At 41.8% G+C, this 129154-nt stretch overlaps 2 protein-coding genes across 6 annotated transcripts; one reads left to right on the top strand and one right to left on the bottom strand.

The window, feature by feature from the left end:
- The first annotated feature begins 25098 nt into the window (after positions 1-25098).
- apbb1ip (amyloid beta (A4) precursor protein-binding, family B, member 1 interacting protein) lies at positions 25099-58246 on the top strand. 2 transcript variants are annotated; one of them, XM_061713636.1, is made up of 14 exons: positions 25101-25337; positions 33010-33069; positions 34027-34114; positions 35249-35517; positions 37722-37799; positions 39285-39444; positions 48213-48334; positions 49968-50042; positions 50125-50268; positions 50646-50753; positions 54490-54588; positions 54686-54812; positions 54932-54993; positions 57132-58245. In XM_061713636.1, exons 2-14 carry the CDS (start codon positions 33010-33012, stop codon positions 57750-57752), a joined length of 2013 nt encoding a protein of 670 aa, XP_061569620.1. In that variant the 5' UTR covers positions 25101-25337; the 3' UTR covers positions 57753-58245. The 2 variants fall into 2 exon arrangements, with proteins under 2 accessions (XP_061569621.1, XP_061569620.1); XM_061713637.1 differs by lacking the exon at positions 54490-54588 and having other exon boundaries at positions 25099-25337; positions 57132-58246.
- A 4486-nt stretch (positions 58247-62732) lies between these two features.
- Positions 62733-85870, bottom strand: LOC133422952 (protein NLRC3-like). Of its 4 annotated transcripts, none has more exons than XM_061713017.1 (11): positions 85779-85870; positions 80449-80520; positions 80164-80350; positions 79132-79251; positions 78095-78214; positions 72431-72666; positions 70548-72336; positions 69353-69529; positions 68131-68304; positions 65347-65520; positions 62733-63827 (listed from the first exon to the last, which is right to left on the bottom strand). In XM_061713017.1, the coding sequence occupies exons 3-11, from the start codon at positions 80292-80294 to the stop codon at positions 63818-63820; spliced, it is 2931 nt and encodes a 976-aa protein (XP_061569001.1). In that variant the 5' UTR covers positions 80295-80350; positions 80449-80520; positions 85779-85870; the 3' UTR covers positions 62733-63817. The 4 variants fall into 4 exon arrangements, with proteins under 4 accessions (XP_061569001.1, XP_061568999.1, XP_061568998.1 ...); XM_061713015.1 differs by having other exon boundaries at positions 70548-72339; positions 80437-80520; positions 85779-85869; XM_061713014.1 differs by having other exon boundaries at positions 70548-72339; positions 85779-85869.
- Between the last annotated feature and the right edge of the window lie 43284 nt (positions 85871-129154).

The raw sequence follows: 129154 nt of genomic DNA, 5'->3' as shown, positions 1-129154 counted from the left end.
GCGTCATTTTGAGACTCCTAGACTTTTAAGGCCACCAACAGGACCGGCCCAAGCCTCCATGGGGCCCTAAGCAAAATTAGATTTTGGGGCTCTCTATTACTCCCAATAATACTCATTATTGATCATTCACACACCCACTATAAACGGATTTCATGTTCTTCCCTGTCATTACAAATACACTTGCAAAACTAGATGTACACTTAATATTTAAAGTGTCAATATGCCATAATATTGTTTATGTAATCATATTAATTATTATTCTTTTGTACAATAACACACCTTTGATAATGTATGAATCTTCACTCACACATAAAAAAAAAATTTATTTTTTATTTTAACTCTTGGGGGCCCCCTAGTGGTCACGGGGCCGTAAGCAGCCGCTTAGTTTGCTTATGCCTTGGGCCGGCTCTGGCCACCAATAACTATTTTTCTGACTCAGTGTGGTTACATGCACATCTAAATCAAGCTATTGGCAACAATCTAGCTAAGGATTAAACTGGAGGTTCAGAGCAATCCAAGTTTACATGCGCAAGAATACAATCGAATTATTGAGTGAGGTGTGTTTGACTCCACAACTTCAAGGTGATGCCAAATGCGCTTTCGCGTTGGCGTTCTTTCAACTCTGTAAATGTTGTACTGTACATACTGATTATTTGCAGGTAGGATGCACGTAAATTCTCCCTCTTCTTCCTCTGTTACCGTTTTGTTGTGCTGCCGTGACTGCTATTATTCCCGCTCCCGCGGCCGGCTAGTCACTTCCTGAAGGGGAGGTCAGTAGCCCGACTAAGCGTGCCGAAATAACTCGAATTAAGACTGCATTATCTGGCACTAAAAGCTCGATCTCAAGAGCTTCAGTTCTGCCCGGCTAAGGTGTATACATGGCTTTTACGCCAGAACGCTGCCGCCAGAGTCCTTACAAACACCAGGAAACTGGACCATATTACACCGGTCATGAAATCGCTACACTGGCTTCCAGTGAGTCAAAGGATAGAGTTTAAATCTTCCTGCTGGTCTACAAAGACCTGAATGGTTTTGGACCAAAATACATGGTTGATCTGTTAGTTCCCTATGAAGCTCCCAGACCCCTGAGGTTCATCTGGATCTGGTTTGTTGTGGTTCCCAAGAACCAGAACCAAGCAAGGTGAGGCAGCGTTCAGTTATTCTGCTCCTCACCGGTGGAACAAACTTCCTGTAGACCTGAGGTCTGCTCCAACTGTAGATCCTTTAAATCAGGCCTAAAAACATTACTGTTTACTCAAGCGTACTCTTAAATTAAATACTTACCTACTGTACTCTACTGCCCTTATTTTTAACAACTTGTGCTTTTTATTATTTTACCTCTTTTCTTATCATTTTATTTCATTCTATTTGTTATTTACTGTTTAATTGTGTCTTGCCGCTTTTAATGTTGATGTAAACCACTTTGAATTACCTTGTGTTGAATTATGCTATACAAATAAACTTGCCTTGCCTTTAAAAATTCGAAATTGGTCGGATTAAGGAAACAATTCGACTTTCTGTTAGTGCATGTAAATGTATGACGTTGGAAACAGTGCACAGTGTTTGTCCAGTTCTTCTTTCACAGTCTGTGATGAGAATGTACATTGATGAAATAAACGGGAAATATGGAAGTTTCTGAAAAAGGTGACTGGTGCAAATGTAACTGGTTCTCTTAACGTTCCTTCCCTTTGTTAAACAGGAGATTTCATCTGCAGACCTCTTCCTTTGGCAAAAGGTGATTTTAGCCATTCCAGCGCTGTCCAGCTCTTAAACTTTTAGATGGCTGGTATGCAGAAGATTCCCTTGCTTTTGAAATTCACGTTATTGTTCAGAATTATCCTCATTTTTTTGGCTGTGTTTTCATTTGACTAATTTGTAATGAGTTGTGTATTTTTGTCAGACAGAGTTGCAAGTAAATCATCCATGATTATCTCGTAGTATGAGGTCAGCTTTTGTTGATAGGTTTTTAAAGTATCCATAAGTCCCAGGCCAAATATTCTAAACCCTGGTCCAAACATGTCTTATGTTTTTAAATCTAAAAAAAAAAAAAAAATACATAAAAAATAACAGCAAAAAACTCCATCGAAGATGTTCCTCAGGCCACCACGTGGTGGCGGTAGAGTGCTGGTGTGATATTCCCTAAAACGGAGAACAAGAGCAAGCAGGTGGTTTTTGATGTTGCTTTCAGTTCCCAGTTGAACACAACAACACGTGTGTTTTGATATGAAATGGGACATTTTATTTCAACTTTAACCACGGGTAGGTGTAAGGCAGCGGGTGTGCCGTCTATCTGGCTGATACACTGCTCACGGTGAATATTTAACGTCCTGCTTTCATCTTCAACTCCTTTTGGTTCACACGAGTGGACAAAGTGCTGCAGCAGCGGTGGTTGTGCGCATGCGTGAACCGCTGGAGCTGCAGTTGTATCAGTACTTACTTACATTAATTGTGGATTCATGCAGAGGTGTCAAAAGTATTCATTACTCAGATAGAAGTATAGATACTAGAGTTTAAAAATACTCCTGTAGAAGTTGAAGTATCAACTCAAGTTTTTTATTCAAGTAAAAGTATAAAAGTACTGGTTTCAAAACTAATTAAAGTATAAAAGTAAAAGTAATGTAAGGGGGAAAAAAACCATTAAGGACAAAAGCCATTGAAAATGTACGGAAGAGTATTAGGACCACTTAAAAAAAATAAAAAGAATTCTGAGAAAAAAGTCAGAATTCTGACTTTAATCTCAGAATTCTGAGAAAAAAGTCAGAATTCTAGGCCTCTAAAAAAATAAATAATAATAATTCTGAGAAAAAAGTCAGAATTCTGACTTTAATCTCAGAATTCTGAGAAAAAAGTCAGAATTTGGGCCACTTAAAAAAAATAAAAAGAATTCTGAGAAAAAAGTCAGAATTCTGACTTTAATCTCAGAATTCTGAGAAAAAAGTCATAATTCTGACTTTAATCTCAGGCCACGTTTACACGTAGCCGGGTATTTACAAAAACAGATATTTTCCCCTCTCCGTTTTCAAAAATATCCTCGTTTACACGGACTCGCATGAAAACGCTGGTAACGTCATGCCAGCCAATCAGAATCCTGGAAAAAACATCAACAAATGACACGTGTAACTTCCAGTTAAGGCTGATTTATGGTTCCGCCTTGTCCACACTGCATGCGAGCGAGCGTCAGCGTCAAAAACAGTTCCATTGCTTTATTTTTTATTTGCACTGTCTACACTGGTTGCGAGCGACGCAGCGTCGTTTTGAGCTGGACTTTTGTCGCACGCCCTGCTTCTATTTTCTTCCTGTCGCTCGGTTGAAAGCCGGTTGAAAGTTGGAAAAAAAGTGTAAAGCGCTGTAGGAAACAGTCATTTCCATACAAGAACCTCAATAAAGTGGCAGCTGCTGGAGGGAGATCGCCAGGGAGCTGGAAGGTTCTGATAAAATAATAAGATATAATAAGAATTATCATCTTATCATCTTATCTTAATCTTATTAGGGCTTAATTTGTGCCGGATCCAACAAGATCTGGTACCTATTGGATCATTTCTCGTGTCCTCTGCTTTTCCCCACATCCCAGTAATGATCTGACATGTTTGCTGCATTTAACACCACGAACACGCCGCTCACTCCACGCTGTTCGCTGTTTCATTGCGTCACCACACGCCGTTATTTTGTTCGTTTTTTCCCCACTTTGGTCGGACGTTAGACCTGCTTCTATTTTCTTCCCTCCGCCTTGTCTAGGAGTTATTTTAGGAGTTTATTTCAGGAGCGCCCGGCGGTTGGTGGAGCGAATAAAAGGCGAGTCTCGGGCGGGTGAATAAAGCCTACGGCGTAGGGTACGCGGCGACGCGCTCCGTTCGGGGAGTGCGCCGCGTACCCTACGCCGTAAGCTCTGCGTCGATTTAACGCGGGACCATAATTCAGGCTTTACTTCCAAGACAGAGAGTCTGAGAGAATTTAAAAACAGGTAAAATAAAAGAAAATATTGACGGTGGCCAAACAAATTGTAAACACAGGTCGCACTCATAACGCTACTGGTGACGTTTCTGTCGCATAATGTGACGTAAATCTCCGTTTTCCTCCGTTTTATCTGTTTAGACGCAAACGTGAAGACTGAGTTTTTGAAAATCTCCACTTTGGCCGGAGTTTTCAGAAATGATGGTTTTTGGGGGCTTTGACCTAAACGAACGGCCAAAACGCATGAAAACGCCTCCGTTTTTGCCCCGTGTAAACGAAACGTCAGAATTCTGAGAAAAAAGTCCGAATTCTGACTTTAATCTCAGAATTCTGCGAAAAAAGTCAGAATTCTGACTTTAATCTCAGAATTCTGAGAAAAAAGTCAGAATTCTGACTTTAATCTCAGAATTCTGAGAAAAAAGTCAGAATTCTGAGAAAAAAGTCAGAATTCTGACTTTAATCTCAGAATTCAGACTTTAATCTCAGAATTCTGACTTTTTTTTTTTTTTGGGGCAGTACACATATATGCTTCTTTAATATATTTGCATTATACTAAGATGCATTCATTTTTACGGAAGAGTATTAGGGCCACTTAAAAAAAATAAAAAGAATTCTGAGAAAAAAGTCAGAATTCTGACTTTAATCTCAGAATTCTGAGAAAAAAGTCAGAATTCTGACTTTAAACTCAGAATTCTGAGAAAAAAGTCAGAATTCTGAGAAAAAACTCAGAATTCTGACTTTAATCTCAGAATTCTGCGAAAAAAGTCAGAATTCTGAGAAAAAAGTCAGCAGTGGCTCGACTCCGAGCTCCTCCCGGGTGACCGAACTCCTCACCATATCTCTAAGGGAGCGTCCAGCCACCCTGCGGAGGAAACTCATCTCGGCCGCTTGTATCCACGATCTTGTCCTTTCGGTCACTACCCAAAGTTCATGACCATAGGTGAGGGTAGGTGCGTAGATTGACCGGTAAATCGAGAGCTTCGCCTTTCGACTCAGCTCCCTCTTCACCACGACGGTCCAGTACATCGACCGCATTACTGCGGACGCTGCACCGATCCGTCTGTCAATCTCACGCTCCATTGTTCTGAAGCTTCGATTTCCTACAATAAAAGAGTCAAAGTGTCCAGGTTTCCTAAAATACTTGAACTCACCACGAAGTTGGTTAAAACGCATTCATTTTGAATGTTAGAGGGATATCTGGTGGCATAAAAAACATATTAAACTGCAGCTGCTATTCCAGGTTTCACAAAAAGACATACTACATTTGAAATATATATAAATCACCACACATGAATCCAGAGGTGTCAAGTAACGAAGTACAAATACTTCGTTACCTTACTTAAGTAGAAATTTAGGTTATCTATACTTCAATGGAGTCATTATTTTTCAGACTTTCTGACTTTTTTCTCAGAATTCTGAGAAAAAAGTCAGAATTCTGACTTTTTTCTCAGAATTCTGAGATAAACTGGGATTTAATCCCAGTTAATCTCAGATTTAATCTGACTTTAATCTCAGAATTCTGAGAAAAAAGTCAGAATTCTGAGAAAAAAGTCAGAATTCTGACTTTTTTCTCAGAATTCTGAGATTAAAGTCAGAATTCTGACTTTTTTCTCTGAATTCTGACTTTAATCTCAGAATTCTGAGAAAAAAGTCAGAATCCATCCATTATCTATACCCGCTTTATCCCTTGCGGGGTCACGGGGGTCTGCTGGAGCCTATCCCAGCTCATTTCAGGTGAGAGGCAGCGGTTACATCCTGGACAGGTCACCAGTCCATCACAGGGCCACATATAAACACACAAACCATGCTCACAACCACACTCACGCTCACACCTACGGGCAATTTAGAATCACCAATTAACCTAGCGTGCATGTTTTTGGACTGTGGGAGGAAGCCGGAGTACCCGGAGAAAACCCACGCAAGCACGGGGAGAACATGCAAACTCCACACAGAAAGGCCCCTGCCGGGCCTGGGAGTCGAACCGGGGACCTTCTTGCTGTGAGGCAACAGTGCTAACCACTAAGCCACCGTGCTGCCCCAAAAAAAAAAAAAAAAAAATCAGAATTCTGAGATTAAAGTCAGAATTCTGACTTTTTTCTCAGAATTCTGAGATTAAAGTCAGAATTCTGACTTTTTTCTCAGAATTCTTTTTATTTTTTTTAAGTGGCCCTAATACTCTTCCGTAAAAATGAATGCATCTTAGTATAATGCAAATATATTAAAGAACCATATATGTGTACTATTGAGCATTAACATGTGTTTCAGAGAGCAGGAGATATGATGACTAGTTGCCTATAAGTATTGTAATGGTGCAAAAAGTCAAACTTCAGAGGCATGTTATCATTTATCCTAACCTTTATTGGAATGTACATCCAAGTTTAGTTGCAGGAATCTGAGGGAACGGATGTAAGAACAAAACTGGACAAGAACATCTGAAACAACCACAACCAAATTCACTCTATCCGGATGGAGCAATTTAACTGGATAGTTTTTTTTTAAAGGCCGAAATGAAATAGAGTAACGAGGCTGTTTTTAAAATGTAAGGAGTAAAAAGTACAGATAATTGAGTGAAAATGTAAGGAGTAAAAGTAAAAAGTCGTCTGAAAAATAATTACTCCATTGAAGTATAGATAACCTAAATTTCTACTTAAGTAAGGTAACAAAGTATTTGTACTTCGTTACTTGACACCTCTGGATTCATGTGTGGTGATTTATATATATTTCAAATGTAGTATGTTACCATGTCTTTTTGTGAAACCTGGAATAGCAGCTGCAGTTTAATATGTTTTTTATGCCACCAGATATCCCTCTAACATTCAAAATGAATGCGTTTAACCAACTTCGTGGTGAGTTCAAGTGTTTTAGGAAACCTGGACACTTTGACTCTTTTATTGTAGGAAATCGAAGCTTTTCACGCAGTCGATTGTAGGGACAGCTTTGTTTATGATGTGCTATGTGGTGTTGAATAATACTTGTAACAGTATGAGGCACAAGTTTGATCCCCTCCTCTAAAATGAAATCCTAATGCTGTAACAATGCACCTTTCAATAACCATGTCTACCTCATACTGCTGCACCTTTCACTTAAAAAAAAAAAAATGTATAAATGTTAATAAGAGCTGTCATTTGTCTATTTACTGTACAGTGGGCGAGAATAACCGGAGTTAAATTCCCTGTCTTGTTTGACCTGACTTGGCCAATAAACCTGATTCTGATTCTAATACCCAGCTATAAAGCTTAGACAAAGTTTATCACCTGATCAAGCAGCGAAGACCCTCCCATTGGAAAAAGGGTTGCATCCATTAATACTTATCAGCAGGAAACATGTGATTTAACCCGAATTGATGCTGTGAGCAGCTTCTCATTCAACCCTGTAATCATGGAAAATGTCTAACTCGTGTTTCTGGAGGCTCAATGATTGGTCTGTGTCAAACTAAATATGAAAGGAGGAACCTGCTAAAGTTGAGTTAAAGAATTTTCAATATCCATATTGAAAAGTCCTGCAGAAAAATGTTGAGTTACTGTGATTAGAAATCATAAAAACATTTGAAATCGAAACAGAACAATTGTTTAATAGTTAAAGTGAGATCATTTTCACGTGCACAGTCCAAAGGTTTGGGGACTGAGCAACTACAGACCCTTAAAAAAACACTTATCAGTGGGAATAGTTTAGTAGGATGGTATAAAAGGCTTTAATTTGATACGTAGTGTAAATATTGGAGTACGTTTTGACGCTTTTGCAAAGCATGTGATCAGAAAACCAGATTTACTTTGTTTCCGTAGTGATGCGTGTATCGGGATTAGGCCGGCTGCACACTAGACGATATTCAGGTCTTAACTGTTTTGAGACCACACATGTGAGAACTCGGTCTGGCAACTGATTATTTTCTTTGTTTTTAATACTCTAATCCTCAGAACGCACACACCAGATTGTGGCGTTTGGCATGACATGTTATAAAGGCATTAGGGTCTGGGGTTGCCTCAGTTTGACAAGTTCAACAATTTTGATTTATTTTGATTTATTTATTTATTTTTTAAACTTATTTATTTATTGATTATTTATTTATTTCTTCCCCCATTCCTTTAAAGGTGACCTATTATGGCATTTAATGTATATTTTAAACAGGCCTTGAATGTCTTAAAAACAATCTAAAGCTTGTTTTTTCTACATAAATCATAAATCCAGCCTGTGGGCCCTGTCACTAGTTTTACCGCTTCTAACCTCTTTTTCTGCGCCTCATTTTTAGGGAAGGGGGGGGTATGATAATGAGGCTCTGCGCTGATTGGCTCCCTGAATGACGTGTAGCAGGGGAGGAGAATAAACCTGCTCCGCCAGAGCAGCCCGAGCCTGTAAATTATCACAACACTGAATTTTCACAAATGGAAACTTTATTGTTAAAAAAATAAAATATGAGTTGTATATAAATAACATTTATGCACTATTTAAGCCGGATCTACCCGGCGGATGCTGAACGCTGCCCCGGAGCCACGCCGGGCGCCCGGGAGCAGCGCGCATCACCGCGGCTTTAACGGGGGAATCTGACCGGTTCCGACCGGCCGGGACCGCAGGAACCGGCCTGGACTGGTAGCAGGGACTCCCGGGGACCGACTAGCGGAATTTCAGCCGGATCTGCCCGGCGGATTCTGCGCGACGGGCGCCGCAACCCCACGGCCGGCGCACAGATCGGCTCCGGAGCGCATCCGCGGCGCATCGCCCGTTATCGGTGATCAAACCTACAGATTTGCCTGAAAATCTCGGAGGGTGAAGCTGGTCCGACCTGGGACAGATCCCCGAGGACCCAGCTCCCAAACCACCCGGGAACCTGGATGATTTAACCCGGATCCGCTCCGCCGCGGCGCAGCGTCCGACTGGCTGAAGGAAGGACCGCTCCAGCTCCGTAGAGAGCTGGTTGTGGGCGTGGTTTCAGCAGCGGAGGCTGAACCTATGGAAATCTGCTCCTGTCGTTACGTAACGACGGGAGCAGATTCTAATCGGCTCAAAAAAAACCACGTGACACTGGGGGACTCTGGCCGGCGGGGGTCAGAGAGCTTGCAGAAATTCATGATATTTTGTCCCCCCTGTGCTGGCAGGGTGAGGGGAGACCACGTTATATATGTTAAAACAAGAAAAAACGTGTTTTCATAATAGGTCCCCTTTAAGGTACCGTTTTATGGTACGTGCATATTCACAGATAAAATTTCCATTTAGAATCTTTGGGACGTGTTGGAAGACTAAACTGTGGTTGGCCTCTCCCATTATTAGTACAAGATCTTAACAAAAATTAATGCATGAAGAGATTCCAGAGTGAACTGGTGCTGTGATCAAAGCTAAACGTGGTCAAAGAAAACATTTGAATGGGGATTCTTCTGTTTTTGGCCTAAAAGTATGTATTGAAAACAACATTGCTACTTCATGATGAGCTCCAAGCAACATTAGATTAACATTTAGGTTGTACAGTACCTAAACAAATTTTACATCTGATAACATCTGATTACTGAACATTTCTGGAGAAACTTGGGGATGGAACAAAGGGAGCCTTTTATTCTGTTTGCACCTCTGGCGTTCAGGGAGAGGACCGCTCTTCTGACACCTCAGTTTGTTGCCTCGACCTGTTTATGTTGTCGTCTCTGTAAGACACCAACTAGAACGGTATCGGCTACAAGTACATAGAACTATTAGTTCTCCAGCTGACGGATAATTAATACTAATATATCTTGTCTTTTCAGAATCAGAAAGAAGTTTATTGCCAAGTAGTTTAACACACACAAGGAAATGTGTTGTGGCGATTGGTGCAATACAAAAGAGCAAATAATATTAAAGGAAAAAATGTACAACAAGCTGGTTCTAAAGTGCCGGAGTAATGAGTCTGTAGGAAAAAAAAATGTACATGAGGTGACCTGGGATGTGCGTTAATGTGACGCATACGGTCAGGTTTTGTACCGTTTGACAATATATCTGTGCCTCTCCTCTGTCTTTCCTTCCTCCCTTTTCCTGTTTTACCCTGCTGGATTAGATGGTGTTGCGATGGCTTCCAGTGCAACTGTGAGAAATCTTGGTGTTATTTTCGATCAGGATTTGTCGTTTAAACCATATGTCAATCAGGTTTGTAAAATAGCCTTTTTCCATCTCCGTAATATTGCAAAGATTAGGAAAATCCTCTCACAGAGTGATGCAGAAAAACTAGTTCATGCGTTTGTATCTTCTAGACTAGATTACTGTAATGTGTTGTTAGCAGGATGTCCAAGTAATTTGCTGAATAGGCTCCAGCTGATCCAAAATGCAGCAGCACGAGTACTGACAGGAATTAGCAGGAGAGACCACGTCTCTCCAGTGTTAGCGTCGCTCCATTGGTTACCCGTAAAATTCAGAATCCAATTTAAAATTGTATTACTTGCGTATAAAGCCCAAAACGGCTTAGCTCCGCATTATTTGCAAGACCTGATAGTGCCTTATGTTCCTGTCAGAGCTCTCCGTTCTCAGAGTGCAGGTTTACTTGTAGTTCCTAGAGTATCTAAATGTAGATTTGGAGGGCGGGCGTTCTGCTATCAGGCGCCACTACTATGGAACCAACTTCCAATCTGGGTTAAGGGGGCTGACACCACCTCCACCTTTAAAACTAAACTTAAAACATTTCTGTTTAGTAAAGCCTATAGTTAGTGTTTAGTAAACCTCTAGCTGGTGTTGGTAAATCTCTAGGTAGTGTAAACTTTAGTGTGTCAGAGTCGCTCCTGTGGTTTCTTGTGCTGGCCCCCCCTTCTCCTCCCTTTTCTCTCTTTTGTCCATGTTGCAGCATCCTTTGCCGGACACCGGAACCTGCAGGTGGTCGTGGGTGGCTTGTAGCTTGCATTACGGAGCACAAGTCTTTCCCCGACCCTGCACCCCAACCTGGGACTTGCTGATTGGGCCGGAGCTTCGGGAGCTGCGTGCTGGCCTGCGGTCCCCACCCCTGGTCATCCCGTTGCTGGCCCCCCCTTCTCCTCCCTTTTCTCTCTTTTGTCCTGCAGGTGGCCGTGGGTGGCTTGTAGCTTGCATTACGGAGCACAAGTCTTTTCCTGACCCTGCACCCCAACCTGGGACTTGCTGATTGGGCCGGAGCTTCGGGAGCTGTGTGCTGGCCTGTGGTCCCCACCCCCGGTCATCCCGTTGCTGCTTCCACCTGCCTGCTGTGCTGTTGCCGTCCCTGACCCACCAGTCTGGCCCTCGGCAGGAGGGTCCCCCCTGATGAGCCTGGTCCTGCTCAAGGTTTCTTCCCTCCTAAAGGGGAGTTTTTCCTTGCCACTGTTTGGCTTAAGGTTTTTCTCCCACTAGGGGAGTTTTTACCTGCCATTGTTTATGTAATAACTGCTCGGGGGTCATGTTCTGGGTATGGGTCTCTGTAAAGCGTCTAGAGACAACTCTGTTGTATTAGACGCTATATAAATAAAATTGAATTGAATTGAATTGGTCTTTTGCAGGAGTCCCTCCTTATGATCCAGGTCTGCTCAAGGTTTCAAGAGTTTTCTTGCTACTGTTTGGCTTAAGGTTTTTCTCCCATAAGGGGAGTTTTTACCTGTTATTGTTTATGTAATAATTGCTCAAGGGTCGTGTTCTGGGTCTCTTGAAACTGCCTGTAGACAACTTGTATTTTGATAGATGCTTTATACAAGGACTGTTGCAGAAAATTAGAAGATTGTGATAAAGTTCTTTATTTTTTGTAATGCAATTAAAAAAACAGAAATGTCATACATTCTGGATTCATTACAAATCAACTGAAATATTTCAAGCCTTTTATTATTTTAATTTAAGAAAATCTTAAGGAACTAGTATGAACACAACTGTTCTCAACTTTCCTGGTTCAACTACAGAGAGACTAATCCATATTTTGGTGGGGCTCGAATAACCTGGCTTAACAACCAGCGTGGTCTGGGTCTGGATCTGATACGTGGCTACGCCTTCAGTTACAAAACAATTATTAGACTAAAACATTGAAATGTGTCAATTCTGATATGTTTATATTGTCAGAACAGACGGGGTAAGTTGGCTTACTGTTTTCAGGTGATGCATCATGTTCGATGTGGAGCTGGGATGTATCCAAACTGTTGCAAAGTTTGCTTTCAACTTTTTTTCTCTCTATTGTCTATTTTTATGAAATTCTGCCACACTGCAGACGTCTCTGACATGATAGAGGTCGACAAATCACCGGACCCTGCTGTTCTACTTTACAATCTATCCGTCTCTAGTCAGTGGGTTAGGCTAATCCAAAATAGCAAAAACCTGGGGGGGTCCAAAGATAGATAGTGTGCTCTGGAAACACCCCCTTCAGAACTTTCATCCTGATGAAATGAAATCAGCTCAGATAAGTTCATACTTGATATTAGTTGCACCTGGCTGTTGCAAACCCTCTGAAATCCTGTGTAAGCAATAACGGGGAAATTAGGATTGGGGAGGTTGCAGGGTCCAGGCCAGGATGCAGAGCTGTAGTTTAACAGGGCTGGAGGCGAGGCTTAGTCAGTTAGAGGTCCGGTTTGGCCAACTAGACCATAGTCCGATAGAATCCTCTGCGGACCGGCCCGTAGCAGCTGAGCGTAACCGCTCCCCTGCAGCTCCCCGGCAGCCGGCCAGGCAGGGCAGCTGGGTGACGGTTCGGAGGAAGGGTAGTCTTAAAGGGCTCACAGAACACCACCACCCGCTTCATGTGTCTAACCGTTTTTCCCCACTCAGCGACACATCTGTTGCTTCTCAAGGACCAACGCCTGCCAACAAAACTGTAGGATTGCATTATGTAATTAGCGACTCTAAAACTGTAGGATTACATGATATTGGCGACTCTGGCCAGGTGCCTAGCAAAATAGAAGTGGTTGCAGTTCCCCGCCCTCCAAAAGTTCACCAGGTGCAGCGTTATAGAGGCGTTAACCAAGATAACCTTGTAAAAATTAAAACCAATGTACATTTGGTACCAATTACAGACCGAAAAATTAGATGCGGACTACTAAATATACGATCATTAAGCTCTAAGTCTCTGTTAGTAAATGATATAATTACAGAGAGCAAGAGTGATATTTTCTGCTTAACAGAAACATGGTTACAGGAGGAAGAGTATGTTAGTTTGAATGAATCAACTCCGCCCGGCTACTTTAATCATCACATTCCTAGAAGCACGGGCCGAGGCGGAGGAGTCGCAGCAATTTATAACTCCGGTCTCCAAACAAAAATTGAACCTAAGTGCAACTATAATACATTTGAAAGCCTCATGCTTGGTCTGAAATTTCCGAGCCGGAAATCAGAGAAGCCAGTTGTGTTAGTGGTAGTGTACCGGCCCCCTGCTGGTGCGTATCTGGAGTTTTTGTCTGAATTTTCAGATTTCCTTTCTGGATTATTGATCAGCACAGATAAATTCATCATAGTGGGTGATTTTAACATTCATATGGATGTTGAAAGCGATAATCTTAAATTAGCCTTCGATTCTCTTCTAGAATCAATGGGTATCTCACAAAAAGTGGATAAACCGACGCACTGTTTTAATCATACTCTCGATCTCGTTCTCACCTACGGTGTTGAAACTGATGGTCTGTTGGTGTCACCTGTAAACTCCCTTTTATCCGACCATTACTTAATAACGTTTGAATTTAATTTTGTTGATGTTGAAGTGCAAAATAGGAGGTATTACTTTAGCAGATGTTTGTCTGATGAAGTTATTGTTAAATTTAGGGAGGCCATTGCTTATCTTACGACAGTGCGAAATAGTGATGTAGTCGAGGCCAGCGACCTGGGTTCTACCTCTGCAGATGTTGATTTCCTTGCTAGTAACACTGCTGATTTGTTGCATTCAGCTTTAGATGAAGTTGCTCCTTTGAAAAGGAGGGTTTCTAGCCACAGGAGCTTAACTCCCTGGTATAATTCAGATATCCGCATGTTGAAACAAAACGTGCGTAAAATGGAAAGGAAGTGGTACTCTTGTAGGTCTGTAGACTCTCATCGTGAATGGAAAGATATTCTAATAGTATATAAAAAAGCCATTCGCAAAGCCAGAACAGCTTATTATTCAACGTTGATAGAGGATAACAAAAGTAACCCACGTTTTCTGTTCAGCACTGTAGCCAGGCTGACAAAGAGTCACAACTCTGTTGAGCCGTGCATTCCTGCAGCTCTCAGTAGTGAGGACTTTATGGGCTTCTTCAACAGTAAAATCGCGAGAATTAGAGAAGAAATCAACCAGCCGGTTGTAGGTGTTTCTTCAGCTTTAGCGACTTCCCTAGGCTCTGACTTGTCTCTAGACTGTTTTGATCCTATAGACCTCCCTGAGCTGACTTCACTCGTTAATAGAGCTAAGTCAACCACATGTATGTTAGACCCCATCCCGACTCGACTATTCAAACATATTTTTTCTCTTATTGGTACGACAATACTGGACCAAATTAACTTATCCCTAAGTTTAGGATATGTACCACAGGTTTTCAAAGTCGCAGTAATTAAACCTTTACTTAAAAAACCTTCTCTTGACCCAGACACCTTAGCTAATTATAGACCAATTTCCAACCTTCCATTTGTGTCTAAAATTCTGGAAAAGGCAGTTTCAAGCCAGTTATGTGACTATTTGTATAGAAATGATCTGTTTGAAGTCTTTCAGTCAGGGTTCAGAATGCATCATAGCACAGAGACAGCACTTGTTCGAGTCACGAATGACCTCCTTATGGCCTCAGATAAGGGATTAGTGTCCATACTGGTTCTACTGGACCTCAGTGCTGCTTTTGACACTATAGATCATGGCATTTTACTGCACAGGTTAGAGCATGTTGTTGGGATTAAAGGGACAGCTCTATGTTGGTTTAAATCATACCTATCTGACAGGTTCCAGTTTGTTCATGTACATGAGGTTTCTTCAGAACAGTCAAGGGTCTGTTATGGTGTTCCGCAGGGTTCAGTGCTAGGGCCAATCTTGTTCAGTTTATACATGCAGCCGTTGGGAAGTATAATCCAGAATCACGGCATACACTTTCATTGTTATGATGATGATACGCAGCTCTATTTGTCTATGAAGCCGGATGAAACAGAACCGTTAGTTAAACTTCAGGCATGTCTTAGGGACATCAAGGACTGGATGTCCAGAAATTTCCTGCTTCTAAATTCAGATAAAACAGAGGTTATCATTCTTGGTCCAGAGCATCTTAGGAAGGGATTAGATGGTGTTGCGATGGCTTCCAGTGCAACTGTGAGAAATCTTGGTGTTATTTTCGATCAGGATTTGTCGTTTAAACCATATGTCAATCAGGTTTGTAAAATAGCCTTTTTCCATCTCCGTAATATTGCAAAGATTAGGAAAATCCTCTCACAGAGTGATGCAGAAAAACTAGTTCATGCGTTTGTATCTTCTAGACTAGATTACTGTAATGTGTTGTTAGCAGGATGTCCAAGTAATTTGCTGAATAGGCTCCAGCTGATCCAAAATGCAGCAGCACGAGTACTGACAGGAATTAGCAGGAGAGACCACGTCTCTCCAGTGTTAGCGTCGCTCCATTGGTTACCCGTAAAATTCAGAATCCAATTTAAAATTGTATTACTTGCGTATAAAGCCCAAAACGGCTTAGCTCCGCATTATTTGCAAGACCTGATAGTGCCTTATGTTCCTGTCAGAGCTCTCCGTTCTCAGAGTGCAGGTTTACTTGTAGTTCCTAGAGTATCTAAATGTAGATTTGGAGGGCGGGCGTTCTGCTATCAGGCGCCACTACTATGGAACCAACTTCCAATCTGGGTTAAGGGGGCTGACACCACCTCCACCTTTAAAACTAAACTTAAAACATTTCTGTTTAGTAAAGCCTATAGTTAGTGTTTAGTAAACCTCTAGCTGGTGTTGGTAAATCTCTAGGTAGTGTAAACTTTAGTGTGTCAGAGTCGCTCCTGTGGTTTCTTGTGCTGGCCCCCCCTTCTCCTCCCTTTTCTCTCTTTTGTCCATGTTGCAGCATCCTTTGCCGGACACCGGAACCTGCAGGTGGTCGTGGGTGGCTTGTAGCTTGCATTACGGAGCACAAGTCTTTCCCCGACCCTGCACCCCAACCTGGGACTTGCTGATTGGGCCGGAGCTTCGGGAGCTGCGTGCTGGCCTGCGGTCCCCACCCCTGGTCATCCCGTTGCTGGCCCCCCCTTCTCCTCCCTTTTCTCTCTTTTGTCCTGCAGGTGGCCGTGGGTGGCTTGTAGCTTGCATTACGGAGCACAAGTCTTTTCCTGACCCTGCACCCCAACCTGGGACTTGCTGATTGGGCCGGAGCTTCGGGAGCTGTGTGCTGGCCTGCGGTCCCCACCCCCGGTCATCCCGTTGCTGCTTCCACCTGCCTGCTGTGCTGTTGCCGTCCCTGACCCACCAGTCTGGCCCTCGGCAGGAGGGTCCCCCCTGATGAGCCTGGTCCTGCTCAAGGTTTCTTCCCTCCTAAAGGGGAGTTTTTCCTTGCCACTGTTTGGCTTAAGGTTTTTCTCCCACTAGGGGAGTTTTTACCTGCCATCCCTCCTGAAATAAAAACGGTCAAAATCCTCCCCCCTGTAAAACTGCCATCCCCCCTTTCCATCCCTTATGTCATTTCATCAATGAATGTGGTTTTACTGCTATTTCAACATTTAGAGTCATCACCAGAAAAATAACACCAGAAAAATAACTTATGTGACAATTTTCACCTGTTTCAAGTACATTTTCACTTGAAATAAGTAAAATCTGCCAGTGGGACAAGATTTATCTTCTCATTACAAGCAAAGAAATCTTGTTCCACTGGCAGATTTTTCTATTTATTTCAAGTGAAAATCTACTTGAAACAGGTGAAAATTGTTGTTTTTTCCAGTGATGAGTCTTGTATTAAGTGTAATGAGATTTTTTTATATTACTAAAATGAGACATTTTAACTAGAAATAAGACAAATATTCTTGTTAAGATTGTGAGTTTTTGCAGTGATCCATTTTACTTATCCTGTGAAGGACAGAGTCATATTGATAAGTTCAGAAAACAGTTTTTTATTTTTGTGTTTTGATGTATTTGATGTAAGCCCAGTGGATATTTAAAGCTTACAGAAGGCTGTATTTAACTGCTGCTATGTCATTCCTGCAGTATTTCTGCAGGTGTTTTGGTCAGTGCTATTATTTGTAATATATTATATTATTTGTAATCAGCACAAATTATCCGTCCCCATATGATAACATCCACCATCCCCCCTGATTTTCTTTTACAACTCGAGTACTGTGTGTCAGGGTTTGTTTTTGTCCCCTCTGCTTTCAGTGACAGAACAGCTCAGTTATAAGAAGCGCTTTTTCCTCTTCAAGGTAGAGACGCATTTATGTTGTTCCTCATGAGACCTGATTCATGGGAACAACATGTTTAACAACCCGTTTTATGTATGAGAATTTGGACTGGACCATCGCAAAACCCTCACAGGAGATAAGATGCAAACCACAGGGAAAACGAAAAGTGATTTAATGTGGAGAAAGCTTTAAGAAAGATTTAAAGGTGGTTTTATTTACAAAATTTGCAGAGAAACAAATTTCACTACACAAAAATATCCATAAAAATCTTAAAGGAGGCTGCTTTTCTTCCCGAGGATGTCCTCGCGGTTGTGATTCTGTATCGCTCAGTGTCTTTTTTTTGGTGGGTCCTGTGTTTTCAGGTCCCGGGTGTCAACCTGCCCACCAGTCAGCTGGGCTACTTCTTCATGGCTCTGCTGCTCAGTGGAATCACACACGAGCTGGGCCACGCCGTGGCCGCTCTGAGGTAAAACACTCTCCCTCCATCAACACTGTGTGTTACCATGACAACCAGCCGTGAGACCAGCATTCACAGGCCATTTCACTCCACCAGGAAGTTAAAAGGTGTGGGTCTTATTGTGTCCCTCATATGCATGGCTCGTAAACAAATCCAGGTGGTAGGTGGAGGCACGCTGCCGCTGCTGCTGGAGCATCCGTCTATATCAGCTCGTACATGTTGGTTTTTAACTTTATCAAGGAATCTAAGAGAATTCAAGCTAACACTAAGTTGTGATTGACTTCAGACGTCTTTTCTTATCTGTTTTAACTTTAATTCTCATTCTCATATGTGATTTTCATAAGATTTTTGTACTTTGTTGTATCCAACTGGCTGTTTAAGCTTCACCGGTAAGGATGGAGTACAGTGTTTACAGATGGTGCAGATTCAGTCCTTAGTAACATGTTTATAGAAGAGTGAAGCCGTGCTACAAAACTATGGAGGATTTTTTGTGCCAAAATTAAATAAATAAATACATCATTAATTAATTAAAATGGGAATGAAAAATGAAATATATTAATTAATTAAATGTGTAATTAATTAATTAAAATTAGAATGAAATATGTAATTAATTAATTAAAATACAATTCATTTTAAGTAAAAATATATATTTATTATTTCAGCATTTAATTAATTAATGACACATTTAATTAATGATTTCGTGTTGCGTGTGAATCATGAAATGTAAAACTGCATTTAATTAATTAATGACACATTTAATTAATGATTTCGTGTTGCTGAATCATGAAATGTAAATGTAAAACTGTCAGTTTCACTCGTCGTGAAACTGACAGTTTATAACTGACACATTTAATAATTAATTAAATGTGTAATTAATTAATTAAATGCTGAAATAATAAATATATATTTTTACTTAAAATGAATTGTATTTTAATTAATTAATGACATATTTCATTCTAATTTTAATTAATTAATGATATATTTCATTCCCATTTTAATTAATTAATGATGTATTTATTTATTTAATTTTGGCACAAAAAATCCTCCATACAAAACAAGTTGGCAGCCAGTTATTCATTATAAACGCTTGTACCACAGCCACTCTCCACCATTGTTCTTTCTCTTTTCTTTTCAGTTTTGGGCTCTGGGAACAAAAAATCATTGCATAAACAGCTTGAACCGTCTGTTTCCTCCCTCAGATCCCTTTCAGATGTTTTACCTACAGTTATGGCCCCTTTTTTTCCGACCTGTGTTTTGTTTAGAAAAAGTGGTTTTAGAAACCAGTCAGATAACTAAGTTACTGTCAGGTTGTGTGATCAAATCAAATCAAATCAAACTTTATTTATAAAGCACCTTTCATACAAAAAAAATGTAACACAAAGTGCTTTCCATAAAACATAAACATAAAATGTATTAATGCTCCCCCCCCCTCCCCCTCCCCCCTCCCCGCACACACACAGACAGACACACACAGACACATGGTGTAGACATGGCTAGGCACAGAGGATCCAGGTGAGGAAACAGTAACAGGGAGCCGTCCACGCCAGGAGGTCCCATAGCCCGCAGCTACAAGGGGGGGGGGGCCCACAGAGACCATCCCGGCCCGGACGGAAAGAGGAGTCCACACCACAGCGGTGAAGCCGTGGTGCAGAGCTCCACAACCATCCAGGCCAGAACCACCCCCAGGACGACCCCCTGCAGGCCAGAGTCACTCCCAGCATGGAGGCTCCCCATGAGGAAACACTGGAGCTAAAAGCTACAAGAAAGCAGGATAAAATTCACTAAAAGAGTTTTAAAAAGTATAACATAACATAAAATCCTAAAAGTATGTCTAAAAAGCAAGACATTAAAAACTAAAGGAATAAGACAGTAAAATGTATAAAATAGACCATAAATAATGACTAAAATATTTAGATAAAACATTAAGATAAAACAATGAAAATAAAATATGATAAAAAAGGATAAACTAAATATAAAACAGAGCAGTAAGATCCAATAAAAATAAGGGTGAGCATAAGAAATTTAAAATAGTTAAATGAGTCAGTTAAAAGCCTGATTAAAGAGATGGGTCTTGAGCCTCTTTTTAAAAACATCAACAGTCTCTGCGGCCCTGAGGTTCTCCGGGAGGCTGTTCCACAATCGTGTGATGTTTGTGTGTGACTCCAAACTACAAGAGTCGTGATCTGAGCTGACCGATGATCCGCTGACTCAACATTGTGAAGTCTGAAACCAGCTAACGTATCATCACTCTGCAGCAAACATGCACTAGGCTGCCAGTCAAAGAGCAGCAAACAAAGACTTTGGGCTTACTTTAGTTTTTTTGGCATCATAAATTATATTCCTGTCTGAAGTCTCCACTCGATTCATGTAATGGTCTGTGCATCACATCAAACTACTCCCTGTTCTTCTGTTTGAGGTTGAAGCAGGCTTTAGCTTTTTAATCCATATGTGCTCTAGTATGTTGTTGTGTTTTTTTTAATTTATTTACTTATTTATTTATTCCATCTTCCATCTTTATTTACTCTGTCTGGAAATTGGAGCTTCATAAATTGATTGGTGGAGCGGTTGATGCGTGAATATGACTGATGTCTGCCATGGTAGGTGATCAGTCCTGGTCATATGTGAACTCATTTTATACCAGTATAATCCCAGATGTGTAGCCTTATTTTGATACTAAATTGATTCAAATACACTTTGTAATTGCTTATCTTAATCAGATGTCATTTTTGAGAAGTGATCCCAAAACCAGATTCAGTAGGAATGCTTTAAATTGATCCTTAAAGGAGCTTGAGGCAGGATTTATGAAAAAAATGTGTATAAGTTTTAAGTTTTCTAGTAATAATGTCAGATGAAGCGTTCCAAACCAAAAATAATGAGCTCTCTATATCTCTCCGTTGCCTTGAACAGGCTGTGTGCTGCAAAATGTCCTGCAATTCTGGGCCCGAATTTCCAGCGCTTTCCTGCGGATGTGACGTCACATGACGCTGCATGCGCGTTCTCCCCGTTCTCCCGTGCCGGCTTCACTGTTGGCTGCAGTACCCCCAACGGCCGTCGTGGTGAAGGGTGGCGCTAGAGAGTCTCATTTCTTAAAAGGAGCCTCATGCTCATTTAACAAAGAGACATTTGTGTGTTTAGGTCGTCTATCTCACCTCATAGTCCTGAACTTTTTCTTTCTTTGCACAGGGAGCAAGTGAGAGTGAACGGTTTTGGGATGTTTGTGTTGGTGATGTATCCCGGTGCGTTTGTGGACCTCTTCACCACCCACCTCACCCTCATCTCACCTGCTCAGCAGCTCCGCATCTTCTGCGCAGGTAAAACGCTTCATCTTTGGCTGATAATGCAGCAGCCGGATTGGTTGTCAGCTATTGTGATCGCAGCTCTTAATCACAATTATTATAAGTATGTGGTGTTGGCGGCGACGGGCACTCAAAGGGATTTAATCCTCTTCCACGGGCAGCTGGATCACATCACGTCATTTCACTTGCAATTAGGAAAATTGGAGCTTCATAAATTGATTGGTGGAGCGGTTGATGCGTGAATATGACTGATGTCTGCCATGGTAGGTGATCAGACAGTCTTTTCATTGAGAAAACAGTCAAATGGGCAGTTTGAAAAGAAAAAAATGTTTATGCTTAACAAATTCCTGCAGAAATATAATATGAAATAATGAAGAAAAAATAAATTTGGCTCTGTGACAGATTGTTGAAAGAACAAGTGAAACAAACTCTTTTTCCCCCAAAAGGGGGCAACCTAATAAAAGATGTCCAGACCTCTCTCTCCCTGCTCTTCTCCTCTCCTCTGAATCATTTGTTTACTACATCAGTTTCAGTAAAAGTTTTTTTTTTAATTACTTTGCCTATTGTTCTCAAATTATAACTTCCTTTTCCACTTTCACACAAAGTCCTCATCTGTGCTTCTGTGATGCTACATAAAAGATATATTCCCCTTTGCAAGATTTTTTTCAAAATATATTTATATCTCCAGCTTTTAAAGGTTTCCCGCCAGAACGAGGACTAAGAAACTTTTGCTCCTGTGTTTTAAGCAACTGACAGACTCTTCTTTCATAATTAAGATTGTATAGAGAGTATATTTTTAGAGAATGGTGGTTACTGTTTTGCAGCCATATCCTACATCTAAAATACCTGGAGAACATTGGACAGCCTGCTAAAACCTTAAACAGGGAGAGGTTGATGTTTTTAATAGTTTCTGTAGAAGCTAAAATGTGAAATGTTTTCTCTGAAACTGAAAAAGAACTGGTATGTTTTTTCTGTGAAGTCCAGTGAAATTTCTGCCAACCAGTTTCACCACAGGAACTTTACACAGGTACAAGTATCCCTCCATCCATCAGCCAACTATCTTAGAGCATATTGATTAATACATTTAGAGCACAATATAAAATGACCAAAATCTCAAGATGCTACCGGTAACTTCACCCCAGTATAGTACATATCTTACCGTATAATCCGTGAGCCTTATAATGCGGTGCGCCTTAAGGTGCGGAAATACATTATACTGTACTTTATGTAGCTGTGTTGCTGCACTTTTAACCAGTGAGTGTCAAATCTATATCTGACATTATTGATTTCTTGTGAATTTATGTCTATTTTTAGTTTATTAGTTGTGGGCTCTTGAAGATCTGTCATCACACAAACTTTTCTCTGATTGGCTCAACATGTACTTGCTGGGTCTCAGCTTGTAAGAAAAGAGATTTTAGGATTTTCACAAGTCGGTTTCTTTGAAAGTTGTGCATGAAAACGTCTATCTGACGGGCTTTAGTAGCATGAATCTTCTTATATTTACAGGTATAAATCCTAGATATATCCTGAGGAACTGGATGTCAGCGTCTGCTATAAGGAAAGCTGAGAAGAAGGATTTTTCAGAGGTAAAAAAAATTAATTGTATCTGTTTATTTTCCCAACAAACCAGAAGAAGCAGTTTGAGTGGAGCCATCCTGCTGTAATTCGTTTTTCTGTCACTAGGTGGAGCTGCTGCTCCACATCCTGTCTCCTCCCTTTGTTCCACAAGCCACTGCAGAGAAGGTGGGCTTTGCAGCAAGACCCCCACGGTGGGCTTGCAGTTTAAAGGTCAGCTGTTCTTCATGAGTGACAGGAAAAAGTCTGCAAAATGCAGACAAAGAAACACCTCTAGAATATTTGACCATGTTTGATCCGAGGTCCTGGATGTTCTTTTATGTAACATCCCCTGATCAGTGGGGATAGAGTCAGATCCACGTTATATATTGAAATATCCACCGTAGATTAGATTGTCCTTTATTCATCCCTCAGTGGGGAAATTTGCTGAGAGCAGCAGCAGTACACACAACACACACATGCAGCGAAAAAAAAAGGATAAAAAAGTAAAAAATATATAATTAAAATGATTTTGTACTGGATTAAATTCATGAGACTTACTCGTCACTTTTGCAGTTTGCTCCACCAAACCACCAGTTTCACACCTCAATCTTTCAGACACACAAGAAATAGTATATTTTATAACTTTTTTTTAATAACTTGTGAGAAAATTAAATAGGAACACATCTTGATGTTCATTATATAGCCTCTGGTTTCTTAAAAAACATTTTCATGTGCCTTATTTACCGTTAGTTATTGCAAGATGAGCGTTTCAATACGTGTAATGGTTGAACAGTCTGGGCTCAGATATTATGTTCTTAACAGCAAACAGCAGCAAACAGCACAAGTGACGAGAAAGTCTCATGAATTTAATCCAGTACTGCTGCAGCTTTGCTTGATACCGCTAACGCTATCCTCCGTTTTTGTTGGTAGCTAAGTATCTGCGCAGCACTTAGCAACCAAACACTGCTGCATTGCATTGTGGGAAGTTTCTGCTTAGCTAGTGTCCATCAATCCATACTAATAAATTTCTCCGTAATGAGTATGGATAGCGTATACTATTGAGTACGTACTAATGTTTCGGACGCACTAAAAAAATCTCATATACTGTTTTTGCTACTCATTAGGGTGCAAGGATGGAATTTCGGACGCAGCCAAATGAGATTTACCAAGCCTGAAAGTAATTGCGTGGATTGTGATTGCGTCTGTATTTAATACGTTGGAAAGGAAGGTGCTAATCTGCCCAGCATTACGCACCGATGGCTGCTGTTATTGTGGCAAGGAGGCGACATCGCCAAAATCAAAGAAGCAGAGAGAGAGTCTTTATTCTGCTGCATGCTATTTTAAAAATGGTTGCACAAGTTTTATTAAAGGCCACTTTTTCTTTAGTTCTTCGCCTTATATCTTGCCTTCTTTTAACCTCACCTGCCGTTCTTTTTGTCTTACCAACTGCATTTATTCTATCGCGGATTTTCTCCCATATTGCGTTTCTTTTGGTAATGTTTAAATGTCTTTGCTGTAGTTCATGAATGTGTTTATTTGCCTCTTCCACTAATATTTCTAACTCCAACTCGTCAAATTTCATTTTGCGCTTGCGACTATCCTGCTTTCCATCCAGACTCTCCATGGCGCAAACCGTAAGACACGCAACACCTCATTTAAATACTGCGGTTTGCACCTGTTATCAATTGCGCAAGCAATCTTAGTTGATCACCCGCAAAACACACAACAACAGCACGTGCAAACTTTTTCAGTGCACACGCAATTTAGTACTCTTTATTTAGGATCTTAGTAAATCAGACCCAAAGAGTGGACACACCGTCACTGGATGTAAACATGGTTAAACATGCTGCTAACGTTACAAAAAAAAGCCAAGTGAACACTGATATATGTATATGTATGTGTGTATATATATATATATATATATATATATATATATATATATATATATATATATATATATATATATATATATATATATATATATACATATAATACATACATTACCGGTATATATAAAAATATGTGGATTTCATTCAGAACTGGCTTCGTTAATAAAAATATAGATAAGAGTAATAAAAGGATAGACAGACAGACATGTGATACTGTATCACTCTTGTGTTTGTATCATATTTTATGATAGACAGCAGGTCAACAGGGGGAGTACCGGCACTTGTTTCTTTCCACTTGACTTTGACACTAACAGAGGCGTAAATTACCTTTGTACTGATACAACCCTTGTACTTAATGCTGATAACAGTCTGGATGCTCCTCTTCCGGTGCTTTCAAACCTACAGGAGTGTAAAGACTTGTTGTAAATCATTGTAATTGAAGTGAATTATTCACCAAGACTCGCCACATTCCTCTGCCTGATTCAGCTTTGTTTTCCTCGTGAAAGAACCCTTTTAAAAAATTAATCATCTTCTCAATTGACTGTCTGACGCCGTCTCATTTGGAAAGTACGGCAAACTGGTGTTTCCCCCCCAGTGTGTTCGGCTCTGAAAACGTTTGGGTGACAGTTGCAGATAAGGGGCTGTGTTGGAGGGGCCGGTGTTGCCCGTGCAGCAGCGTTGTGAAAGTATCTCTGCAGGAATGCAGTGACAGGTCTAGACCTGAACTTCCGCATTGAGCAGGAAGAAGTCAACTGAACAAGACCCAGATGCAATCTACATTTACACACCCAGATCTGCCTGCATGTTACTGTTACTTCAGTGGTGTCCAGCTTTACGAGGCAATTATAATAATTCGAAGTGGAACTAATGTTGGTGACGCTTTTATCTTGAAACTAACTGGTGAAACGGGGATAAAAAACATTTAAAAAGGTGAGTTACATCTCTGTTCAGTTGGTATTGTACCTTCAGTTAACGATGCGCTGCATTTCTTTGAAGGCAAGGCAACAACATTGTCTTTTTTATCATCTAACTACTGTAAATAATAAGTAAACATTGGTTTATACTTTTTTTTCTAACTCAGCCGTAACAGATTGAGCTTAACTACAAGGATGTTAAAGATATAAACAAAAAAAGAAAATCTTAGACATCCTCTCTGGGTGTCGTAGATTGTCAAATGTTGTCATATTCTCTATTATTTGGACCAAAAGACAAAACGGTCATTGTGTTGGGGGTTTTTGCCCATAAAAGGAGACTCTGCAAGCCATTTAATACTTTTGATATGATTGAAACAAAGTATGAAAGTTCATATGTGTTTTTCCAACTGTGCTGTAATTTCAGACTTGCGTGTTTCGCAATAACCACAAGACACTGAGAGGGTTGGGTTATGTTGAAAATAATAAAAAAAGTAATGGTTCTGTCAGTTTGTTGCAAAAAAAACGAACATTTAAGACTTGGATTGTGAGATTTAATTGTACAAATACTGAAGCTGTAAAAATGATTGGCATCCTCTAGTAAGAAGGAGAAAAACCTTTAGTTATTCTGTTTTTGACTGTTGTCAAGCAACACTTTAGTCATCGAACAGAAGGTCCATGACTCATGAGCAGGAGGGATTTTGTGTCTTAAAAAAAAAATGTAGCTCTGGTGTGTTAACGTTTTCAAACCTGCTTCAGCGATGTGAGATAAGAGTTGTTGGTTACACGTCAGTGCAGATTTTTATGCCCTTCAGCGCTTTGTTTCTCCCTTATTTGCCTTCGGTGCAACAGGGCTTGTCGAGGTCTGTAAACACATCTGCTTAAGCCTCAGATATGTGATCCGAGTGAGAGCAGCAGTTTCTTTAAGTTATTGTAAACGCTTTGGTGAAACAGCTGTTGACTTAGCTGAAGCCTGACTTACAGGTAAACAATTCTTACACATACCTGAGATTTAGTGAGGAACTGTCACATCTAATGACACATCTGTCATACAATTATCGTCTTTGAAGAAACTTGTTTGACTAAAATTAAAAACTGTGTCCAAGAATTTTGATCGGTGGTTAAAGAGAGACGTCAACATCTTGGAAATATGTCCTGATTAGATCAATGATCACTTGTGTGATTAAGGGAGATATTTTGTCACATGCTGTGTCTAGACCAAGCAGAAACCTCTAGAGCTGAAAATGAAGCTACGTGGACGTTCTGAAACATGAAGCTCCTTAAAGGGCCACTTGGAGTTTTCAGTCCCCAATCACTCATTTAAATTACCAGTTTAAAATGTATCCAAGTTAACCACAATCAAGAGTGTGGGGACTCTCCATGGGGGTCTTTGATGCCAAATAAGATCCATCACAACCCTACAAGGGATACTCTAACACAGGGGTCACCAACCCTGGTCCTCGAGGGCCGGTGTCCTGCATGTTTTAGATGTTTCCCTGCTTTAACACACCTGATTCTAATTAATCATCGTCACCAGCTTGTCATCAAAGTCTGGATAGTTCTGTTGATGACACAGTCACTTGTATCATGGTGCAATGAAGCAGGGAAACATCTAAAACCTGCAGGGACACCGGCCCTCGAGGACCAGGGTTGGTGACCCCTGCTCTAACATTTCCATCACTCCCATAGTTAGGTGAAGGCGTATATCATTCTCTTCTTTGTGCATCCCAGAACGAAGCCTAACAAAGCATCTGAAAGCCTAATTTAGCATTCACTGGACATTTGTTGCCACACGTAGCCTAAGTGATGAAATAAACGTCCTAATAATTTCTAAGTGTTCTTATTTACACGTTACATACATAGCAAAATTGCAAAATCTAAAATAAAACACAACAACCTCAGAAACCGATGCATATAGAGAACTATGTTTTTTGCAAGGCTCCAGTACTCGGGTGCAGTGACTCCCTGCAGCATCACTGTTGCTAGGTAACACGTGATCAGAGAGATGGGAGTCAGAGAGTCTGTTAGCTAACAAGTGCATAGCTGAATGTTTTACTGATTCCTTGTTGTGTCAGATTGTTTGGGACCAGTAATCATCATCATCAGATGACTTCGAGCTTATATAATTGGTAATATTAAGCAATTTCGTTAACTGGCTCGTCACCCTGTAACATAAGTTTCCAAAGTGATTCAGGGGTGGCCTTTAAAGTTATTTCAATATAGGGTAAATGTACAACTCACAACATGGAAATGTGTATATTTTGGTTTGTATTGTCACTGCGGCTGAGTGTATGAACCCGCTTCCATCAACTAAGCTAAGTTCATGTAGGTTTTGTCAGACTGGGTTACTGAATGACTCGACGAGAGACTGGTATTCACTCTTTTATCAAACTCTGGTTGACAAGACATAAGTTCAGTCCAAAACTCATATATACCTTTGAAGTTATTTCAGTCAGTCTTAGATTTTTATTCCTCAAATGAAGAGTTGTGATAAAATCTTTCTGATTCCATTCCAGATCCATATCTGCTTTGATATTTCAAGCCAGATATGTTGAGCATTACATCATTTTTGTCGGTGGGTGCACACAGGCTTCATGGAGGGATTTTCCCATCACTATGCTACAGAAGAAATGAGTCAACTTCAAAATGAACACTATTTTTTCAGGTTATTTTCTCACTGGTACATATTACACCTACAAATATTAACGTGTGTTTCTAATTTGCTATCTCATTAATGCCTGGCTGGATTCAGGCTCTTATCTGAAGAGGAAGCTTGTTGAGGATTGGGTCAGTTTTTGCCTCCATCAGCAGATATTTCCAGTCTCTCTTTACTCCCTGTATGAGGTCTAGAAACGGTCTGCTTAATGCGTTTGGCTTCTAAAAGCAGCAGCTCATACTGATCTGATTGACAGACAAAACTCTTCCTTCTGTGACTGTAAAACCTAGAGAAATCTTTATCTTATTTATTTTTAGGATAATTTTAAGATGAAGTTTTTGAGAAGACAACAAACATCTCTATTAGTGTGAGGGTTGCAGAGGAGTTGGGCTGATTCTGGGCATCATAACGCAAATAAAAATGTCATGAGAAGGAGATATTCTTCAATAACTACTTGTGGTTGAGAAAATGAATAGCCTTGTACCCTTTTGTACAATATCACATCGGCCACAAACTCCTCCTTTCCACACTGTAATGAGAATTAAGGAAGCAGTAACAATAAATTTGAAGCTAGCTGCTGACACAATTTCCGATACAACATCAAGACTGCATGAGACAGGAAGTGTACTCCTCACCACTTCCTCCTCGGGGTGCACCATTACACGGTGGTGGGTCCATATGCTCCAACAGTTTGAAAAAGCAACACCTGCACATGCAAAACAAACACTTTAACACTCCAATCAGTTCCACCAGGAGTAAAAATAATCACAATAACCAATCATTTCTATTCAACTATCTGGCAAAATTGAGAAACAGTTCCCTCATAAGCACATCTGTTAGATGTTGAAATCAGATTGATGCTGCATGAACTGCCGCCTGGAAGATGATCAGTCACACACGTCTTCTGCAGAGTGCGACTGAGGGCTTGCACAAGAGTCTTTTGATTACATTTCTACACTTTCCGAAAGAGTATTATCATTATTATTATTATTTCATGTACGGAAAACCATGGCAGCACAGAAAACATGAAGACTACGGAATTAGTCATGCCATCATTTGAGAGGGGAATCACACTGCAGGAGTTAAGCCAATGAGTTTCAGAGCTGCGTGGGGCTAAAAGGAAACTTTCAAGATCGCTGGCTGCAAATTACACAAAAGGGGAGGGGTTTTGAAAACAGCTGTTAGACTGTGAAGCCACTCTGAGGTCTGTTTTTAAAACGAAAACCCAAATATTTCAAAAAGTGATAACCACACCAACACGTAACCTGGCCTCAGTTAGTTCTACTGCAAAACTTCATAATATTTCTTACACTATAAAGTGTGTGTGTGTGTGTGTGTGTGTGTGTGTGTGCGTGTGTGCGTGTGTGTGTGTGTGTGTGTGTGTGTGTGTGTGTGTGTGTGTGTGTGCGTGTGTGCGTGTGTGTGTGCGTGTGTGCGTGTGTGCGTGCGTGCGTGCGTGCGTGCGTGCGCGCGCGTGCGTGTATGTATGTATATATGTATATATATATATATATATATATGGATATATATATATATGTATATATATATATATATGTATATATATGTATATGTATATATATGTATATATATATATATATATATGTATATATATATATATATATGTATATGTATATATATATATATATATATATATATATATATATATTGGCAGTGCAGATGTGTGTTTACAGAAGAGCCACAGATGATAATGTACTAGAGAGAGAACAGTCCAGTGCATCTTGAGATGCCACTTTGTCCCACTAGAGGTGCACGTTATTGATGCATAGAGTAGCATCAGCCATATCAGTCAATTATCAAAGCCAATCTCATGATCATTTTTAAACAGCACAAAAAATTCATTTTCATTTCATTTTATTCTTTATTTCATTCAAAAAATAAAATAATTCTATACAAATACAAATTGAATTGCTAATGAAAAAGGAGCAGAAAGAAGAACAATCTTATCTGATCTGCCCCTTTTTCCAAGAAATAACTTCACAAATAACAAAAATTAAAAATAATAATAATAAAAAAACAACTAAGTGAATAAAAAAACTAAAATAAAATAAAATTCAAATAAAATAAAATTACCGCCCCCTATGGGTATGTCAATCAAACTCAACTAACATATTTCATTATATTTACTTAACATACAGGCTTTAATTGATCTTTTGAATGTAATGTTTGATTTGGATTCTTTGTTTTCTTTATTCAGATTGTTCCATAAACTGATTCCTTTCACAGAAACACAACGTTCAGACTTTTGCAATTCAGACTTTTGCATGGTACCTCGGTACTGTAACTCAAGCTATTGGGATGCTTATAACGTTTATCTAATAAAATTCAAGTTGCTCTAAAACTACTGAACCACCTTATTTTCTTTGCATGACATCACTTCCCAATTTTCACATTTTGATAAGTTCATGTATGAACTGTATGGGATGAGTTCATCATAAAGATGCCTGTAGATGGAAGTGTGTGAGGAGTTTGCTTGCATGACCCACTCATGTTCCAGGGTAAGAAAAGAAAATAGGACCTCTGTTTCGACGGCACATTCTAGACCATCATAACATTTGACTGCAGTGGATCTTCACGAGCTGGTTTCAGGGAAAACTCAGTTACAACAATGGATCCTCAAGCTATTTTCCAACTTTATACATAAATAATTAACCTTGATGATGCAGATATTAAACTTTGTCCATCTATGTCAGGATTAGGCTCCACAAATCTGAAACTTGATCTGCATAGAGTGCAACCTCACTCACCTTACGCTGTAATTTACTTCACTTTCTTTAAAACTAAGTTTTTCTTATCTTTAAACTTCATTATCGTAGATTTTTTTGGTGTGCAGTTTTAGGAATCATCTAGCACAGTCACAGTTTGTGATTTCAACAAAATTACATTCTGTGAAAGCCAGATATCAAGAGGAAATTGAAATTGTGTGTAAAATGTAGGTGTTAGTGTTCTTGTTACCTTTAATCAGGTCAACTCTGACTATTTTTAATCTGACAGAACATGTTGAAGTGAAATAATATTCTCTATGAGCAACAAGACATGACAAGCTCTGACACACTGCTGTGCTGAAGATGTTTTGCGAGTTTACGCCGCCTCGGGGAACACATTCTGCACACATCTCAAAGTGAAGCGGTAGTTTTGCATCTCACCACAAAGAGCTCATATATCTAACATTATTTTTCTCTTCATTCTTCATTCGATTGTTTTATAAGTTATGTAGTCAGTGGTCATCTCCAGGAGTTTTTACTGTCCGGAGGATGTGCTTCACTAATCGTAGATTAAAAATCTGAAACAAAAATAGCTCTGTAGAAAACGCAAATGCTTTTTAATTATTGTGGTGTTTGTCATTTTTATGCAGGTGATATCTGGCCTCACCTTAGCTTCCTCCGTCGTAGTTTAACTCACTTTCATGAGGTCCTGGACATTTTTACTGCAGAGTAAGTGATGCTCCTCAACTCAAGAGATTACGACCAACTAAACCAGAACTAAGGTCTCAGACATCCAGGACTGATCTATGATCCTGTTTACACTTTTAAATTAAAATACATCCTTGGAAACTGATCACAACCAGCCAACAGTAATAAAGATCTGAACACACTCGAGACGGAATTAAACCAGATCACTCAGGACACATTTGTAGAAGATCTGGGACACTTGCGTCCACATTCTGATCGTAACTTGAATGCAAACGTCCTGCAAAAGCGCTGTGGTCTGTTTTTTTCAGTTGTTACTACGACTTCACTTCCCACTGGGAGCTTTTCAGAAGCAGCGTACTTGTGTCGGCTCTTCGGGTGGCTTTTTGCGATTATTTGAAGGTTTCGGGATCATGTGAGAATGACACCGTGATTAACTCAGATAAAGATGTATATCTTGCTAGGTCTTAGTCCTTTCTGGAATTATACATATAAAAGTGAGGGGTGGCGTCAAATAAAATTTGCTTTTTAAATTAAACATTGGGAATGCAGGAGATCTGAGGCCAGAGTATTCAACAACGTCCTTTTAATTTGAACAAAATATGCTACACAAGTGGTCATTTGAAAAAGGGGCACAAACAGAAAACAAAGAGTAATGCAACGACGAGACACAGACACAAATGATCAGGCAGGATTGGGTCAGGGAAGTACATGTCAAAACAAACTAAAGACTAAAGAGTTCAAAATAGAAAAGGAACTAAAGCCAAAACCATGGGTTGAAATCTCTTCTTTAAGCTCCGCCCCCCAGTTTACTCTGCATTTATTTTGTTTGTTTCGTGGTATTTCCGGATATGTTGGGGTGAGATGAGCACTTTTTGAAACATCACCAAATCCGCTGTTAGTAAGGTCAAAGCAGTGCATAGATTCAAATATCTTTCATTCATTGAAACAAAAAGTATCGTTTTGTGCGTTTGCCATCAAAATTGTTGCAAGTCACTATTTTTGGAGCTTCCTCAAAAATGCATCATCTGCCGTCAGCTCTTACAAAATTAGACTCAGACTGCACAGTCTCAAGGTCTGCAGCTGACAGATGCTCCAAACGTGTCCTCTGTAAGGGCTCTGATCTGTGAAAAAACTTCCCGTGAGAGCTTGTCAGATCCCTCAGGAGCTGGTTCAGGCAGGCCTCTTGAGCAGCGTTTTACGCTCAATTTCCCCCCTCAGCTCGGTCCGTTCCAGTTACTCCGTCTCATTTATAGTTCCATGGAAGGATGGAGACAAACTTGTCTCTCACACGCCTTCCACCAAGTTCTCTCTGCTCTCACAATCCAATCCTCTTCCCAGCTTCACCTGCAGCTCCAGCTCTGTGGACCGGGGGTGGAGTTGTGTTAATTCTCCACAATATCTACATTTTCCTAAAAAAAATGGGGATTGTTTAGATCAGAGCATTGATGCCCAGATGTGTTTCATCTTTGAGAACGCATCTGAAGATTTTATTACAAGTTGACTGACTGAACCTCATCACCCTCTACTATTGTTCTTACATGTTACGTTGTTTTCTAAACTTCCTTATTACATGATGTAACGCAGTGTTGTTGTACTTTACACAGATGGACGACATCGACGCCATGTTCAGTGACCTGCTGGGGGAGATGGACCTCCTCACTCAGGTGATTTTAGGCTGTTGCCATGACAACAATAAATCCTAGCAACACATGTATTGCCAAAATTCATTCCTACTGTTTGAAGGGCTTCTTTCTTTCTTTCTTTCTTTCTTTCTTTCTTTCTTTCTTTCTTTCTTTCTTTCTTTCTTTCTTTCTTCGTCCGTCCGTCCGTCCGTCCGTCCGTCCGTCCGTCCGTCCGTCCGTCCGTCCGTCCGTCCGTCCGTCCTTCCTTCCTTCCTTCCTTCCTTCCTTCCTTCCTTCCTTCCTTCCTTCCTTCCTTCCTTCCTTCCTTTCTTTCTTTCTTTCTTTCTTTCTTTCTTTCTTTCTTTCTTTCTTTCTTTCTTTCTTTCTTTCTTTCTTTCTTTCTTTCTTTCTTTCTTTCTTTCTTTCTTTCTTTCTTTCTTTCTTTCTTTCTTTCTTTCATCTTATAATGAAACACACTTTTTTTACTTTGGTTGGCTTATATGGTATCACAAAAATCACCAGGTTGAAGCTAACTTGACTAAAGACAGGCAGATAGAAAGGAAAAGTTGAGTTGTATGTCGTAAACATCCTCTTTCACTTCAGTTGTTCAGAGTAAATTAAGAAAAAAAACCTTTTTTCTTAAAATAAACACACACACACGTAGTGTTTTCCATAATTTGTTTGGTAATTTTATGACCATTGGTGGAGGCTCTGCTGCTAACGTCGTGTTGGCATCAGCAAAATGTCAAAGTGGCCTTGACCTGAGTGACACAAAGGAATGTAACATCTTTTAAAACTCGCTGTCAAGTTTAAAACCGACTGTTATTGTTCAACAAAGCAGAATCAGTTCAGTTTACGGTGTGAATTAGCAAATAAAACACACATTCATGTAGCAAATAATCAGCAACAACTTTGTTTCTTTGATGTTCTTAGTGATAAGTTGTTTCCATACAGAAATTTTAAAATTTCACCCCTCTAATTCATCATTCTTCCTTGCAGAGTCTCGAACAGGAAACAGCGTCCCCTGCACCTCCGCCCATCACCAACCACGAAGTCAACTTCTCCATCGGCTTCACTGATCTCAACGGTGACCTAACATGATTGTTAAACCCTTGTATTTAGAAACAGGACGACAAGCTGCGTGTTGAGCCTTTGCAAAGTCACACTCTGGTGTAACACCCCAGTTGTGCAAGAGCCAGGGCAGAATATCATGTTCAGTCAGTCAGAAAGTTCAGAAATAGAGTGAAGAAGTGAAGTTGCTCTGCCCGGTTCCTGGAACTTTAAGATTAACGTCCAAGTCTCTGTTCCCCCTGCAGTTCATAAAGGAAAAAAAACAAGTTGTTAACACTGTTTTTATCTTTTCCCACATTCCTGTATTGATAGCCTCTCAAATATATTGATCAAGGGACTTTGCAAACACACGCTGTCCTTCACATTACTTAACTATTAATCACACAATAAATTGCCTCATTTTCCAAAGCATAATTCAACATTCAGACTTGTAGCTGCGTCTGTTAGCACGGTTTGCTGATTAGCACTAAACGTGTTGTACGTGTTAATGAGAATAACATTAAGTTTGAAAGTAATGGTCATTAACTTTTAATGAAGTACATAGCGTAAGTGACAAAATAAACCTCCTAATGACTTTAAAATGGTCTCATTTGCGTGTTATGACTTGTATGTTTCCCATATATATATATATATATATATATATATATATATATATATATATATATATATATATATATATATATATATATATATATATATATATATATATGCATCGTGGGGGGCACAGGGACTTTGGGTGGATCTATCATGCTTGCAAAATTTCAAGTGATTCAGCCAAAAATGTTCAAGATAATTAAGCCAGATGTTTTTGTTTCTTAAATTATGTCGAGGGTAGGAATTTGTAAATTGTGAATTATATATTTAAATTGTTTTGTCAATCATTTCATAATGATTTATAATAGAAGAAAAAAATAATGTTTGAGTTGCCAAATTGTGATTAAAAAAAATGTAATGTAATATAAAGAAATCAAGCACGACCAACCTTAAAAAAAGGAAGATAAACATTTTTACTTTGTTTTTGCATTATTTGATAACAATTAGTCTGTGATGCATGGATATCTATTTTGATTGAAGGATAATACTAAATATTTTTAACCACTTAAAAACACTTGGATGAGTATATCTTAACAAAGTGGCCTTTCTTCACCAGAGTCACTAAATGAACTGGAGGACAATGACTTGGATGCGCTCATGGCTGATCTGGTGGCGGATCTCAGTGCCACGGAAGAGAAACTAGCAGCAGAGAGACAAGGACTGAAGGCGCCATCATCAGACCTGCCGCCTCCACCCTTGGGCCTGAGCGTTGAACCGGCATCCTCCAGTTCACCAACAACACCCAGCAGCAGCAGCAACGTCAGCACCCCCTCCTCCTCCGCCACCTCCCCTCTGCCGCCTCCGCAGTCCTCAAAACCCACAATGGTGAGTCCTTTTAGAAAAGAAAGGCAGTGACTTTCTCGGTTCTGAACTACTGTCAACATTTATGAAGTGAGTTTTAATCAACAGAATAGAAGCAAAGAAAACCAGAAACTTTGATCACAAACTTTGGTTTTCTAATTCAGTGCCTCGACTTTATGTAAAGACTTTCTAAACCATACATCACAAAGCTTTTTTACAACAAATCTATCACTTCTTAGCTTCTAAATCAGCAACTCATCTTTGTCTTTCTAAAACTCAAAAGAGTGTCATTTCTTTTCTACACGTTGCACCAGCGAGACCATAGAAAAGCTGTTCCACGATGAAAGCATCTGTTACAGTTACACAAACCTGTGAGGCCGAACTGCCCAGGGTTTGTCTGGAACAGATCAAACGCCATGAGAAAAGTGTAACAGGATCAATGGAGCGAGAGGAGGTGAAACGTGCTGGTTTTGGGAGAGGGTGTCCAGACAGGAGCCTATTGCTTTAGCAGAGCTTCTGACCTCATCGTCTTGAGGTAAAAACACCAGCTGTGCCGAGGCAGAGAATACGTCATTGTTAGATAGACATGCACAAGTTCACTGAAGCTGTGGACAGGACTTTTATATCCCACTGTGTAAGTTTTAAAGAAAATACTGACCCCTTCCAGCTCAGCGGACCGTCCTTGGATATCCCTCCATCAGTGGAGGAAATTAAATGTAAACCAAACATAACACCTCCAGGAAAAAATAAGATGCCCTTCATTCACAGAAATGGACTCACACCAGCTGGATCTGGAGAAAAATGTTGAGAAAAAAGCCAAAATGTGGAGAAAAAAAGTCAAAATGTGGAGAAAAAAAGTTGAAATGTCGAGAAAAAAGTCAAAATGTGGAGAAAAAAAGTCAAAATGTGAAGAAAAAAAGTCAAAATGTGAAGAAAAAAGTCAAAATGTTGAGAAAAAAGTCAAAATGTGGAGAAAAAAGTCAAAATGTGGAGAAAAAAGTTGAAAATATACCAGTAGAAGTAAGGTGCATTTTCTCAAGAGCGACGGAAGGGGAGGGGGCTAGCTTTCTGTTATGTTTCACATATCGTCTAATGTGACATCTAGAAGTCCGCTGTCTTTAATATTAATAAATATTGTTGTAGTATTACATGATACAAAACAAGAAAAGTCATTGTAGCTTCCCTTTATATCCATTTGTGACTGCAGCACGTGCAAAGCTAAGATAACCAGCTATTTGTAGCCTAAAACAAAGCAAAATCCCATGCATATATTATTTCTCTAAGAGTGAAATCAGTCAGGCTTTTATTAGATGGTAAGGAGTATAAACTTTTTTTTCCCCAATTACAGTGGAATATACATTTGCAGCAAAATGGCAATTAATATTAGCATGCAGGCTAACATTCATTGCCATACTGACCTATGCTCGAATACATTGCTATTTTAAAACTCATTCCATGTAATAGAATAGAAGAATAGAATAGAATAAACTTTATTGATCCCCCAGAGGAGAAATTCCCTTGTACAGCAACAAACATACACACGCTCAACGATTTTAACAAAATATACACGAAAATGTATGAAAAGGTAATAATAATAGTAAAATGCTGCAAATGAGGAGAGTTTGCAGCCTCTGCTTCCATAGACCTACTTCAGTACTTAGATATCAATCACAATAAAAGCAAATGCTACAAGCAATAGCTATGAACTATGTTCCTGTTTACAGGAGTTTGACTGATAACAAGGTGACGGTAAACAGAAGGAGACACCTATGCAGAGTCCTTGTTGTACACTTTCTGCACACCTGCAAAGTTAAAATGACCCGTTTGTCTCAGATGACCCTATCCACACTATCACTTAAGTGGAATGACGTCTTTTAGTCTTGTTATAGGTTTAAAATAACAATTTATTCTGACATAGCTCCATTGGTAAACATATATTCCTTTATAACTCAAAACTGCTTTCGGCCCATCATTTTAGTTCATAACAAACATTTACTCCTTCTCTAATAATAGACCTAGGGTTGATTAAACTCTGCGATGTTACTTTAAAAGACTATCAAAGATAATGTGCAGTTCATTAACACTAAAGTCAATATACTGTACTGTTTTGAGCTTGTCCAGCTTTAACAAACTGACATCCGTGCCAAGATTTGAAGAAGTGGCAGACGATGAACATCTGCTGGTTGACTTGTGTCATCATAATATCTACTGCTGTTTGTTCCCTTCAGGAGGAAATCGAGGCACAGATAAAGGCAGAGAAAATCAAGCTTGCACTTGAGAAGCTTAAGGAAGCCAAAGTGAAAAAGGTAAGACAAGCAAACACTGAGATCCGAGTGGGCAGGACTATGTACAAATCCTCACACATTCTCATGCTTGTCAAAGCTCTGGTTACTAAGTAAGCAAGTTTGCACACATTGTTGAGTATTATGTGAGTGTGTGTATGTGTCTGGTTATGAGTGTGGTTGAGGATGAGGATGATTGTTATCTGTGTATTGTATGTGTATGTGTTTGAATGTGTGATGAGAGTGAGAGAGAGTGTATGTGCTGTTGGTCTCTATTGTGCACTTTATGATTTGGCGCTCTTGTTTCCGTGCTTTTATTTATTAGTGCATTCTGTCAAATTTTTAAATATTATGGTTATTATGTCTTATTTCAATTAATTTTAATATTGTATCTGTTTAGCACTTTACCTGCCCAGGGACTACAGGCGGAAATTAGCAATTGTTGCTATAACCTGGCTCAAAGCATCTCTTTTTGTTTTACAAGATTAATGTTTTTTTTGTGCATTGTCCCTGTTTTAAATGAATAAATTCAATCAATCAAACTAAAGATTTCAAGATATAACCTGATAAACATGCTACTGTTAAAGACTCATGTTCAAACATAGCAGGACTCTGTCCTTTCTTTCCTTTAGAAGGGGCCATCAATCACAGTAATGGATGGCTACTCTCATCCAGCCCTTATCCTGCATTGGTTTCTGGCCTTGTTTTCAGTATCAATGAAAAGTAATCAATGAAACCCACATTTTATGGAAGAAAACTGTCCAACAACTGGCAGACTTTATTTCTGGGAAAATCATAAGCATTTCAAAGCTGGATTTGTTTCTGTTTGATAATAACTGTGACTGCACACCAGAGTAAAAGGGAATCACATCCAGCTCTCTGGGTCAGGAGCAAAGAGTCTTCACAGACAGTGGAGAAGAAATTAGTTCAAAACCAGAAGGGAGAGACAGAGGAGCGGTGCTCCAACTCGATTAAAGCTAGCATTAGAAAGCAGAGAGGTTTTTTCAGTGTGCAGAGCCTGATTTTAAACTGGAAAAAGCTGCCTGTGCTTAAAAACTGGATTCCATGTCTAACGCTGGCCATTTGTTGCTTCCACAAGTTCAATTCATCACAGAGAAGGTATCATATCATATTTAGCAATTTTCTTTCTTTAAACATTCTGCTTTTTGTCTGCGGGTTGGATGAGAAAATACTGCTTCCTATGTTGTAACGCTAAGCCAAGGAAGCCTTGCTTAAGGGAAACATCTAACTTCTGTACCAAGATAAAAAGAAAGAAGAACAAATTGCCCACACGGAAGTACACCAGAAACCCTCTTAAGATTTTAGAACTATCAGTTTAGAGTACTTGTTTAAATTCTCAGAAAATTTAATTAAACTTCAGGTTCAGGCTGAAACTGCAGCTTCACATTTTTTTAACTTCACAAACTTTATTTGCTGAAAAAAAATGTTAATTTCTATTTGATTAAGAAGATTAAAAAATGAAATGAAATTGTTGTTTTTTTGTGGCAGTTGGTGGTGAAGTTTCTATTGAACGACGGCAGCTCGAAGACGCTGATGGTGGATGAGAGGCAAACGGTCAGGGACGTCCTGGACAACCTGTTTGAGAAAACTCACTGCGATCGTAACGTGGACTGGATTCTGTGTGAAACCAACCAGGAGCTGCAGCTCGGTGAGCCGCCGCCGATCCTGCAGCTACGCAGGGGTTCCTCCTCATGCACTGATGACAAGACATGGAGAGGTGGAATTAACACAAATAGAATAATAAAAATGGACATGATGGAAAAAAACAAAAATGTAGCAATTATGTAAATTTTAAATAACAATAATAATGCACATATTTATGCCTTAGGTTTTTACCGGCATGGTATCAACCATTAATATGTGTACAGACAAGGTAAAAAAAAACACAACTTTAAAGCTAAATTAACCATAAAAGCTATAAAAAGTGAATGAAAGCAGCATCACCCATCAATGATCTAAGTTGGCTTAAGTTTCTACTGATAAAAGCATTTTATATAAAGGCTGGAATTCATGCTGACATTGAAATGAAATGTCTTTCTGTCTTATATCCTCAAATAATAATATTTATTTGTCGGTATCTCAGAAAATTTTAATATTGTGATAAACTTCTTTATTTTCTGTAATGCAATTAAAAAAAACAAAAATGTCATACATTCTGGATTCATTACAAATCAAGTGAAATATTGCAAGCCTTTTGTTATTTTAATATTGCTGATTATGGCTTTATTATTAGGATTATTAGGATTATTAGGGCAGCACGGTGGCTTAGTGGTTAGCACTGTTGCCTCACAGCAAGAAGGTCCCCGGTTCGACTCCCAGGCCCGGCAGGGGCCTTTCTGTGTGGAGTTTGCATGTTCTCCCCGTGCTTGCGTGGGTTCTCTCCGGGTACTCCGGCTTCCTCCCACAGTCCAAAAACATGCACGCTAGGTTAATTGGTGATTCTAAATTGCCCGTAGGTGTGAGTGTGGTTGTGAGCATGGTTTGTGTGTTTATATGTGGCCCTGTGATGGACTGGTGACCTGTCCAGGGTGTAACCCCTGCCTCTCACCTGAAATGAGCTGGGATAGGCTCCAGCAGACCCCCGTGACCCCGCAAGGGATAAAGCGGGTAAGATAATGGATGGATGGATGATTATGGCTTACAGTTTAAGATTAAGATTCCCAGAATATTCTAATTTTTTGAGATAGGATATTTGAGTTTTCTTAAGCTGTAAACCATGATCAGCAATATTAAAATAATAAAAGGCTTGCAATATTTCAGTTGATTTGTAATGAATCCAGAATGTATGACATTTTTTACAGAAAATAAAGGACTTTATCACAATATTCTAATTTTCTGAGACAGTCCTGTATCTCACAAAACACACTGAAATTAGTCACCGTCAGTAGTTTCACCGGGCTGCCATTTTTCCAGTGTCTGGGGAGCAATCAGGGCAGTTAGCTCCAGTTAGCTCCAGGGCCTAGTGGTTCACCACCGTGGTCAGAAAAAACAAGAGAGGAGACCGCACCCTTTTGCTCCCTAGTGCAGATTTATTTAGCACATCAATACGTGGTAACGTTTCGAGTGCATTTTGCTCTTCTTCAGACCACCGTGGTCAACCTGGGACCTGAATCTGGGTCTTCCAAACCCGAGCCCACCCCCCTAACCACCAGACCACCACAACTTCCCAGATAGTGAGCTGAGCCATTGAACAAGTAGAAGACAATAGAAATTAAGTATAATGAATGAATGAATGAAAATATATTTATTTCGGTCAGGTCATTCTTAATGTAGACACCAACTGAAAGCATTAGTTCACAAAAAAAAAAAAAAAAAGAGAGACCTAACCGAAAAGGAATAGGCTGAAGCTATTGCTTATTTACACCTACCCTTCTCACATGATCAACTTATTCAGATCAAACATACAAAACATAGTACAAAAAATAAATCATATTGTTTACACAATCCCGAACATAATTCCGTAATAGTATCATCTACTGGATCCCTCATATTTTTCAAACACATTAAACTTAAACAAACGTTTGAATGCATGAATCGACTGACACATCTTCAATTTTTCAGCAAGTGCATTCCATATATTTACACCCCTTACAGTAAAACATTGATCTTTAATTTTAGTCCTAGACTTTGGTTTTTCAATCATACGTTTCCTTCGAAGCTCATATCTACTTACTCTTATTTTAAACATGCTTACAATTTTACTAGGTAACAATCTGTTGAACACTTACATTATCAATGCTATTTTGTATTCCACTAAATCCATGAATTTAAATGCCCTTAATTTAATAAATAGTTCATTTGATGGTTCTCTATAATTTGATTTTGTGATAATCCTTACCGCTCTTTTTTGAAGAATAAAGATCGGTTTAGTATGGGTAAAATATGCACTCCCCCATATTTCTAAACACTATGTAATGTAGGGAATAAACATAGTGCAATACAAAATATATAAAGCACGCTGGTTCAACATATCTTTTACCTTGTATAATATGGCTATAATATAATATAATATAATATAATATAATATAAGGTGTGATAACATGGGCTGGAGACCTGAAAAAAACTCTTGTGATGTCATTCTTAACTTTTCTGAATCCCATTCGAAGCTCTCAAGCCTCTAGATTGCTCCACATTAATAGGACACGACTTTCGGAGGTTAAAGTTAGCCTGTCTGAACGGGTCCAGGTCGACCCTGGAGGGTTGTTGCTGTTCCTCCTGACAAAGCTCTGCTGAGCCCATGTAGCATCTTCAGCCGTGGGTGAAAGTTGCCGCTCAGCAGAGCTTCGTCCCTGAACGCTCATGGGTCGGTACAATTAGCAGAACAAAAGTTTAGCAAGCTGGGTGTCGCCTCGTGGGTGCTACGAGACAACAACTGGGTCCACAAACAAGTTAATCAAAAACCAGGTTGAAAGAAAAAGGAACTTAATACTGTGAGATATGAAATTGTACATTTATCGATGTGCACTCATTTCAGTTTCAAGCTATATTTTTCAGATACCTAAAATGATTTTATTACATCCTCCGACAGTGTTTGAGGTCAGAGACACTGAATTTAAATGTACTTACTTCTTAGCTTGTGTCTCTAGTAAACAGATTTCGTGCCATCTTCTCTCTCTGATACCAGTGGCGTCAATTCAGTCAAAGCTAAGGTATGGCAAGATTACGAGTCACAGAACTTAACTAGAGTATCGATCAACACGTCCAGCAAATATTAATCTATGTAGCTTATCTGTGTGGTTAAGAAAATTGGAACTTTTTCAAATGCAGTCTCGCTCGCTGCAAAATCTTACCAGGTATATTTGTCTTATTTCTAGTTAAAATGTCTCATTTTTAGTCAAAAAATCTCAGTACACTTAAAACAAGATTCATCACCAGAAAAATAACTTATTTGACCATTTTCACCTGTTTCAAGTAAATTTTCACTTGAAATAAGTAGAAAAATCTGCCAGTGGAACAAGATTTATCTTCTCATTACAAGCAAAAAAATCTTGTTCCACTGGCAGATTTTTCCACTTATTTTAAGTGAAAATTTACTTGAAACAGGTGAAAATGGATGTTTTTGAGTCTTGTCTTAAATGTACTGAGATTTTTTTTGACTAAAAATTAGACATTTTAACTAGAAATAAGACAAATATTCTTGTTAAGATTTTGAGTTTTTGCAGTGTATAATAACTAGTGAAATCGATCATGTTGTTCTGATTTGCATTTGTAGTTATTCTATATGTAATAGAATAATCAATACAAATGGACACAGAGTAATTCCATGAATGTATTTAAAAAACAAACATTTACATTTTCCCTTGAAGCCAAGGTGTGGCGGCTGCCGTACCTTCATACCCAACTGATACTTAGAAGGTATGACGGGCAGGTATTCTTGAAGATGTTTTATCACAACATAACAGCTGAAGATGTAATATGTCTGGATTACGCACCAAGAAGTGGTTCTGTAACAGCTGACTGGTGAAAAAGGATTGTGTAGGAAAATGTGACCTCTGAATATCCTGATAGTCACAGTAGTTTTTTATGAGTCCTGAGTAAACACACCCCCACAGCGATACGATATGTAGTTACGCTTATTGTCTTAAAGAAAGGATGGATAGAGTGTGTCTCTGCAGGCTTTACTGGCATAAGATACAGAGAAATGAATACTTGTGGTGATGATGCTACACTGACAAGTAAGTCTAAGAAATGCAGTAAAACATGACAGCTACGACTAGACAGAAAATACATCAACAACACACTCTGGCTGAAGATTACTGCTTTGACAACATCAGGAATCACTGCATTTCTATATGAACGGGAAAGTAAATATATACACAAACACTGTGGAGTTCATTATCCTGATCCGGATGATGGACTGTGTTTGTTCTGGCAGCCAGAGAGCAGCGAGCTCAATGAAACTCTGATCTTACTGGCATCCATCTCCCTCCTCCCTGCTCTCCTCTCTGATTCTCTCCCGATCCCTCTCTTGGTTACTCATGCACAAGCAGTGGATACAGATGGCTTTCATTTGCTGGATCGGACACCGTCAGTCATCCTCTCTGTCATGTGGAAATAAAAGCCTTATGATCTCAGTCCTGAGTCTGAGCCGTCTGAGCTATATTTACTTCAGTTGCTGGACTTCGCCATCATCAGATCCTCCCGTTAACATCAGCTTTTTTTTAAGTCATTTTTTTGCCCAACTGGTTTTGCACATTGACTTTGTTTAAAGCATCCTTAAAAGGTTTTAAAACATAGCTGGTAAAGCCAAAGTAAATGTTCCTTTGCTTTTAAATCTTTTAAGAAATGTTAAGTGCACCTATGATATAAAAAATAAATAGCCTAACTTGGAATAATTTATTATTCTTTTTTTTAAATATCAAAGACCCTTTTAGAACCTTTGGCACTTTCTTTGACTTTTATCTATTTATTTATATTCACAATTTACAAATCCCTACCCTCGACATAATTTAAGAAACAAAAACATCTGGCTTAATTATCTTGAACATTTTTGGCTGAATCACTTGAAATTTTGCAAGCATGATAGATCCACCCAAACTCCCTGTGGGCCCACGATGCATATATATATATATATATATATATATATATATATATATATATATATATATATATATATATATATATATATATATATATATATATATATATATATATATATATATATATATATATATATATATATATATATATATATATATATATGCATACATATGGGTGTATATGTATAAAAAGCACTGTGGGAAGCTCTGACAGGAAGGGGTCCTGCAGACCCAAAGCCACAACAGTATCAGAAGTTTCTGAGGCGACAAGACAACAGCTCCAAGCACAACTTAAGAGTTTCAGTTGCAGCGAAGAGTTGCAGGTTTGACAGCTCAAGTTGTAATACAAGTTTCAGTTGCATGAAAGCTTTTGCTAAGACATCTGAATGAAAAAAAAAAAGGAGAGAATCTTGCCTGGGCCATGACCCACCCCCAGTGGATTGTTGTATGCTGAAGCGTAGGGGAAAGGATGGTTCGTCAGTGTGTGACGTCAACTATGTAACATGGGGGAGGAAGCATGATGGTCGGGGGCTGTTTAGCTGGATCAAATTATGAACCAGACTGAAAACCCCATCGAGCCGGATTGGGACGGACCGGACAGAAGATTGAAAGAAAAACACATTTTAAGAGAACTTCTGCAACAGAGCTGGCCGGGAAGAACTTTCTGAAGGACATTTGACTTTAATTTTAAAAAGAATGTCTCAAGTGTGTTGGTTGTTCATATCTGCCAGACGTGGCTACTTTAACAGCTCTGGGTACTGTAATTACATTTTTTTAAAACAGTAGAAAAAGAAATGGCTTCATATAGAAGATGGACGGATGATTATCTGTGGAATAAGTGCAGAAAGAATGATTAAATATTTGTGTGTTCCCCTTTGGCCAACACTTTAACCATATCATCGCCCCCTATTCAAATTAGCACCGTGACTCACAGATTACTATTTCTAGCAGACCATACACACAAAACCTCTCTGCAGACGGTTTGACTCATGACAACGAGGGGAGGATGAGGTCTCATCACATCTTTGACTGACTACACAACACGACCTCATCGAAGTGGAAAATCATTCCAGAAATTACACAACACGACCTCATCGAAGTGGAAAATGTTTCCAGAAATTAATTTTTAGAGTGTGAAAATTCCCCCAGTGTGCGTGTTACATGTGTTCTGACTGGTAACAGCTCAAGTGACCTTTAATCGTTATTAACAAAAGGTTGGGCGAAGTGACGGCCAATAAACACCCACAGAGCTGAACGGCAACACGTGGGATTTCTGCTCCGGCAGCAAAGTCCCCCCATCTGTTTAATGACTGTAATAGCCAGACTGTAGACTGGAACCCTGGCAGCAATTTCTGTAATGTTTACCTCTGGCTCAGCTGGTAACCTGTAATTGGAGACGGTGCCTAAACTGCAGTTAAATGCTCACTGTGTGTTGGAGATCTGAAATGCTAAGTGGTGGGTGGGCAGAGAAAGGAGGAGGAAAGTGCTCTTATGTGTTTTAAACATTTCGTGCTGTTTTAAAGTCATGGAGAGGAAATGGAGAGGCTTGTATCCTGTCCTGAATTGGGTCAATTTGAAACAGAGGATTTTAGAGCCCCGAGTCTGACTTTGAACTGAACTCGGCCGATTCAAAGATTTTGTGGACTTGTTTTTTTTACTTTTGAAGAGGTACTAGACTTATTATGGCTACGCTCCAGTTATTAGCTGACACATTACATCAGTAGCTGCTTGGAAGTGACGATGAATAATATTTTCTTTTTGGTGTGGCCCTTTGTGGTTTGAGGAAAAAAAAAAAAGAGAACTACTATGACTTGGATACATTACTGTTTTAAACCGGCCCTGATGAGAGCTGGGAGCTGTTGGGTTGCTGCTCGGTCAAAACAATTCAGTTCAGTTCAATATTACATTAATAAAATGTATGTTACATGACTTATACTGAGACTTCTTTATTGTACTGGACCCATTCAGGCAGATTATCAGGTATTGGTGTAACTTGTAAAAATTAAATTGGACTTAATGATAACAACAGAAATAAAATAACAATAAAATAGTAAAGAAAACGTCTGTACGTCTGTACGTATGTACGTATGTATGTACGTATGTATGTATGTATGCATGCTACGTGGTTTGAATGTTAACATATTAAAGTACATCATATTCTCCTGCTTACAGTAGCTACTTTATAGTTGGCAACTAATCAATTTTTAGATATTAAATCAGGTTATACAAACTTTAGTGGTTACACTCAAAAATACGAATGAGTACTCTCCCAATAAACAGTACATGTGCTATTGTGCTGTTACCTGAAATGATGATTGGTAAACTTTCCTTTGATTTTTCAAATTTCTTATTTCTTTTTGTGATCATTGACACCAAAGATAGACTGCAATCCTATTCTAAACTGAAAACTTAGCAAATACTAGCTACACTACTTCTACAAGAGAGCTACGTCTCCAGAAGGTTTTCTGACCGATGTGAGTGAACCATCCGGGTTATTGCAGTGTACTTTTCAAGAAGAGAATCGTCAGTGGGAATGCACTTTTGCACTCAAGTGTACAGTAAGTGTCCAATAACGCAATTTAGAAAACAGCCCAGATGCCGGCCACCTGAGTACGATACAACCAAGCACACCTCTAGTGGGACAAATGACATGCCAGACCGTCCCCAGTCATGACCAGTTTTGTCTTTTGCTCTTTTATCAACACTGCAGATCTACATATTTTTATATATACCGTATTTTCTGGACTATAAGCCGCTACTTTTTTCATAGGTTTTGAACCATGCGGCTTATACAAAGGTTCTATTCTGTGAATTTTTCTTCCACCGCTCGGGGCGCTCTAACCAGAATTAGAATTAAAACTAAGACAAAATAAATGCAAAGAAGAATACACTACTTCTTCTTTAGCAGATAGAAGTATAGAAGCAGATTTCAAATAGATAAATAAATACCGGTTATTTTCTCTTGGTTCTGTCCTGTTTTAATCAGCAAAGTTGCTGCCGTATTAAAAGACACTGTTAGGAAAGGATCTATTTAGGTACAAACATGTACATCATTTACAGTTCAAAATCCTTCTGTACATGTAGTGAATATCTAATATAACAACATAAATATCTGCGGCTTGTATATCTTTTTTTTTTTAAATAGAGCGGATGCGGCTTGTATGCAGGTGCGGCTTATAGTCCAGAAAATACGTGTGTGTATGTATATATATATATATATATATATATATATATATATATATATATATATATATATATATATATATATATATATATATATATATATATATATATATATATATATATATATATATATATATATATATATATATATATATATATATATATATATATATATATAAATGTTGACAGATGGGTGGGAAGTTTGTTGGGGCTACCCATATGGAAGTACAATTTTGCTGAAGAAGGTGGATTCTTTCATCGGTTCCTCATTTCTGCCTTTTTTGTTCTTTTCTTCCCTTGTGGTCTCTACTGTCCTCTTTCATTTTTCCAGTGTAAAAGCTACCGTACAAACTTCATTAAACAAGATGAGAATCGTATAATAATCCATTACTTACTTTATACTGAAAGCAAGAACCTCATGTATTATTATTATCATCAGTGACTTTTAATATGTAGCACGAATTAGATTCAGTCTCCATTTGTTTATACATTTAAAATAAAATGTCTTTATTTACATTGTACTGTAATTTAATAGTAAGAAGTTTTGGACTTATTTCAGAGCAGCAGTGTATTTGTTACAAATATAATAATAAAGGATAAGAAGGATGTAAAAGATACTAACATAATTTAGCTGGAAGGCAAGTTTTTCGCTTCCATAGGTAGTTCTTAATATAACTCTATTTTCTTTCGGCAGAACGGACGTTTGAAGACCACGAAAACCTTGTGGAGCCGCTCCTAGCGTGGATAAGAGACAGTGACAACAAAGTCCTCTTTCAGGAGAGGAAAGAAAAATTTGAGGTTTTCAAAAATCCACAGGTTAGTCTCCTTTTAACATCAGCACACACCAGCTTCACCTCTCTGAATACAGTAACAGGTACTGTATATTAACTGTTCAGAGCTGGGATATCTCAACGGTTCAATATCTCCTCTCATTTGGGAATTATAAAATATTCTTCCGCCGTGTAGACTGACCCTTCATTTTAATGTCCTCAATGTAGAACATCCGGCAAAACGGCTTTAGGCAAAAGTCGGACAGCGATTTTGGCATGTTTGTTGTTATAACGGAACCCTTTACAATCTCAGAGCATTTCATGGGTTTGGTCTGTTGGCACAGACAAATAGGCGGGTTGGAAAAGCAGTGAGATATGCTCATTTTTAAAGGACTCCATCACTTTCTCCAACAAAAGGCAGATCTGGTTTTTACAGCACATCTCTATTAATTTATATTTTTAACATTTGAGGTTTCCAACTTTCCCTCTGGGCTTTTTCCTTTGGTGAAAACAAGGGCTCGAATTCTGATTATTGATCAGTTTGTGCCTCAGTTTCCAACATGTGGAAATAAAGTTGCTTACACAGGACTGGAACAAGGAGGCAAAGCTAATTCTAGCTTTTTATTTCATCTTGTTTTGTTGAATTTGCACATTAAGCTCTATTATAACCAAAACTTGACAAGAAATAGTCGACGGCAAGTGAAGATATCAGCGTACCGGGGGTGTGGCCTTTAAGTATGGACTGTAGCTAAATTATACTAATTATAATATACTAATTAACATCCGAACATATTCAATGATTAAAATATTCATCAAACATTCATTCATTCATCTGATCGCTAATTATTTTTTTAGACTTTCAAGTCTCCAAAATCTACACAAAAGTTTAGATGTTTCAACTTGAGCATCTTTCTTAAAGCAGTAAAGATTCAGAAGGCAGCATTTTGTAGACTTTTGGGATATTTCAGATATTCCCACAGGAATAAATGGCTTCTGGATGACACCCGTTCAAACAGAAATGTTTAGGAAAATGTGGCAACAGGAGACGACAGTGATTACTAGACTAATATCAACCTAAGGTGGTGCAGTAAGAACGCTAGTCAAAACTAGTCAAGTCAAGTAAAGTCAACAATCCGTCAACTAATCGGATTGACTCTCAAAATTATTCAATGGCTATTATTTAGCTCTGAGCTTTTACATTTTGCATGAGTTTAAATGATGCACTTAATATATATGAATCACATTAAAGATGGACACTTAATCCAAAAATACATCTTTTAATGAACTTTACTGTCAGTCTCCGCCATATTGTTTACCTGGCGCTGTATTCTAGTGCACATGTGCAACTCTTAGAGATGGAAAGGTTCTGCTGAAAAACCCGCGTGGTGACAACAGCGGCTGAACGTATGCAGTTCTCAGCTGAGATGGAAAGGATGTCTTTCTCTTAGTTTTTTTTGCCGACAATAGTCGACAATTAAATTTGTCGACATCGTTGCACCTTTGGATATACGGTTTTATATTTGTATTCTTCATAGGAGCACACGTGAATATGGAAACAAGGCATCAAACTTATTTTACTCTCCACTAAAGTGATGAATAAACCAAGAATCCAGTATGATGAATAACAATCACAGACATCTTGTTACAAAATCTTTCTTAACTTTATTCAATTCTTGCAGAACTTTTATCTCTGGAAGAAGGATAAGAAAGCTCTCAAAGACATAAAAGAGAAAGATAAGGAAATATTAATACAGGTAAATAGTTGCACACACACACACAGTCTGAGTGAAATGTCATCTTTAAGCGACCCCTTGCATCACTCCGTCACCTGTGCAGGAGAACTTCTGCGGGACGTCCATCATCGTTCCTGATCTCGAGGGAGTCCTGCACCTCAAAGAAGATGGCAAGAAGTCCTGGAAACAGCGGCTCTTCCAGCTCAGAGCTTCGGGAATTTATTACGTTCCCAAAGGGAAGACCAAGGTCAGTGGGGGGAGATGACACACAGAGTCAGAAGCAGTGAGATATGAAAACCCTGCAGATATAATCAGATTTTTCTCTGTCAACTTAAAAGCTTGATGAAATACCTGTCATGTTTCGCTAGCCCTCTGTTTTTCTAATATGGTCTTCCCGGCTTATCAGGTCCTCTCTTGTTTCAAGCTTCTCAATACAACTTTTCCTCCCTGCAGAACCTACATCACATATCTCAGATCTCTTGGCAGCTCCGTCTCCTAAACATGCCGGTGGTAGAGGACATTAAACCCCACCACACCACTGATCTTCATATTAGGTTCAGTGTACTAGAAAATGAGAAAGAAAAAGATAATGTTCTAATGAAGTCCTCCTTTCTATCTTTCCAGTCATCCCGTGACCTCGTCTGCTTCGTCCAGTTCGACAACTTGAACGTCTACTTCGCCAAAGACTTAAACAAATACAAGGCCCCGACCGACTTCTGCTTTGTTCTGAAAGTAAGTCCACTTATCGACGTCTCACAGCTTCATGCCTCTTCTTCTACATTTGATAAGCTGCAACTTCCCCTTGGATGCTGAAAAAAGCCTTTATCTTACATTACCAAAGATTTTAATGCAGAACTGAATATTGCCGAGTGGCTATTTGCGTGTGGCCGGCTATGCAGCTGTTTGCTTTACTGGGAATTTGCTGTAAATAGTTTAATTTGAAGAACTGAAAGGAGACTGTCTCAATGAGTTTAGCTGTGGTTGCCAACATTTCTTTTAAACAATGTACATGCATTTATTTAAGATGAATTAAAGTGAGGATAGCAGCAATGGGGAGGTACTTACAGTATGTATGCAAGATTCAGTAACGCGGACATGACAAAAGCAAGAATTGTGTCTGGTAATGTGGATGTGAAAGTCTGCGTCCTTCATTTTCTTGGGGAAACATTAGAACGAACACTGAACATTAGACTAGATATTGAGGAGTAGAGCAAAAACAGCTGAAGTAAAGATTTCAGTAACAAACACCTCCCAGAGTGGATGCTGCAGAAGACCAGCGTCCTGTGGTTTGGGAGTCAGCTTGTTGAAGATGAACACTTGATAACAATGATATGAATTTAATAATAGTGAAGCTGTTTTAAGCATTAAACGTGTTACATTTGGGCGTGTTTGACAGATTGTCCTTGATGGACAGCCGGGGTGTTATGAGCTGCTAAAAACTGCAACAACTCAAGACTGACGGCGCAGCAGTTTTAGCTTCATCTTTAAACGTTGTGAGAAGCTGCTGCAGGTGGTTTCTAATACAATTTATTTTGTGCACAATCTGATCATTTGTCTTTAAATGAAAACTCTGCTTCCTCTTTAAGGAGAAAACTGAGAAATCAATATCAATTTAAGCAAATATTCCTGCGGTGAGAGTTGGCATCTTCTGGCACGTAAAGGAGATCATCACTCTTGGCCTTGGCTGCAAGTTTTACAGTTTTCTTGTTCCTCCTCGTTTTCATAAATGCTGACAGAACTGTGGAAGAGGAAATGAATATACAAAATCCCTTTAAAAGACGCTGACCTTTATCCCTCAGCTCAAAATCTCCCTGTGGCTTCTCAGACTTTCACCCGATGCCCTTTAACAGTCATTTAATGAACTTAAGTGTTAAAAGTGTTAAAATTAGTAAGTAATTGAATTATATACAGCCGCTCAGAGGCAGAGTCAGTAGATTTTAGCTTCCTCTGAATATTCATGTGCATAAATGACACAATGCTCGGAGGCATTTTAAAAAGAACACATTTAGTGTGGCGTTGCCCCCAATTTTCTTTGCAACAAAAAGTTAAACATAAGAATGTAACAAACTACTTTATCTCTCCCCACTTGCTCTCTTCTTTGATATTGTTTCTGCATGACTGGCGAAGTCAAGCCAACTTTATTTATAAAGCACTTTAATCAGCAACCACTGACCAAAGCCCTGAACATATGAATTACATACATTTAGACAGGTGGACTTCTCTTGATTCTTACAGATGTTTCGCCTCAGATTTCAGTGCAGAACTAGAACAAGCCTTATATTTTTCCTATTTGTCTTAAATAATGCAACACCTATCCTCTGGTTACCCATTTTACCAAAAGCACAAGTTGTCATTGTGGTGTTCATGTAAAGGTACCAAAACTGGAAACGCTGCAGTTGCTAAACTTTATAAACCACATGAGGTGATACTGTCACAAGTTGCTAAAAACTCACACAATTTTCTTTTTATTTACTTTTTTGACAGAAATTAAAATACAAAGACATTCAGTTTAGTGATCAATATGGCAAAAGAACTGGGGCCTCATTTATAAAGCTTGCGTGCGCACAAAACAGGGCTTGAAAGATGCGCACGCCACCTTCTACGCAAAGGTTGGGATTTTAAAAAAACTGAAAAATGTGTGTATCTTCACGCCAACCCTGACCCTCGCGCACGAACATTTTGAAGATCTGGGGAACTGGCGACGCAGGTGGTGAGGTGGTGAAATGAAGCCAGATTCATGTCATACCTTTAATGTAATCACATATCAGACTTATAGATCCATGTACACCCAAGCCGGTGTTCTGCCGAGTTGTCCTACCTTGGCAGAAAATACTACCGTACGATCCTCCTTTCTTTTATCTCAGTTTCTTTTTTTTCAAAGGCTTTTTCATGCAAATAGACGATTTAACAGCAGGAAGTCAGAATGTGCTTCACATAGATCTATGTGTACGACGCGTCGGTGGAAGAAAAAAAACGTCAAATCACGCTTCCACATAGATAAATGTTGATGTCTATGTGGAAGCGTGATCTGACGGGGTATTTTCTTCCGCCGAAGCGGCGTACACATAGATCTATTTTGAAGCACATTCTGACTTCCTGCTGTTAAATCGTCTATTTGCATGAAAAATAGGGGTGTGCAAACAAGGGTACCTCACGATTCGATTCGATTTTGATTATTGGAGCTTCGGTTCTTCGATTATAACGATTGTCGATTCGATTCGATTATTGGTGCCACGATTCTTCGATTATTGTGATTTTTAATGCTTTTTTCCATACAAGATTGATTTTGTCTTCATCTGTGGCTACATTTGTAAATAAATAGCCAATCAATTAACTCAGTTCCTCTAACAACACTGATTAAGTAAATAACAAGGTTTTTTGAACATTTGACATGTATTTTTCAAAGACACAAAATAATTTATTTTATGACTATGTAAACATTTGCTCTTTGACTTACTTAACTTTGACCAGGGAAAGCTGCACTTGCATGAGAGCGCCCTCTATTGGTGGAAAACACTGAAAACGGTCAAGCCCTGGATTTAATGAGTTCATTAATTCAAGTAAACAAGATATGTACTTCCATCAAATTTATTTAGTGTAAACATATCTGCCATATTTCAAGTGAACAATAAGAAATGTGCATTCTTGAAAATGAAATGATTCAGCAGCTTATTCGATTCCAAATCGTCACGTGACGCATCGCGATGCATCGACACATCGATGAATTGCACCCACCTCTAATGAAAAAGCCTTTGAAAAAAAAGGAACTGAGATAAAAGAAACGGGGATCGTATTTTCGTCTGAGGTAGGACACCTCGGCAGAACTCCGGCTCGACACGTCTCATTCATCCCGACGCGCAGCAGAAACAGGTTGCAGGAGCCGCTGCGCATGCTCAGCAGGCTCATTCATATGCAAACACAGTCATCAAGTAGTTTGCATTGACCATTTATGGTAAAAAGTGGGCGTGTAGAGGGCGGGATATGAGGCGAATTCACGTGCGCAACCTTCCAGCTGGACTGTGATTTATAAAGAGAACATTGCGTGCAAGTGTGCGTGCACACGGTTTTATAAATCAGGATTTTTTTTGTGCGCACGCCATTTTCATCTTTGAGCGCACGTACACTTTTAGTATGAATCCTACGCACTATTTTATAAATGAGGCCCCTGGATTGTGGTTTCAAGCACCTGAAGTGAGTTTCCTCCACAGGGTGGCTGACTCCCCCTTTAGAGATGGGGAGACAAGTCTAGTGACCTGGAAGGGACTTGGACTGGACTCTAGTCCCAGAGTCACTGCTCCTGGAGAGGAGCTTATCGAGGTGGTTCACCCGTCTGGGGAGGTGTTTCTGGGTTTATCGGTAGAGAATGGCCGGGAATGCCTTTGTATCTTCCCGAAGGAGCTGGAGCCGTCTCTCTTAAATTCAGACCATGTAATTTGTTGGTAACAAACCGAACTGTTTGTCTCTACAGCATCCCCAGATTCAAAAAGAATCCCAGTACATTAAGTATCTTTGCTGCGACGATGAATGGAGCATGAACCTTTGGGTGACTGGAATAAGGATTGCAAAGGTGAATTTAGCATCTCTGCCTTTCATAACACATTCTAGTGTCCCCTGACCCAGATTAATTTAATTTGAGCTCTGTGGTGCGTTTCTTCTGCTTTCAGTACGGCGCCTCACTGTACGAAAACTACAAAACAGCAGAGAAGAAGGCGGCCGTCAGCAGCTCTGTTTGGTCAAACCGCAACACTCCGACAAGCTCCAATCCATCGACACCCTCACCTACAATCAAAGGTAGTGAGGTCTTTCTTTGACTCATGTGAAACTACCCAGATGTGATGAGAGTAGTAACAAATATATTCTTTGAAAGGAAACGTCTCGCAGGTGTTTCATGTTTCTGTTCTCTTTTTCAGCAAAAGCACCAACTCAGGCCAACGGTCACGCTACCAAACCCCAGCCAGGGACTGGCCCTCAGGTAAACTGATCTTAAAGGTGGACTTCAGTGAAACAAATATGATCCCAAATCAATCCTTTTGTGTTCTGTGAAGAGGGAAGTACAAAATTACCAAATACCTGTGGTTCTCTTGAGGGATCAATATTTATTCATAGTCTCTCGTAGAGGAACTGACACTTGACCATAGAGTCTTAGAAAGGTTTCTTCTGAAACATCGTGGGAAATAGATCGTTTCACTTCGACATTTCCAGCTTTGACAAAAATCCAGTATTCACCATGTGAAGCGCAAAGAAATTTATGTTACAGCTGCTCTGGAAAACAGAGCTTTACTCAACAACAATAAATAAGCTGAACCTACATTATTCCCCCAGAGTTAGTTTCCTCATCATTGGAACCACAAGACATCTTCAAGATACTTCCGGGGAACTTTTATGGATATTATGAACTCATAATAACATGAAACTTCATGACAACCGGTTACAGTTGTATTTAAGGAGCTGGGAGAAGTAAATCCTTGGCCCATCTACTTAAGAGTGCGATAGATTATCCCCTGAATGCCTTGGAGGACGTTTATGTATGTTTTTCATTATCCTAACCACCTTCCTGGAGCCGAGTCTCCTACTGTGACCTGGAACTTGTCTGTCCAACATGGTATAGGATCTTCTAATCTCTTGAACAGTCCAAGAGGAGATGACGATGTTCCTGCAGCAGCTAAGAGCTGTTGAGGAATTTATCAAAACCAGTTCATAAGTCCGCTTGTGGTGTAGTGAGTTTTTATTTCAGCCAGCGGTGAGCATGATCTACTCAGACGCGTGTCTGGGTTGATATGCTGACACAGAGTGATTTTGCAACAGGGTTTTTATACAAAAAGTTCAAAGCACAGACGGTAAAGGCTGAATTATGCTTCTGCGTCAAAATGGCGCCGTGCCTACGCCGTGTGGTTTTCGTCCATGCAGACCACACGCCGTCACTGACGCCGTCTCTGACGTGCACCTCCCAAAAATTGTAACTACGCATCGAGGAGACGTAGACCACACGCAGACGGAGAGGGCTGTGATTGGTTCGCTTGGAAGCAATGCATTTCCGGTTTGAATCAGTAGTGAACTTTCAGCGCTCTTTTCTTCGTTTATGTGTGATTTTTTTTTTGTTTTGGTTTTTTGCACAATAGTTGTCCTTATTTCTTTGATTTACTGTGACTGGAAAAAGTCGGATAAACCATTCAGAAAAAGATCGCTAACTAGTGGCCGCGGGGGGTATTGCACCGCGACCAAATGGAGAGACGGAGAAGTCTGAAGGGTTCACCACGGCGTCACGGCTGCGGCGTGTGCTCTGCGTTGGTGTGACGCAGAAGCATATTTCAGCCTTAAGAATCAACAACCCAAAGGTAAAAGACAAGGAGCAATTAAAAGCTATTTACAGTCAGATGCGACCGTTCAGTTTGGGACTACCCCCTGAGGAGTCAGGAAGTCCATGATATGGTATCCTCCGTGGATCAAGTCCTCGTCTCTGCAGGGGCTGGAAGTCAAAGCCACTTCCACGGTGCCTGTCTCAGCAGGGACAATCTGTCTCAAGCATTGTATGAGACTGGAGCCAGTCGTCTTCCCTGCAGGGGGTAGGAAGCTGGAACTTTCTTGACAATGTGTCTCAAGCAGGGGTGCAGGGGTATGAGGCTGGAGCCACTTTGCGAGTTGTCTTCCCTGCAGGGGGTAGGAAGCTGACATTCAGGTCGACCACGGTGCTGTCACAATGCTTCATCAGAGCCAAGAAGTGACGTGATGAAGCTCCGTCTCCTGCGTGGCCACTTGCAGGTTCTACAACGTGAAGAAGAAACGCAGATAAACAGGAGCAGATGCAACTTTGTACTGAAGGCTGGACTGATTTTGTTTTGATGGTCAAATCATTACTCACTCTGACTTAAAAATGCATTTTTGGATAAAATGATCCATATGTACACATAACAAGGTTTTACACAGATGTCCAAAAACAACATAGATCAGGGTTAGTTGTTCGTTTGCAGGACTTTCAAAAGGTTGAGAGCTTGGGATCATATTTGCTCTCATACTGAGTTGATGGCACATCCTCTAACACCAATCCTCTGACAAGCAACATGTCCACTTTCTGTAAATATTTGATCATAACATTTTATTCTATTTTGCCAGGACTTTGGAAATGTCCCGCCTCCACCATTAGATGATTTCCTCCCTCCTCCGCCCCCCGACCCAGTCTTCCCTCCTCCACCACCTCCACTGGCCGCCAAGAGTGCCACCAAGCCTGCTGTCGCACACCAACAACTCCCCAGCAACCTCCCTCCACCTCCACCTGCGATGGACGACCTCCCTCCCCCACCACCGCCTCCACCCATGGACGACTCCATGGAGAACCCGCCAGACTTCCTCCCGCCTCCCCCTCCAGCTACCGGCTTTGGTTCCATGCTCCCCCCTCTGCCTGCTAAGTGTTCACCACCACCTCCTCCTCCACCGGCTACTTCTGGGGGCTTTGGTGAATCCCTGCCTCCTCCACCACCAGATCCAGGATTTTTACCTCCACCCGAGCCAGTGTTCACAGGAACTGGAGTACCGCCGCCGCCGCCACCTCCCCCACCTCCTCCCGCTGCAGCAGCGCGGCCCCCCGGGTCAGTGAGGAAGAAGCCTCCTGCTCCGCCAAAGAGGACTACACCTTCACTGCATGGAGGAGGAGGAGGAGGAGGAGGAGGAGGAGGAGGAGGAGACCTCATGTCAGAACTGATGGTCGCCATGCAGAAGAAGCGTAGTGATCATTAGCTGGAGCAGGAAACTTCGGAGTGTTAATAATATAGTATGAACTGAACCCTCAAAACCACTGTCCCTCTTTCCTTGAAGCCAGAAGAAGTTTTTGTCTTCTTTGAACAAAAATTCAAGACTAAACTTTTAAGCAAATCCAAGTGTTTTGAAAACATATGCTTTCATTTCACTTCACAAGATATTTCCTATTAAACTGTACATATGTTTGCCCGGAGGAGCTGTAAATACTGTAAAAACACATTCCACATATCCCCAGGGAAAATACAGTTGTATCCAGTTATCAAAGTAAAACCACATAAATAAACTTGGAAAATTCCTGGTTTCATAAAAATGTGTGAATCCAACATTATTGTGTAGTTTTCTTGTCACTGAGTGTAGCTTAATTTTGTTGGCTATTAAAAACACATGCTATACCTAAAAGAAACGTCCACCCTGCTTTAAATGCAATGGTAAATAAATATGAAATCTGAAAAAAGATGAATATGTAGCCTTATGATTTCATTCAATTTCTTTTCCTACAAGAAGCTGGAGATTATGATATAGAATATGTGTTTCAATTTAAGCTTCTCATAAAAACAGGAAGTTATATAAATATGAATAAACTCTTCTGTGTTCAACAGTCTGAAAGTGGTGGTCTGGTGGAGCTACAGTGGATATTTCAGTTTCTACTGTGGATCTGACTGACTCCATCCACGTTTCCTGAACGAGGCCCAATGTCTCCATCATCCCTCACAGACAGCATATAGCACATACAGCAAGATTAAGCATGGGTTAAAAACATCCCCTCTTCTACATCTGGGCCGGTCTGACCAAATCTCTGTTTCTCACTCCAGCATACAGACCTGTTGAAGTCGCAACGTATTGTCCACATGGAGCCGCTGAAGAGCTTCTGGACTGTTTTAATCAACTACAGGACAAACAGATTGTGTTTTGTGTGATTTGCAAAGCTAAAGGTCTGATGGTGGAGTTCAAAGGTTTTAATGTGGTGCACGGTGATCCACGTATCTGTCACACTTCAAGAAAAAAACAGGGTCATTTTGTGAATCTGGAGTTAGAATAAGTTAAGATAGCAAAATAAATCCAGATAATTAACATGCCTTCCACAGACGAAATAAGATCTAGTATGAGGATATTAAGGTCAATACGTGATGGGTATGGGGGAACAAATTAACAAAAGAAAAAGGTAAAAGTCAAAATTGTACACTAACACGTGGACATTTGCAAGAAAACAGGCTTTTCCTGCTTTGTACATGTGTACATTTTCAAGAAATTGAAAAAAAACAACATCCAAATAACTTATCCGAAAGGCAGGAAAGAAAGAGCAGATGTCTCAGAAATACAGTGACTGCGCATGCGCTGTAGTTCAAAGATGCTGAAAAATGGATTCTTGCAGCCATCTAGTGTCTGCATACTGCTACAACAGTTATTCTGATTAAAATCTAGTGTTAAAAGTAAAGGACAACCCCCTCAAAAGTGAATATAAATGTAGTTTCATATGATAAAACACAATATATTGCAATATTACAAATAACACATTTTGAGATTAGACTTAAAGGGGACCTATTATGAAAAACACGTTTTTTCTTGTTTTAACATATATAAGTGGTCTCCCCTCACCCTGCCAGCACAGGGGAGACAAAATACCATGAAATTCTGCAGGGTCTCTGACCCCCGCTTTTCAGAGTCCCCCAGTGTCACGTGACCTTTTTTTGAGCCATTCTGAATCTGCGCCTATGGTGACGTCACCATAGGCGCTCATTTCCATAGGTTCAGCCTCCGCTGCTGTAGCCACGCCCACAACCAGCTCTCTGGCTCTGGCTGGAGCGTGCGCCGTGGCGCCGCGGATCCGGGTTAAATCATCCAGGTTCCCGGGTGGTTTGGGAGCTGGGTCCTCGGGGGTCTGTCCCAGGCTGGACCAGCTTCACCCTCCGAGATTTTCAGCGAAATCTGTCGGTTTGATCACCAGTAACGGGCGATGCGCCGCGGATGCGCTCCGGAGCCGATCTGTGCGCCCGCCGTGCGGTTGCGGCGCCCGTCGCGCAGAATCCGCCGGGCAGATCCGGCTGAAAATCCGCTGGTCGGTCCCCGGGAGTCCCTGCTACCAGTCCAGGCCGGTTCCTGCGGTCCCGGCCGGTCGGAATCGGTCAGATTCCCCGGTTAAAGCCGCGGTGATGCGCGCTGCTCCAGCCTGGTTCCCAAAGCGCGGTCCGTCCGACTAAATTGTCCAGGTTCCCGGCTGCTTTGGGAGCAGGGATTTCTGGGGTACGTCCCAGACTGGATTAGCTTCACCCTCCGAGATTTTCAGCGAAATCTGTCGGTTTGATCACCGGTAACGCGCCCCGGAGCCGCGCCCGGCGTGGCTCCGGGGCCACGCCGGGCAGCGGATGCTGACCAGCGTTCAGCATCCGCCGGGCAGATCCGGCTGAAATAGTGCATAAATGTTATTTATATACAACTCATATTTTATTTTTTTAACAATAAAGTTGCCATTTGTGAAAATTCAGTGTTGTGATAATTTACAGGCTCGGGCTGCTCTGGCGGAGCGAGGTTTATTCTCCTCCCCTGCTACACGTCATTCAGGGAGCCAATCAGCACAGAGCCTCATTATCATACCCCCCCCTTCCCTAAAAATGAGGCACAGAAAAAGGGGTTAGAAGCGGTAAAACTAGTGACAGGGCCTACAGGCTGGATTTCTGATTTATGTAGAAAAAACAAGCTTTAGATTGTTTTTAAGACATTCAAGGCCTGTTTAAAATATACATTAAATGCCATAATAGGTCTCCTTTAAATGATTATTGCATGCTCTTTTAAAAGATAACAGTAGCTGCTGACATTGATACTGAAACAATTTCTTGTGATCTAGACAGTTACTTCAATTAATCAAAGATTTCACAGCATAATGTAATTAAGTAGGATTTCCAAATCTAGGGAATAAGTCATCAAAGGGTCTGCAGGCAGGAGGTGGAACAGCTGGCGCTCTGGTGTGGTCACAACAATCTGGAGCTGAACACGCTCAAACCCCGTGGACATGACGGTGGACTTCAGGTGCTTGTACACATCCAATTCAATTCAATTCAATTCAATTTTATTTATATAGCGTCTAATACAACAGATGTTGTCTCTAGACGCTTTCCAGAGATCCAGAACATGAACATAAACATAAACATAAACCCCCGAGCAATTATTATATAAACAATGGACAATCCAGAGTCAGGAAAAGGCCAGGAAGCATCTCTGCAGACCCATCACACCCCAGACACAATCTGTTTGAAGGAATTTGACACGGTATAAATATATATAGCTCATCACAACTTTGTTAGCTCAACGCCAACTCTTTCGTTGTTCGGTAAACAAACCCCTGAACTGAGAAACTGACTTACAAAGAAACGTTTTGTTAAAGTCTCATTCAAATCTCAGAGAGAAGAGTCTAAAGTTCTGAAGAAGATAGAAACTTGGAGCTTAAAAAAGTCTCAGTTACTGAAGCTGGAATCAAAGATTTGAGAATCTGTAACTCTTCTGAACATCAGCATCAAAAATTATCTTTTAAGAATAAACATTTGCAACCTGTTTTTAGCAACTATAGGATTTTATTTTTCGATCAACAAAAAAGCTTTAAACTTATTCTGTTTAATTTGTGGCACTTTAAACAAACTATTTTGTTATTGTTATTAAGTATTCTTACACATATTTTCTTCCAGCTTAGGTGTAAATACTTCCTACATTTGATTCAACATTGAGTAAAGTTCAACTTCCCATGATTCTTGCCAACAGCAGCATTGATCCAAACACCCCTGTACCAGAAATCTGGACCCGTTCTCCATCTAAACTGTTCGTCTCACCCCCCACTTGATGTCTGATGTTCACTCATCTTTCGAATGCGGAGAAACAACCTTAGTTATTTCCATCTGCTTTGAATCCTCCTGTTTCTCTTCTGATTCACGTCTGAGTATCAAACGTCCTCAAACTCTCTGAGACAGGGTGGGACTGGTTTGACAGAAATGAAACATTAGTGTTTCACAGCTACACAGGTTGTAACACATGTCCCAACAACCTCCGGAGGTGTCTTTTCCTGTGTTTGATTAAACCTGATACAGGTACGTCAGAACTGAGGAGTTTTAATGTATCTGTTTGTTAACGATGAGAAGATATTCATCTCTCCCTAAAGTCGGTTTATTTCTTTAGTTTGATGTCAAAAATAAAAAAAAACGGTTTACAACGGCTCCGGATGACTTTCATAGAACCTCTTGTCAAAAGAGCCACGCTTTGGATTCTGGGAGAAAGAACAAGAGCAAAATCATCAGGAAAGAATCCGTTGCTGTCTTAACGGCGGGCAGTGACCATCTTGGCCCTCCTGGTGTTGGTTGTGAAGATCACAAATTCATCTTTTACAATTTCTTACAAAATACTCCGACTTCATAAGAGACAAAAAACCAATCAACTTTTGCACGTGGGCTGGTACGGGTCACTAAAGCACGTATTTACTCCAACAGTCTGGCGTCGTTTTTACTCTCCGGTCCAGGGGTACGACGTCAGGAACAGTCAGTTTCTGGAATATCTACCACAGAAATCATCGATTGAAGCTGAATTCTCAATCAGATCATCAAACCTAGATCTTGCACCTGCAGCAACAGAAATCTAACGCAAAGAAAACCCTCTATAAAATGAACAAAATCATCGTTTTTCAGATGAAACCATACCAAACCTGATTTCTGGACTCAAGTCTGTAAAAATAGTCAGTGAAACTGGAACTGGTTTCTTGGGCTGCTTCGACCCGTCATCTCCCTCAGTTTGTCTGTTAGGAGATTGATCAGATTAAAATCTGGACACAACTAAGAATAAGATTCTCATAGCCCAAACTATCGCCAAGGAAACCATCTTCATGAAGGACCACCATACATTTCTTCAGACACGCACACACGCAGGCACACAGACACACACACGTGCACAAACACATGCACACAGACACACGACTGGGCAGGAAGTGCTCCACCTTGTTTCTGTCTGTACTTTTATTGCAACACATTCATTCATTCATGACAGTGACACATAAACACTGCATTGATCACCACACTACACACACTACACACACTGCACCATCACTGTCTTGTCTTTTCTTTTTTTACATCAGTGACTTCGGACGGAATCAGGAATTCATCTGTTAATAAAATATGTTGGATCAGAATGTCAAAGTGAGGACACACACATTCTCACACAAACCCACGCACCATAATCTAACATCTGCTGCAAAATGGAAAGGTGAATAAATCTCACTTTGAAAGCTTTAATCAGGTAACAGTAGTGACCATGAATATATATGAAGGCAGTTGTTAAAAGAAAACTTTGACATTGACTCCGTTGGGCTGCATCAACCTGCAACCTACAAACAAAAACCTACTTTTTCTTGGGGAGGAATTACCAGCAAAAATTCACTTTACAAATACAAGACTTCCCTATTAAGAACTTTCATTTGCTGTTTTTTTTCTTAAAACTTAACAGAAAAAACATCTTGTTGAGCAACAGGCTCTTTTGCGAGCTGCAGGAAGGAACTATGAGGTCTTTGTATGATAGAATATATTTCTCTGGGAAATAAAAACACGCCCACATTTAAAATAAGTTGACAACTACAGTTAATTCATATGTTAAAGATACATGGTTATATTTGGTATCAAATATCCATCTTATCTGTCTGAAGAGAAAACAAGAAAACAAACAAGATTAAGACACAACTGGACTGGAGAGACACATTACACCCTGGAAACAGAAAGCGTCTTGAGTTGGAGGCCAAATACAGTCAGATGAGTGGGTTTCCATCAGCATCCGTTCAGGATAAAAGCTGGAAGGCTGGAAGGTAACGGTACCGACCAGATCCTCCTTCTTTTCAGCCGTCGTGTGTCCATTACAGGGCTGGACCTGGGAGGATCCGCTGGCTCAGCAAAGTCCTGCTCAGGACCACTAGGTGGCAGTAGTGTGTCACTTCTGCTGGTGGCCAGCCACCACTGCAGTGAAAAAACAGACGATGAAGAAGAACCAAGAACGTCCACCTGGTCCACCGTCCTCTGTTTGGTTCATTTTATTCTGCAGATAAAAACAGATGAGACTGTTGTTTTATTTGACACCAAACCCATGACATCTGGAGATAATTTTATAGTTATACCTGAAATAACAAGACTTCAAAAATATTAGTTTATGGAAACAGTAAAACCATCGTGACTCTAATGAATGTCAGCATGTAAATAATTATCAGTGAGGCAGAGATGCGCAGAGCGTCCCAGCATGCACCTCTGCTCACACTGATCTGGCTGCTCTGTCTGATGCTGAAGCTGCTTCTGGGTCTGTTATCAAACCCGTCGTTCCTGATGAGGAACCTGGGTTTCTTCTTGAAGCTGATGTTCAATCCAGAGCAAACGCTTTACCTGCCATGGTTGAGGATGCTGGAAACCAGCCTGGAGTTCAACACCTTCCTCCAGAGATCTGATCAAGAATGACGGAATCTCCTCCTGAACAAGATCAGTCAATACTTGGAACATTCAGTCGATGTCATTCTGTGAACTTTTGTGGATGAGTTTTCATGTTCTGTGTTGGATGTTATAGTTCCATCATAATTCCTGTTATTTAAGTTTTAAATGGAAGACTGAAGAAAATAAACAGCTTTCCTGAGAAACTACGAATTAAATGTTTTAAATTAAACAGTAAATTCATTTGTCAATGCAACATCCAAAACACTGAGATGAAATTATAAGTTTGCATATCTGTGTCAAGCAAGTGAAATGTAGTTGTATTTTATGGTTGTAGTGTACATTATGTTTTAGATTTATGGTATTTATGATTTTAGCATGTAGTGTTGCATGTATTTTATTGCATGTTTTTTTTTATTGCACATGAGTTGGACTTTTATTTTGAAACTTCGAACTTGATCACTGGAGAGTGATAATATCATAAAGGTTTAGTGGAACAATAATTCTCAAATTGGCTCAACAACCATAATTACAGAGAGTGCTGCAGAGTTCGTAACCTTGAACTAATACGATGACTATTCCATCAACTGAACCTATTTATGATGAACTAACTGCACAAAACTGCAAAAATATTAAATTTTTGTATGAAATTCAGTCCTATTTATTATTATATTACCACTGCAGTTATTAGATTTACATTTTTTATTTAACGTTGCGCCAAAAATATGACTATTATTTGAAAAAATGTTTTTTGTTCAAAAATTCCATTGTTAAGTTCCTGTTTTTATTCCTTGTGGAACGGCCACATGGACGAGGTTATTGGTGGATTTTCCATTCTGGGTTCCTTCAGAGTGTTCAGAGCTGCAGTGGAGCAGCTGTGTGTCTGTACATCCTGGAAGGTTGTCAGCTGGAATACACCTTTATTTCTGGACACATGGACACCAGCACAACACTAGTCTACAACACACATCTGGATCATCTGATCCTGAAGCCTGTCATCATCCTCCTCTCACACCTTCATGAGGAAAGCAGCCGCTGAAAAGCTGTAGAACTGGAAACACTGGATCTTTGCTCTGATAGCAACTGGTTTTAGTAGAAAACTGCTGGAAGCAGCATGACCGACTCCAACCTCCACTGACCTGAGAGTCTGCAGCTGGTAGTCTGGACTCTCCACCAGATCAGACAGCTGCTCCACATCTGCATCCTTGAGGTTGTTGGATCTCAGGTCCAGATGTTTCAGATGGGAGCGGTTGGACTTCAGAGCTGAGACCAGAGAAGAACAGCTGGTCTCTGACAACCTGCAGAAGTCCAAACTGAATAAAGAATAAAAGATGTGAACTGAAGCCACCAGGATGCAGGTTCCAACAGTCCAACAGAACCAGTGAAAAAGAGCTTCATCAATATTCATGACATCATGCTGCTGCTCCAATAAAGACGTAGTGACTTCAGCTCTGCAGCTCTGCAGCTCCACCAGCAGATCCATCCATACAAACTCATGTTGTGCAGCCAAATGATTCAAGTTTCCACACAAACAAACATATCAGGAGGAATTCTGGGACAAATGTCAACTCATTCATATGTATAAAGAGAAAACTTTTGTTTGAATGTCAGAGACAAAAAACATGATGAACTAGGGCCTCACTTATAAAGCTTGCTTGCGCACAAAACAGGGCTTGAAAGCTGCGCAAGCCACCTACCTGCATTTGCAGGTAGGAGCTGCAGCTGCAGTGGTCGGCTCCGCTCACTGCGCTGCAGAACGGAGCGATTCAGAAGATCCTTCGTCCCCACAACAATAAGACTGTTTAACTCCTCCTGAACTCAGTGACACACACACACTCACACACTCACCTCTGCCACAACTGGACTATATTTTAGTTTGCACTTTATATGCTATTTTTAAACCTTATATTTCATGTTTATTTTAATATGAATGTGCTTTTATTGTCTGAGTGGAAGTGTGGTTGTTTCTATCTATCTATCTATCTATCTATCTATCTATCCATCTATCCATCTATCCATCTATCCATCTATCCATCTATCCATCTATCCATCTATCCATCTATCCATCTATCCATCCATCCATCCATCCATCCATCCATCCATCCATCCATCCATCCATCCATCCATCCATCCATCCATCCATCCATCCATCCATCCATCCATCCATCCATCCATCCATCCATCCATCCATCCATCCATCCATCCATCCATCCATCCATCCATCCATCCATCCATCCATCCATGTGGAAGCATGATTTGACAGGTTTTTTTCTCCGCCGAAGCCTCGTACACATGGATCTATGTGGAAACCCATTCTGACTTCCTGCTGTTAAATCGTCTATTTGCATGAAAAATCCTTTGAAAGAAAACAAACTGAGATAAAACAAATGGGGATCGTACGGTAGTATGTTCTGCCGAGGTAGGACTCCTGGGCAGAAGACCATTTATATGCAAATACAGTCATAAAGTAGTTTGCATAGACCATTTATGGTATGAAGTGGGCGTGTAGAGGGCGGGATATGAGGCGAATTCAACCTTCCAGCTGGACTGTGATTTATAAAGCGAACATTGCGTGCAGATGTGCGTGCACACGGTTTTATAAATCCAGATTTTTTTTTGCGTCCGCCATTTTCGGCTTTTGGGTTTACGTGCACTTTTAGTATGAATCCTACACACTCTTTTATAAATGAGGCCTCTGATGTTTAATATTTCATGTAATAAAAAAGTTTTATATAGATGAGAATTAAAAAAGTTGATGGCAGCTTTACTTCACTTTTCTTACTTCAACATGTGTATTTATATTTAGTTTTACACTCTGAAAACCATAAAAGGACATTATCTGTTGCACCATATGTCTTGCTGTCACCTGGATGAAATTATCTTAACAGACTTATTAAGACATTATATTAAAAACCTAGAAAGAGATGTTTTCCATGGTGAGAGTTTTATATTTGGTAAACTTGTATTTGTTGAAATGAAACGTTGGTTTGACTGATTTCAGCCACAGTAACAAGTTATTCAGTGGGAATACTCAGGGAAATGAGCTCTACAGCTCATATGTCGGACTACTACACATTCAGTCTGTCCACTATTGTCTGTCAGACCCTCTGAGTTTATTAACAGCGTCTGGAGGACATTTCTGAACATATCAGCTGTTTAAGCCCCTGGTACGTTTCCATTAGAAACTGTTGTTCACTCGGTGAAACATCAGCAACACTCGTCCTCCATTTCTGAATCAGGACATCTGGGACCGACCTCACGGTCTGCTTAATACAGACGTCAACGTGCACGTACCAGGATTAGTTCAACCTGGCTTCACATAGCTGCACCTGCTCATCCTGGATCGTCTTCCTGCAGCGGAATCATCCAGGATGAACTCAGGAGGATATGTCAAGCCTTTCTCACACATCCTGGACAACAAACAACAAACCTCCCAACTGTCCCAGAAAAAGTAGATCAAGATGATCAATGATGAAACTAATCCAACCGTGGAAAACATTTGAAAAAGCTGGAGCTGGAGATGAAATCTGGAATACAATATGTAATCCTGGATCAATCTGGGAACTTTTTTTTTCGTTTTGTTTCTTAAAAAGACTTTAAGATCCAGATATAATTTACATTTTCAAGATAAAATAGTAATTGTTAATTACATATGTCCTCTATTACCTATTTAAATGTTGTAACAAATTTAATTTTCTTATTTTTCCCAGTTAATTCTTGTTTGTTCAGATGTTTTATTCCAGGTTCAGACACATCTCTGGTTCTTCAGTCTCCTAGTTGTTCCTGTCTGACACATTCACATGTTTAGTTTTTATGTCATGAATCAGAAGAGGAAGTTTAAGAAGACTGCACTAACTGCAGGTTAGTGTCAACACAACTTTCACATCAGATTCATCTGAACACAAAACTGAAACATGTCTGACCTCAGAGTCTCCAGTCTGCAGTCTGGACTCTCCAGGAAATCACAAAGATCTTTCACTCCTGAATCCTGCAGCTGGTTCCAGCTCAGGTCCAGATGTTTCAGGTTGGAGGGGTTGGACTTCAGAGCTGAGACCAGAGAAGAACAGCTGATCTCTGACAAACTGCAGTTCTTCAACCTGAATAAAGAATAAAACATGTTGATGAACTCTAATCACAGATATTTTCCTTCAACTATCAACTTTGTCATCAGGTTCATGTGGGTCATCACTGGTATCTGGACTTTATAAAACAGGTTTTAAAGTTATTGTTAGATTATATCCATGATGTTGGTTCCCAGTTGTTCCTCTGACATGTTCACCTTTAAATGTATTTATTGCCCTTGTATAATCAGGTCAACCCCGTTGAGACACAACAACCTCTTTTCCAAGGGAAGCCTGGCCAAGACAGACAGGAGCATAGAAAAGTTGCAGCAATAACAGGACACACAGGAATCACACAGCAGCTTGAAACACATTACAAAATAAAAGCAAGAGGACGACGGCTCCGGATTGTCATTAAAACAGGAACAAGTGTGGTATGAAGCTGCTTCAATTTCTCTCACACGAGTTTTCAGAGATCAGGTTGATGAGCTCCTTTAACTTCAGAGTTTTCTGCAACGCAGTTGAAGCAGCAGGCGCAGTGTACTTAAACCGCTGCTTACCACATTCAGAATCAACCCTGGGGATGTTTAATAAATAAAACTTGTTGGAACGTAAGTAGTAATTGCTTTGTGATTTGGAGAAATAATTACATAAATAATGGGGGAGCAGAGCCAAGATAGATATATATGTGAAAATATGCCCATGTGTGAGGCGGCGTGATGCCAGAGACGGCCACTCAGCTCGAGCATATAAGGTGCAGTGGTGAGGGGGGTGCTTTCCATGATACACTGTGTCGAGAGAACGTAAACAATATGTAGGGGCATGCATATACTGTATAAGAGGTCGCCATAAACATCCTGAGGATCTCTGTTAGTCTGATACTCAATCACTGACTAAAATTAAGATGAAACACACACACACACACACACACACACACACACACAATATACAACTCAGGTACTTGTCAAAACACTTTATATCAGATATTAAATATTTCATGAAAATGTTTTGGATTAAAGTAGTTTTGTCACATCTTTGGAGGATGATAAGTGGATAAATGTGGAAACATCTCCAGTGGACTGACCTCAGAGTCTCCAGTCTACAGTTTGGACTCTCCAGTCCACCAGACAGAAACTTCACTCCTGAATCCTGCAGGTCCTGGTTCAGACTCAGGTCCAGTTCTGTCAGATGGGAGGGGTTGGACTTCAGAGCGGACGCAACAACTTCACAGTGAGTCTCTGAGAGCCAACAATTGACAAATCTGTGATGAGAGAAAATATGATGTCAGTTGTAATAAAGTCCGATTTAAAGCCAGACTGAACACATCTGATGAATCTGCAGACTTTGTTTGGATCTGCAGGGAACATAACGTTACATTCAGGCTTCGTTAACGTCTACGTCTGTCAGGGTCGTCTTATCCCCCAGTCACTATGAAAACATCTGATTTTGGACATGGAACTCATTTATTCTTGGATATTTTTCACTGAACGTCTTGAATGAAAGAGAACAAGTGTGAAGCTGAACTTTTCTTAAGTATCCAGATAAAATATCTTTATGTGTTCAGGTCTCTTAAAGGATAAAAGTCTTCAAGAACCAAAAACAAGGCCAACTGCCTTCCTCTTAAAGTCTGAGGAAAGTACGACCCCAAGTACGACCCCCCCCCCCCCCCCCCCCCCCCCCCCCCCCGTTTAAATATGTAAACTTCTTCAATAATGTCAATGAAAATGTTTGATCTTGTAATGAATGTCACGGACATAATTCACCTTGTTTATTAAGTGTGGTTCTACACACCATTCATTATTAAATGCAGCATGTTGTCCTTCATGCAACTATAACGGTTCAGGGATCTTGGCCCCTTTACTGTAAATGTGGTCATGGCGTTGAGCTCCATAAGGTTTTAGCTGCTGGACAGCTCCATTTTGTAGTTTCAGTGTTCTACGGTTGTAGAACACTGAAACACACACGTTTCGAATGGGAAATTGTCTCCACGTTTTTCTGCAATTTCCACAATCTGATTAATTCTCTATAGAACTGGCTGTAAGTTCCCATCAACAAAACTCCCCGGTGGTTCTGATGTTTCATCTTTCTCTGTTACATAGATTCATCTCTGAGCAGCAAAAACATCAACTAGATCAAGTGTTTGAAACATGAATCTCTGGGAGGTGACTTGAGGTGACAGAATAAAACAAACACATCTGACTTCAAAAGTTCAAGATCAAAACAAGATTTGAAGAACTAAACTGCTAACTGATGGTGTTATTGATCCCATGTGGACTCACCGAGCCTTTCTGCAGTTCCTCACAGCTGGAATCAGTCTCAGTCGACCCCTCCATGTTGTTGTGTTGTACTTGCTCAGGTCCAACTCATCCAGAACCTCCTCCGACATCTGCAGCATGTAGGCCAGAGCTGAACACTGGATATCAGAGAGTTCCTCCTCTGATCTGTTCTCTGACTTCAGGAACTCTAGGATCTCCTGATGAACTGAGAGGTCGTTCATCTCCATCAGACACTGGAAGATGTTGATGCTTCTGTCAGGAGAGATTTCATAAGTGTTCATCTTCTTCAGGTTGTTGATGATTCTCCGGATGGTTCCTGGATCGTTCTCCGTCTGGTTCAGCAGACCTCCTAACAGTCTCTGGTTGGACTCCACAGAAAGACCATGAAGGAAGCGAACAAACAGGTCCAGGTGGCCATTTTTACTCTTCAGGGATTTCTGCATGACTCTCTCCAGGAAGTCATCCAGAGATGAGCATCTGTTTCCTCCGAGGAAGTTCTCCAGCACATTTGTGTTTCTGGTGGGGCAACAGTGGAGCACGTAGACTGCAGCCAGGAACTCCTGGATGCTCAGATGAACAAAGCAGTAGACAGGTTTCTGGAAGATCTCACACTCTCTCCTGAAGATCTGGGTACAAACACCTGAGTACACCGAGGCCTCTGGGACATCAAGACCACACTGCTCCAGGTCTTCTTGGTAGAACATGATGTTTCCTTTCTCCAGATGTTCAAACGCCAGCCTCCCCAGCTTCAGGAGAAGGTCCCTGTCAGCCTCCGTCAGCTCCTGTGGACTCGTCTCATGTCCCTCCTGGTACTTGTTCTTCTTCCTCTTCGTCTGGACCACCAGGAAGTGGGAGAACATGTCAGACAGGGTCTTGGGTAGCTCTCCTCTCTGCTCTGTGGTCAACATGTGGTCCAGAACTGTAGCAGTGATCCAGCAGAAGACCGGGAGTTTACACATGATGTGGAGGGTTCTGGATGTCTTCATGTGGGAGACGATGCTGCTGGACCGCTCTTCATCCCTAAACCTCCTCCTGAAGTATTCCTCCTTCTGGCCGTCGGTGAAGCCTCGTACTTCTGTCACCCTGTCCACGTGTTTGTGAGGGATCTGATTGGCTGCTGCAGGTCTGGAAGTGATCCAGATGAGAGCTGAGGGAAGCAGGTTCCCCTGGATGAGGTTGGTCAGCAGCACGTTGACCAATGAGCTCTGTGTGACGTCAGACACGACCGGACCGTTGCTGAAGTCCAGTGAACGTCTGCTTTCATCCATGCCGTCAAAGATGAACAACGGTTTCCAGGCAGCCAGCTGCTCTGCTGTGAGCTTCTGTAACGATGGATGGAAAACCTGGATCAGCCTGAGAAGACTGAACTGCTCATCTCTGATCAGGTTCAGCTCCCTGAACGAGAGCAGAATCACCACGGTGACGTCTTGGTTCTCCGAGCCCTCGGCCCAGTCCAGAGAGAACTTCTGAACCGAGAAGGTTTTCCCAACGCCAGCGACACCGTTCGTCAGAACCACTCTGATGGCTCTACGTTGGTCAGGTAAGGCTTTAAAGATGTCCTGGCACCTGATTGGAGTGTCATGGAGGCTCTTCATCCTGGAAGCTGTCTCCAGCTGCATCACCTCATGTTGGGTATCAACCTCTTCACTTAGTCCCTCTGTGATGAAGAGCTCCGTGTAGATCCTGTTGAGGGCGGTTCCACTTTCTGTTTCATCAATTCCTTCAGTCACATGTTCACATCTCCTCCTCAGACTGGTCTTGTGTTCATCTCTGACCTCCTGCAGACCAGCATCTGCTGAAAGACAAGAAGAACTCGGAAACTACAGAACAAAAGTCTTTCCAGTTGTCAGAAATGAGTCCATCGGCAGACAGAAGTTCAGTCTTACCTGGTACAGTTCTGCTCTGACTGGCTGTCTGCAGTCCAGCTCTGGTTCTGGATCTTTTTCCACACTGGGGACAGGAATACGGTCCTGGTGGAGCAGACTGGTCACAGTATGAGCTCATGCAGCGTCTGCAGAACCAGTGTCCACAGCTGCTAGAGACTGGATCCTTCAGGACGTCCTGACTCAAAGGACAGCAGGACGGCTGCTCCTCCACACAAACTCCTCTGCTCTTCCTCCCTCTGTGAAGACATGTCTTCATCACTAAAGTCATTTCTGACAGTTGTAGAAAAATATCCAGATGAGTGAACAGTGTCCAGAAGCTCAGATGGTCTCAGAGAGTAAAAGTCCGGGTGCTTTTCTGTTTGAATTCAGCCTCCAGACGGGAATAAAACTGATGCTTCTGGAAGACGACATTTATTTATGTCTGTTATTGTATGAATATTTAACACAACTGCTCCATTGGTTTATGCTTTCAGAAGAAAAGGAAGCATGGAGGAAGGGGACAGTACCGCTGGAGTGGCAAACCGGGGTGGTGGTCCCTCTTTTTAAAAAGGGGGACCGGAGAGTGTGCTCCAACTATAGGGGGATCACACTTCTCAGCCTCCCCGGGAAAGTCTACGCCAAGGTACTGGAGAGGAGAATACGGCCGATAGTTGAACCTCGGATTCAGGAGGAACATGCGGTTTTCGTCCCGGTCGTGGAACACTGGACCAGCTCTACACACTCCACAGGGTGCTCGAGGGTTCATGGGAATTTGCCCAACCAGTCTACATGTGCTTTGTGGATCTGGAGAAGGCATTTGACCGTGTCCCTCGTGCCATTCTGTGGGGGGTCGGTGAGTATGGAGTCCGGGGCCCTCTATTAAGGGCTGTCCGGTCTCTGTATGATCGGAGCAGGAGTCTGGTTCGCATTGCCGGCAGTAAGTCAGACTTGTTCCCGGTGCATGTTGGACTCCGGCAGGGCTGCCCTTTGTCACCGGTCCTGTTCATAATTTTTATGGACAGGATTTCTAGGTGCAGCCAGGGGCCGGAGGGGATCCGGTTTGGGAACCACAGGATTTCGTCTCTGCTTTTTGCGGATGACGTTGTCCTGTTGGCTTCATCGGACCGGAACGTTCAGCATGTGCTGGGGCGGTTTGCGGCCGAGTGCGACGCGGCATGGATGAGAATCAGCACCTCCAAAATCGAGGCTATGGTCCTCCACCGGGAAAAGGTGGCGTGCCTTCTCCGGGTGGGGGGAGAAGTCCTGCCTCAGATGGAGGAGTTCAAGTATCTCAGGGTCTTGCTCACGAGTGAGGGAACGATGGAGTGGGAGATTGACAGACGCAGTTATGCGGTCGATGTACCAGACCGTCGTGGTGAAGAAGGAGCTGAGTCGAAAGGTCACCGGTCAATCTACGCAACTACCCTACTACTAGTAGTACCATACTACTACTACCTACTATGGTCATGAACTTTGGGTAGTGACCGAAAGGACGAGATCGCGGATACAAGCGGCTGAGACGCGTTTCCTCCGCAGGGTGGCTGGACGCTCCCTTAGAGATAGGGTGAGGAGTTCGGTCACCCGGGAGGAGCTCGGAGTCGAGCCGCTGCTCCTTCACATTGAGAGGAGTCAGCTGAGGTGGCTTGGGCATCTGTACCGGATGCCTCCTGGACGCCTCCCTAGGGAGGTGTTCCAGGCAAGTCCCTCCTCCCTAGGGAGGTGTTCCAGGCATGTCCCTACAGGAGGAGACCCCGGGGAAGACCCAGGACACGCTGGAGAGACTATGTCTCTCGGCTGGCCTGGGAACACCTCGGACTCTGGGGTGAAGGAAGTCTGGGCATCCCTGCTGAGGCTGCTGCCCCCGCGACCCGGGAACGGATAAGTGGCGGACGATGGATGGATGGATGGATGGATGGATGGATGGATGGATGGATGGATGGATGGATGGATGGATGGATGGATGGATGGATGGATGGATGGATGGATGGGTTTTCTATGATGTTAAAAAATATGCAGATTTTCCCTTTTATATTGCTGGTAGAAGACGAAATAGAGTAGGACTTCATTTCCCAGAATCCTCTGGTGTTTTCATGTTTTTGCAATAGTTCTATTGAAATAAATATTGTTCATTTATTAACTTTGTAATTCATGTATGATGATGTTTACAAATATTCTATGTTCTTTAAGAAAATGATGGTTAACTTTTGTGGTTTAATAAAAAAAGGCTAGAACATTCGACGACAGGAAGGTCCCGCAGTTGACCGAGACAGTGGAGTGGCTGGCTGCGTTTTCCTCGGGACAGAGAGACAGTAAAATGTTTGGAGACTCGGACTAAAGGTTGGCCAAGATATTGCTGCCCAGAGAGACTAATCGGTGGGAACACTCTTTTCAAGTATCTCGGTCGAGTGTGTTTGCTTTGCACAACGGTGGAGTTTTTTTTCCTCCGAGCCGCAACAACGTGGTCCCCGCCATGGACTCCACACTAGCTCCGCCATTGCCTTGACGGTGCTGCTGGGTGGCTCCTGAGCAGAGAGCCGGACTGTTTAGCAGCACGGTCACGGACGGAGGAGGCTTCCACGGGACAGTCGTGAGGGTGAGGACGGGACGAGCAGACGAGTCGGTGGCAGGAGACGAGGACGTGTTGCAGGACGCGGGTGGTCGGAGCTGCGAGAGGCGGCGGGGAGCTGTGTGGACATCGCTCTGAGGCCTGGCTGGCTGCACCGCCATGTTACTTCTTACTGAGAGGCTGCGTGAGTACTTGACATTGGAACAATACTGAGTGCAGGATACAGGCACAGGGCTGTGTTAAAACAGACTGTAACTGTCCCGGTTTTCAACGTTAAATCTTCTGTTCATAACTGGATAAAGTTTTATGTGCACCAACTCTTCAAATGGGCCCCAACGGTTAGGGAAAATGATCCAAGCGCTTGGGTTTAGACTTTTTTCGGTTTCACCTGTGTGAACTGTGAAAATTATTTTGGTAAAAGTGTGGGTACTGGTACTGCATTTCTTTTTTTTTCTTTTTTTTTTGTACCTTGTCTGCACACATATTAATGATTGATACCATGACGGTAGAAACCAAAGGCATATATGTGCATTATTACTATATTTAATATATATACATATATATGCATACATATGCATACACATACATAAATATACACATACAAACCCAGTGATTTTTTTTTTTTTTGGGGGGGGGGGGAAGCAGGAACACACGGAGACACGTCATCACTGGAAATTTGCAACAAAAAAAACACAAACAAAACACGAAACCGTCACGGAGCCGACCAAAGCACGAACAGCAATCGACCCAAATCTTGAGATCTGATTGCAGTCTGAGCTAAGCTACTGCTACCTAACCCCAAAAACTACAGAGCAAGCATGCAGGTGAACAAGCCAGTGTGTATGTCTATGTGTGTGTATGCGTGTATGTATATGATCGTGTGTGCGCGTGCGTGTCTATGTGTGTGTGTGTATGTATATGTTTGTGTGGCTGTGTATGTGTGTGTATATGTATGTGACTGAGTGTGTGTGTGTGTGTGTGTGTGTGTGTGTGTGTGTGTGTAATAAACCAAACAAAGCTCCACCTGAAGTGTATCTATAGGGGGGGAGGGGGTGGAGCAACCCCGCCACCCGCGAGACCAGAGGCCGACAAGGAAGAACCCGGAACCCAGGCCACCAGCAACCCCACAGAGGGGAGAAGTAGGAAGGAGGCAATCCACCGCCTGCGTGCCCCCCCCGGCGGCAGCCGGGGGGTCCCGCGGGCGGGGCCCCCACGGCGCGGGAAGAAGCAGCCAGAGATCCCGCGGCGGCGGACCGCAACCCAGGCAATCCCCGGCCACCTGGTCCGGGCCGGACACGTGGCCAGGAGGCCCTCACCCTCCAGGCCAACGACCCCCACCCAGCAGGGGGCCAGCCTGCCCGGAGAGACAGAGCCGCCCCGGCCGCTGACGCGGGCAGGTGCACCCGCCCCCACGAAAGTGGCCCTCCAAGAACAGAGGGGCGCCCCGCCGCGGAGGCAGCGGGGGGGACCGGAGACGGGCCCGGAGAGAGGGAACCCCCCAACAGGGCGATACCCGCGCGGGCCCGACAACGGAGGGCCCCAGACCCAGGCATCCCATTCATTCATCCATTCACCTATCCGATACCTATACTAATAATAAGATACACTATACACAACAACAACAACAACAACAACAACCATCTTTGTATAATATAATATTGATAAATTATTAAGTTTGGTTGTCCTGCCAATGGAGGCTCAAATCCTCCATGGCAGGACCCTTCCACACCGCATTCTCACCGACACAGACACACAATCACGCACCGTTTCCCCCTCCCCGGGGGGGTCCAGCACCGCCAGAAGGCACCCCAGGCTGCATGGCGAGCCCCGCCAGGCCCGGGCATCCCGACCCACCTATCCCAGGCCGGCGAGGGAACGCGGGTGATGTGGGACCCCCTCCCGCCCCTGGTGTTGAGTGCATGTGATTAATGCCATAAAAACAGGGAGGGGGAGGGCCAAGTATCGATTTGACACCAACCCCCCCCTCCCAAACTACGTGTCCTTGTCAAATGTATTTATTAAGTGTTGAATTTGCAGTTTCTACATTGCTGTTAAAACCGTGACGCGGGGAGTGCCGGGCCACGCGGGACAATGCCCCCCACGACCCGGACCCCCCGCCCCATCGCCTATGTGCGTTGAGTGCATGTGAGTGCATGTGATTAATGCCATAAAAACAGGGAGGGGGAGGGCCAAGTATCGATTTGACACCAACCCCCCCCTCCCGAACTACGTGTCCTTGTCAAATGTATTTATTAAGTGTTGAATTTGCAGTTTCTACATTGCTGTTAAAACCGTGACGCGGGGAGTGCCGGGCCACTTGGGACAATGCCCCCCACGACCCGGACCCCCCGCCCCATCGCCTATGTGCGTATGAATCGTGTAGGGGGGGAAGGAGGGGGAGCAGAGGCCGAAGCCAGGAAGCAGGACCAGCAGAGCCGGCCCTGGTAAGACACCCGCGTTCCCCCACCGGCCATCCAGTAGACGGGGGCCGGCCCTCTGAGCCGGGCCAGGGTCCCACCGTACCTCCACGGGCGCCCCCGGCGCCGCCGGAGCCCCCAGACGGAGGGGGAAACGGTCCAACATCCCCCCATTCATACTGACAACATAAGACATAGACACCTGGGAATGGTGCCACCCCGCCGCCGCGCCCGTCCGTGCACCCCCCGGCCAGGGGAGGCCCGATCCCCGAGAAAGAGAACAATAGGAGGTGTGATAGGATTGTATTCTAGTTTATACATGAAAAATGTATTTAAACTAAATCACATGCATTTATATGGAAATTTATGTTGTTTTATATTTTTATTTAATCTATGTATTTATAACTAGCAAAACATGTGTCACTGATTCGTTTTTAATGTCATGAAGGAGTACTAGAGTCGTAAAACTGCTGCAGACTCTCCTGGACCGATCTGGAGAGCTGGTTTCATCCTGAACCAAACTCTGGTCTCTAAACCAGCAGGACCACATGGTTGAGGAACACAGAAGACTCCGTGGTGGAAAAACAGGAACCAGAAGGAAAAAGTGATGTTTGAAGAACCTAAATCATCAAAAAAACCACCATGGACAGAAAATATAAAGTCATGATGAGTCATAAAATCAGTTAACAACAGTTGTCTTACTTTGTGTCTGAGGGTCCAGGTTCTTTACTGAAGTCTGGAGGATCTTCTTTGGACCAGTCACTCTTCATAGACAAACAGCTGGATCCTGGAGACTCTGGTCTCCAACTGTGGTACCGACCTCTGCAAACACAAATTCACATCAGTCACTGATAATATTGATGATGACCACTGAAGAGGATCTACAGCAGGGTCTCCAAATCTGGTCCTGGACAGCCACAGTCCTGCATGTGTTAGATGTTTCGCTGCTTCAGGATTGCCCACCCCTGATCTAGTCTGTATCCAGTCCTGGAGCAGATTACTGTTTTCCTCTCCTCCTGACATCAGAGCTCATGTTTCCTCTGCAGGAACCTTCCACAGGGATGAGGGATCTTAGGACATTCCTGCTTCCTGACCCTCTGAACATCTCAGTGATTCAAACTCAACACTTCCTTAATTGAACTGAAATTCTTCTGTTGATGACAAAATAAGATGAATCCATTTACAGTTTTTGTGCAGAGATTCAACACCAAACTGTCCTCCCTCAAAAACCTGTAAAATGTTGAAATAAAACTTGTTTTTATCAAAAACAACAATTACAAATTGTTTTGCATTTTACCTATAAGCACAACTGCAATAACTCCCATTATTAACTCACAGTGGTAGCAGTTGTAGTCGTAATAGTAGTAGTAGTAATTGTAGCAGCAGCAGTAGTGGTGGTAGTAGTAGTAGTAGTAGAAACACTACAAGGTGACCAAACCTATTGAAAACCCTGTTTTAGTAGTTTTTAATGTCACGAACAAGTACTAGAGTCCTAAAACTGCTGCAGATTCTCCTGGACCGATCTAGAGAGGTGGTTTCATCCTGAACCAAACTCTGGTCTCTGAACCAGCAGGACCACATGGTTGAGGAACTCAGAAGACACAGAAGACTGGTGGAAAAACAGGAACGAGAAGGAAAAAGTGATGTTTGAAGAACCTAAATCATCAAAATAAACCAACCTGGACAGAAAATATAAAGTCATGATGAGTCATAAAATCAGTTAACAACAGTTGTCTTACTTTGTGTCTGATGGTCCAGGTTCTTTACTGACGTTTAGAGGATAATCTTTGGACCGGTCACTCTTCATAGACAAACAGCTGGATCCTGGAGACTCTGGTCTCTGACTGCGGTACCGACCTCTGCAAACACAAATTCACATCAGTCACTGATAATATTGATGATGACCACTGAAGAACATCTACAGCAGGGTCTCCAACTCTGGTCCTGACAGTCACAGTCCTGCATGTGTTAGATGTTTCCTGCTTCAGGATTGCCCACCCCTGATCTAGTCTGTATCCAGTCCTGGAGCAGATTACTGCTTTCCTCTCCTCCTGACATCATAGCTCATGTTTCCTCTGCAGGAACCTTCCACAGGGATGAGGGATCTTAGGACATTCCTGCTTCCTGACCCTCTGAACATCTCAGTGATTCAAACTCAACACTTCCTTAATTGAACTGAAATTCTTCTGTTGATGACAAAATAAGATGAATCCATTTACAGTTTTTGTGCAGAGATTCAACACCAAACTGTCCTCCCTCAAAAACCTGTAAAATGTTGAAATAAAACTTGTTTTTATCAAAAACAACAATTACAAATTGTTTTGCATTTTATCTATAAGGACAACTGCAATAACCCCCATTATTAACTCACAGTGGTAGCAGTTGTAGTCGTATTAGTAGTAGTAGTAGTAATTGTAGCAGCAGCAGTAGTGGTGGTAGTAGTAGTAGTAGTAGAAACACTACAAGGTGACCAAACCTATTGAAAACCCTGTTTTAGTAGTTTTTAATGTCACGAACGAGTACTAGAGTCCTAAAACTGCTGCAGATTCTCCTGGACCGATCTAGAGAGGTGGTTTCATCCTGAACCAAACTCTGGTCTCTGAACCAGCAGGACCACATGGTTGAGGAACACAGAAGACTCCATGGTGGAAAAACAGGAACGAGAAGGAAAAAGTGATGTTTGAAGAACCTAAATCATCAAATAAACCACCATGGACAGAAAATGTAAAGTCATGATTAGTCATAAAATCAGTTAACAGCAGTTGTCTTACTTTGTGTCTGATGGTCCAGGTTCTTTACTGAAGTTTAGAGGATAATCTTTGGACCGGTCACTCTTCATAGACAGACAGCTGGATCCTGGAGACTCTGGTCTCTCCTCCTCTTTCTCCACACAATCATCCATCTTCTGGACTTCAGTTATTCAGAGACATGAACCAGAAACACTGACCATCTTTGAATCTGTAGACAGAAACTTTATTAGAACCAGACCAAATCATGACATTTTTCCAATTTAACAACTAGGTGGAACAAATACTGATACTGACAATGAGACAGACCTGAAGCTGAGTCTCCTCTAACCTGATGCCAACATTGTGGTCCAGATGTGATTTGTGAAGCCGAGTATTCACCTGGAGAGGATATTTTCTGTTTCATTAAAAACTCAAAGAAAGACTGATGAAGTCAGAGTCTGAGCTGCAAGACCGCTTCAGACACACAGACTGGAGTATGTTTGCTGCCCAGGCAACTACTCACCCCCACACTGACATCGAGAGCTACGTTTCCTCAGTAATGGACTACATCTCCACCACCATAGACAGTGTTACCACCCGGAAACGGATTACCATGTACCCCAACCAGAAGCCCTGGATGAACAAGGATGTTCGTCTACTGCTGAAGGCCCACAACACCGCCTTCAGATCAGGAGACACAGAAGCCTACAGTACAGCCAGGGCTGAGCTGAAAAAAGGCATCAAGAAGGCCAAGTACTGCTACAAACTGAAGGCGAAGGAGCACTTCTCCAAGTCCAACCCCCGACGGATGTGGCAGGGCATTCAGGTCATCAGCGACTTTCAGCGAGATTCATGTCATACTCTTAATGTCATCACATATCAGAATTATAATATAATAGCACTGATCGTGTCCCTCTGTGTTTGAAGCACAGCGTCAGTCAAGACCACTAGCGGAACAGGCGGGGGTGGGGGGGGCGGCCGCTCCCCCCTGCTCCGCGGGGGCTCACGCCGAAGAGGAAAAAAAAAAGTGTTCTGAATAAAATAAGGAATGTTGGACTATATAACAATTGCGTTCATAAGGATGAAGTTTCTAAAAAAATAAAAATTAAAGAAATAGTCTCTTCTCCCCGTGTGTGTCTGCCTGTAATGCACGGGTACGTGCGCGCATGTTGTTTACTTTTAAGCCTGATTTATGGTTCTGCGTTACACCAACGCAGAGCCTACGCCGTAGGGTACGGCGTACGCCGCGCGTCGCCGTGTAACCTACGCCGTAGGCTCTGCGTTGATGTGACGCGGGACCATAAATCCGGCTTGAGCAGCTCTGAGGGTAGACGGGAGGGAGGAGGGGGAGCCGGGCTGTGGGGCTGCTGTCCCGTCTTCGCATCGCTTTTGCACAGGGTGTCTTGATGATCTGCAATTACAGGCTGAGCCTACCGTTAGTTTTTAAACTGTAAAAAGTGGGGGGGGGGACAAATACATGATTTTGAAAAGTGGGGGGGACATGTCCCCCCTGTCCCCAGTGGAAATTGCGTCGTGGCACTAACGGGCAGCAACGGCGTGCTGCCACTCACTCGCTTTATTTTATACTATTTATATACTTTTTCTACCTCTGACCACCAAATAATCTCGTTTTCCTGTCCTCCACATCAGCCACAACATCTAGATCTCAGATCTCAGTGAAATTCAGTGGCATGGTGGCTCGACACATTCATTCATTCTGACGCCAAACAGGCTGCAGGAAGCCACTGCGCATGCTCAGCAGGCTCATTCATATGCAAAAACATACCATTTATGGTATGAAGTGGGCGTGTAGAGGGCGGGATATGAGGCGGATTCAACTGCGCAACCTTCCAGCTGGACTGTGATTTATAAAGAGAACATTACGTGCAATTGTGCGTGCACGCGGTTTTATAGATCCGGATTTTTTTTTTGCGCCCGCCATTTTCGGCTTTTGGGTGTACGTGCACTTTTAGTATGAATTCTACGCACTCCATTTTAAATGAGGCCCCTGGGCATCACAGCTCCCATCTGCAACTGGCTACTGGACTTTCTGACCAACAGGCCACAACATGTCCAGTTAGACCACCACTGCTCCGCCACACTCACCATCAACACTGGCGTACCACAAGGGTGCGTGTTGAGTCCATTCCTCTACTCCCTCTTCAGCAACAACTGCAGACCTGTACATGGCTCCAACGCCATCATCAAGTTTGCGGACGACACCACCGTGATTGGCCTCATCAGGAACAATGAGTCGGCCTACAGGGAGGAGGTGGATCACCTGGCTGCATGGTGTGAGGACAATAACCTGAGGCACAATACCTCAAAAACCAAAGAACTGATTGTGGACTTGTGGATTGAGGAAGAATGCTGTCACTCATCCACCCATCCACATCAACGGTGTGGCAGTGGAACATGTGACCAGCTTCAAATTCCTGGGGATCCACATTTCACAGCACCTCTCCTGGACAACAAACTGCTCCAACCTGGTCAGGAAGGCTCACCAGCGCCTCTTCTTCTTTTTTTTTTTAAAGTCTGTTTATTAAATTTTTCAAAAATTTTTACAATTGAAAAAGTGAAAAATACAAGTCATATGTCAACAATAAAAGAGAAACGTTCAGGAGTGGTTACAGTAGTGGTATTCAAACAGATTAAAATAAAGAAAAGCAAAAGAAAGAAACACACCTAACATACATACACGTTAGACCACAATCAGACCAGGACAGAGACAAAGACAAAGACACGCTCACTAAGACAAAGACAAAGACAGAGACAAAGACGAAGACAAGGACAAAACTGAAGACAGAGACAAAAACATAGACAACTGGCTGGAGGGAGCATGTACCCGCCTAGGTCAGACGGACGGCACCAGGAGCGGACGCAGCCCACAATTGTACAAGTCAAATCATATAACAGCCGAGCCAGCGGAGAAGAGTAGAGAGATACACTATTTCAACCCTGCGATCATAGAAAGTAAAGGGGCCCATATTTTCTCAAACTGTGGCACCCTGTCGGAGAGAACAAATCTGATACTTTCTAGATGAATAACATTCCCTAGCTCCTTTATCCAGATTCAACAGTGGGAGGGCTCTCCGATTTCCAGAACTGGAGTATTAACTTCCTGGCCACTAGAGTAGCAAGCTTAACTGCCTGGCGTTCAAACTTGTTCCGTGCCCAGCCCCGTTCCACAACGCCAAACAGCGCCGTCAGCGGTTCAGGGGGGAAATCTCTCCGAAATGCTTTAGACATGAAATCAAAAATGCCACTCCAGAAGGCTTGTAATTTACGACAGTGAATAAATAAGTGAGCCAAAGCGCCTCTTCTTCTTGAGGACTCTGAGGAAACACCACCTTTCTTCAGACATGCTGATGAACTTCTACCGCTGCACCATCGAGAGCATCCTTACCAACTGTATCACAGTCTGGTACGGGAACTGCTCTAGCGCTGACCGGGAGGCACTGCAGAGGGTGGTGAAAACCGCCCAGTGCATCGCTGGAGCTTCACTTCCTGCCATCAATACTATCCACAGGAAGCGTTGTCTCAGGAGAGCAACAAACATGACCAAGGACTCCTACCACCCAGCACACAGACTGTTTGCCCTCCTGCCCTCTGGGAGGCGCTACAGGAGTCTTCGCACACGAACCACTGGGTTCAGGAACAGCTTCCTTCCCACAGCTGTCTCCCTGCTGAACTCTGCCCCCCCAGGCCCCCACCCCCTTTCACTCACACACACTAATCCCCCATCCCTCCACCCCCCCAGAAGTAAACGGGGCTAGTAGTACCCACTAACTCTTTGCACTATTCTGCACATCTGTACATAATGTAATTGCACTGGACTTTTTTACCAACTACATCCTTGCACTACTGTAAATACTCCCACACTGTGAATGCTGCAATCACCCATGTATATACTGTAACTCAGATCTGTTGTAAATCATATAATCACATCTCAACTGTTTATAATATATATTATCACTCATTCATGTCTGACCTGCTCCTTATAACAACAGTATTTATTAATCTGCACTGTGTACATACATATTTATATATATGTGTATATATGTGTATATGCTGTACATTGTGTTTATTTCATTGCACAAGCACTTCCGGTTAGATGCTAACTGCATTCCGTTGTCCTGTACTTTAACATGTGCAATGACAATAAAATTGAATCTAAACTAATCCAGGAAACCTTCACTGATTCTCACTAAAGAGCCCCAACCTGAACGTTACCTGCTCGTGTTCAGTTTTTCTACACAACATCAGTTTATTTTTCTGAGATCATAAAACAACAGTTTTCAGGAAACAGTCGGACTTCAGATGTTGATTAGTTTAACCTTGTTACCTCAACGCTAACTTCCTTTGTTGTTCGGTGAACAAACCCCTGAACGACTCGCTGAGAAACAGACTGACAAAGAAACTTTGTGTTAAATTCAAATCTCACAGAGAAGAGTTAAAGTTCTGAAGAAGATACAAACTTAGAGCTTAAAAAATTCTCAATTACTGAAATAAATCAAACTTGTAGAATCTGTAAAACTCTTCTGAACACCAGCATAAAAAATCATCATGTCTGTTGTATCAGAAACATTTAAACCTGTTTGTAGCAAATGCAGGATTTTATTTTAATCGTGAAAACAAAAGGGGGGGTGTAAAATTATTCTCTTTACTTTGTAGAGCTGTAAGCAAACTAAGATTATTTCTGTTAAATGTATTCCTACAGATATTTTCTTCCAGATGAAACGTAAACACTGCCTACATCAGATTCAGGAAAGTTCAACTACATTTCCCATGATTCTTAGTGTCAGCAGCGTTGATCCAGATACCGTACCGAACCAGTGGTTCTGGAGTCTCAGTCTTCCCTGGATGTCTGACGTTCACTCGTCTATCAAACTACAACTTAAGTTGATTTTTCACCTGATTTTTTAATCACTTTTCTGTCTCTCTTCTGATTCCCCTTTCTGCTCTCTGATTATCAAACTTCCTCATAAACTCTCTAAGAGAATCTGGTTCAGACTGGTCTGACTGGTCTAACAAGTATTTTACACACACACATGTCAGAGGTTCATGGTGGTGTGTTTTCTCTGTGAGGAGGAAGAAGCTCCTGTTTTAATTCAAATATCAACAAAGGTAACATCATCCAGAAACCCCCACCACCATTATAACCCATGTGATGTCAGAAAGTCAATGTGACCCCGCTGCTCTTCTGCCCAGAGAGGCTTTGTTCCCTCCCCTGCTACACGTCATTCAGGCAGCCAATCAGCCAATCATTATCATAGCCTCCCCTCCACTCAGGATCCCTCACAGAAAAATGAGGTTAGAAGCGGTAAAACTAGAGACATGGCCCACAGGCTGAATTTCTGTTTTATGTAGAAAAAACAAGCTTTAGATTGTTTTTAAGACATTCAAGGCCTGTTTAAAATATACATTTAATGCCATTATAGGTCCCCTTTAAACCTGAAGTTAGCTGGATGTCAGTTACTGTGTCCTCAAAAATGTCCCAACAACCTCCAGAGGTTTCTTTTCCTGTGTTTGATTAAACCTGATACAGGTACGTCTGAACAAGAGTCCTCAAGGACACATTTATCTGACCCAAAACTATTTAGTTCTTTAGTTTCAGTCTCACTTTAACAGTAGAAGAAAAAGGGACAAACACTCACCTGGTCTCCTCTGCTGCTCCGTCCACGTCGACATGGACTCTGAACTCTGAAGTTTGAATCTGTCAGGTGTTTTCCACCTGTGCAGAGCTGCTGCTCCTCCTCTTCCTCCTCCTCTTCCTCCTCCTCTTCCTCCTCCTCTTCCTCCTCCTCTTCCTCCTCCTCTTCCTCCTCCTCTTCCTCTTCCTCCTCCTCCTCCTCCTCCTCACTGTATTTACAGGAAATCACATGACCACTGATGAGAGAGAGTTTTACAGTCTGACTCAGACACTTTATCAGCAGCAGAAGAAGAACTTGACACACGTGGAGATGACGTCACGGAGCAGATAAAACAGGGTCGACAACGACAACAGGGTGTTGGTGAAACACCGCCTCCCTGCCTGACAGTTCACCAGAAACTGTTCTGGACGCTGAGGCTGCAACTGCGGTCAGATTTCTCAACACTGAAGATGCAGGGCTTCATTGTGCAGAAGTTGATAAGTATTTGAACATTTTATAAACAGCAAAATAACTTTATTTTTGAACCTGGGAAAATATTCTAATGTTATTTCATAGTTTTATTTACACATAAATATATAAAGAATCCTGTTAACCTTGTATAATTTACACCTTTCACTTGTGGAGCCTGGGCAGGCTGTGCTCTGCTTACAACTGCAGTTTAATATTTTGCATTATTTGACTTCTATTATTACACTTACATTTTAAATAAAAAAAATTCCCATCAATGGAATTATGATACAAACTTTGTGTAACGTGTACCTTTTTGAACATGGTGAGACAGAAATTGTACGTACTTAAATAGCAGTATTGTAAACGAATATAACATTAAAATTGAAAATGAGGACAAACTGAAATATTCAATTAATGGTGGTTTTATTCTTCTTCCTTATTTTTTCAGTATATTTTAAAAGGTAAATTCATATTTAGAGGAGCGGAGTGTAAGTAATCTCACTCCAGCCCAACACCTCTCACCCTGGGCAGTTTCAGGGTGGAACAAGGTCCAACTCCTCTCTAGCAGTTTGGTTTAAACCCTTTGCTGTGTGTTGAGCTGGGCCCAGTTATATCTAATTGGTATCTCTCAACCTTGCATTGATTTATCTTGTCCAAAATGAGAACATTTGAATAGCTCTAAGTCTGGCTCATCCCAGGACCACCTTCAGAGACCCCACCAGGGACCCCTGACAGCACGGCTCCTTGGATCATTTCAGCATGCAAACCCTGGATGTATTATATTAACAAACCCCTCCACCACAATAACGTGGCACCTCAAGGAAGGGGATGTCTTTTGGTTCATTTTTATAAGTATAAAAGATTATGACTGCAAACTATAGTCACAATAACAGCAACCATTGAATCTGTGTGAACACTTTCAGGTTAAAAAACAACAACCCTTAAACATGATTAAAAATATGGTTGACATGTTTCTCTGTTGTGAAACAAAATGAGACCAACTGACACTTGAAATACCACAATTTCCTGTTACTTCCTGTTAACTTTAAGGTAGAGTACTGAGAGAACGAAAGTCACAAGCAGGTGAGGTTGGGGGGCTTCTGATGGAGGATTTCTGGGATAACGGTGCTGAAATCCACAAAAAGAATCCTCGCAATCGTCCCTGGAGAGTCAAGATGCTGCAGGGTGTTTTGTAGGCCCACGTTGACTGTTGGCCTGCAGGGAAGCTGCTTCCTGCTTCCTTACAGCGCAGACGCTTCTCTGTTTGCTCTCTGCTTGCTTTTAGTGATTTTTATGCTGATTTCTTCCATTTTTTCCATGTGAGCCAACATGCGGTAGCATCTGGACAATAAATCACTGGGACTAAAGTGTTTTTAACAGAAACAGCAACATTTTTTTTACAGTTCTTTTGTCTTTAGCGCTCCGTGGGCGTGGCCTACACACAGCTCAAACCTGTTTACAGCGTCTAGTCGTATTTAATTAATAATCTCTCCTGGAAGTTTCCAGTTTTTTGATTATATATCAGTGCAGCTGAAGGCCTCTTCCAGAGTCCTGTTTCTGAATGTTTACAGGCCCCCAAATACTCTGAAGACCTTTTTCATTTTGATTAATCGCTTAATCTAACGTTGTTGGGTTTTTTTTAGATTCAGCTTTTGAGGATTTTTTTCTCCCCTTTTTTGATACATCTTTCTGTTAAATGCCGACAAATAATACATTTAACCTTCCTCATAACTTTTTACTTGTGAAAAAATAAAATACATTTCATACATAATACCAAAGCAGCAGCGTTGTAGGGCATCATTCAGAACATTCTCCAGAAATATAAAATGACTTATTCAAAGCCCAAACACGGTTTAAAGGGGACCTATTATGGCATCTAATACCTATTTTAAACAGGCCTTGAATGTCTTAAAAACAAGCTTTTTATTGTTTTTGCTAAATAAATTAGAAATTCAGATTCTGAGCCATGTCTTTATTTTCCCAGTTTCTAACCTCATTATCTATGCGGGATTCTGAGTGGGCGGGGAGCAGAGTGCGAAATACGGGGGGGTTCGGGGGGGTCCGACCTCCCCGATTAACCCTTGAGCCCTCCTGAAGGACTCAAAAGCCAAATTTAAGGGGGGTTATCAATGTTGTCAAAAAATAAATAAATTAGGCTATATAATATAATATGATAATTTGATTGTCACTAATGGTCAATTAAATATGTTTAAGAGATTGCCATATCAAGTATCACTGGCGGGGAGGCTATGATAATGAGGCTCTGTGCTGATTGGCTGCTTGACGAGATGATGCGAATTACGTGATACACCGCTACGAGAAAATGGCGGAAGCTCCGGCCAGCGGAGTTGTTGTTGTTGTTCCGGCCAGAGTTAGTTGTGGGCGTGGTTTCACGCATCGCTCCTGTCGTTAAGTCATGACAGGAGCAGAATCTGAACGGCTCGTAGATCCACATCACACTGGACGGCTCATCCGGGCGGCTGTACAGACACTGCAGAATTTGGTTGCTTTCCTCCTTCTCTGAGTTGGCAGGCTGAGGGGAGACCACTTTATATATGTTAAAGCAAGAAAAAATTTGTTTTTCATGATAGGTCTCCTTTTTAAGACATCACTTTGTGTAAAAGTCCATAATTGTAACATCAATCTGCCCAAAGCTGTGAGTCTGACCAGTTTTCCATCACAAACGTTAATCACGTTGAATAAGTTACTTCTTAAACTTAAATGATCTTTTACCAGCTTATGGCACAAAGAAGATTTATATTAGCCAACTTTTATGTTGACAGACAGCACAAACATGACATTAATAGAAATCAATAGGGATGTCCCAATCCGATCAGGTGATCAGAAATCGGGCACGATCACGTTGTTTCAGACTTGATCAGTTTTTTTTATCAGTTCCCAGAGTCAGAACATGGAGAAGCCGGATTCAGCTTCTATGCTCCACGTGTCTGGAACAAACTCCCAGAAAGCCTCAGTTCAGCTGAAACACTCTGTATTTAAGTCCAGGCTGAAGACTCACCTGTTCTCAGCTGCACCTGAGTAAAGCTCCATATATGCACTGTTTTACTTTTAAGCTTGATTTGCACAACTTGATACTATTTCACCTACTGATTTTATCGATTGTTCTGTTTTCTTATTTGCTTTGGTTTAAATTTTAAATAATGCTTTATATTTCTACCATGTGATGTTTTAATGTCTCTGTTTAATATCTATCTTAAAGGATGGTTCTCCATCGGGAAAGGGTGGCGTGCCTTCTCCGGGTGGGTGGAGAAGTCCTGCCTCAGGTGGAGGAGTTCAAGTATCTCGGGGTCTTGTTCACGAGTGAGGGAACGATGGAGCGGGAGATTGACAGACTGATCGGTGCAGCGTCCGCAGTTATGCGGTCGATGTACCGGACCGTCGTGGTGAAGAAGGAGCTGAGTCGAAAGGCGAAGCTCTCGATTTACCGGTCAATCTACGCACCTACCCTCACCTATAGTCATGAACTTTGGGTAGTGACCGAAAGGACAAGATCGAGGATACAAGCAGCCGAGATGAGTTTCCTCCGCAAGGTGGCTGGACGCTCCCTTAGAGATAGGGTTAAGAGTTTGGTCACCCGGGAGGAACTCGGAGTTGAGCCGCTGCTCCTTCACATTGAGAGGAGTCAGCTGAGGTGGCTTGGGCACCTGTACAGGATGCCTCCTGGACGTCTCCCTAGGGAGGTGTTCCAGGCATGTCCCTCCTCCCTAGGGAGGTGTTCCCGGCATGTCCCTCATCCCTAGGGAGGTGTTCCAGGCATGTCCCTCCTCCCTAAGGAGGTGTTCCCGGCATGTCCCTCCGGGAGGAGACCCCGGGGAAGACCCAGGACACGCTGGAGAGATTATGTCTCTTGGCTGGCCTGCGAACACCTTGGACTCCCCTCGGAAGAGCTGGAGGAAGTGTCTGGGGTGAAGGAAGTCTGGGCATCCCTGTTGAGACTGCTGCCCCCGCGACCCGGGAACGGATAAGTGGAAGAAAATGGATGGATGGATGTTTAATATCTCTGGAAATCACCTTGTGGTTGAATTGTGCTATACAAATAGATTTGCTTGCCCTGCCTTGCCCTGCCCTGCATCATCTGCTGGCTTGGTTGCCCTGAAGGTGGAAGTCTGTGTTGTCCTTCAGGTGGCTCAACATCAGTTTCTCAAAGGACTTCATGACTACAGATGACGGAGCAACGGCCCTGTAGTAATTCACTCCTGTGATGGAGGGCTTGTTGGGAACTGGTAGAGCGTTTGACGCAGGAGGGGACTTCGAACGGCTCCAGAAACTGATTAAAGACTGTTAAAGACTTCTGGGTGAAGACGCTCAGTCAGACAGAAGACACAGTGTAAGGTCCAGGGGTCTTTCTGATCTCCTGCTTTTGAAAAAGCTTACAGATACGGTGGATTTGCATTCTACTTTTTTTGCAAAACAAAAGCGAAATTCTAAATTTGTGACCAACGTACCACTGCGGGGACCGATGTTTCCATTGGACGGTATTTTTCATTTTATCAGCTAATTCTCCTAGTTCTCTCTACGTATCTCTGTAACATCTCGTCCTGCTAGACTTCTCTTCAAAACAAAGATAAAGAACGTCTCGACTTTGAAAAGATGGAAGAAAGTCATCAAAATCCAGTTTCCAGGTCAACACACGGCCAACGTTCCGGGGGCCGTCCTGGGGACTGGGCAGACCGGCTAGACAGCTCGGGGGGTCGCCCATGAGGCCGGGCAGACCGGCTAGACAGCTCGGGGGGTCGCCCAGAAGGCCGGGCAGACCGGCTAGACAGCTCGGGGGGTCGCCCACGAGGCCGGGCAGACCGGCTAGACAGCTCGGGGGGTCGCCCAGAAGGCCGGGCAGACCGGCTAGACAGCTCGGGGGGTCGCCCACGAGGCCGGGCAGACCGGCGAAAACGCTCGGGGGGCCTAGGCCTGGGTCTTGGCGCGGGGCCTGGACGGCTTTGCGTGGGGCTTGGCGTGGGGCTTGGCAGGCTTGGCGTGGGGCTTGGCAGGCTTGGCGTGGGGCTTGGCTGGCGGGGACTCTTGGCGTGACGGGGACTTGACTGGGCTCGGGGACTTGACTGGGCTCGGGGACTTGACTCGGCTCGGGAATTTGACTTGGCTCAGGGACTTGACTGGGCTCGGGGACTTGACTGGGCTCGGCAACTTGGCTTGGCTCGGGAACTTGGCTTGGCTCAGGGACTTGGCTTGGCTCGGGGACTTGGCTTGGCTGCGGGGGTACCCGGGTCCGGGGCGCTGGCTGCGGGGGTACCCGGGTCCGGGGCGCTGGCTGCGGGGGTACCCGGGTCTGGTGCGCTGGCTGCGGGGGAGCCCGGGTCCGCGGCGCTGGCTGCGGGGGAGCCCGGGTCCGGGGCCGATGCGTCCAGGACCACCCCCGACGACGCGCCCGAGACCACCGCCAGAACAGCGGCTAGCTGGCTGGCGTCGACGCCGTCGTTTGCGTCACCCCAGAGCCTGGATGCTCCTGGGGCCACCCCGAGCCAGGCGTGTTCCCCAGAAGGGGGATTTCTCCTCGTCCGGGGAGTCCAGCTCGTCGGGGTGACGCCAACCAGGAATCGTGAGGGCCGCCTCCTGGTACACGATGGCCCAGAAGGCGGCACTCTCTCCCGCTGGGTCCATTCTGGTCGGACCGTTCTGTCACGTCTGTGGGTAAGGTGTGGACCCAAACGCAGGAGAGAGAGGGAGGCAGGAGTTCTCAAAAAACAAAAGGATTTATTCCACAAAGGTAAAAACAAAAAGCACTGCTTGGCAGGATCTAAACTTAACATGAACGGGGATCAAAAATCAGGAGCACATGGAGGGAAGAACAGTATGGTCCGACAGGGAACAAGGGAATGACAAGACCAGATATACACAGGGGATAACGAGACATGACGAGACACAGGTGCAGACACAATCAGGGCAGATGGGACACAGGCGGGGCATAACAGAAACTGAAAGCTGGGGGGAATGTCAAACCTTGACAATTCTGCCTGCGCCTACCTGATCCATTCCTCTTAGAGTCAAGAAGAAAAAGTCTTCACAAAAGGGAAAGATTGAATTAAAACAAGGCTAAAGTAAAGGAAAAAATATTCCATTAATCCATGAAATGCAGTTATTCCTTGTAGCCCGTATCATCCTCTTAAATGAAACATTAACAAATAGAGAAATAAAATGAAAAGGCAGCTGTACTAAGCTCCTGTTATCAGACCAGATATACACAGGGGATAACGAGACATGACGAGACACAGGTGCAGACACAATCAGGGCAGATGGGACACAGGCGGGGCAAAACAGAAACTGAAAGCTGGGGGGAATGTCAACAGGCTGCACAGTGGCTCTGTGGCCACTCCTACTGTATTGTCAAATCATTTTCTCTCAATAAAACGGGCAGTTCATCCCAAAATATATTAAAAAAAAACAATACAGTAGTGTAGTGCTGTCCATTTATTCCAATCAAAGTCAAACATTTATGTAACAAAGAACAGCAACGGGGGCTGTGGCGTACAGAGAGAACAGCACCATACAGCTGTCTCCTCCACTCTCTCCTCCACCGTCTCCTCCACTCTCTCCTCCTCTGTAGTCTCCGCTGTCACTATCTCCCCTACAGTCTCCCTTGCCGTCTTCTCCATTGTCTTAGCCACTGTCTCTTCCACCATCTCCTCTGACCTGGCAACCTTTTTAGGGGGCTGAGTCTTTGCTGCCCAGAATGACAGAATGCTCTTTTGCTTCTTCCCTGACATCTTTGAAATAGACAAAGGCAAACAGTAAAAAATAGGCACACTTTCTGTTCATCGTTTACACTTTACTCTTCAGACTAAAACTATAATCCAGTGGCGGACCGTCAGGGCCGTCTAGACCTTCTCTGAAGGCCTAACTATTATCAAAATAATGAAAAAATATGGGTGTCTTTAATAATACTTTAGTTTACCTATTGTTAGACTTATCTGAGTTTATACATATTGCCGGCTTGCATTAGAACAAGTATAAGCACCTGTTTATTTACTTTACATTGAGTTGACTGTGTGGCTGTGGCTTAATCCACAGACATGTAGCTCTGTTTCGTTATGGTTTGTGGAGAAAGCACTGGCTTAGAATAGGGGAGAGCTGCTCTCCAAGCTCAAATAACGTTATAGACAATTGTGGGCTATTTGGGTAGACAAACTCACATATGAGGATTGGAAGAATACATGATTACTTTTTTCTAGGGCTGTCAAGCGATTAATTTTTCTTTAATCGTGATTAATGGCTGAATTTCAGTAATTAATCACATATTTGCATGTATAAAATTATATTATTTTGCATTTCACAACAGTTTTTAAGACCATATTAACAATGTAAAGCAACTCTTACCAGTGTATGTTGATTGGGAATCAAATGAATGCAAAGAAAGTTACTTTATGAACTCAACTTTTGGATTTATTTCAAATAGAACACACATAAATTGTGGTTTATTTGGTAGTGTGACTCATTTTCATCATTTGATTTGCATCATTAGGTTTCCATACAAAACAGGTGCACTAGCTTCCCATGCTATTCTTTTTTTGGTCAATAAACGAAGCATCAGTGGAGGCCAGACTACAAAACCGCCGCTGAATTAATAAAACCAACATTAGGAAACCCAATAAGTGAAGACTTACAGTTTGCCAATGGCTAACCTAGTGAATGATAATAAATGAAGTAGTTAACTACCGTATACCTTGCTTTGCTTTTCCAGTTCCAACTCGTCTGCAACCTGTGCGTGCCCGCGCATCCACGGAACGAGCACGCAGCGGGAAAAAAAAAACTGCCCAGCAACAAGACATACTATTTTCTGATTGGCTGGTAGGTCGCTGACGCGGGACCGCTGTAAACTCAGCAGAGAAATCTGCCTCCGCCCCGCCCGTTCAGTATTAATTTCTGTGCGCTCGACTTTATCACTTTTCAGCGTGAGAAATGTCAGGTGTGGCGTGTGTGCGTGTGAACTGGTTGAAATGCGTGTGTCTCACGCTCAATGCGTGAGACTTGAGAGCTTTGAATAAACAGAGAAATTTGCTTTTACTCCAGGGCGGGCACGGCTGACTCCGTGGGCGGGCACGGCCCCCCATTGCCCGCCCATGCCGCCGGGTCTGGCCTACCTGATCCATTCCTCTTAGAGTCAAGAAGAAAAAGTCTTCACAAAAGGGAAAGATTGAATTAAAACAAGGCTAAAGTAAAGGAAAAAATATTCCATTAATACATGAAATGCAGTTATTCCTTGTAGCCCGTATCATCTTCTTAAATGAAACATTAACAAATAGAGAAATAAAATGAAAAGGCAGCTGTACTAAGCTCCTGTTATCATTAACACAATTCACATAAAAGGATCCTTTTTCACTCATCTTCCCGGTAGCAACAAGAGAAACCCCCTCAACAAAGAACGGAAATCATCCGAGGACAAATGCAGCCCCCTCAAATGTCCCAGCAGTCCAAAATATTAGTCAAACAAGCGCTAGTCTTCCAATCATGTGTCATAATCTTAATCAAAAGAAAAAATCCCTTAAAATACAACAACAACAGAATGTTCCCTCCATCCAGGCCTCGTACCGGCGTAGGGTCGGGAAACCGCCAGGTTACATTTCTGCAGACCATTCTCTCAGTTTGCACACAGAGTTTTGCCTTTTTCTCACTTCTTTCTTTACCAAACCAGAACTAAGTCCACCCTACTACCTCAGTAGAGAAGTGATGGCTGCAGAAGTGATTGTGCAGAGTGATTGTGTTGCTGGTTTGCTGAGGCTGTTGCTGGCTTACTGATTGGGTAACGTATTGCGTCACACATCGCGTCACTTCCTGGTGTTGCAGTCTGCTGCCGTTGCACGGCATTTGCAGGCTCTGATCTCTCCCGACTTTTTTTGTCTGAACTTATATTGTTTTCTGGTAAAATAGTACTATATCTGGTACATTTCTGTCTTTATTTCAACACTCGCTCATTTTCTCTTCCGCAACTTTCATTGTCACCAATCACCGATACATTTTCTGTCCGTTAGCCTCTGTTAGCATCTTAGCATGGCCTCTCCGTCTCCCACCACTTCTCCTCTTTGCTGCTCAGTGTGTGAAATGTTTAGCTATTCCTCTGCCTCCTTTAGTGAAGACGGTAAGTGCTTAAAGTGTAGTTTATTTGCAAGGCTGGAGGCAAGGCTCAGTCAGTTAGAGGTCCGGTTCCACCAATTTGACCATAGTCCGATAGACTCGTCAGCTAACCAGGCCTGTAGCAGCAGCTGGTAGCCGCTCCCGTGCAGCTCCCGAGCAGCCGGCCAGGCAGGGCGGCTGGGTGACGGTTCGGAGGAAGCGTAGTCGTAGAGGGCGCACGGAACACCACCACCCGCTTCATGTGTCTAACCGATTTTCCCCACTCAGCGACAAACCCCTTGAGAAGCCGACCCTGGTGATTGGCGACTCCATAGTCAGGTATGTGAGGCCAACTCCAGCGACCATAGTTAGGTGCATCCCGGGGACCAGAGCGGGCGACATTGAAGCAAATTTGAAGCTACTGGCAAAGGGTAATCGTAAATTTGGTAAAGTTATCATCCATGTCGGAGCTAATGACTCCCGTCTTCGCCAGTCGGAAGTGACCAAAATGAATATTGTCTCGGTGTGTAACTACGCCAAAACCATGTCGGACTCCGTAGGTTTCTCTGGCCCCCTCCCCAATCTGACCAGTGATGACATGTTTAGTCGCATGCTCTCGCTCCGTCGCTGGTTGTATCGGTGGTGTTCAGAAACAACGTGGCCTTTATTGACAATTGGAAGACGTTCGGGGGAAAGCCCGGTCTGATTAGAAGAGACGGCATTCATTCCACCCGGGTTGGTGCTGCTCTTGTCTCTAGTAATTTGGCCAGTTTTATTAGACACTCCCCCTGACAATGCAGGGTCCAGGCCAGGATGCAGAGCTGCAGTTTAACACACTTCTCTGCTGCTTCCTGAGGACCAACGCCTGCCAATAAAACTGTAGGATTGCATTATGTAATTGGTGACTCTAAAACTATAGGATTACATGATGTAATGGGCAACTCTAACCAGGTGCCTAGCAAAATAGAAGTAGTTGCAGTTCCCTGCCCTCCAAAAGTTCACCAGGTATGGCATTTTGGAGGCTTTAAAGGGGACCTATTATGGCATTTAATGTTTATTTTAAACAGGCCTTGAATGTCTTAAAAACAATCTAAAGCTTTTTTTTTCTACATAAAACAGAAATTCAGCCTGTGGGCCATGTCTCTAGTTTTACCGCTTCTAACCTCTTTTCTGTGTTTCATTCTAAGGGGCGGCGGGGCTATGATAATGAGGCTCTGTGCCGATTGGCTGCTTGAATGACGTGTAGCAGGGGAGGTGACAAAACCTCGCTCCGGCCAGACAGCCGGCTGCATACACAAATCGTCTCCCATAAGAGAAGCTTCTGCGACAAAATAAATTCCATTGCTTTATTTTTTCTCTATTGAACTTTCCTAACTGGCCGCGAGTTTAACGGTTTCAGTATGGACAGAGAGCATCCGATGTCACGCAGAGTGATGCAGAAAAACTAGTTAATGCGTTTGTATCTTCTAGACTAGATTACTGTAATGTGTTATTAGCAGGATGTCCAAGTAATTTGCTGAATAGGCTCCAGCTGATCCAAAATGCAGCAGCACGAATACTGACAGGAATCAGCAGGAGAGACCACGTCTCTCCAGTGTTGGCGTCGCTCCATTGGCTACCTGTAAAATTCAGAATCCAATTAAAAATTTTATTACTTGCATATAAAGCCCAAAATGGCTTAGGTCCGCAGTATTTACAAGACCTGAGAGTGCCTTATCTTCCTGGCAGAGCTCTCCGCTCTCAGAGTGCAGGTTTACGTGTAGTTCCTAGAGTATCTAAATGTAGATTTGGAGGGCGGGCGTTCTGCTATCAGGCACCACTACTATGGAACCAACTTCCAATCTGGGTTAAGGAGGCTGACACCACCTCCACCTTTAAAACTAAACTTAAAACCTTTCTGTTTAGTAAAGCCTATAGTTAGTGTTTAGTAAACCTCTAGCTGGTGTTGGTAAATCTCTAGGTAGTGTAAACTCTAGTGTGTTAGAGTCAGTAGTCATAGTTGCAGCTATAGAACAAGACTATAATAGTTAGTCTCAAATATAGCTTGGTGGTAGATATGCTGCTATAGGCCTATGCTGCAGGGGGGCACCGACATGATCCACTGGGCGCCGCCTCCCACCCTTCTTCTCCTCTCCTTTTCCCTTCCTCTCTTCTCCATTTCCATTTTTATTTATTATAAATGTCTCATAGCTATCGTTTTGTCCATCGCTCCTGTAGTTTCTTTTGCTGGCCCCCCTTTTTTCTCTTTTGTGCATGTTTGCAGGCCGGAGCTTCGGGAGCTGCGTTCTGGCCTGCGGTCCCGGTTCCCCCCCATCCCTGGTCATCCCGTTGCTGCTTCCACCTGCCTACATGCATGCTTTTATAATTACAATTCTGCATTAGTGTAATTCCTGTATGCTGGTTTAGATCAGTTAATCCTTCATTCGTGCAGAACGCTGCAGCTCGGCCCTAAACTGGACCAGGAAATGTGAGCATAGTGATCTAGTTCTGACATCGGTCCACTGACCTCCTGTCCCTTTTAGAAGAGATGTAAGAGCTTCTTGGTAGTTTTGTGTTTTTACTCCATTTGTTTAACATTATTTACAGTATATTGTTGTGTTTTACCTGTAAAGCACCTTGGTGAAGCTTGGTTGTTTTTAACATAAATGAATCTGACCTGGACTCGACCAGTGAGGCACGTTTGCAGCCAAGATTGAAGCAGACGTTCAGTGACATTAACATTTATAATCGCATATTTGTCTTACAGCTCCAGTCCAGAGGGTCAACATTGAAAAAACACAAAATAAGATAATCTGCAGCTCAGAGGGGATCTATCCTGAACCTGGACTCACCTGGACCACCAGTCCTCCATCCAGCAGGAACCTGCAGAATCCACCAACAGTCCAGCAGACTGAACAGCAGCTTTACAGCATCAGCAGCTCTCTGGTCCTTTCAGATAATGATACGGACCTGGACTACATCTGCACCGTCAGCACTGCAGCAAACTGCTGGAGAACCACGTTGCTTAAACCAGGTAACAGAAAGGCTCAGGTTATAATGTGCTCAATTCAATTCAATTTTATTTGTATAGCGTCTAATACAACAGATGTTGTCTCTAGACGCTTTCCAGAGACCCAGAACATAAACCCTTGAGCAATTATTACATAAACAATGGCAGGTAAAGCCATTAAACAGCATGTGCTGTTTGAAATGTTTTGGAGCTTCATGATTCTGTTTCATGTTTACTGTAATTCCAGCTGCTCTAAATGCATCAGACACTGAAACTCTCATCCCCTGCTCAACCGCCAATTTTCCAATCATATATCTCACCTGGAGATTTAACCATGAGGAGATCATCCTGACACAGAGCGGCGCTGAAGACGCCTACAAACCTTCAGAGAGGTGGAAGCAGCACGTGGTGTCCGTATCAGAGGCAGGAAGTCTCATGCTGAAGGGTTTATCTTCAGACCAGACAGGAACTTACATGTGTGAACTCACTGATAAAGAGGAGACTTACGTGAAATACACCTTTCTTCATGTATCTAAAGGTAAGGCAGTAAAAGTGAGTCTTCACACAGTGTTTGAACCATAATGAAAATAAAATATTAAGAAGTTAATTTTGGTCATGTCTAATGTCAAAAGTTGAATATTTCTTAATCATATGAACATCTGCATGACATCACTGCTGAAGTTGTGTCGGTGACGTACATCATCGGAGTGTGATGTCACAGAACTGCATCCATCTCTGTTACAGATGGAAACCTCTAATTTTCTTATATTATTCTTGTTATATTAATCATTTGTTCTAGTAAATAGCTGAAACTTCAAAGACCTCATTCACTTTAGGTCAGCTAATGACTACAAACAGTAACAGATACAGTTGTGAAGGTTCATGTGATCTGTTGAGACACGTTTCATATCACTGTCATCAAAATACAAAAACTGTCATTTTAATTCTTGTTCTGGTTTTCTGTTGCAGACCGGACTGGAGTTATTTTAGGAGCGGTGGGGGGTTTGCTGGTGGGTCTGCTGATGGGTGTGATGGTGGGTGTGATGGTGAAATATGTGATGTTCAATGATGCGATGAGGCGTTTTCTTGATTTGGAGGTGGATGTGGTGTTGGTAGTGATGTTGGCAGTGGTGTTAGCAGTGGTGTTGGCTGTGGTGGGGGCAGTGGTGGGGGCTCTGGTGATGGCTGTGTTGTTGGCTAAGATGGAGCTAATGGTGGTGCAATGGTTTACTGTAGTTATGGGTGTGTTAGTGGGTCCGTCAGTGGGTACGTCAGTGGGTGTGTCAGTGGTTATGTGCTGGCATGAGCTGGTGGGTATGTTGTGGCTGCGTCTGGGGTTGGAAATATTGATTTTGTTGATGGTGAAGTCTATGGTGGGGGTAGTGGTGGGGGCTGTGGTGGGGGCTGTGGTGAGGGCTGTGTGGGGGGTTGTGATAAAGGCTAATGTGGGGGCTAAGAGTAATGTGGAAGTGTTGGGGTTGATGGGTATGATGGCGGGTGTGATGATGGGTGGGATGGCGTGCGGGGTCGTGTGTGTGACGTTGCATCATGTGAGAAAATTGATGGTGAAAGTTGTCAAACACAGAACTTTGCATGGTGCTCTGGTGCTTCGTGTGATGGGGGGTGCAGTGTTTTCTGTGGTGGGGGCTGTGGTGGGGGCTGTGTTGGGGGCTGTGTGGGGGGCTGTGGTGGTGGCTGCGACAAATGCTGCATTGGAGGTTAAAAATACTATGGAGGTGGAGTTGTCGGTGTCGATGGGTGTGATGGTGGGTGTGATGTTTGTGTTGACATGCGGGATCATGTATATGATGTGGAATCGTGGGAAAGCTTTGCATGGAATCTTTACAGTTGTCGAACTCAGCATTTCGGGTGGTGCTTTGGTGGGGGGTGAGCTGGGCGGTGTGGTGGGGGCTGTGGTGGTGGCCAAGGTGGGGGCTGAGGTGAGTGTGATGGTGGCTGTGGTGGTGGGTGTGTTGGTGGGTTTGGTAGCGGGTCTGGTGTTGGTGATTTCAGTTGAGGAAAACAAAGACAGAAGGAGAATGATGGAAGAATGGACACAACAAAGAGATGAAGGTAAAGATGTATTTTATATTTTGTTTCTGATGTTTTTACATAATTCAAATAGAATCTTTCAAGTAAAAATAAAACACCTAAAAGACATTTAATCACTAGTTAAAGACAGTTTAATGACTCTCTGAAGTAACTTGAAGCAGCTGAGAGCTTCACAGCCACCTCTAATTTTTTCAAATGGTAAATGTGTCATTTATTTGAATATACAGTATATGTTTAGAAGCTATAAGAGTAAAAACTGTGACTGTTTAAATTAATGTTGTACATTTAAGTCAGCCAAAAATTTCCAGTTTGAATTTGACTTTAAATTAGCTTAAACAAATATGAAGTTTGAGTCTTATTTCTTCAGAATTACAAGGTTCTTTGGTAAATCCTGTTTGCTTCAAGTTTACAGGAATTTAATTTATTTAATTTATTTTTCAGAAGGGCAGGTACTGTAGAGCCCGTGAGGAGGGATGCAACAGGATTTCCTTATTGACTTCAAGCGCGATCCTGTAATCTTCAGCAATAAACATCTATTGGGTTTCCAGTGTATTGAGCCCTAATTTCAGATCTGCTCTAAAAATCATCAACGAAACACAAACAGTTTAGCAGAGTAATTCCACTATTTTAACTCAAAAATTCATTATTTTGACTTGTTTTCTAAAACGATTAAGTATTAAATATAAAATGCTTCCATGCAAATATTTGAATTTAGCTTACTTGGGCTTTAAATGATTGGTGAGGGTTAAATTACTTTGAAACAACCTATTTTTTTTTTGTATCGTACTGTTCACAACTATTATGTGACAACTTATTTTTCTAAACGTTTGTATATAGATGTAAATTAATTGAATAACATACTTTTTTTATTATAAGTTGTTAAGCCCATTTTGGCGCAGTTGCATGATTCCCCCACTGGTGGCCACTTAGGGGTACAGAAGCTGCAGGGGAAGGTGAAGGATCGCTTCTATTGGTAGGGGTGGTTCGGGGATGTGAAGCTGTGGGGTAGGCAATGTGTAGATTGCGCCTCCCGGAAGGTTCAGGGTCGTCCCCCTTGTGCTCCCCTTCAGACATCAAGTGTGTCCCGACCACATGAAAGAGTAGCGCTCAACATTCTAGGCCCTTTGCCAGAGACAGCCAGTAGAAATAAGTATATTGTGGTTATAGGGGACTAATTCTCCAAGTGGACAGAAGCATTTCCTCTGCCAAAACAGGAGGCTAAGACCATTGCTAAGGTGTTAGTGGAAGAATGGGTTTGTAGATTTGGGGCTCCACGTAGCATCCATTCAGACCAGAGGCGGAATTTTGAGTCACCTCTGTTCAGAGAATTATGTCAGCTCCTAGATATCCACAAAACGAGAACTTCCCCATACCACCCACAGTCAGATGGTCTCATTCAACGATTTAATCGCACATTGCTGTCTATGTTGCCAATCCCAATACACCCCCTACTTTCTACCACTAGCCCTCACTCACTACCACTAGCCCTAAAAATGAAGCCACAAACCTTAGGGCCCTTGTAATCTTCCCTAGGGATTGGGACACCACTTGCTACGTCACTGCGTGGTTTACGTTCGGGTTCGTAAGCGACTGTGTAGTTACATTTGCACATATGTCACACCATATCAGGAAGCCGAGAGCTAAAAGCTGTTTTAATTTCAGCTGTAGCACTGTTAATATGCCACTTTATTAAGTTTTAATATTTTTTCAGGCGTAAAAGTAACCGTTAAGATCCCCAACCTGGGCTCAGTTTATCCAAATAACGCCTGTTAAGAAATTTGTTCCGACGTTTTCGGGATGAGAAGAGCCGCCGGCTTGGGAGCTGATTTATGGTTCCGCGCTAAATCGACGCAGAGCCTACGACGTAGGGTACGGCGTACGGTGCCCGTCGCCGCGTAACCTACACCGTAGGCTCTGCGTTGGTGTAACACGGAACCATAAATCAGCCTTTATTCTGGCGAGAGCTTTGCAACAACAGGCAAGCGAGCTATTATGTACATTCACTGAGTGAATATTATGAAAGTAAAATATATATTTCTCGCTATAAATGTAATCAAACCGCATTTTTATGCAGAAACTAGTTCAAAATATTCATTTTATTCACTAAAAAATAAGAAATTTCCGCCATGTTCTTTTTTGTGATTCAGTCTGCAAATGATGACGTAAAGCATTCTGGGAATTTTTTCTGGCCCTCGGTCAGCGAGTCAGCATCTGAAATCCCTCGCTGTGAAGGGCTAGATTCATATCCACTACCCCTAGTTATCCACACTAGCCCTAGATGAAAAGAGGAATTGGGACACCACTACCCTCAAGGGAACGCACAAAATTTAGGGGTAGTGCTGAAAAGTAGGACTAGGGGGGGATAGGGACTGGGCCCAATTGGGCCATTCTTATACCATATGTAATGATGGCATATCGCAGCAGTGTGCATGTCAGTATAGGTTTCACCCCATGTAAGGTGTTGTTCGGACGAGAGATGGTCCTCCCTGTGGACATAATGCTTGATGTGGGGGCTGGAGAGGGATTCCCTTCCGTTAGCGAGTATGTTGGCAAATTAGTGGAGACGTTGGGCCAGTTCCAATCCCCCCCCTAGTCCTACTTTTCAGCCCTACTCCTAAATGTTGCGCGTTCCCATGAGGGTAGTGGTGTCCCAATTCCTTGCATGTAGGGGTAGTGGGTATAACGAGGGTAGGGGGTATGAATCTACCCCTTCACAGCGAGGGATTTCAGATGCCGACTCGCCGACGAGGGCCAGAGAAAATTTCCCAGAATGCTTTACGTCATCATTTGCAGACTGAATCAAACAAAAAAACATGGCAGACATTTCTAATTTTTAGTGAATAAAATCTATATTTTGAGTTAGTTTCTGCATAAAAATGTGTTTTGATTACATTTCTAGCGAGAAATATATATTTTACTTTCATAATATTCACTCAGTGAATGTACATAATCACTTGCTTGGTTGTTGTTGCGTTGTATCTGGGGTTGGGGATCTTAACGGTTACTTTTACGCCTGAAAAAATATTAAAACTTAATAAAGTGGCATATTAACAGCGCTACAGCGGAAATTAAAACAGCTTCTAGCTTGCTTTTAGCTCTCGGCTTCCTGATATGGTGTGACGTATGTGCAACCGTATCTACGCAGTCGCTTACGTACCCGAACGTAAACCACGCAGTGACGTAGCAAGTGGTGTCCCAATCCCTAGGGAAGATTACAAGTGCCCTATGCCTGTGGCTTCATTTTTAGGGCTAGTGGTAGTGAGTGAGGGCTAGTGGTAGAAAGTAGGGGGTGTATTGGGATTGGCCCGTTATCCACTGTAGTGGAGGCAGTGAAGAAGCATCAGGCCAAAGCTCCTAGTCAACAAAAGACCAATTTTGATGTCAGAGTGAACTTTCAGTATTACTCTGACGGGGAACTTGTGTGACGGGGAACTTGTTTGGGTTCTAAACAAAGTAAGGAGGAGAGGATTGTGCCCCAAGCTTCAGAGACGTTTTAAAGGCCCTTACAAGATAATAGAGAGGGTCACAGAAGTGTTGTACCGAGTGGCACCAGTAGGGGGAGGGCCAGAGATTGTGGTACATTTCAACCGTTTTAAACCTTATTTGGCTTCCTCTTTAGGGCTGCCATTGACCCAGGGTGATGGGGAATCAGGCCCGGTTCAGATGGAGAGTGGTCTGGTGGAAGGGGGTCCTGCTGATGCTCGCCTGCAGCGGCCGGCATCACCGCCTGATTCTGCTGAGAGGGGCCCTGCTGATACTCTCTTGCAGCAGTCGCCATCACCGACTGATTCTGTTGAGAGGGGCCCTGCTGATACTCTCTTGCAGCAGTCGCCATCACCGACTGATTCTGTTGAGAGGGGCCGTGCTGATACTCTCTTGCAGCAGTCGCCATCACCGCCTGAGTCTGTTGAGAGTGGCCCTGCTGATACTCTCTTGCAGCAGTTGCCATCACCGCCTGATTCTGTTGAGAGGGGCCCTGCTTATACTCTCTTGCAGCAGTCGCCATCACCGCCTGATTCTGTTGAGAGGGGCCCTGCTGATACTCTCTTGAAGCAGTTGCCATCACCGCCAAATTCTGTTGAGAGGGGCCCTGCTGATACTCTCTTGCAGCAGTCGCCATCACCGCCTGATTCTGTTGAGAGGGGCCCTGCTGATACTCTCTTGCAGCAGCCGCCATCACCACCGGATTCTGTTGAGAGTGGCCCTGCTGATACTCTCTTGGAGCAGTCGCCATCACCGCCTGATTCTGTTGAGAGGGGCCCTGCTGATGCTCTCCTGCAGCAGTTGCCATCACCGCCTGATTCTGCTGAGAGCGGCCCTGCTGATACTCTCTTGCAGCAGTCGCCATCACCGCCTGATTCTGTTGAGAGTGGCCCTGCTGATACTCTCTTGCAGCAGTCGCCATCACCGCTTGATTCTGCTGAGAGGGGCCCTGCTGATACTCTCTTGCAGCAGTCACCATCACTGCCCGATTCTGTTGAGGGGCCCTGCTGATACTCTCTTGCAGCTGTCGCCATCACCGCCTGATTCTGTTGAGAGGGGCCCTGCTGATGCTCTCCTGCAGCGGCCATAATCACCGCCTGATTCTGCTTAGAGGGGTCCTGCTGATGCTCTCCAGCAGCAGTCGCCATCACCGCCTGATTCTGCTGAGAGGGGCCCTGCTGATACTCTCTTGCAGCAGTCGCCATCACCGCCTGATTCTGTTGAGAGTGGCCCTGCTGATACTCTCTTGGAGCAGTCGCCATCACCGCCTGATTCTGTTGAGAGGGGCCCTGCTGATACTCTCTTGCAGCAGTCGCCATCACCGCCTGATTCTGTTGAGAGTGGCCCTGCTGATACTCTCTTGCAGCAGTCGCCATCACCGCCTGATTCTGCTGAGAGGGGCCCTGCTGATACTCTCTTGCAGCAGTCACCATCACTGCCCGATTCTGTTGAGGGGCCCTGCTGATACTCTCTTGCAGCTGTCGCCATCACCGCCTGATTCTGTTGAGAGGGGCCCTGCTGATGCTCTCCTGCAGCGGCCATCATCACCGCCTGATTCTGCTGAGAGGGGCCCTGCTGATACTCTCTTGCAGCAGTCACCATCACTGCCCGATTCTGTTGAGGGGCCCTGCTGATACTCTCTTGCAGCTGTCGTCATCACCGCCTGATTCTGTTGAGAGGGGCCCTGCTGATGCTCTCCTGCAGCGGCCATCATCACCGCCTGATTCTGCTTAGAGGGGTCCTGCTGATGCTCTCCTGCAGCAGTCGCCATCACCGCCTGATTCTGCTGAGAGGGGCCCTGCTGATACTCTCTTGCAGCAGTCGCCATCACCGCCTGATTCTGTTGAGAGTGGCCCTGCTGATACTCTCTTGGAGCAGTCGCCATCACCGCCTGATTCTGTTGAGAGGGGCCCTGCTGATGCTCTCCTGCAGCAGTCGCCATCACCGCCTGATTCTGCTGAGAGCGGCCCTGCTGATACTCTCTTGCAGCAGTCGCCATCACCGCCTGATTCTGTTGAGAGTGGCCCTGCTGATACTCTCTTGCAGCAGTCGCCATCACCGCCTGATTCTGCTGAGAGGGGCCCTGCTGATACTCTCTTGCAGCAGTCACCATCACTGCCCGATTCTGTTGAGGGGCCCTGCTGATACTCTCTTGCAGCTGTCGCCATCACCGCCTGATTCTGTTGAGAGGGGCCCTGCTGATGCTCTCCTGCAGCGGCCATCATCACCGCCTGATTCTGCTGAGAGGGGCCCTGCTGATACTCTCTTGCAGCAGTCGCCATCACCGCCTGATTCTGTTGAGAGTGGCCCTGCTGATACTCTCTTGCAGCAGTCGCCATCACCGCCTGATTCTGTTGAGAGGGTCCCTGCTGATACTCTCTCGCAACAGTCGCCATCACCGCCTGATTCTGTTGAGAGGGGCCCTACTGATACTGAAAACATCTAAGCCTGTGGTTAGGACTGTGAAGAAGTGGAGTCAAAGCTGGAGCTTCAGGCTTGCTTGGACTGCACGGACTGGAGTGTCTTTGAAGCTGCGGCCTCAGATCTGCACGAACTAACAGACACTGTGACATCCTACATCAGCTTTTGCGAGGACATGTGTGTGCAGACTAACACCTTCTGCACATACAGTAACAACAAGCCCTGGTTCTCTTCGAACCTCAAGAAACTGCGCCGATACAAGGAGGAGGCCTACAGGAGCGGTGACCGAGACCTGTTCAAGCAGGCCAAGAACACACTGACGAGGGAGATCAGGAAAGCGAAGCGATCCTATGGCGAACGGCTGCAGAATCGCCTCTTTGCCAACCCTGACCCCTCTTCTGTGTGGCGAGGTCTGCAGAACCTCACAGGGCTCAAAAGAACAGCTCCACGCCCTGCAGGCAACCTCAAGCTGGCCAACCAGCTGAACAATTTTTACTGCTGGTCGACGAGTCACCATCATCATCATCATCATCATCATCATCATCATCATCATCATCATCATCATCATCATCATCATCACCATCAGCCCCCTCCCCCCCTGCTGCTCCACCATCACCACCCCCCAACTACCCGCTTTTTCACACCTCACCACAGCCAACCCCCCCCACCTCTGTCTACCCCCCTCCCCCCACCCGACAACACGATCGCTCCCGCAATCCTCCACCAGAAGCTCACCCAGCTCACCGTGCCCGCCTCCACCTGTCAGTGGCTCACCAGCTTCCTGAGTGACAGGAGGCAGCAGGTGAGGCTGGGGAGCATCACATCCAGCACCCGGACCATCAGCACTGGCGCCCCCCAGGGGTGCGTCCTCTCACCACTGCTCTTCTCCCTCTATACGAACGACTGCACCTCAGGGGACTCTTCTGTGAAGCTCCTGAAGTACGCGGACGACACCACCGTCATCGGCCTGATCCGGGAAGGTGACGAGTCCGCGTACAGACGGGAGGTAGAACAGCTGGTCCACTGGTGCAGTCGGAACCACCTGGAGCTGAACCCGCTCAAGACTGTGGAGATGACAGTGGACTTCAGAAAAAACCCACCTCCACAGCAGCTGCTGATCACCTTTTACTCTGCCATCATCCTGTCTGTTCTCTGCTCTTCCATCACTGTCTGGTTTGGATCAGCCACCAAACTAGACAGGCACAGACTGCAACGGACAATCAGGTCTACAGAGAGGATAGTTGGGACTAACCTCCCATCTATCCAGGACCTGTACCGGTCCAGGACCAGGAAACGGGCAGGTCGAATCTCTGCTGACCCCTCAGACCCAGGACACAGCTTGTTTGAACTCCTCCCCTCTGGACGGCGCTACAGAGCACTGTACGCTAAAACATCTAGACACAAGGACAGTTTCCCTCTGTCCCTCTTTAATAATCATATCTGCCTCACTCTGCTGCACCTCTCACTTTTTTATTTCTTTTGTATAATTTTTTTGTATTTTTTGTATAATTTGTCTGTTAAAATTGTAAATAGGTTATACTTATTCTTATTTTTATTCAGAACTTTTTTTATTCCTTCTCACTACCTCAAACTGCTGCACCTTTAAAATGTTTATACTGTACATAGAAATGCCACATTTGTTTATTGTTTATTTGTTTATTGTTTATTTTTAATACCAAAGAGCGAAATAACCGGAGTCAAATTCCTTGTTGGACAATGTTCGAACCTGGCCAATAAAGCTGATTCTGGTTCTGATTGTGATTGGTTGAGAATCGGATTAGCCGTCTCCATCCAAAGGTCAACAGCTTGCTGTCTCTCAAATGTCTCTGTGTTCTGCTTTGACGGGTGAATGTGCATCAGTGCTGAGAGATGATCATGTGACAGACGAGATCTGAACTTGGTTTTTATTATGTTGAGATTTGAAAATCCCCTCTCACTAGCTGCACTGCTTAAAGGCGGCGTAAGAGACAGCTCAATCACCTGGTTGATGTTGGAGTAAGCGTCTGGGTTACTTGATTTCAGTGTCAACAAAGGTCAGATTCTGAGCACATAATTGTAGTTTATAAATGTTTGACAGGTAGTTATTTTAGATTTCTTGTAAACCTGTTTTAAAATGTAAGATACTGGACCTCGGTTGGGCTGGTGGGACAGCGGGTGGCGGAAAATTTCCCTTATTTTTAAATCCAATACTTACACTTGTAGTCAAGACTGAGACCAAGACACTACCGAGACCAGAGAGAATCAAGACCAAGACTTATTCAGCTCAAGACCGAGACCAAAATAAAACCTAATTATTTCATCATCTTGCGTGATTGTAGAACATCATCTCCATCCTGGTTCAGCTAGTTTCCATATGAGCTTGTATTCAACTGCAGAAAAAAAAACACAGAGAAGTGGATGATGATGTTGAACTCACTATAAATGTTTCCATCCATCAGCTGAGATCAGATATGTGTGGCGACTGCACTACCGCTATTTCTACACCATTGGAGAATTGACTCCAGTGCTTTTAAGGATTGACACGACTACTAACTAGTCCCAAAGTCCTCTAGCAAATAACCAGCCTCTGAAAAGTAATGAATAGTAAAGGTTACTGATTTCAATTGGACTTAATTTGGAGATGAAACCTGAATTTTAAATAGTAAAGATACAAATGTTGTGTTTTTGTTGGTATGAATTTCATATCTTGTCTACTTTGTCTGCTGATGTCCGATTCTGTGTCTGGCATTAATTTGCCGCAGGGACAAATGGTGAAAATAGCCTCTGGATACAACCATACATATTTACACTTGTGTCCCTTAATATGTACAGTCCCTTTCTAACAAATAAAGTGAATTGAATTGAATTGAATTGAACAATTATCGCCTTTTTGCATTATTTACCATTAAAGTAATCAGATTACACCGTATATCAGCATCACTGAAATGGACATGATGATCAATCACAACGATGTGCAAATATTATTCATATATTTATTCAAACAAGGCCGTTATAAACACAAAACTGTAGTTAAATACAGACACACGTGCAGATGCACCAAAACATTAAATCAAATGTAAAATACAAATAGTTTACAAAACTGTACATTAACAAGAGGAAGAACTGGCGGTACAAGATTCTGTCACCTTGGGCAACGGACTCTCAATTATCCGAGTCTGAGATCTGGAGAGACCCAGAGAACCGAGACCACAAAAAAGTGGTATTGAGACTTGTAGTTCTCGAGAACTACAAGTCTTCAAAAGTTGGACAGGTATGCGCTTCTGCATTAACTCCTACATGAACTGCTGTTTGCAGAGTATCAAGGCAGCAAGTGGTGGAGTTCAGGTTGTCTGATCATCCAGGTTCTTATGGGAGACTGGACAGAATTGTGTCCTGGTTTCTCTCATTGGACACAGAGGTGTCACATATCCTGCTCTAGCATCGGAGATCTGACTGACCGTCTGATTTTATGGATCTTGTCAGTAAAGAAGGAGGTAAACTCATGGCAGACAGGGTTGGATAGAAGTTCAGGGTCCACTGACTCCGGGGGTTGTTAACCTGTCAACAGTAGTGAACAGAATGTGTGCATTGTTGTTGTTTTTTGGCAATGATATCAGAAAAATAGGATTGTCTTGCATTCCTCGGTTCTGTATGAATTGAACTGAGATGAATTTCCCCCTCGGTAGACAATAAAGATTTATTATTATTATTATTATTATTATTATTATTATTATTATTATTATTATTATTATTATTATTATTATTATTATTATTATTATTATTATTTTTATTATTATAAATGCTCAGTCTCTCTTTATAAATGTAATAATGAACCTGTAATTTAGTTTTCTGCCACCTGCATTCAGCTTTTCGACAGTACATTTTGTATAAAATGTATACAGTTATACATTCTACAACCTTACTGACGCAGCACTATTAATAACAACACAAATAAAATGAAATACAAAAAAATAAAAACATTTGTAGCTTTTGTTTTATTTTTCTACAGTTTGATGACTGGTGTTACGGTGTTACGACCGCCCTCTTGTGGTGACACTAGAAACTACAGTTTTGTTCCATTTAACGACATTATCGTCTGTAATTCATCTTAACTAAAGAACTAGTCATAGATTACAGACTGTAATTACATTAATTAATGACAGAAGACAGATGAAGATTGTTTTTGCGCTAATTTCTCCTCGAAACAGACTCGTTGTCGTGCGTTTTACTGTTTATTGTGGATTTATTTTGAAATGAATAACAGGATGTACTTTTGTCATTTAAACCTTCTAACTTTACACTGACTGCAGTTACCTTGTATAACCACCAGAGGGCGAACTGTTGCAATCCTTCTATTGAAAAAACACCATAGAACACGGTTTATTACATAATATATACTATAGAAATAAACTATATTAAACTATAACTTTATTATACTATAACCAGAACTGTCACCTCGAGGAAAACCCTTAAAAAAGAGAAGAGACGAGCGGAGAGGAGCCGAGTAAATGGAAAAGCCCCAGAGGCCGCGCCGTTCTGGGAGAGAAACATTTAATTGTTTTAAACAGTTATTTAAACATATGCATTGATGAACATTTGTTTAACACCTCTTGCATTTGTCCCCCAAACTGACTCCTTTAACCGTGAAACTGTGGTTTTGTTTTGCTTCTCACAGCCAGTATGTTTTTTTTCTCTCAATTCTTTTATTTGTGTCAAAGGTTCATTCTAAAACAAACATGGTAAATATACATTCCATACAAATACATTTGTAATTTAAAAGAGGTTGTTAAAGGGAACAGTAGATTGGACACTGTATGTAAACCTGAGAATAAAGTGTAGAGATTGAATGTCCCATGACAATTATACAGTAATATGATATGAAAATAAGATACAAACAATAATACATAAATTAAATACATGACATTTAAGTAAAATAATACAACAAAGTCCATCAGACAGTAAGGATATCAGTTTTCTAAATCAGTGGAAAAATGTCTTAACACTTAATACATTTTTTGTGCTTTTGTTTCAGTTATTAGTTTTAAAGATATTAAATATAATCCAAATTCATTTAAATCACAGCCGGTATGTTAAACATGTCCTCGATTCTTCTCTATTTTAGGTTTCATGATCTGTTTTATGTTTCATGTTTTGTTTCTTGTCAATATTGTCTTTTATTGCAGTTTTGCATTTTGGTGCGCTGTTTTTGTTTAAAGTGCTAAAGAATAAAGTAACTTTTTTTTTTTATTCTGCAGAAAGTTTGATGACTGTTGTTGCGATGATGAGAACAGACCGCCCTCTGGTGGTGACACTAGAAACTACCGTTTTCTTCCATTTAACATTATCGTCTGTAATTCATTTTAATTACAGAACTATTCTTAGATAACCGACTGCAATTAAATTAATTAATGGCAGAATACAGATGAAGATTGTTTTTGCACTAGTTTGTCCTCGAAACAGACTTGTTTTCGTCGTGCTTTTATCTGTTTATTGTCGATTTATTTTGAAAGAAATAACCGGATGTACTTTTGTCGTTTAAACCTTCTAACTTTACACGGCTTGCAGTTACCATGTAACCACCAGAGGGCGAACGGTGAACTGCGAACTGATCTTCTTATTGAAAAAACACCACATGGAATACAATTTTATTATACTATGATATATTATATATATTATTAAAATATACTATATATAACGTTCTGGGAGAGATTTAGTTCCAGTGGAGGTAAGTGGTATTTCAGAATCCTAAATAATCAGAATCAGACGAATTTTAAGCAGATTTCAAGGCAAATTAGTTGATTGAAAACTTCACCCTTTTAAGTACTATACATGGCTATTTGATTGAATTAAATGTTTTACTATTAATACAATTTGGGTTTTGTGTCCACAGTAGCAAACCTCCAAAGCTGTTATAATGCCCGACTTTTGTTCCACCTGGATGTTTAATTTACAAAAACATTTGGAGAAAAAGTGTCTGCTGATGGAAGCAGAGAAGTCAGATTTTAATTAGACTTTTTTAACGGTTTACGTTCTTCTGTGTTGTGGCTCTGTCGTCTCCACCTCGTCTCTCTTCATTAATTATTAAGTGTTTTATGATGTGTAAAACAGCGTAAATGTTATGGTGAAAATGTGGCATACAGAGCCATCGGTAATAAACCCACATTATTATTATTTATATGTTTAAACGAGTGAAACTGACAGTTTTACATTTACATTTCATGATTCAGCAAAACGAAATCATTAATTAAATGTGTCATTAATTAATTAAATGCTGAAACAATAAATATATATTTTTACTTAAAATGAATTGTATTTTAATTAATTAATGACATATTTCATTCTAATTTTAATTAATTAATGACACATTTAATTAATTAATGATATATTTCATTCCCATTTTAATTAATTAATTATGTATTTATTTATTTAATTTTGGCACAAAAAATCATCCATACTTATACCCAGTAACAAAATTATATTAATTATATCATAAAACAGAAAATTCCAAATCATCCATGAAGAAAATAATATGACTTAATTCAAAATGTGGAACATTATTCATTTTAAGAGATATCCAATTGTGTATGTCTGTCCAGAAACAATGAGACAAAGGACATTGATAAATGATCCCGTGTTTCTTCATCCTTTTTGCCGAAGGAACATTGATTTACCTCAAATTTAAATCTTTTTTTTTTAGAAATTCTGCCACAGGATAGACCTTATTCCTAATTTTAAAATGTACTTCTTTAACCTTTGTCAAAATAGACCATTTAATACATTTGGAATGCGCTTTGTTTAATTTGTTTATATTTACCATGCAAGAATCCAGTCGAATTATCCTTCTGCAAAAATCATGGAACAATCTGGATTTAAAAACATTACAAATAAACTTGTTACCACACTTTTTATCAGTCAGAGTACATCCTTCCATTAATAGATTTGGTAATACATTTGAAGCTGTATTATGCACCAAAAAGTTCTGAATTAGGTGAATTAATGGTAGAGGAATAACGCTACATATTTTGTTGAATTCTCTATGAGAACAATTGAAATTATATTTTTTGGGAAATCTGTATAACTTAAAATAATCCCTTTACTATTCATTAAGTCAGTTACATATATATAACGCCTTTATCAAACCAATTACTTTTAAATACTGATTTTCTACTAATTGTTATTACTCTATTGTTCCATAAAGTTGACTTATGAGGAGAGAAGTTGTGGGCGAATACCATTTTCCAGAAACAAAGTATTTGTTTGTGAAATTAGCTGGTAATATTCGTTGCCTAGCAACCGCGTAAGGCGGAAGGAGCTATGAGCCCGGAATGCTCTAATATAGTTCATAGATAAATAAATAAGATGAGATAGATTCAGAGTATTTAGTACAAATACTTTTACTAAAGTGACAGCACTCTTGCAGGGTTCTGGGCTCGTCAGCATCTTCAGCGGGATGTCAGAAACAGAAACATGGACTGTTGCTGTCGAGGACCTAAAGGCCAGTGGGAGTTTCTACGACGGCTCATTCACCACTTTACCACCATGGAAGACGGGAGGATGCTCTTCCTCTTCAAATGGTGAGCAAAACGCTTTTCTTCCTGTGTGCAGTCACTGAACTGCCCATTTAGCAACATGTTATTGTTGATGTGATTATTGTCCTTTGTTGCTTTGATTAAGCAGCACGTGAGTCCACTGAAGTTGTTGTTTACTGTTGTTGTTTATGTGGAAAAATGAGCCCCACGGGTTGTTGTGAGGCTGAATAATGATAATTTACATTATTATTATTATTATTATTATTATTAATATTATTATTATTGTTATTATCATATACAGAGGGGTATTCCAGGAAGCAGGTTCAACAAACTCCGAGTTCAAACCTGAACTCCGAGTTGACTTAACCTGAGATAGGAAAGTCTGAGTTTTTGGTTCCAGAACAGCGGATTTGAGTTAGTTCAATCAACTCTGAGTTTGTTAAGCTCGAGTTAAGCGCGTGCGTGAGGGAAATAAAAAGCCATCATCAGTAGAGCGCTGATACAAGGATTCACCATGGCAACCGGCAACAACAAAAGATCCACATACTTTTTCTTTTTTTTTTTTTTAATATTTCAATTTACAAAATCCATTTGAGGAAACATTAGTTTGCATCTGAAGATCCACATACTTCACGCCACTGGAGTTAGAAGTTTTAATACGTGCGTATGGCGAGTAAGAGAGCATATTTCAGAAAAAAAAAAACAGCTGCAGCAGCAAAGGTGTCAATGTGTAAGTTTGAATGCAGTATTCATTTAACATTTAAGCACACTGTCATATAATATTACAGATGAAAACAGTGGTGGAATGGTATTGAAATACATTTTATTGTCATTTAGATCAGGGGCAGCCGCACACCTTGGCTTCAGGGGAAAATGTAAATGTTTTTATTTTTTTTTATACATTTATGGAATTACTCTGTCTATTTGTATTGATTTATTCTATTACTTAATACGTATAAAATAACTACAAATGCATATCAGAACAGCATGATCGATTTCACTAGGTATTATCTTTCCCAACACTTGTACCCCCCTCATATCTTGAAATGTGATGTCCCAGCGTCCCTGACGACAGTGGTCGCTATCAATCTGGTTTTTAGCGCTCTGCAGTGTTACTAACTTACAAAAATGAAAATGAAGCAGACAACCACTCAATGTAAAAAAAAAAAGAAAGGAGGCAAGTGATGGGTCCAATGTTGCCCCAGCAGCAGAAGATATTAACGAGGCTGTTAGCCACTGATGGATTAATTATGCAAGTTCATTTTAAGGTAAGATATCAAATCACCCTACCCTCTTATAAATCTGTTTAAGGGAAATATTTGACTTTTTTTTTTTACTCTCTCTCTCCTTCTATCTTCTGCTCCCTCCCTCTCCTTTTTGCATTTGGACTTTAACTGTTTGAAGTTAAACTCGGATGTCCCTGTGATATTGTTGCACTGACTTAGTGAATAAAATACGTTGTGTTTGTCAGATATGCTTTTTCTGCTCTCTAACTCTGCCGCTTACTGTCCGTGGTGCAGAAAACGGATGCGTATTGTGTAAAGGCCCATTGGCTTAATTGACGCCACTGAGGGAGGAGACAGAGAGAATCTCGGGCTTTATTGAAGTAAACCTGCTAGCAAGCAGGTTAGGTTCACAGGGTCAGTTGCCATAGTAACTGACTCAGAGTTTGAGTTAAATCGCTTTCTGGAACTGAAAACTCCGGATTTCCCTCATCTCAGGCTTAACAAACTCAGACTTTTCACTAAACCCGCTTCCTGGAATACCCCTCAGGATAAGGAAAAGGTAAAAGCATTTGTGTTTCCCAGAATGACCTTACAGGTCGTGTTAAAACGGGTTCTGATTAAGTCTGAATGATTAGAGCCTCTGTAAAGAATGGAGGGGCAAGTTGGACGGGAAAGAACTGAAACTGCTGCCATCCAAAGGCCAAGATGCGAGCAACAGCCGTCCACTCTCTCCTTGAATTTGTGGTGAAGAATTGGGATCTTGTAGTTGGTTCCACAGGTCTTTGTTGCATAAAACATATCCCAGAAATCAGTGAGGCAGTCTCTGGTGACCCCACTCCCAACTCCAGCCTCAACCTCACCACGTTCAAGCACATGCCTGATTGAAATATTAGCATCTAGTATGCAGCTGTCTGTAAATGCATTAATCATGTCCACAAGACAGTGTGCTTTGCGGATCACAATGATTTGCTTCTCCACTATATTCTCTGGATTTGCAAAAAAATCAATGTCTATCTTGCTGGTGGAAGCCTGGTCAGAAGCCATTGTGCTGGTGGAAGCTTGCTCAATAGCCACAATGTGAATAATATGTTCTTCCATCTCATCTACCTCTGCTGCTGGACAGGGTGAATATGGACTTCCTGTGGTTTTGATATGTAGAGGTGAGTATATCAGAGTGTCAGCAAGACCATCAACAAGTTCATCATGCATGTGTGTGTCATATCCAAACACAATACCTTCATCATCATTGGATATATCTATAAGAGGCTGGCTGTATGTGTGAGAAGCAGGAGGAGCTTGGAGTGTTGAGGGAGTATTGGGATTGCTCCAAGAGAAAAGTCTTCTGCCTTACCGAGATCTTTTGAGAGGACTAGAGGAGAACAGTGATGGGCTGGATGAGGAGGACGATGCATGTGTAGCTGGCCCTAGCATGTTGGATGTGTCATATGAAAGGGGCATGTCTGCTGTTGCATCACTAAGATCAGAATCACTACAATCTATTGGCTTTGTACAGAGGTATACTCTCAGCATCTTGTGATTAGTTTGCTCTAACAAACTTCCAACTGTGACACTACCCTCAAGGGGCTCCTCAGAACCAATGACAGAAAGCATGCATTCAAAGTCCTCTAATATGCCTTTTGGTGATTGTCAAATTATGACTTTTTTTCTGACCACAACTCTGCCCAAACTTGAAAAACTGCTTGATGGATTGTAGAAAGATGCAAAGGACAACTCAAATCTTCTTAATCCAAAGTTTTTATTTTCTTGAAGATGGGTTTAGTTTGATGGTTTAAATGGGGATAATCAAATAATGGAATGGGATAAAGAAGAGTAGGTTGATAACCTTTAAGACAAACAGAAAAGACATTAATTAGATTCAATTTAAACAACAGTAAGCATGTTTCCTTTAAGATTTCTAAGTAATATATGTCACTCAAACATTTAAATTAACTTCTCAAAGTTAATTTCCTAACTTAATAATTTCTCAAATTATCAATATTAACTAAACATAAAGTAACATCATGTTTGACTACTTTCGATAATTCATATACTTAAATTTGCATAAACAAATTAAGTCAACTTAAATTGCATTGGACTTTCTAAACTAAAAAACCCAATCACATCCACATTCAAACTGGTTCTTTCCTACCAGTTGCGTCTTTCAATCGATCAGGAGCTGTGGTCAGGAGTTGTTACCAGCAGTGAGATGAGAGCTAACCATGGATATATAATATTAACTGTGCCCAAAATGGCCGCCCATTCATTTCAATGCATTCTGCTCAGCCAGCGCATGTACCGAAAAAATCTCGGACTTCCTGGTTTACTTCCGCATACACGGGCCCATAGAGCATGCGCAGTTGAGTCACCTCCCATCATGCCCCGGGGCAACATCAATGGCACCGACATGGCCGTGACGTCACGCCCAGAAAGAGACTTTTCTTTGACTTTTCTGGCCGTTATAAAACATTTTTGACGGATATAAAGTCCATGACTTAAAAATATAGAATACAAAGATTAGTAATTGCCGGTGATTACAGCTGGAGGTGTCCTGTGAACAGTTTTAGAGGCTTCTCTTTTACTATTGCAGTCTATGGGAAAAAAGCTTTCTGGGCCACATGGGATTTTTTGTTGCAGTACCGCGGCTGGACACTGGAAAAAATCGGCACACCTTCTGAGCGCGAGACTGGGGGGGTGGAGCTAACTGAAACCAAATCAAACATTTCGGCCCAATCCCAATCTCCACCCTCGCAGACTCGTAGACTTACGTGCGCGCTCCCGCACCTTGCGTAAGGGCTTAAGGCTGTCCCATTCCTCAAGTGGTTAAGTGCGCGAGGGCTCCCGGCAGCCATTTTCAGCCCTTACTGCCCCCTTCCCGCAAGTCAGCATCCCAGCACACTCTGGGAAAGGGAATTACCCACAGTTCATTGCGTTGTGACATGAAAGGAGGTTACCAGGGAGAATGTAAACAAAACAGGGGGCGGAGGAAAAGGAACATGTGCGACTGCGAGAAGAAAGTTCACCTGTAAGTATAAATACATAGCCCACTGGTGATTTAAATTCAGAAACTGTTGTCCCGTGATGATTTTTCAACGGCCCTATTATTTCCTTTACAAACAGGGAGCGACCAATAAACATATTATTTAACTATTGTTCTTTGGTTTAAATATATATATATATATATATATATATATATATATATATATATATATATATATATATATATATATATATATATATATATATATATATATTCATTCATTCAAACGGAGGAAAGAAATCCAAAAAAAGGACAAATGACGTTTTGGACTTTCTTCAAGACTAAAGACAGGAAAAGAGGCCGAGGGAGCTGGATGAAAAGGAGGAGGAGAGGGAAAGAAAGAGGGATGACCAGTTATCTAAGTTAATTGACATTTGTGGGAAGATGGAGGACAAAATGTTGTTTTCTTCATCATTTTTTCATTCATAATTTGAGGTTCAATTTCATTTGTTTTCATTTTATATTAGACCAGTGTTTTTCAATCCTGGTCCTTAAGTACCACTGTCCTGCATGTTTTAGATGCTACCCTGCTTCAGCACACCGTGATAAAAGTACCTGTGTCATCAACAGAGTTGTGCAGACCTTGGTGACAAGCTAATGAGGACCTTTAATTAGAATCAGGTGTGTTGGTGCAGGGAAACATCTAAAACATGCAGAACAGGAAACACGAGGACCAGGATTGAGAAGCACTGTATTAGACAAATCCTCAGTTGACCTGCTGGGGCCTGTACTACGAAGCGGGATTTGGGTTTAGCGAGGTAACTTCAGGTTTAACCCTGGGTTTTCAGGACTACGACGGTGGTTCACTTCTTAGCGGGGCACATCGCCATGGTAACTTATGCTGAACAGCTAACCTGCTCCGGAGCAGGTTATGTTCCAGATACAGATCGCCGGGTATAAAAGCACCGCCCACTGACCAATCAGCTCTCTTGGAAAATGGCATGCCCTTTCGAAGAGAATCCAGTGGAGCTTGGTGCGCGGATCGTGAGAGGATCCCTCCGAAGAGAACGCGTATTCAGGGACCAACAAAACCCCTTTGCTTTCCCTGATGAGTACCTGTATGAACGATCCAAAAAAAAAGGAAAAAAAGAAAAAAGAGGTGGAGGAGAAAATAAAAAATAAATCAATCAATGAATAAATAAAACAAATCATCACCCAAAATCCGATGTACAGTCAATCCAAAACTAATACCAATTAAATAAATAAATCAAGAAGAAATCAAAAAGAAGATGCATTTGTAAGGGGATAGCAAAAAAGGGATTTTCAATTTCGTCCCTCGAACATTCAAGTCACTTTAAAATACTATACCCCCCTCCTGAAAAAATAAAAAATTAAATAAAATAAATAAATAAACCCAATTCTTTGGTACAGCATCAGCACAAGTTATCGGCCAACAACAATAGTTATAGAACCAATATATACAGGACTGTCTCAGAAAATTAGAATATTGTGATTTTCTGTAATGCAAACACAAAAACAAAAAATGTCATACATTCTGGATTCATTACAAATCAACTGAAATATTGCAAGCCTTTTATTATTTTAATATTGCTGATCATGGTTTACAGTTTAAGATTAAGATTCCCAGAATATTCAAATATATGTTTATATCCCTATGAATTTACGCATTTATACAGTCAGCGATCTTTTGCCAGCTGTCTTTCCTGCATTTTGCAGCTGCAACTGTGTTGCTTTTTGCCTGTATTCTATGCCTATACTCATCATATTTCCGTAAAATTATTGTTTGCTCTTCGCTACTGAAATAAGCGCTCTGACAGCGGACTTCTCCATGCTTGCGATTGGTCATGCGCTGAAAACACCGCCCCTTTTATGTGCACGCGCTCATATCCAGATTGGAAAAACCTGGGTTGATATACCGAGTTGATAACCGCCGTCGTGTGACCGCTTAGCGTGATTGCAATTGTCCCGCTTAGTGAATCTGGATAAGGAAAAGATATCCTGGATATGTTGAACTTGCTTCGTAGTACAGGCCCCTGGTGTTGAATAAACAAGACTTGCTTTTCTTTGATCTGAGTACAGTGTTTGAATTAAGATTCCCTATGTTAACAGAAATGCATACATGTAAATACTAGCAAGATAGTTTTAGATCCAACACAAACAAGTCAGGCAGTAATTTGGTTATTAATTTATTTATGACCACAAAATTTAAACAATTTCAGCAAGTTGAACAAAAACGTTGCAGTAAATAGTAATAAGATAACTGTAATATTTAGCTCAGGTTACCATCAATTTATACGCTCTCTTACAAAAATGAAATGACATCATGCTGAAAAATGGAAAGTAATATTAGATGGTCATAACACAGCTGGAATATTTAACTCAGTTTACACGCGCTTACAAAAAAGAAATTACTCGGCGATTGAGCCTGGCATACTGGATGCGCTGGTATGGGTGGATTGAAAGAAAGACAATGTTAACAAGGAAATACATATTGTACTGTGCGCATGTTTAAATTGTGTTCTTTGTTGAATTTTATGCTCCTTTATATAGGCTACCACTTTGTTTTCAAACATCCGGATGATCATTCCCAAACTTATAATACCGGTAGGTAACATTTTGATCTGACTAGGAATTTTGTAAATTGAAATTTTAAATAAAGTTTATTGAAAAAAACCCCCCAAAAAACAGACGTTTTTATCTGACTTGTTTCCGGTTTCTGCTAAGTGTGTCCCATTCCTATTTATACCATTTGGAGCCCTCACACCCTCTCACACTTGATCACGTGACGCTGACGTCACTGAAAGTCTGTGAGGGCTCAGGGTTTGAGGGTTTAGGGTGGAGTTTGGGATTGGGCCTTCCTGTCATGCCTTTCAGTGCACAGGTGAACATGGTCCCAATTAGTGCACTTCCTGGGAGCACCAGTACTTCTGTGTGTGGTCTCCCTCTGCTGGTTTGGAGTATGAAACTTGGTATTTGACGCAACAGTGATGTACCATTGGGGAAAAAAAGTGTTTTCCCTTTTTCCATAATGCTGGATACAGTATCATCTTTGCTTACAACTATTTCTCTTGTTCCACCCCCAGTTGGCCTTCTTACTTGTTTGCAGTGTTGTGCATGAAGGAGTTCAAATGAAGGCGTTCATTGAACACGTTCATTTCTGTGAGAACGTTGAACTGAACGCAACATATTTACAAATAAAGAACTTGAACGTGAACTTGTTCATTCTGCAGATCATGAACTGGAATTTGAACTGTTCAGATTATGTGAGTTTCAGCTTCACTGTTTACGTCCAATTATTACGGAATAATCCTTCTCATTTCACCAGCGGGCGGAGCGCACATTTAAAATACTCGACGAGCCCGGTGCAGTCTTTACGAATGACGGGTGAAGAGAGACGTTGCAGACGCAGCGTCAGCGAGCCGTCAGATGATGATCGGCTTATCATTATCTGCAGGAATTTTACACATCGTCTCCCAAAGAATCAGATGGTAGAAATCTAACCTTTCTGTGCAAATGATGTCCACCTGCGCTGAGAAAACAAGTCTGAACGTCTGCCTCGTCAACTTAAAATTTGAAACGTCATGCGGAGATAAAGAATCCGTCCAGTGTGAGAAAATATCTGCGAGTCCTTAACAATCAAAAAAGTTCCCAGAAAGACCAAGAAGACCCAACAGCCCCGAACGACCCCAGTTCCACTGCTGCACCTTCAGGGGTCTGATTTCCCAGCAACAGGTACAGTAGACAAATTGATAATGGACTACATTGTTGGAGATTTACAGGCTCTGAGTAAAGTTGAAACGCCACTAGAACAATACATGATTGTTTACAGCAGGAGTCTTCAGCTGGTCCTCGGGAAAACCTGTCCTGCATGTTTTAGATGTTTCCTTGCATCATCACACCCAATTGTAATTACCGGTAATGGCCGTCATCAGCTTGTCATCCAGGTCTGCACAAGTCTGTTAGTGACAGTCATTTTTATGAGAGTTCTGAACTGACCTAAGGTGAAAATCACCCAATACTTTTACCTGAGAGTACAATTTTTGGCTCTACCAACCTCTATATCAAGAAAATTTCTATTTAAAAAACAGTAAAGGAACTAAACCTTTGGAAAGAAAATACCAAATGTTACTACTTGGATATGAATCAATATTGCCACCTTGTGACCACAATCAGCAACAATATGCTACTGTCTAAATCTGCTTCACTTTTTACTTATTTCACAACAATGTTACACTCAAAAGAAAAACAAGTAACACTTAGGCCAGCTTTGAGAACTATCTCACATCAGTGGAAAATTATATTTGAATTAATGCACTACATGGCTACATATATTTGAGTAATGAGTATTTTGAGTTTCTGTTTATTGAGTGAGAAGACATAATTCTATTCACTTATGTTGTATGTTGAGTGTTTAATGATATTTTTTGTTAATATTTTTGTAGAAAATCCACACTCAGTGTAAGCTCCAACTGTCTGTGTGCTGCTTTAAAGGAAATTAAACTGCAAGCAAGTGATGTTCTGGCCGACAACCTGGCGTGAGCCTTGTGATAAACCCTTAACAAGTGCCCAGTCTGAACTTTACTATAAGTTTCTCCACTACACCCAGAATGACATTAGCTGGTTTAAGCTGGACACCAAATGAGCCATATAGCACCCTATAATGTAATAATTTCCTGAAAATGTAATAACGCCTGAAATGTAATAAAATGTGCACTTAATTCAATCGAAAATGTAATAAAACCCAATAATGTAATAACTTCACCAATAATGTAATAAAATATCCTGACGGATATTGTAATAACATTTTTACCGATAATGTAATACCTTATTACATTATTGGGAATTTATTACCTGCTACTCAAAGTCTGCAATTTAACCCAGTCATTCAGTTGTTTCAAATCCAGTGTATACTGTATAACATTCTTGATTCTTAAAACACAAAATGTAGAACTCTGGACTGAAAATGAACATATTACATTATCTGTCATTATCAGTTTTGAAAAAAAAGACCCACCTAAAAATATAATAAATTCCCAATAATGTAATAAGGTATTACATTATCGGTAAAAATTTGATTACAATATCAGTCAGGATATTTTATTACATTATTAGTGAAGTTATTACATTATTGGATTGTATTACATTTTCGAATGAGTTAAGTGCAAATTTTATTACATTTGCATGCGTTATTACATTTTCAGGAAACTATTACATTATAGGGTGCTACAAGCCACCAGTTCCACCAGCTTGAAACCAATTACATTACAGATCACAAACCCTCTTACACTGGCCGTAGCTGTTTTTAATTGTTTTTTAACAGCAAGTTAATACTATATGACCAGTATTAACTCATATAAATCATTTTATGTCCATCTTGTGCAGGTAAATACAGGTATTATGCCATTATTTATGTCCAAATGGATCATATTTGATTATACTGACATACAGCTACCAAATTGGACCAAAATTGTTCTTCCTTTGTCACTCTTTGTTGGAATGATGTGCAGGCAATGCCTTTGAATATTGACTTAGATTATGTACTTCACCTTGTCTTCTACCATTCTTCTGAGGTTATCCTCAGGAACACCCCTTTCTCTCAAGGCAGAGAAAAACTGCTCCATGATCTGTAGGATTCAACGATAAATGTAGTCATACTTGTTAGCAGCTGCAACAAAGTTGGTCAACTCTTGACTGCTGTCCCTTCATTACACAAAAAGGGTTGTTATCGTTCTTCTGATTAGTTAATCAACATGTCAAGTCATGTTTATTTTGCATTAAAATAGGAGCAGAGCTATAGTCGGCTCAGTTCTGTGGGCACAGCGAAAGGTGGTCTGTTTTGAAGTTAGATAGGAAGGAAAACTCTGAATGTAAGAAACCTTTGCAGTGCTTGATGAACTTCAGGGAAAATGTAGCTTGTGTGGATGCTATCGCACAACTTCATCAATGAGAGAGCTAAGCTACTGAAAAGCTCATTGATTGAGAAAACAGCGACTCTGCGGCCACGCTACTGAGAAATGTAACGTTAGTTTAACAACTATGCTACACTTGTAGCTGCTGCCCATCACTGCATGTAATGCTATGTGCCACACAAACCATTATAATAATAAACACGACACATATCAAAGCACAATTAAAGGAATTACGTTACACATTACATGAAGCTAAATAAACGTTACCTTTACCATAGGTGACGCAGCCGGTGGAAGTCGGTGGCAGCTCTTCAGGCTGAGCTGAGGATGATCCAAACCAGCGCACGACTGGATCCCATAAATAAAAGTCTTCTGTTATGACGAATTAATTCGTTATCACGACAAAACAATCTTTGTTATATCGAGATAACGAAATAATTAATTCGGTATCACGACAAAACGATTTTTGTTATATCGAGATAACGAAATAATTAATTCGTTATCACGAAAAAAAGATTTTTGTTATATCGAGATAACGAAATAATTAATTCGTTATCACGAAAAAAAGATTTTTGTTATATCGAGATAACGAAATAATTAATTCGTTATCACGACAAAACGATTTTTGTTATATCGAGATAACGAAATAATAAGTCGTTATCACGAGATAACGCAAAAAAAAAGAAAAAAAAACAGTGCAAAAATAAAAAAGGGGCATGGCCGTTCACGGCTTCCGTAGTACATGGTTATTTAAATGAATTATATGTTTTACTATAAATACAATTTGAATTTTGTGTCCAAAGTAGCAAACCCCCAAAGTTAATAATGCCCGACTTTTGTTCCACTTGGATATTCAATTTACAAAAACATTTGGAGAAAAAGTGTATGCTGATGGAAGCAGATAATTCAGATTTTAATTTGAGTTTAACACATCCCCATCAAACTTCTGCCAGAGGCTGTAACCTTTTATTTGTAAAATATTCTGTCACAACTCACTGGGACCTCACCCACTTGTTCTGTGTGTCATTTTGGTCGACATTCGTCTCACTCCTGAGCTTGGAGGAGTTCAGTTTGTCCAAAGCAGAGCATAAGAATGCGGTAGTGCTAGAACTGTGGTTGTATTTTAGATAGCACAGTTTTTTCTCAGCCATACATAGGCTATACATCTATATCTATAGCCTATATACAGTGGGGCAAAAAAGTACTTAGTCAGACAGCAATTGTGCAAGTTCTCCCACTTCAAAAGATGAATAATTTTTAAAAAAAATCAGAATCAGATGTGATTTTCTGGATTTTTTTGTTAAGTTTGTCTCACATAGTTAAGATATACCTGTGATGAAAATTACAGGCCTCTCTCATCTTTTAAAGTGGGAGAACTTGCACAACTGGTGTCTGACTAAATACTTTTTTTTCCCCACATTTTTTTCTTGGGTAGGTGTTAGGTTAAAAAGTCATCAACATACATTAATTAACTTAGAAAAAGACACCGGAGACTAGGAATGATTTTTCAGGTGCTCCTGCAGGAGGGGAAAGCAAAACTGACAGAGGCAGCCCCCTGACAGCAAATGCTTCCCCAAAGACCATCCCCTTGCAGGAAGCTTTTATTGGTAAACTGACAGGAAACTTTGACCATATTTGGAAGACAACAGTAAATAGACATGAAATGGACATCTGGAAGAAAACGGGAAACATACAGAGGAACAGACATCGGGGTCAAAATGTCACACATGTGATATTTTCAGTTAAAGAGGTAAACAGAAGCTTAAAGTTTTTATAAACCATAGGTCGCTGAGGTTATATGCCCTCTGGGGCTGAAACAGGAACTCTGAACAGATGTGTGCAGGCTAACTTTACAAATACAATAGAACAGTTGTCCCAGGACAGTCCAAAAACCCCTGAGTATCTCTCAGGAAGTGGCCAACTGCCATCTATTCAGAGCATGTGATCGGTTTCAGGGCAAAGGTCAATTTGGGCCTCCTCCTGAACCCAGGAAATCTGGGACAGATGTGTCCATCTGACAATGGTTCATTGACAGACTGAGAAGTCAGCAGTTTTAACCTCCTGCGTGGCAGGCGAGAATTCTACCACTGAACTACCAATGCATGTCATGAGAATAAACAGGTAGTTTTCTAATTCTGATTCTGGCAGTTTCACAGTGATAAACTTGGATTAATCCCACATTTCCCTCCTTTTTATCATTTTGAAACTCCACCAGTAAACAAAATAAAACACTCCAGTGTCATCATAAACATACAGGTAATGAAAACACAGAACAGTACAAAGACAGTAATAGTCGGAATCGGAATCGTAATCTCAGTCATTATGTCAGCATGACTCAGTAATGAAAAAGTTTCTTCCATTCCTCGGACTCCTCTCCTAGTTTGTTGTCACAAGTCAGTTTGGCTAGTCATATTCTTCAGGCTGGGCTGGCGAGATAGGCATCAGATGTTTTCTTCGGCGGGCAAATGTTGTGAAACCGCCCGACTTCCTGCACTACTCGAGCCTGGCACGTTTCTCCGCTAGCTTTCACTGCAACTGGTGAACGCAGTAGATCGTTCAGCAGCCTTTACTGCTGCCGGTGTCCTGATCTGGACAGCAAAAAGGGCCCGTCCTGACGGAGTGATGACGTTTCACCACTCGACTCAGGATCCGGTTACCCAGTTTCAGCAGTTCCTGCTTTAGGAGAGGGAGAGAGGAAGAAACAGCAGCGTACAAGAAGACGATTCTCATGTACAGTTCGACTAATGGCTGTCATTCAGGCCATGGCTTTCTTGAGCCTTAACTTAACAGGCCATTAGTTCACTCCAAGAATGAAATCCATATGAACAACTTCAAATGGATAGGTCCTTTCATGTTGTATCTGCAACATGTCGGAAAGCTCCTACTAAAAAATTTTTTAAAGGGTATTTAGTATTTAATCCTCATGATGTATCATATGTACCCTTCCATACTCCCACTCCCTCCTGTTGAGCCATAAAAACTCCCTATGGCTCAACTTAGCCACCAGGGGGAACAACTTCCTTGGAAGCACCTGTTTGCTTCGCTCCAGACAAAGGCCTTCTGAAGTTACAGTAGCTAGTTGCAGTAGCACCTTCATTTAGCCAAATGCTTTTTTCGTTTTTTTGCAAGAGCATTGTTTCTAATGTCAACAGTGGATAGAGGGGGTCAGGGCTGCCTGAGTCCTGACTCCTCCCCAGATAAGTGGCCCTCCCACTTCTTGACCTCTGCATCCTGGCAGGTCGGCAGGTCTGACTTAATGATTCTCTAGGGTTGGATATCTATGTCCCTCAGAGATCCCCCCTCCCATCACCAGATTAGATGGGGGCAAAAACCTTTTAAACTCTGTCTCCCACCGTAGATTAGACTACAGAATTTCCTTATTTCAAAATGTTCTTATTTCAACCCAGGTAGGTTATGATCTTATTAAAGTAACACACAAAAACTGTCAGTGCAGCAACCCTCCTGCAACCTAAACAGTAGTCTTCAGTGAACTTATATATATATATAAATAATAATAATAAGTCATAGTCACAAAATGTCGGACTGAAAGGAGCATTCTATCAAATAATGCCTTCTCAACTGTTGTTGAGCTATATTTTCCCCAAATCAAAAGAAACGCTAGAAAATTGTCATAAAATTGTCTGAAAATTATCAGAAAATTATCAGAAAATTATCTCCAGATTAATCATGAGTACTTATAAAAGTCTTCAGGAGATTCTTAATCTTCTGTTTGCATGCTGCAACGCAAATGCACGCTCTTCTATGAAAACTCATAGAAGTCTTAAGAAAATTGTGGGATAAATTCCCATGCGTAAACTACACATAGACAAAAACCCACTAACATTAAACACACACTTCAGATCATCGGCATGTGGGTTTGTGTATCAGTGCAAATGTGTAAATTACTTCTCCTCAAACTACAATAACCAAACTCAATTGGTGCATTTCAAATTAACTCACAACCTAAATGGTAGCAACACTGATCACAAATGTACACATTTTCAGTGTGAATAGCTAATATGAACTCAGAGTTCTTCTTTTCTAAAAAGATTGTTCAATGGGTTTGTTTCTCCTCCACACACCCCTTTCTGTGTAAAATGTCACTGACATACAAATGAGAGTAGGCTCATGAACACACCCTTCCACTGTATTCTAAAACTACAGCGGCGCTAATTTCATTGTACAAAACCCATCCTCTGAAGCTGTCAATCATCAGTAGTGATTTCACAACAGACAGAGTAAGGACAAATGATTGATTTGTTTTACATTCATGTCACAAACAACCCAATCATTTTATCTCATGCTCGCAAATTGCAGGAATCCCATTTCCATACAATCCAAGTCAAATACAGTGTTACAAAAGTAATCTGCAAATTAAATGGTGAATTAACCCAATTTAAACATTCTATGATTCTATGCCCTCATTCAGGGCTTAGAATGATAGAACAACCTATATTTCTCCATTTTTCTATGTTTTTTCCAAGAGGAGAGCTGAACACCCCCCTTCTTCCCAACAAACACAAAAAGTTCTCCCTCAGACACAGAGCCTTACAGCCGCTCGTAAAGCGGAGCATGCTTTCACACACACACAGACACACAGCTTCAGTCTCCTCCACACACCCCTTTCTGTGTAAAATGTCACTGACATACAAATGAGAGTAGGCTCATGAACACACCCTTCCACTGTATTCTAAAACTACAGCGGCGCTAATTTCATTGTACAAAACCCATCCTCTGAAGCTGTCAATCATCAGTAGTGATTTCACAACAGACAGAGTAAGGACAAATGATTGATTTGTTTTACATTCATGTCACAAACAACCCAATCATTTTATCTCATGCTCGCAAATTGCAGGAATCCCATTTCCATACAATCCAAGTCAAATACAGTGTTACAAAAGTAATCTGCAAATTAAATGGTGAATTAACCCAATTTAAACATTCTATGATTCTATGCCCTCATTCAGGGCTTAGAATGATAGAACAACCTATATTTCTCCATTTTTCTATGTTTTTTCCAAGAGGAGAGCTGAACACCCCCCTTCTTCCCAACAAACACAAAAAGTTCTCCCTCAGACACAGAGCCTTACAGCCGCTCGTAAAGCGGAGCATGCTTTCACACACACACAGACACACAGCTTCAGTCGTTATCATTTTAACAAAACCTTCGACAGAGAAGCTCATACGAATTTAAACTTTTTACTTCTTAACATATTATCTTAGAATATCCAAACATATTCTAACATGTTTCTTCTATTC

This window comes from Cololabis saira, chromosome 22 (genome assembly GCF_033807715.1).
Source record: "Cololabis saira isolate AMF1-May2022 chromosome 22, fColSai1.1, whole genome shotgun sequence".
Taxonomy (NCBI): domain Eukaryota; kingdom Metazoa; phylum Chordata; class Actinopteri; order Beloniformes; family Belonidae; genus Cololabis; species Cololabis saira.
The sequence above is the reverse complement of the archived record's forward strand: the minus strand, read 5'-3'. Positions and strand labels throughout refer to the sequence as shown.

Excerpts from the sequence above, each read along its gene's own strand:
- apbb1ip (XM_061713636.1), top strand. The coding sequence starts at position 33,010 with ATGGACGACATCGACGCCATGTTCAGTGACCTGCTGGGGGAGATGGAC. Across the intron at positions 50,269-50,645 it reads TTCCCAAAGGGAAGACCAAG|TCATCCCGTGACCTCGTCTG; the intron begins GTCAGTGGGGGG and ends CTATCTTTCCAG. Across the intron at positions 54,994-57,131 it reads AGCCAGGGACTGGCCCTCAG|GACTTTGGAAATGTCCCGCC; the intron begins GTAAACTGATCT and ends CTATTTTGCCAG.
- LOC133422952 (XM_061713015.1), bottom strand. The coding sequence starts at position 80,294 with ATGGATGATTGTGTGGAGAAAGAGGAGGAGAGACCAGAGTCTCCAGGA. Across the intron at positions 69,530-70,547 it reads AGGAACTGCAGAAAGGCTCG|ATTTGTCAATTGTTGGCTCT; the intron begins GTGAGTCCACAT and ends CTCTCATCACAG. Across the intron at positions 68,305-69,352 it reads TGTAGACTGGAGACTCTGAG|GTTGAAGAACTGCAGTTTGT; the intron begins GTCAGTCCACTG and ends TTCTTTATTCAG.